Source organism: Cydia splendana, chromosome 4 (genome assembly GCF_910591565.1).
Source record: "Cydia splendana chromosome 4, ilCydSple1.2, whole genome shotgun sequence".
Taxonomy (NCBI): domain Eukaryota; kingdom Metazoa; phylum Arthropoda; class Insecta; order Lepidoptera; family Tortricidae; genus Cydia; species Cydia splendana.
Window position 1 is genome coordinate 5868950 of NC_085963.1, and position 144179 is coordinate 6013128.

The following is a 144179-nucleotide window of genomic DNA, read 5'->3' on the forward strand; positions in this document are numbered from 1 at the left end:
AACAATTTAATTCGACACGCAGGTATATCTATGTGTGTTTTATGTTTTATAATAGGAACTTGTTCTACTTACTTCCTTTTCTCGACGCAGGTATATGGTCTACATATTATCTCGAAGCAACCTGTTCAAATATACAACAAAAGAGATATTTCCCGCGGGCAGGCTGCACCGCAAGATATTTGCTTAATACTGCATGCAAAGCCAGCCTTCAGGTGCTCTCGAGGCACGTAAATTCTGAAGAAAATGCAGAACAACACTTTATATTTAGGGTGACCGGGTAGTTACAAGTTTTCCCGATATTGCCATGATGGTAATACATTTTTCACCACACCAACTGGTAAATGCTCTCTTGATTGTTCAAAAACTAATAGCAAAGTTGCATTTATTCACATGTGAGGCAAAGTAATCAAATGCAAATTTTGAGTTGTTTTCTTATGTTTGCTGGTAGAATTGACTTTTAAATTATGATTTTGAATGATAAATATTTAATAACATTCATTTGGATTTGATTTTGTTTGATTTGATAGGTATCTTTCAGTTTATATTTCCTTTGGGTTGGTGTGGTGAAATTTTTTGTGTTTCACTCGGGGGCAAATTTTGTTTAACCCTCGTGCTTTGAAACTCTCGCAACGCTCAAGATTCCATTTTACGAACTCGCTACGCTCGTGGTTCAATTTTGAGATCTTTCGCTTACTCAGGTATCAATATTAGCACGACCGGTTAAACAACAACTTTGCCTCCTTGTAAAACAAATAACTATTTCTCCAATATGCTCGGAAATGTTCACCTTATTGTAGCAAAAATAGTACGCGAAGTTCTTCGTTATTGTCAAACTCTAATAAAAAAAAATCAAACTATCGCTGTCCTGCTCTAGCGGACGGGAAGTAAAAAAACACTACAGTAATAACTTATTACTGTAGTGTTTTATACTTTTTAAAAATAAAAACGCAAACAGCCAATTATTATAACCGCGAGCCGCGTCTACACGTCCCGATCAGCTATCATTTCAAGCTATAGGATAGAGTGAGATAATAAGATAAACGACCTTACTTGTCTCGTTCTTACAAGACCGTTGTGCTCGTGTATGATCGTGCGAATACTGCTTAATAAAATCAAAGATTATTTTTATATTTTTTTAAGGATCTCATCGGTGTTCATAAAGCTTATATAGTTTGTCAAAGGACTTTCTCATTTCAATCATAGACAAAGAGAATCATACTATCTTTGTCTTACACTAGTACTAGCACCCAAAAGAAAAGGATGGGTATAGTTTTCCTGGTTCTTACTGACTGACAAATTAGTTTGACCAACTATATTGCACAATTATATTGAATGAACGAATATTGAATGGTACTGAATGGCAGAATAAGTTTGTGCCTTTAACTTTTAAAAATGTATTAAAGAGGGAAATAGTTTTTGACTTGACATTTTGATGTGAAGGTTCGATTTGAGTGATGCTTCATGCTTAAATAATTATTTTACCTTATTTCCTCGCATGTTTGGAGAAAAGCACTATATATGCCTCGGCAGGAATAGCAATTCGTGGATTCGTCTTCTTTGTCGGATCGAAACTCATCCACGAATTGCCCTTTCCCGGCCTCTGCAATAATGTACTATTAAATGTCCGCAGAGCAAAGTAATCGTTCATATCTACACATGACTATATCATTATTGTGAGAAATAAAATGCATGGGACGGCACACAAAATTTCTGTCGTCTCGGTTTGACTTTAAAAAAAAAACAGGAAAACCCCAAACACTTTCGGAAATAATAAATATAATATACTAGATTAATAACACCGATGCGTAAACACATACGAGCGAACGTCTTTATCGTAGAAACAAAAAACTTAAAAAATAAACCTACTGTCTGTGTGTACCGGCGGACTATACATATATTATTTTATTATTTATTATATCACCTAATGCGATTAAAACTTTGAGCCTTAATAGTCTTAACTTAATACTGACACAGAAGCATGATGTTACAAATTTAATACATAAATTTGTAATTTATATTTACAATACCTATCTTATTATATTTAATTTATCGAAACCGATAATGAAAGAGGAATTTACGGACCAATGAATTTAATTTCCGTAAAAGCCAATTAAAGTTAAAATGAAAGTGCTGGGCAATTACTCAGCGAACAAAACCCACACTTGGAGCGGAAATGAAATGAAATGTATGTACATACAATATAGATAATGTATTTATTATAATAATAGCATAACTTTAACACAAAAACCAACTTCTACTTATCACTAATTTCTTTATGAAGATTTTTTAAGGTATAAATTTAGGCGGAAATACAGCGTTGCTAGTGCAGCATTGCAGCACCGGGAAATAAGTATTTTCCAGTCGAATTCCTTGATAAACTGCGTTAATTGCCGAATTTCTGTCTAATTATTGCAACCTCAGTAGACGGAAACCAGAGTAGTATTTATAGATCTATATATGTATTATTAATTTATTAAGTTGGTATCAAAATATGAATTTTACTGGTCAGCTACATACAATCTGACCCCTGTTACGTTACTTACAAGCTCATCCCTATTGCGCCAAGCGCACATAGCCAATCAAATATGTTAGATTAAAAAAAAATTACCATTACATAAACGTTACATAAATACTTATTGAACGGTTTGGCCGCCTGGCTGGCAGAAAAAAATCATCGCGGTACAACTATGAAGCCACCGGACCCAATAAAAGTATGCTATTTGAATAAAAGGAAAAACCGACGAAGAGCATGACGGGCTACGCTCAATGCATGTTTCTCTCTTATTATACAGTAATAGAGATATAAATGAATGATAAATGATTGCAAATAAATTAAACATTTTATAATCGTTTGCGTATGGTACGTACCGAAAATATACACCTTAAATATTTTTTCTCGAAATGCCATAAAGAATTGGCAGGGGGTTACTCTCAGTCTTTCGAACAGAATATCAAACTACTTTAATTAGTGAGCCAGCAAAAATACCGGACCCAAGCGATAGTGTAACACTGTACGGTATGAATTATATGTCCGAGACTCACAGGAATGTTCTAGTTAAAAAAGAGTATTCGCGAGTTTCCTTGGTAACCCCGTCCCATATATTTCCAGACACGTGGGTTTATCTCTTTTACAAATTCTGGGTGCGTTCCAGCGCCGAGATTCACTTCGCTCATATCTCGGTGAATTACCTCGCCCGCAATTTCGCGGTGCTGTTTACTAAATGTTTACAAAAACGGATAGCGTGTGTGGACGAGACGTTATGACATAAAACGGACGGGTCGGCAACGCGCATATAATACCCCTGGAGTTGCAAGCGTTCATAGGCTACGGTGATCACTTATCATCAGACGGGTCTTAAGCTTGTTTGCTACCGATAAGATATAAAAAACGCCCGCTTTTTATTTTTCCAGGCAATTTCCATGTAACCAGTTTGCATTCAATTCCGAACTACAATTTCTTTAAAAGTAATTCTGAACGAGGAATCCAGAACCTGCAGACAAATAGTTTTTATTTAAATGCATATTGCAACGGACACCTAGGTTGGAGTTTCGGTCAGCGGTCGCGGCTTTTCCTACAGATTTAATTAAATTTCAGGGAGGTCTGCCGTGGGCTTGTGATTGGCTGAACGAGCACGAGCGAGACAAGTACGTCACGAACCAGAGCGCCTACCGCGAACCACGTTCGACGTGTTGCCTCTCTGTCGCACTTGTAAATTCATACGTAAGTGTGACAGGGAGGCTCGAGATCGTGGTTCGCGGTAGGCCCTCGGTTTCAAGGACTATACGATTTATAAAGAGAAATTGTTTAACTTTAATATTGAAATGAACTTTCAAGAGCCCTATAGTTCATAAGAGAGTTAGTTAATAAAATTTCTATTAAGTACACTCGCAGTATTAAATAAATAACACCACTCCGAGCAAGGCGAGTTTAATAAGTTTCTTCACAGTTTTTATTAGATGTTTATGCACGCCTTATCAGACCCCAATTTGAATGCTTCTTTCGAGACTATCCAAGGCGTTTAAATTAAATATTATGTTCTACCAGGTGCACAACTACCTAGGTGTGTATCGAGAAAAGCTGTAAATGGGTTAATTACTGGACCTTACTTACTTCGACGATGTATTATGTAAAGCTTAAAAAGTATTTATATCTACCACAAATCGAGTTTCTAGAATCGTTCGCAAGGACTGACATTTTTTGTATAATATTCCCCAACCAACACCATCTCGAATTTAAGCAGAATCGTACTAGGCCTCGTAAGTCGTAGAGTAGGCTCAACAGAGGGAAGATTGCTACTTAGTGGTTTGACACCTCCAAGAAAGCGTTAAGTTTCACACAGAGGGCTACCCACATAAGTTTTGACTGAGTTATATTATGGAACAGCATCATCGTGATCCTCAGTCATGAGAAAAAAGAAGGTATGATGAATTGATAAAAGTCCGAACGTGACAACTCTGTTACGTGACGTTTCTGGTTGCTACCTAGGAATGTATACTTTTATAAGTATTGAGGGTATATCAACAACCTCAATGAAATGCCTGATAGTGCAGGCAAAAGGACGAAATGATCAGCCGGCTTAGCCTAGGTTACAATCGAGCTATCGCAACGACAACGAAACGCTTTTTGTTTCTCTATACAACTTACTATACTCTATCACTCTTCCATATTAGTGCGACAGTGACAGTTGCGTTTCGGTCGCTACGGAGCGTATGCGATTGGCATGTTGGCTACGCAGCCAGCACAGTGGGGAACTGGGGAAAAAACGAGGCCAATTCATGATACAAATTAATAATTTGCGTCGATTCTTTAACTTCAATTAAACAATATTTAGTTACGTTAATTAACCATTCTAATTTAATAATAAGAACTTTATTATCCGCTTTATTTCAATGAATAATAATTTAGCATGTTAAGTACTTTACAAATTTTGTGTTACCAAGTTTGGCATTTATATTAATATTTTGCTTTTAGCATTTAAATATTGTATAAGCAGAAATGGCTTAATCACTTTTGAAGGTTTCTGATCTCAAATTAACAATTTCATATTGCATATAAATAAATTTTGTAGATCGAAAATGGAGAGTTTACCCAACTGCGGCAAAGCCAAAAAAAGCGGCCAAGTGCGAGTCGGACTCGCCCATGAAGGGTTCCGTAGCAGCAAGTAACATAATAAAATTGCGGTTACGATTTATGACGTATTAAAAAAAACTACTTACTAGATCTCGTTCAAACCAATTTTCGGTGGAAGTTTGCATGGTAATGTACATCATATTTTTTTTTTATCATTCATTTATTTTAGAAGTTACAGGGGGGGGGGGGCACATTTTACCACTTCGGAAGTGTCTCATTATTCAGTTTAGAAAAAAATGATTTTAGAAACCTCAATATCATTTTTGAAGACCTATCTACGAGTATATACCCCACACGTATGGGCTTGATGAAAACAAAATTTTGAGTTTCAGTTCTAAGTATGGAGAACCCCCAAAATTTATTGTTTTTTTTTTCTATTTTTGTGTGAAAATCTTAATGCGGTTCACAGTTATTAATACATCTACTTACCAAGTTTCAACAGTATTATAGTTCATATAGTTTCGGAAAAAAGTGGCTGTGACATACGGACGGACAGACAGACATGACGAATCCATAAGGGTTCCGTTTTTTGCCATTTGGCTACGGAACCCTAAAAACGAGGATTATATTTACCTGACCCCTTGAGTAAATCTTCCTCTTATGCGTGCTCTTTATACAACGAAAAAACTTATTAACTATTTATAGAGTTGACTCACGAACGAAGAAGCACGAAGGGGGACCATAGAAACCTTATTGTTCGTCTGTGTTCTTATTCATCTGTATTAAGCGGACTGTACTTCATAAAACGCTTAAAAATTAAACAGTTAATATTTTCACAGGAAGTGTAAGGGATAAAATTTACCCAATTTCCTAACAGCTAAGCATAAGAATTGAATTCTGTAAGCATTTCTGATACCTACAAATATTTACAAAAAAAAACATCGTCATTTTTTAATAACAAAAAAATGCAAAATTCCTTCAAGAAAAACTCCAAAAATTTATTTAACAAAACAAGCAAATGGAAACCCTTTAACTTTTTACCTGCCTGTAAACAATGGAATTCAATAAAATTAGGTACAGTTTCCTGCCACGATTGCGATTCCGCTATAAAAATCAAAACCCAGCGTACCGTAAAATGGGGTGAGTAGGGTCAAAACTGAAATTCAAACCTCGATAACATTTTATTTTTACATATGAAAACTGAGTGGTGTATATAATAAGTGTTCCGGACGTTTGTGTTTTTGTTTTATTTTATTTTGGGTAGTTCCATTTCATAACTTTGACGATAAAGAGGAAAACCCACCTCACCCCCGTAGTGCCTCGTATTTGGGGTGAGAGGGGTCTTCATACAAAGGTGATTTTGGAAGACTGTTGGATCGATTTTTTTTATTATGCGTATTACTATAAAAACTGGAATACATTATTTTTGTAGCAGTAGCCTTAAAATCCCTTCTCACCCCCCTCTCAAACCTTCTCTCCCCATTCATAACCCACCTCTCCCCGCGAAACCTACTCACCCCGTTTTACGGTAAGCGGGAAGAATATAGGAACAAATTAACAAGCGGTTGTTCTGGAAAATATGTATACATTTATGTGCGGCGGGCCGGTGTTTTACGAAGCGAGAGGGCGTTGCTCTTATACCCTAGGAATATTACTCAAAACTCTGCGTAGAGGGCATCTAGCACAATCACAGGGCCTACCGCGAAACACGAAAATCGAAAGTTCGGTTTCTGCCTCTCTGTCACTCTTGCTTATTCGATTGATACATAGGCAGATAACGAAATTTCGATTTTCACGTTCCGCGGTAGTCCACCTGTATACAAACCGCCTTGATGCATCAATGTCATAGTGAAAACTGGTCAAAAAACTGTTTAAAGCCTATAGTATGTATGTATGTATGTATAAGTTACTCTATATGGGTTACTAAGTGCACTAGTGCTGCACTCTGGCGGCAGAACATTGCAGTAATACTGGGGAGTATTACTGCAATGTTCTTCAATTATTAACAGAAAACATATTTCTCAATTAAGTTTTTTCTATTGCTGTCGAAATTGTTAGGTAAATTAGCGAGGCATGAAACACTTACGCATTTTTTCCATCACATTTGCTCGAAAAACCGATATTACTGCCATGAATGAAGGTAATAGACTTGGTAATGGTCTGTGTTGTCTGAATTTACGGAATCCACTATTTTGCATGGCTTGACTCCCACTTAGCCCGTTTCACAAATATTAAGTAGGTACGTATAGCTTCTGCCCGCGACTTCGTGTACGTGGAATTATGATGATGATGATGATTGATAAAAACTACCCTATGTACTTCCTCGGGGTCCAAACTATCTCCACACCAAATTTTGTCCAAATCGGTTCAGCAGTTTAAGCGTGAAGAGGTAACAGACAGGCACATTTTCGCATTTCTAATATGTATTAGTATGAATAAAATTTGTGAAACCGGATATATATACTTACAAAGAGAGGTCTATATATCAATAAGTTAGAAACAGGTGTAGAGGTGTGTTCTTGTTATAGTCAACAGCGCACAATATAAAGCGAAGCGCCGGCAGATAACGTCAGTCAAATTTACACGTCAATGAAAAGGTTTCTATGAATGAGCGTAACGTGAATTGATTAGATAGTATTAATACCTACCTATAATATTTAGGATATACAAACTTAATAGAAAACTGTACCCTTGGAAGCTAGTTTTCAGATACACTCCTGTACCCCACAACGTAAGGCACGATCCTGCTTAAACTCAAACCCACAACCATGGGTAGTCGGGTACCCTACCATACAAATTTCTTTTTTTTTTATTCTACACTAAAATCTTACTTTAAATCACACAGAAAAGTGCCGTGAAACCTATCGGGTTTATATCGACACGACATTCGTGGATACATTTTACATTACATCTTCATCTTCTTGTGAGTAATAAGCAATAAGAAAGGTAATAATAGTAAGTTGTATTCGGGTAGTTCCGAAACTTCAAATTGTCGGGTGAATCCGAAAATGAACTTTAATTATGATCGAACTACATATAATTATGTAATTTTGGGAATAACCGGCGTTCTGAAGCATAGGGAATTAACAGCCACGGGGGCCCATTTCTCGAACGATATTAGACTAATATGTTCGCAAGAAGATCCGTAACGAGCTGAAAGTGCCATTACAGTTTCGCGGTGCGCGTGCCGCGGCCGCTGCTGGAAAGGAAACCATTCGCGAGCGCGGATTTCTGGCCGAAAGGTGCGGTGTTTCGGCGGTTCCGAGGGAATTTGCCAAATCCTACACCGGAACATATTTGCGACACAACTGAAAACCGCCGTGTCGCCAAAATCATTTGTAGCATGTAAGATTTTTAATATTGTATGTATGTATGTTGGTTTGTAAGGTATGTATCTATGGGCCTTAGTTGCCTGATAATAAATGATATTTAATTTTATTTTATTTTATTATTACTCCACGACTGTCTAATCATACGGGTTGTCATTACAACACACTAATAATATTAGACTAATATCGTACGAGAAAATGGGCAACAGGCAGGAATAAATTGGAATTAAAAGACAACTAGCAGCAACAATGCCAAGTTACCATTATTGGCGTATATTAAACGTTATACAGACTATAGAGCTAATTCCGCTCGGACTCGAGCTAAGAAAGCCATTATCTGAGCGTCGGTAATAAGAGGCTGCAGCGAACATGCAAAACGGCCGAATTGTCCAACTGGGCACTCGGCCAAAGGGTTGTTACTCTCCATGCTTCCAAGTTACTTAATAACTGCCTTTACGCGCGAAAGTTCGTACTGCACATCTTATGCATTTCACTGCATTGGTTTCTTATTACCAATCATGTATCGTACAACGTTTTACAGTACATATGGCCCTTTAAATTTTCGACATAGTCACGTAATGAGCTTATTATCGCACTAGTGCGATAATTAGCGTACGATAGCTAGCACCTTATGTACTGTAAAGTTAATTAATTATACACTTAAGTACTACATAAATTTAATAACAACGACTTCATCTGGCCTCTAGCGCGTTCAAACAAAAAATTTTGGTGTGCGTGTTACGGAATACATTATATCTACCGGTCCAAAAATACGTTGACATTTTTTTACTGTTGCTTATTGCTGATAATTTTAACAAGTGCTTGCGTTTAAATATCAACGTTAAAAAAGTATATTTTGTAGACAATACATTTTGTTTTAGTTCAATGATCGTATGTACTTTTAATGTTTAGGTACTGACAATACTGACACTTTGTAAAAGCCGTGTAGTTAAGAAAAATATTCCTACAAAATCGTTTTCAACGAATTTTGAGACTAGATGCCTACAAGATGTTTACAAATAACCAAGTAATATTATAGAAAGCAAGTCTTACTATCTTAGTACATCATGGTGCGACTGCCACTTTCCAGCACGGTCCGTAATAACCTAACTCGACGTTCCGAAATGCAAATGCAGCCGCTAGTCTTAATTTAATTCGCGTGATCCGGCCACTGGTGATTGCCTCTCCCGCAGATTTACACTAGGGGCCCTATTCAAACCATTTTTAACACAAGTACTAGTAAATACGAGTAAAATTGTATACATTCATAGTACAGTAGCCTTACGTGTGCCTGAGCGCACGATGTAGTACAAGTCTCTCCATTGAATTTTCAACCCTGTCAAAATTCTAGTTCCAGTAAAATAAGTATACAAATTTTTAAATGATGTTGAGTATCTAATAGGTATAGAAAAAGCATTAGTACCTATAATATACATATATAATAATAACAACAGCCGGATGAGACGTGGACGCTGGATAGGTACCTATTAGCTGACTAAAAGAACAGATTCATTGAAAATAACACACCGGCTGATTCTAGCGCTCCCGGAGAGGGTCAACCCGACTCGCATGCCGTTGTCTGTGGGGCCATGTAAAATCCGACAACCATCTGTTAAGTATGGTCAAACCTCAACCTTTGATGAATGCTTTATTTCAAAGAAAAAATTTACCGTCGAGGATAAAGACGGATGATTTCACAAAATCACTACACCTTATAAAACAAATACCCCCGCCGCGTCTGTCTGTTTGTGTGTTTGAATATTTGTTCGCGATAAACTCAAAAACTACTGAACGGATCATGTGGTTTTCACCTATCAATAGAGTTATTCTTGAGGAACGTTTAGGTGTATAATTTGTTAACCCGTGCGAAGCCGGGGCGGGTCGCTAGTCTATTTAGGTATATGTCTCTTATACCTTTCGCCAATGCCACCATTTTGTTAAGCTGCTATTATAATATGTCGAATACTACCCCAGTGCTGAGGCCAGCCAATTCAGGCGACGAGCTGAATGGATGGCTTTGTTAAACTGTTTGAGACGTTAATGGCCTTTATCCGACGATCGCAAACTTCGCAAATTGACAATCTGTATACACCAAACAATAATTCGTAGTGATGTATGCAACAGACAATGCCAGATAACAAGAAAGGTAGCGGAAATTAGAAATAAAAGTAAATTGAAAAGTATGAAGTTTTACAAAATGTAAAAATTATGATATGATACGAGATGGTGTGAATTGGAAATAAAACTGGGAATAATATTTAAGAACCTAATACATTTTTAAAAACTATAACATTGCACCTCCTTGAAGGGTAGTAGACAGCTATTTACAGTGAGACAATAAGTACGACAGGCAAGCCTCCATCTTACAGAGTGAGCTTCAACCACGAGCGTAGTATATATAGTAGGAATCTCAGATGATTTTTTCCGGCATAGGACCTAATCTTTTAAACAAAAGGTATTGTTTCCTTTATGCAGTGGTTACACGGCTGACTGCAAATAGCCCCGACATAAGTAACCGGAAGAAGCCCATTTAAAAAGCAAACTTACCATTCTATTTATATGGATCTGTGGAAGAGGTAGGTATATAGGGGAAACTATATTATTTACAAGAGAAGATGCCGCGGAGTATTTACAAGTATATTTACAATATTATTTACATAAATTTATAAATTTCACAATACTCTGAATTAAAAGTAACGTATGCTTTTTCTTAGGCAGAAGGGATTGTTGTATAGTGTTGCTACATCTGTTGCATAGCAACGGCGGTGGCGCATCGCGCAGGCGCGCGGACTTAGGCGCGTACAGAGTGGCGAGCCGGTGGTCGCCACATGTTCCCCCTGGCCAGACCGTGACTACGGTCGATACCTAGCGGGGAACCTCACCAGTCTTCCAGTCCTCGTCCTCTTCTCGTTGTTAGCATCGCTGTTATCCGCCTCAGGCGATTGCGGTGTCGCTTCTCGCATGACAAATGCTGGCTTGAGTCTGTCGATCGACACATTGTTCATCTTGCCCTTAATGTCGATAGAGTAGAATTTCGACTGTCGCTTAATGACTCTATATGGGCCTTCGTACGGTGGTTCAAGCGAGCTGCGGACACGGTCGACTCGAAGAAACACGTGGGAACACGATTCTAAGTCACGTGGGATGTAAAATGGTGATGATGAAATATGCCAAGATGCTGGTCTGGGTGTGAGCTTAGCCATGTATGAGCGTAGACGTGTGGCGTACTCAGTGATATCTGCCACTTTGTAGTCTTGTAGAGGTGACAGGAACTGGCCGGGTAAACGAAGCGTCTCGCCATAGACGAGCTCTGCCGGGGTAGTCTGTAAATCTTCCTTTACGGCGCTTCGAATACCAAGCAGGATAAGGGGTAGAGCTTCAGTCCAAGTCGATGAAGATGAGTGGCACATGATGGCGGATTTGAGCTGACCGTGGAGCCTCTCGCACATCCCGTTGGCGGCAGGATGATAAGCAGTGGTGCGGAGATGGTGAGCTCCAACCATCGTGGTCAGAGCCTTGAAGAGCTGGCTCTCGAACTGACGACCACGGTCTGTGGTCACCCGCAGCGGACATCCAAATCTGGCAAACCAGCCAGATACCAGGGCTGATGCACAGGATTCAGCAGTGATGTCTCTGAGTGGAAACATCTCAGGCCATCGCGTGAATCTGTCGATGACGGTGAGGCAGTATCTGTAATCAGAAGACGGGGTAAGGGGCCCTACGAGGTCGAGATGAATATGAGCGAACCTCGAGGATGGAGTGGTGAAAGTGGAAAGTGGTGAAATGGTATGACGAGTGATTTTGCTTTGTTGGCATTTCAAGCACTGTTTGGCCCACTCTCTACAATCTCGGCGAATCCCTGGCCATACGAATCGTTCTGAGACCAGTCGCGCGGTAGCTGAGCATCCTGGATGATGAAGTTGGTGTAGCTGGTCGAAGACTTGCTTCCGGAACTCTGGTGTGACATATGGACGAGGTTGTCCAGTAGAAGTATCGCAGAAGACAGGTAAGGTACTACCCAGTGTAGGCATCTTCCGCAGTTTGAGTGCGGAGCCGTGGAGGATCAGGTCTTGCAGCTCTGGATCAGCTTCCTGAGATCGTGCAAGCGCCTGGTAGTCGATAGGGACGGCGATTTCCTCGACACGGGACAAGGCGTCAGCGACAACGTTGAGAGTTCCAGGTAAGTATCTTAAGTCTGTTGTAAATTGCGAGATAAAGTCCAGGTATCTAAATTGCCTTGGCGAGCATTTATCTCGGTTAGTGGAGAAAGCAAAGGTAAGTGGCTTATGATCTGTATACACTATGAAGTCTCTGGCTTCGACCATATGCCTGAAGTACCTGATGGCTTCGTACACAGCAAGGAGTTCTCGGTCGTACGGGCTGTACTTCGTCTGCGGCTTGGTAAGCTTGTGCGAGTAGAATGCCAAGGGTTGCCAGGTGCCATTCACAAGCTGTTGAAGTACTCCGCCGATCGAAGTGTCAGATGCATCAGTGAAGATCGCCAGTTGAACAGAAGGATCCGGATGGGCAAGAAGTGTTGCTTTAGACAGCGATGACTTGCAGTCTTCGAAAGCCTGTAGCAATTCAGGAGTCATGTTCACTGGATGTGATCCTTTGATCTTGGGTCCTGACAGAATGGAGTGAAGAGGTGCCTGAAGTTGTGCAGCGTTGGGTACGAATCTGCGGTAGAAGTTTATCATACCCAGGAATCGTCTTAGTTCTTTGACAGTTTTCGGGACGGCGTACTCCTGGATAGCTTGCACTTTAGCGTCCAAGGGCTTGGTGCCTGAAGCTGTCACACGGTATCCAAGAAAAGTGACTTCGGATTGGCCAAACAAGCACTTGGAGATGTTGATCCATACGCCGTACTGTGTCAAACGCTCAAACAGTTGTCGAAGATGGCTTTTGTGCTGTTCCAGTGAAGATGAGAAAACCAGGATGTCGTCTAAGTAACCATAGCAGAAGTCTAGACCGAGCAGAACCTCATCAATAAACCTCTGGAAGGTCTGCGCCGCGTTCCTTAGTCCGAAAGTCATGTATGGGAACTCAAATAAGCCAAATGGAGTGATAATCGCGGTTTTTGGAATGTCATCAGGGTTCACGGCTATCTGGTTGTAAGCCTTGACCAGGTCGATGGTTGAGAAGATGGTACAACCGGATAGTTGGTGAGAAAAATCGTGAATATGACGAATAGGGTATCGATCAGGGATCGTTCTGGCGTTCAGTGCCCTATAATCACCGCAGGGTCTCCAGGTGTCGTCTTTCTTCTTCACCAAGTGAAGTGCGCTGGCCCAGGGACTTTCTGACCGTCGGGCTATACCGGATGCCAACATATCCTCGAACTCCTTTCTGGCAGCTTGCAGACGCGTCGGATCAAGGCGGCGAGGCTTGCAGGATACTGGCTGTCCGGGAGTGGTCTTGATGAAGTGCAAGGTGTTATGCTTCGATGGAGAGTGTCTACCTGGAGGTCTAGTAATAGCGGGATATTCGCGTAAGATTTCATGGAATTCTGTCTCACCGGTAACTGTTTTGACGGCAGCAATATTATCTGACGACTTGTAGGGTATTGCGGCTACCGATAACGATGTAAGGTTGTCTATTAGTCGACGGTTTCGGCAGTCTACCAGTAGATCGTAATAAATGAGAAAGTCGACTCCTATAATCGGTTTTGACACGTCGGCTATAGTAAAGTTCCATGGAAATGCTCTTCTTAGACCTAAGTTGATAGTTAGTTGTATTGGTCCATATGTATGTATGACGGAGTTGTTGGCTGCAGTTAAATCAAATTTTGATTGTGGGCCAGGCGTCTTGACAGCCGACCGGGGGAAAACGCATAAATCGGACCCTGTGTCAACTAGATATCTTATTTTTGAATCCCGGTCGGTGACGAATAAACGGCCAGATTTTGAGCTAGGGCAGTCGCTGGCCGCTAGTTCCGACCGCCCGGGGAGTTTTCCGTGTCAAAATTGCAGGGCTTACTGCATTTATGCGCTTTTTGCCCGAAGTTGTAATGGTAAAAGCAGTGCGGATGGTTGGGCGGTGGCTGCGGCATCCTGGATCGAGAACGGCTGTACCTACGTGGCCTTGAGGACGAGCGCGAGCGCGAGTGTGCACGTCCTCTTCTGTAGTTAGTTGTTAAATACGCGACTTGCCTTGCCAGCTCGCTCACTTGCTGCGCCAAGGTGTCAGTAGGCGAAGCGGGTGCGAGGGAGACAGGGCACGCTGGTGCGTAGGTGGTAGCAGCAGTCGCCACTTGCGGAGCACGGGGAGCTGGAGGTGCTAGCTCGTATACTTTATCGGCTAGGTCAGCGAGCTTATCCAGGGGCTGGTCAGACTGCGACGCAAGTATCGTCTGGACATTATGCGGCAAACGGTCGCACCAAATTGTCCGCAGGAGGTCTGAAGTTGCCGCGGCGCCGGCCAGGTTTTGCAAATGGCGCAGAAATTGGGATGGGCTGCGGTCGCCCAGCTCCTCTTGGACAAGCAGTTGTCGCGTCCGTTTCTCTTGCGACGCGGACAGACGTTTTATTAATTCGGCCTTAATTTTGGGATATTTCTCGGTAGCGGGAGGGTTAGTAATTACATCCTTTACCTCCATTGCATAGCGCGCCTCTAATTGCCCAGCTACGTAATAAAATTTGGTATCGTCAAGTGTGATTTTCGATAAGTGAAACTGAGCTTCGATCTGGGCAAACCACAGGGCGGGCTCGTCTGCGTTAAATGGAGGCACGCGGACGCCAACCCTACATACCTGCGCCTCCTCGTTTGCGTCGGCATAATCTTCGTGGAGATTTTCTTTCGACATCTTGCGTTAGTCGGTAGTCACCAATGTGGAAGAGGTAGGTATATAGGGGAAACTATATTATTTACAAGAGAAGATGCCGCGGAGTATTTACAAGTATATTTACAATATTATTTACATAAATTTATAAATTTCACAATACTCTGAATTAAAAGTAACGTATGCTTTTTCTTAGGCAGAAGGGATTGTTGTATAGTGTTGCTACATCTGTTGCATAGCAACGGCGGTGGCGCATCGCGCAGGCGCGCGGACTTAGGCGCGTACAGAGTGGCGAGCCGGTGCGGTGGTCGCCACAGATCAAATTCATGAAACGGCCTATTCGTAGATAACCATACATCGTTATCGCGGGAGCAAATACGATTTGACAATACTGAAAGATTATAAAAAACAGTCAAAAACAGAAATGACATTCGTATAGAGAAACGTTTATACCTACGACCTTAAAATGTATAATTATTTTATTGAATATCAATGCTATCTTACCTCCATACTTGACTTGATTGGTACTTAAAAAGATTACCTATTAGGTACGCAACCTTATCAGTCAATTTAGACATTTGTCAATCTTGACTGATCTTTATTTGTAACAACATAATCAAAGTATCTGCAAGTAATACCAGATGCTATAAATAAACTGCAGTGCCAAAATCTATCTCTTAGTGAAAGTTTGACCATAGTACAAAATACATACAAACATATATCCAAATTAATTTTGAATAAAGATGGAAAACAGATTTTAAAAAAGTTCAAAGTGGTTTTGCAGAAAAATGCCGGATATGAAGTTATGAAAAAAATGTGTGAACTGATATCGGAGAAGGAGATAGTACTAGATTCAACGATATATCGTTCTACATTTGATTACTTCCGTCGTTTTAAAAACGCACCCATTACAACAGTAGCAGTCGAAAGATCATTTAGCCAATTAAAATGGATATTTACTGCACGACGCCGCAGATTAAGAGTAGAAAACATAGAGAAAATTTATGTCGTATATTACGAAAATCACTTAAGATCAACAAAAATTAAATAATGTTGTACAAAATAAATCATGAATATTTATTTGATATGTCGATTCCGGGTCATTATTTACTAACAGAGTGTAAAGCAAGATTTATGAACATTATGCAACAAAACTTCGTGCTATGTATGATGAACTTCTTGGAGGCTTATAATGTGTAGGCAGAAAGGTCTGTTTTTACTAAACGGGCAGTCTGTTTTACCACTTCTTTAATAAATTTATATTTGCTCCCGCGATAACGATGTATGTAGATAACACGTTTTGTTATCTCCAAAGAAAATACCACCCTGATTGTTCTCTGAATGAGCTGTCACATAATTTTGAACCTACTACACTTTCACGATAGTTGCTTTTTAAACGACATGGTTGCTTTGGCACGTGCTGAAGACCGCTATTAAAAGAAACAAAGGCTTTTAGTGCCCGAGGTCGAAAAAATCATTTGAGAAAATGTATAGGTACTATAGGTGCTTGATTTTAAAGTTAATGTAACAGCAAATGAGATAAGTAAACAACGCCATATAAACAATGTACTGTACAGGCGGGCTTGGCCTTGAAATAGTTTAATAGTCATTTGTCATAAAAAAAAACAACGGGTTGCACTCCGGGAGTGCCGGCAGAAGTGAAAACTCAACGACATCGTAACTCAAAATTTTAATAACAGCGCCATCTAGTGCAAAATGTCTGCAGCACTATGAATAATTGAGGTTAACGCCATCTAGCGTTATTTCGTCGCATTACTCGAAACCCCTAAGCACATCACTGTGAGTACTACAGTTATATTAATACAATACCAGTTTGAGGGAAACTCACTAGATGGCATTTAAATAAAAAAACAAAAACACAATGAAATTGTCCGTCACACGTGAAGTCACGCAAGCGCCCTGCGCCGCCTAAACGAAACAGCAGGCTCAGGCATACATTTTCGCCGCGCGGTAGAAAGAGAGGGTTACGTCATGGTCTAATAAAACATGGTCTTCCATTCCCAGAGTGACACGGGCCTACGTCACAATAACATTGCCACTTTATTTCAACATAACATGTTACATGGGTACATTATACCTATGGTTAATAAGTTAAAATATTTCTTTATAATTTTCATTTATATGTATTTTAGCTTAAATTTTACAATAACACGTCATTTTTAATTACTCGTTAGCAATATCTTCCGATTCACGAAAGAAATTTCAGACTTTCGGGTAATTCTGTTTATACTACTGGCAACACAGGATAGCGCTGTGCACATTTGACAATTCGGATCTAGATAACTTCATGCCCTGACCGTCATCCTTGTCGAACGCGTGTTAATTGTTATTTCCTTCTCGCTCAGTGTCAGCAGTCGCAGTGTTTTCCAAACTTTTCACGTCGTAAGCTTGGTAATTAATGTGTAACTGTGAATTAGTTTTTTAAACGTTTGTCTTGTATAGATAAATAAAGTTTAATTTAATACATTAGATTTGTTTTATTTTACTATGTTTCTACATGAATAACTTAAAATTAATGCCGTTAAAATAATTTTCACCGTTGGTTAAAATTCTCCCACATTTCAAAGTTTGAGAACCTGTAAACAGCATGATGACGTAGGCGCGTGTCAGTTAGGTCATACGCGAATCTCGGAATGGAGTACCAGGCGGAGTATATTATTATACCATGGGTTACGTCTTACGTCTTACGCTGTCTCGAGTTTAACATTTTTTCCCCACCTCAAAAAGTGCACAGCGCCGCTATAGAAGTTTTCACTTCAAAAATTATACTTCTAATATTGTTCATAATACATGTACAGTCAGCCAAGAAAGTGGTCTACCACTTTTCGACTCTATCAATCAGATGATACCTAGTATTTGTGCTTGTTGATTAGTATTCATAATATTGTTTTAAAGAAACTGATTATTTTTTATGAATAAATTTATTCTTATTCTTATTTATAAACTTAAGTTGTATAATTACGAGAAAATGCAGATATCTTCAGCGCGAGGCAGACGCTCCAAGATCGCGCAGAGCGCGGAAGGTAAGCGCGCGCACCTCGCGGGCGCTCAGGAACACGTCGTGGCCGCGCTCCAGCACCAGTTTGATCTCGGTGTTCATCAGCGAGTCCATGCCCAGCTCGGCCAGCGTCGCCATCTCATTCACCTTGTCCACGTCAGTGATACCTGCGTCGTTAAAGCAGTTAAATAGTGACGAATTAACGAAGGACAATTTTCATCGGTTTAGCATCTTGACTTAAAACTTATTTGGGAAAGTATCTAAGATGAAAAGGGTCATTAGTTGTGCATTTCAACTCACTTTTGTCTAAAAATTTTTTTACTAATTAGCTATACATTTTTTATAGAATTTTTGGGTATTTTTATACCTACCAGATAACAAAATTTAATGTCCGTTCTACTAACATTAAACATATATCCAATGAAAAAATACTCGCTTCAAAAAATAGATTACTGACGTCATTCATAAACGCGCTGCATGCCTCAATTCGCTATTAATAGTTTGTCTTTATCTGTCATTTTGAATCTGTATTTCGAAGAAAGGCATTAAGACATAAGTGAACTAATTGAGGATTGTATTTTTTTTTATGAAAAAGGGGGTAAGTACCTAGGATGTCGGCGACAGCCTGCAGGAGGCCCTTTAGCGACTGGTCATTGGCGCGTCCTTTATCGCCAATGACCGTGGAGGCGGTGACGGCATGCGGCTGCGACAGAAACACGCCCAGCGTCTCTAATACCGAGCTGATGGTCAACGCCCTCATGCCACCGATCTCGACGTCGCGGTATCCGATTATGTCAACGATCATGCCCACGTCGCCGATGGCGCCCCACTGCACAGCTAGCGCTGGAAACCCGTCCGCCTGCCGCTGCTCGCACAGCCGCTCCATGGCGCTATTGGCGAACCCATAAGCATTCATTCCGTAGCCTCCGCGGCCGGCGGACACTGATGAGAACGCCACAAAATACTCTAGCTCAGGCGCTAGCTCGCGCGATGCGGCATCCAGCTCACGAGTCGCTGCCAACACCATTAGTAATATCATAAAACAAAGTATTTACTGGTAACAAACACTTTTTGAGGACATCCTCTCACTCACCAATATGAAAAAGAACATGACATACAAATGAAGCACATAACTTAAACTATGGTAGAAAACAGGCGCTCTTATCGCTAAAAAGTTATATCTTACAGACAGGGTAGTGGAGCAGAGCAGAGCAAAAAGCTCGTGATTTTGTGTAGAAATAACATGAAATCAAAATAAAACTGGAGGGCACACTGACCATTAATCTTAGGGCGGGCGATGGCTTGGAAATGCTCCGGGGTTTGGCTCTCGAGGAGTGCATCGTGCATAACGGCGGCAAGGTTGAAGATGCCGCCGATCGGCGCCGCCGACGCCGCCTCGAGCAGCAACGCGCGTGACCCCTGCGCCGTACAAGCATCCGCAGTAGACACTACAACGCGGACGCCTGATTCGCGCCATCTGTTAGCAGTAGACAATTAGAGGTACATAAGAGGACAGTGGACACACAGATGATTACCGTATTGAGAACTATACGGTAATCATCTGTGTGGTCCCTTTTGGATACAGACAGACATTATTACACATACTTTTTCCTTTATGCACATGAAGGTTGTTATTATCAAAATTCGAAATCGTATTGGAACAACCGGGGGTGGGGGTCAAGGTATACTCATGTGTGTGTTAAAAACGCCCCTTTCACTGCATTGAGTTAGTATGTCGTTAAATTGACTTCTTAGCAGCTGGCGATCTAAATTTCGCTATGATTTTCGTTAAAGGATTTTGAAAAGAAAGTTAACACTGTGTCTCACCTGCGAATGTACCTGGCCTGGTATCCAGTACGCACACCGTTGCGCGAGCTAAAAACGAGCGTGCGTGCGCCGCGACCCACCAGCCAGTCGCCCAGCTCCAGACCGATGCCTCCCAGCCCACCTGAATCACCATCTCTTGTTACACTTACTCAATTATAAGAGTAGATCATCATCATCATCATCATCATTTCAGCCTATATACGTCCCACTGCTGGGCACAGGCCTCCTCTCATGCGCGAGATATAGCCAAGATAGCTAAGAGCCAAGAGAGTTATAGTTATAGCTAAGAGTAGATATATTGTAATAATTAAATGTGCACCACGGGCCTACGTGGAGGGTACTAACCAACAAGCACGTAGCTCTTCTCTGGGTTCATATAAGTTTTGGGCAGGGCAGGGATTAGCTGCGCTGGTGCCGGATCGTCATCAACCTTCTCGCGTACGCGAATCAACACCTTGCCGATGTGCTTACCGGTCGCCATGAACCTGCAAACCATCAGGCGTTAGGGGTGGGAAAGTTTTCACTTGTGCTTCATATCATAGATAATCGTGAACCCACCTGAACGCTTCCTCAAGCTGGTTGTGGGAGTAAACGGTGGTGGGCAGCGGACGCACGGCCCCAGTGGCGATGCCCTCGGTTATGCACTTTGACACCTCCGCCTTATCAGGGTGTTCGCTGCGCTCGTCCAGCAGCGCATCTAGCAAAATTCCGTGGACAGTGGTGTTCTTCAACTGTACAGACATGCCGAGCGCCGTATTAGCGCTCAGGTCCACCTTGCCAATTTGGAGGAAGCGGCCGCCCTCGGCGAGACAGCGAAGCGACGCCTGCAGTTTGTTGCCCGCAAGTGAGTTGAGCACGAGGTCGACACCGCGGCCGTGCGTGCGTTTCCGCACTAATTGTTCGAAAGAGCAATTGCGCGATTGACCGATGTTAGCATTCGCAAGCTGCGGGAAGCGTTCGAGAAGGAAGCTGCGCTTATCGGGCGTGCCCACGGTCGTGTAGACGGTGCAGCCCGCATGCAGGGCGATGACGATAGCCGCCTGGCCCACGCCGCCCGCGCCCGAATGCACCAGCACAGTCTCGCCGCATCGCATTCGCCCACGGACCACCAGCGCGTAGTACGCCGTCGCGTACGCCACAGGCACGGTGGACGCCTCCTCCAGCGTCCACTGTTTTGGAACCTCCCACATAAAGTTATTATCAGCCCGTACCGTAGTTGCTAAGCCTTTGGCTGGCACCATGCCCATCACACGTTTGCCAATTGAAGAGAAACCACTGAATTCTAAGCCGAGGATGCATTCCTACAAAACCAAGAAAGCTATTAAAAAAAACCGGACAAGTGAGAGTCGGACTCGCCCACCGAGGGTTCCGTACTTTTTAGTATTTGTTGTTATAGCGGCAACAGAAATACATCATCTGTGAAAATTTCAACTGTTTAGCTATCACGGTTCGTGAGATACAGCCTGGTGACAGACGGACGGACGGACGGACGGACAGCGGAGTCTTAGTGATAGGGTCCAGTTTTACCCTTTGGGTACGGAACCCTAAAAAAGGAATCGGCACAACAGTAGGAACCTATTGGTCTTACTAACAACAAATAGATAAATAGTTATGTGTTCCGTACGTACCTGTTCAGCGAGGTCCCCAGGTAGCGCGTCGGACGGGAGCTTGCCCGTGGCGATCATGACGTCACGGAAGTTGAGCGGCGCGTAATAGACGCGGCACAGGTCAGTGAGAGGGCGCGACGTGACCGAGGCGTAACGCAAGTCACTCTCGATCCAGCGTAGTGATGACAGGTCGCCGCGCGTCAGCGTATTCACGTATGCATGTTGGACCTGCAACGGAACCGCAGGTTCAGTTCAGTTACTGTCGAGCCGAGCAGCTTTTTCATCTTGTGCGTTATAAAATTTCTATTGTATAGGTATCTTGTGTTCTTGTACAACAACAACTGGACGTTGGAATGAGACAATAAATACATATGTAATGCCTACGACATCTTACTAATTTGAGTACAGCGGCATCTTAACTTCAAGATTTTTAGTACTTTAGTTCCCAATCAAATGGAAAATAAGGACAGATTTCTAAATTTTTTATGCTGCTTTAGTAGATACTTAATTTGCACATGATTAATCCGAAATAGAAAACTTGCATTTATATAAATAATACACAGATCGACCTAGTCCCACAGTAAGCTCAATAAGGCTTGTGTTGTGGGTACTAGACGACGATATGTATATAATATACACATATATACAAATACTAATATACATCCATAACTCAGGAACAAATATTTGTAATGAACACACAAATAAATGCCCTTACCAGGATTCGAACCCGGGACCTCCTGCTTCATAGGCAGAGTCACTACCGACTAGGCTAGGAGGCCGTATATATACTGGTGATGAACGATAAGATCTACACAGACTCACCTGTCGCAAAGCCTCGTTGACGTCACCAAGTGACTGATGACGGAAAGTGCCCCAGACGCCTGCACGCAGCACATTCACGGTCAGGTCGAGTTGCACCTGCGCGCAATACATCGACGCAGCAGGATCGAAGGCCACTCCTCCGGGAAGGTAGTAAACCCGCAAACGATCCCCACCGGACTCCATCCTGAGGGACGTGCCCAGCCCCAGCAAGCCGGAACCTTGCTCGCTCGACCACAAGTACACGCGCAAGTCCTCGCGTTCTGCGCGTTTCATGGCATCCTTCAGATAATCCACCCAGGCGTAGTCGTCGTCACGCGCTTCTATAACGATCTTCGTCGCCGGCACGGCCGCTGCGCGCCGCAGCAGCAAATACTCGCGCGAAGCGGTACGAGCGCACGATATCTTTAAACACATAGAGGATACTCAATGTTTACCATACTGTGTCAAAATCCAATGTTGAGTTGAGTTGAGTTAAAAAGTCTATTATGGCCTTACGATGCCGATCTGTTAGCGTCAAATGGGACGTTTTTGGTTGAATAAATGTAATTTTTGATACTGACAGATAGGTATCGTACCGCAGTGATGTCTTAGAAGCATTGTTCGAATAAGACCGATAGTAGATTATGTCACAAGGGAGCAAAATTACATATTTTCGGCGAGGGCGTATATAGAATCCTGAACGAAGCGAAGGAATCTACAATGCTCGCTACGCTCGGGATTCTAAAATAGAAACCTGAGAGTAGTGAGGGATTCAAGTATTAACGCCCATAGTGGAAGTCATTTTGCTACTATTTGACACATACCTACTACTGCACTTCACATCAGGTAATTATGATTATTAGAAAATTATCATATTTCAAAACATTTATGCAAAAAAGTGCCCTAGAACTTCTAAAAGTACCACTTTGACCCCCTAGCAGCCCTACCCTACCCCTCCTAGCAGGGAAGAAAAAGCCGGTTTCCGAATAGCTGATGTGAACACATAATATTATGTAGTAGTCCGGAGGAAGAAATGTATTAAAATAGCCATTAATTACTAGCATAAGACCTGCTTCCTCAAGCAGCGATTGCACAGCAGGTTGGTCAGACGCCAGTGCTGGTTCATCCAGCACAATGAAGCTCGCTGCAGCAGCCACCGCAGACAGTGACCCGGGCCGATGAGTCAGCAGGTCTGTTGCCAAGATCACGTGCCAATCTGTCCTAAAGCCTTCGCTTTCTACTTCCTGATTTGACACCTGAAAAAATTACAACATTTTCTCGTGCAGATCGTGCATGCATCGAAATAAACACGTGGAACTCTGGATGAATGCGCGACTTTCAGGTATTTTTTTTCTTGACTCATAAAGTTTTGTAGGCACTTCTCTAAAAACGTATGTAAGAAAGTGAATTGAAATGGTGTTATTAGCTCTCAATAAATCATTAACCAATACTTGCACTCCCTGCGAGGCCATTGCTGCGGAGTACTGCGCCGCGGCGGCGCCGGCGACCACCGTCCCGTCCACGAGAACTCGAGGCTCCGCCTCCAGTACTAAACAAGCACAAATAAAGCATAAACGGTTTACATGTTTGGCATCATTATATAGTTTTAATTTTTAAAAAGAGCTATGTGTTCTTTGCGTTCCAAAGGTTAAAGATACCTACTAGATGAGAAATGTGTTGGATTCTATACCTTTCTTGGCGTAAGGCAGCACCAGCGCTGCCGCAGGCCGATTTAGCGCTAGTTCGGCGACTTTCAACTTGGTCACGCTGCAGTTCTCAAGTGCCAGATGTAATGTGGCGGCTGCATAACGCTCTTCCGAAGTGTCTGTACATACTCGTTCAAACGGAATAAATACATATTTGTCAAGATTGGGCGTGAACGCAACGTTGACGCGGCGGGGTGACAGTGAGTATTTTACGCCACGGAGTTCTACGCCGCCCGCCACGACTATATCAATATCACGGTGCACCTTGACGGGCAATGGGCTGCCGTTGGCCACCGTCGCCGCTGCTCGCTGTTCCATAGGGTCAATAACCACGCTTTGGATAAACGTAGGCAAATATAAACCACGGCATTCTTGGCCCAAACAATGGAATTGAAGCATTGTGTCCATAAACGAAATCCAATTTTCAGCCCAGTCGATCATGCCGCACGTGGCACGCGCATCCGAAGACTGGATCCCGCAAAACAAGCCCTCGTAGTAATAACCACGAAGATGCAGTATTTTATAAACCTCTGCAGAGGTGAGTGAAGGTAGGTCCTCCTTTTGCTCGTCTGTATCCAACTTGGTGGAGGACAGACGCTCTGAAGCAGGGTCGTTGGTAAGTCGTATGGATCCTGAAACCACGACGTCATCGCCTTCGCAAATTTCAAATTCTCCAGAACCACTAAAAATTGTGACAAGAAACTGAACTGGCGCATCGCGGGATATGATGGTAGGACGACGCAAGTGCATATTCTCTATCACCACCGCTGCCTCCTCTATCTTTACCTTTTGCATCTTGGCCATAGTCATCCACACCAGGGTCTGTTGGCAGGTAATTATATTTAGGTAACTATTTTTAAACAGTTGCACTGAGCATATAACTTCTGATTTGGACAAAGAGCAATAAATTAAGCAATAATAGATATACAATACTGGACACACCCTCTACGTATTTTTTGTGTGACAAATAATTATTTCATAAATGCTTCAGTAGGTATGTTTTCAAAATTCTAAATTAAATATTTAATTACTTTCTGATGTAAGTATACGTTAGTTTTCATTACATTACACCACCAAGAGAAAGAGAGTTTCTCTCATGGTCCTTCAAGCCGGACATTGTAAGCGTCTGCTTTAATATTAATAGCAATTTAGCCAACCTTTGCCAACTTCATTGCTTCATAAATGTAATATTATTCGTTACGACAAGTACGTTTTCGTTCGTAAGTAGACTATAGGTTTTGTAGTGCACACAAAACTTGTCTGTCAGTGAGGATATGTTAAATTCAATGACAACCTATAGGTATATAGAGATTTTATGTTACGGCATTTTTCTGATATCTATTATTATGCTGTGATGCTGTGCTAACTTACGAGGTATCCAGTGGCGGGGAAGAGGATCCTGCCATCAATATTGTATCCGGAGAAGAAAGCGTCTTCTGGATTGTTGAGGTTGTACTCGACGACGTTTTGACCGCTACTGGCGGCCGTCTTGGAGTCCGCCACGGTCCACTCGACGGAATGGTCCCAGCCAACGTGAGACGCGAGTGAGGGTGTGCCGCGCGACACGGGCCAGGACACCGCTGGATATAAGCGCGCCACCTTAATACATTAAAAAGTTTATCATGTAAGATGAAGGTTCAATTAAAGCAGTATAAATAAAGATTATAAGGAGCACCTGCCTCTGGTTGCAAGCCGGCTGCGTAGATCTTGCCTACACCAGTGAGAAAGTGTACGAGCGTATCGAGCGCCTCACGGCGCAGCAGTGGGATGTGCACCGCGTCAGGCAGCGAGCTCTTAAGCACCGCCTGCATCTGAGCGTGTGGCGCCAATTCCACAACCAGTGCATTCTCTGGCACATGCGCCAGCGCCGTTGCGAACCGAACTGGTGACGTGAAGTTGTTCACGTGGTACGTGGCGTCACTTAACCTTGCTGCAAGATCATACTTCGTATCAGTCAGTGCTTAAACTATATTTAAATAAAAAAAACAACTGTATGATGCCCATTTACATTAACCCTTTACGGACGGAAATGTGTCTCTGGGGAAATGTTCTGAATTTTTACAAGCTTTTATTTAACTTGCCCGTTAGTATGTATGTTAGTGAGAACCCGTGGTTGTTTTATGCGTTAAACGCGCGGTCGGCGGTCAATACGTCTGCAGTCTGCGATTGTAACAAAAATAAAACCTATGTACAAAACAAAAATCCTAGCCTATTTGAGTGTCCCACTGCTGGGCAAAGACCCTTAATTTCCATGACTCCCGATTTGGTGTTTCCTCCGGCCAGTTATTCAGGAAGCGGTCCAGGTCATCCCGCCATCTCCGTTTTGGCCTGCCACGTGCACAAACAATATTACTTAAAATAAAATACCTAAATCTGAGTTCCACTGTTCCTGTGGTACAGAGGTTGAAAGCCAACGTTCGCTGCGCGTCTTGGGCTCGGGGATAACTTTTAGCAGGTTGGCATGCAGGATTGGTACGGCAGGAGCAATGTACTTGCTGTGAAATGCCATGTTTGAGCTATTGATCCGCCGCGTAAACACGCCTTTCGCGGATAGTTCTGCCATAAACTTTTCAATTGAAGCAGGAGGGCCTGAGACCTGCAGAAGAAGTGTTCTAATTTTTAGTTTGTCCGCAAGCTCCAGGCAGACGAGAACTTATGAATCTATTCTTTCTTTTCAGGTGTCAGACAAAAGTCTCCTTTCCTGTAGAGAATACCTAGAATCTGCTCTTGCAGGTCTGAATGGTTGATGAAGTCAGTGATTTTACCAAATTCCTATACCAAACTAAGCATTATTGGCTTAGTGTATTAAATACGAGTACGATTGTGGCCTCACCAAGATATCGTTAGGGGTGTTGTAGCAAGCGCATTCAACGTCAGGTGGGCAGAGTAGTTGAGCTTCTTCCCAGGACATACCGATGGCGGCCATGGCGCCCGGAGCTACCCGCGCATCCAGAAGGCTTCGCCCGCGCCAGTACGCGCACAGCGCCGCTTGTTCCACCGTCAGTGTCTCGTCGGCGTATGCGCACCCTGCACCCCAATTAACATATTAACATAAGTAGGGTAGATATGGAGCTTTAGGTATTAGTTATCTCCCCCCGGCCCTTCCCCTCCCCCTCACCCGCTCCCCCTCTAGGCCCCTCCCCCTCACCCCGCGGGGGGAGATAACTACCTAAAGTGCGCTAGAAACCCCATATCTACCCTACTAACATAGGCCACTACGTAACAACTTAACGAAACGCTTCAATAGGCACAGAGTCAAAGCCTTCTATGAATCTCTTTATAAATTTTAGCACAGGAATGCACTTACCGATTTCGCCGCAAGAAGAACCGATAATACCATCGGGATGCACACCCAGCTCGCGTAACACGTCCACCAATGCCACCTGTATGGCGGTGATGGATACGAAAGTGTTGATGATGTTGTCAAAAATAGCGTCCGGTGCGTCTGCAATCACGTACTGAAGGTCCACTCCATGCGGCTTCAATGCCGCAGACGAGCGCGCGATGCTTGACGCAAACGCCGGCAAGCGAATCAGCTCACGCGCCGCTCCAGACCACTGAGAGCCCACGCCGCTAAACACTAACCAGACCGGACGTGCCTCGTCGTCACTTTTCAACACCTTAATAATGGGTTCAACATTGTGCTCCGGATCTAGCACGCCAAACCCGCGATATGGATGGCCGGGGATGGCACGTGCGTGCATAGTGTCGAAAAGAGCATGCAACTCAGTGTCATGCTGGTGCGCGGCAGCCAGTCGGATCAGCCGCTGAGTGGCCTCATCGGTACGACCCGAAGCCAGTACGAGACGTGGAACTGGGTACTCTGCGAGCCGCGGACGTTCTCCGCGCCCTCCCTCGAGGATCACGTGTGCGTTTGAACCTCCGAACCCGAACGAGTTCACTGCCACTAGCCCTCCCTTCCATGGCGTGTTCTCTTGTACTACCTGCAACATAGGCACCTATACAATTTCAAAGGTATAATTTTTAACGCCATTTTCATTAATAATCAAGTAAAAATTTCACTGTGAAATATATTAACGTATATTTTATTTGTTTTGTGTATGTTACCTTCAAGCGGCCGTCTCTGAGTGCTGGGATTTTCTCATTGGGATTTTCGTAGTGTAGGTTACCGGGGATCATACCGCGCTCCATCGCCAGCACCACCTTAGCAACAGAACAGAGCCCGGAGGCTGGCTCTGCATGTCCCATGTTGGACTTGACTGCACCAATTAGCAAAGGTGTCAGCCGGTCTTTGCAAAATAGTTCTGCGATCGCATTTATCTCTTGTGGGTCACCAGCCTATAAAACATTGTAAAGATACTCAAGTCATGTAACATCATGTTATAGACGTCAACGTATATAAGCTATGCGGTTTCGAGAGTATGTTCGGAAAGAGAAGAGTCGTGGAATGTATTGGGCCCCATTCATTCCACGACTCTTGTCTTTCCGCACAGACTCTACCGGTGGCTTACCTTAGTACCGGTGCCGTGTGCCTCCACGTAGACGACGTCCTGCGGCCGAAGATGTGCCTTCTCAAAAGTCTCTTGGGCAAGTCGGCCCTGCATCACGCCGGAAGGGTAAGTGATCCCCTTCGCCTTGAAGCCATCGTTGTTCATGCTTGCACCACGCACTGTGCAGTACACACGGCGCGCATCGCGGCTGCGCTGCAGCAGCAGGGCAACAACCGCCTCGGACCGTACATAACCACGACCACTAGCATCAAATGCGGCGCAACGTCCTTCAGGCGATAACATATTCAGCTTTTTGAAATTTACGGAGCTTGGCTTGAGACAGAGATTGGTCCCAGCAACTACAGCGGCATCACATGAGCCGTTGCGAATGGCATCAAAGGCGTGTGCTAACGCATACATGGAACTAGAACAAGCGGTATCAATGGCTAACGATGGTCCTTTGAGGTCAAACGTATAAGATATCCTGTTAGCAAACATGGCACGAGCGCAGCCAGTCACTGCGTATCCGTTGTCCATGTTTGCAGACCACTCCTCAGTCTCCGAGTTAGAAACACCGACATAGACTCCGGTGCGCGAGCCGCGTAGCTCGGTGGGGTTGAGGCCGGCGTCCACTATAACCTCGTGCACCACCTCCATCAGCAACCGAAGCTGCGGGTCCATGACGTGTGCTTGCTTGGCGTGCACGCGGAAATAACCAGCATCGAACTGCTTTAGATCCTTGAGCTTGCCGCTGCGTTCGAGCAATCCGTCCAAACCTAAAACAACCAACGAAACAGATTTCAGGAACCAGTAAGCAATAGTTTTTTATGATGCATGATGAAGGAATAAGTAATCATGTCGCATATTTGCATAGCGAGTGCTCACCCTGAGTCCAGCGGCGGTCATCAGCAGTGACGAGGTCTACGCCGTCGAACAGATGCTGCGCAAACTCTTCGATGTTGCTTGACTCGGGCAGGCGGCCCGACAGCCCCGTCAGTACCACCTCCGAATCGTTACTGTTTCTGTTCATCGCAAGGTATCTGGAAAATACCCCTAGGTAAGGTATACCCTTTAAACAAACAACAACAAACTATGAGACTGGTGGCAACATGTGGTTACAAAAAAACTAAAATTTGACGAACTTTAAACAGTCTGCCGTCTGCCGAGCACTTTCGGCCATTTAGGAGCTGGCAGACGAGTGTTTTGTAAAGTTACATACTATAAATTGCGGTATTATTAAATATCTGTTGCCACCAGTCTCATTTTTGTATCAGATGACGTAAATTTCACTTTATTTTGTCACCGGAAGTGGTACTTTTTTCGTGCTTTCGGAAAGTGCTATTTTTTGTAACAATTTTTTCGAATCTTAGCATCACTTTATGAACGAGTGCCATGGGGTTTATCTTTGTATCAAATGACGTAGCAGATCTACGGTCCCTGCCCGTACTACAGGTCGCAATTCTCAACTAATTCTCGTGAAATTAAAGCATACTGAAGTAGTCACATAGAATTTTTATATCGTTTTGTTTTTTGGAAAATGTTCGAAACAGTTGAAATTGGCATAAAGGACTTAAGTGGCATTAACATTACCATTAGGGTCCATACTTTAGACCGTTGTGAGTAGGTACCTACGCTGTGATATTGACTCACTCAACGAAGTATTTTTTTGTTTTTACATATAATGCCGGCCCTTACCGAATTCGAACCCGGGCCCATCAGCTTCATAGGCAGGGTCACTACCCAGTCTACCCACTAGGCCAGATATGTGTGAAGATTATCAATCTTATCGCGAGATCTATAGCTCACAGAGCCTCTTACTTAAATATTCGCAAATTATTTACACAGGTGGAAGCTTAATAATACCCACTATATAGGTATTACGAGGTAGAAACAATAGGAAAAGACTGGAAATAAATGGCAACAGACAGACAAGAATGCAAGAAAATGATGACCGAATTCAAAATTCCAATTCGGTTGTAGGTATGCTTTTAATGCATTTTTGTGCATTAGGCTCAGAGAACGGAGTTTTTGAAAAGTCGTAACGCTTTTTTAGATTACAATACTGTTGCCAAAAATTGAGTTATAGCTTTTTCTTTTAAATTCTGTAGCTATATGTATACGATACGAACCAAGAGGTATAAATGAGTTTTACTTTTAAAATCATCATCTTCTTCCTCGCGTTGTCCCGGCATTTTGCCACGGCTCATGGGAGCCTGGGGTCCGCTTGGCAACTAATCCCAGGAAATGGCGTCGGCACTAGTTTTTACGAAAGCGACTGCCATCTGACCTTCCAATTGGCCTCATTGGGATTAGTCCAGTTTCCTCACGATGTTTTCCTTTACCAAAAAGCGACTGGTAAATATCAATTTTATTGATATTTCGTACATAAGTTACGAAAAATTCATTGGTAGGTACGAGCCGGGGTTTGAACCTGCGACCTCCGGATCGCAAGTCGTACGCTCTTAAGGGGCCCACATATTACCAGTGCGCCGGACGATATCAGCCTGTCAGGGTGTTCGCAACTCACCTTTTGCGATTAACTAACAGGCCGATATCGTCCAGCGAACTGGTAAACTGTGGGCCCCTTAAGATACCGGGAAGTGGTACAAATTTTAGTTACAAGATTTGAAGCACTGCTATATATACCTAATACAATATAATAACTTAATAAGCTAAATAAAAGTGTGTAAAAATATATTCACTCACGTAATTTAGTCGGATTTCGTTCGTTTCAATACTCGAATCCAAGTGCACTGTGGCAAGGATATGTCTGTCCCTCGACGTTGCCCTGCGGAGGAGGGGTAGGGAGGGCGGTGGTGTCGCGGCGCCGCCTGCTGTTTGAGCATTAATATGTATTTAAGTAAGTAATTTGCGATTTATTGTCAACATAGAACAGCGCTATACTGCCTAGTATAGTATCCAATTATACTTACATAGTATCTTCTTAGTGATTTGTAGTCTTGTTTTATCTATGCTCGCTCTCTGCTCTCTCCAGCAAAAATGACCGCACGCGCAGGTTCGCATTTCTTTGTGCAAATCTAAATTAAATTGTTTTAATATCTAAAAATAATGAAAAGTCAACATAAAAGAATTGTGATAAATCCATCGTTTTTTTGAATATTTGTCCACCATTGAACCAGTATTATCCAAAATCAAAATTGTGCCGGCCAGCATGGTCGGTAAAAGGCGCCTGTTTGCGTGTCCGGTGAAGCGAACACGCTGGGCTGCAAACGCTCCCTCTGCAAGAGCGCTCTTTATGACATGTCTCTGCGGTTACCTGGTTTTGTCATTTTATCATACGTCTTACCAAATTATTAGAGCCATGTACGATTTTTTTAATGTATTTAATTTTTATTTATTACAAATATTAATTTATATTATTGACATAACTTTTTTAGTGAATAGAATCAGGCGTTACTTTGCGGAAATCCATATTAATTAAAACGAAAATATTACTTTGCTAATCCGCGAAAAGATAACGTGCTAGTCAATCAGTGCTAACCCGTTATACTCAGGAGTTGTTTCGTTGACGGTATTCCGTTGCCGGACGTCAGACCGTCAACAACTCCTGAGGATGCCTCGTAGAGAGGCGAAACACGTGTCGAGGATTATTCTTTTGGTGGTGGTTTGTTATATTTATTTGCGTATTTATTTTTGCGGTGGGAGGGTGGGAATATTAATTGCATGTAAAAATACGCAAGTAAGTATAACGGGTTAGCACTGATTGACTAGCACGTTATCTTTTCGCGGATTAGCAAAGTAATATTTTCGTTTTAATAACTTTTTTAATTGAATTTATCTGTGTAAGGGTATTCCACCGGTCCAATTCCTTTTTCCAATGCAATTGCGTCACACTTTCTCATTAAGCAAAATGTGAGATGCAATACACATTGGACAAAGAAATTGAATAGGTGGCTAACTCATGTGGCTAACGTTGGCGTTGGCTTAGGTAGGTAGTGTAAGTTTGACGTCATTAATTTGTATTACTTATAGAGCTTATAGTATTTGTGTACTTTACTTATAAGCGCCTTAGTCTATAGACATAATAATATAAGCTTATTTGTGAATTGATTAATAAAATAAATAACATACAAGTGCACCTGTGCTGCGTCGCCACCGGGCCTGTGTGTGTCCTCATAACACGAGCGTGGCTAGGGTTGCCATACGTCAGGATTTCCCCTAATATGTCAGGTTTTTTGGTCGTTGAGATTGCGGGGGGCCTTGGCGACTGTCACAGTTTTTTAAAAACCTCAACTAATCACTAGAAGATAGCTAAAAGTTTGAAGTTGAGAAATTTTTCATTCATTATTTAACAAATATTGATTAAATACTTAAGTGTTAAAATTAAGTAATAAAATAAAAAAATACAAATTAATCATAAAACGCTTTATTTCTGCTTATCAACAATTCATTAAAAAAACATTGCCTATCATAATCGCGAAGCACAATATTAACTACTACATTATTATAGAAATCTCCTTAAATTTGGGGAGATTCCAAGTGACTCCCAAGGACATCTAATGGGTTTTAGTTTAGAAAAGAATTCGAGATACATTCATATGTTTGGTTATGTTGTTGTTCCTATATTAAGGTAGGAGTGGTACAGAGGGCCTTCAAGAGCTCACGCCAAGTCTCTCTATCTAGCAGATCGTCAGCCGCGCGCTAAATATTATTCCAGGGTGCCTATCCAAGGTGACAATCGCTTGCGCTACGACAACGACACGCTTTGTCTCCCTATCACTCCTCCATATTAGTGGAACAGTGACAGTTGCGTTTCGTTCGCTATGGATCGTAAACGATTGGCATGTTGGCTACGCACCCAGCTCATCTTAATGGTCCTTTCTCAACAAACACAGTGTTTAAATATACAATAACAACAACAAATAAGTTTAATTATTGCTCTATGTGGAAATTAATACGTAAATTGAAAAACTACATAGGTATTTCAATTAAAATTCAATTACATATTTGACAATATAGGTATAAATAAAAATAATAAAATATTAATCCTGGTCTGAAATAAAGTATATTCATTCATTCATTCATTCATTAATAATAAGGGTATATGTGGTTCGATTGCTTCATACAGAATTTGTTTAAAAAGTGGTGGCACAAACACCACATCAAACATACTTTCAGCGAACGCCCGGCCCGTTTATAACATTATATTTGCCAAACTAAAACCCACAAGTTTAAAACGTGATTGACTATGTGGTAAGCACCTTATGTGACTTGAAGGCGATATACTATTTTTACATATTAACGTAACTTAGTACCCAAAAGGTCTACGTTCAAGTCGAAAATTAAGCCAGTGGCCACGATTAAGCGCTTCATCTTTTTCGTGGCCCTTGTGAAACTCTTCGGCGGTTATCACACTGGATGCGATTTGAGCCAGACCGCGTATTATAGCGACATAAAAGATGCCACACTGTATACATAATTATTGCCTAAAACATTTATTGAGCGAACGTAGACCAAACTAAAGGACACTGCTGACGCCGCTGCTACACAGAGACATTTACACCTCTAAAGAATTTTAGTTTTTTTTAGTATTTGTTTGTGTTTTAAACTATAGCAGTAGGGTAATTCGTCAATAACTGGCCACCGGTTAGTAACTGGCCACCCTAAACTAAAAATAAAGGTTATTCACCTATGAGGCATTGGAACTATGTGCATACAGGCGGCAGACCTCTCATTTTAATGTAAAATAAATAGGAATTTCATTGATTAATTTTGATATATTCTTATTACATGTTAATTAGTTCTGTGCCGTGGATATTATTATATATTTATTAATTATTTTCATGTATGTTTAGCATGTAGGCACTAACTCTTAAATGTAAGTACTTGTAATACTAACAATTTTATGGACCTATGCAGTCTGAAATAAATGTATTGAATTGAATAAACAGAATTCATTTTAGTATAAGGTGGCTAGTTATTGAAGGGTGGCCACTTATTGAAACCTTATACTAAAATGAATTCTGTTTATAGGTGAATAGAATTCATTTTTGTTTTAGGGTAGCCAGTTATTAGCCGGTGGCCAGTAATCGACGATTTACCCTACCTAATTTTGTATAATTCGACATATAGAGACTTTATACATCTCTATTCTCTAAGCTAAGTAATTACTAATTATGTTATTCTATTGAATTAATATTTGCAATTGTACTTAGTGATGTTGTTGATGATTTATGTAAATTGCATATTGACGTGTAAAAGTGCCCTTGAGGTCTATTTGCTAAATAAATGTTTGAGTTTTGACGCTAAGGACGCTGTATACAGAGGAACGAGATACCAATAGGTACTACCTACTTGTTCTCTAATGCATATCTGCGTCTCTTATACTAGGCATATGTATGACCTTGACTGGAAAAGGGATGGACCCAAGTGGCATGTGGCGAATAAAATAAGAATATATATGTCAATTTAAAAAAAAGAGTTTCCATATTTTTAAGTGTATTTTATCAATTGCGCACTCATAAGTATGTTAAGGTACACATATTTATGAATACAAGAATAAGACCCATCTTAGTGCAATATAATGACGCATAATAAAACTAAGTTGTATGGCGCACTCATTATATTATGTAATTTTATAACAGATTGCATTTGGGACTATGTATTTGTACATATATGTCCACGCAGAGTCACACGAATTCAGCCGCCGCCATACAATCGAGCGTTCTTATTTTAAAACATTCTGGAATAACAGGGTAATGTAACAAATAATTATATACAAGGCGTCCCACGACTTTGCCACATGGAGGGGAAGTACTTTAAATACTGTTAAAAGTAAATTTTACTGAAAGAAAAGATTCCCGGTTCAGATAGGCGATATTGAAAATTCTTTGAATGCAGTTCGTATTGTTTTTAAAATAAAAATGAAGCCTTCTTTCAGTAAAATTTCCTATCTACAGTATTTAAAGTACTTCCTCTCCATGTGGCCAAGTCGTGGGACGACCTGTATATGTCTGTTACTAGTCTTGTTAAGTACAAAGTAAATAGGGGATATTACTGCAATGTTCTGCCGCCAGAGTGCAGCACTACCGACTTAGTAAATTCATAGACTAACTTATACATACTGTGCCTTAAACTGTTTTTTGACAAGTTTTCACAGACAATAAAATATGACATTGATGCATCAAGGCGGTTTGTTAACAAGGGCCCACCGGTAAACGCGAAAATCGAAATTTAGTTATCTGCCTCTTTATCGCTCGAATATGCAAGAGTGATAGAGAGATTAGATAACGAAATTTCGATTTTCTTGTTTCGCGGTAGGCCATGTGTCAATGTGGTTTGTTTACTGTATGTGCCACAAAGGTGCCACCTACGCAGAGCTTTGCCTAATATTCCCTATTGATCGAATATAAATTTTGTAAGTATGTATAACTTCTGCACGACACACACAGGTAGGTACTTAAAAGTTCATGCAAAGTTTCATGTAAGTAATTTAAGCATGCCGTTTTAAAATAAGAGCGTATCTGAGCGGCTTTTTGGCTTCGTGTCACTTTTAAGTGGTAATTCATAAACCTTATGTCCAAGACATAAGGTCCAAGATTGGTTATAAGCGTGTTTATGTTGGCAGGTAAGTAAGTTCTGATTTCACGCATCACAATGAAAGTGTATTTATTATTTTATGTAAAATATTGCTTAATTTTCGATTCGGTGTAATACAATATACATTTTTATTACGCTAGTGAGGTCATTCGTTTACAATTTCGACAATAAAATATAACTTAAGGGTCGATTGCATTATATAATATGATAAAGACTGTCAGATATAAACGTAAAGAAAGTAACTAATTATACTAAACAGGGTATCAGAAATGACTTTATAATAGAATATAATGAAAAATATTAATATTACTTTTGTCACAATACTGGCAAGTTTTCTTACGAACAATGTTATTTACGTTGTAAAATATAATCTTAACAATATAAGAAACATGTTAAATGTTTACAAATAGGTAATATAAATGTTTGAGCATAAACAAAAAGCACCCCGACTTTACTTCTTGTCTAAAATTAAAGTTTTGGATAACATAATAGGTATGTAAATGAAACGAAAGGTAATAAAAGATTAGGTGAAGTCAATTATTAACAGTGATCGGCACTGAAGGTGCCACACCGCGGGATTTCGAGTGTAAACTAGAAATCATAATATGGATATGACTCAAATGCCGCGATCTTGTTCGACAAAGTAATTCTATTAAGGCGAGGTATGCCCGAGGAAAATTTTCAGATTCTGTCAAATTACCCCATTTCACACACAAGCACACTTCACGCACACTACCTCACTTTACTGGGACAGGTCAGTGACCCATCCTGTATTTTTTAAGATGCAAATGAGAGTATTTTGAGTTTCGTGTTAACCACTAGCCTCCTTTGAGGAAGAGAAACTCTAAAAAAGTTCCATTGAAAGAAGGAAGAGAAACAATATATTTTATCTTACTCTCCTTGTCTGTTCATGTCACATGTGACGTATTTAAATGTAAATTAACTAAAATCGAATTCATTAGATACGCGTACTAAATAAACCGAATAAATACAGAAGTCGTCAGATGAAAAACGTTATTTAGGTACTACTCTATTCAATAGGGCTTTCGATAAGGCGCAAAATCAATTCAAAGACAATTTCATTGAAATCATATGTGTATTCCGATGATGTTATTATTGTATAACTTACTTAACTTAGCTTAGCTTCAATCTGTATATATTTAATTGTAGTACCTAGCTAATAAGAAAATTTTGCATGCTTTTTCAAGTGAAATGTAGGGGAGAGCGGGGACAAACGTAACGACGGGTGGAAAGGAAAGTAACTATTGCTCTGTAGGTGTATCTAATAGTCAAAACACCACTCCGCTGCTATTAGGTGATAGACAGTGGCGCCCCCTTCACTTGCATTCAGTCGAAACGGGCGCCACGTGCTATTAGGTTGTGTGAGAGGACCCAACGTGATTTTTCGAATCAAAAGTACGTTTTTCGACTTTTAGTTATTTGATGTTTACGTTGTATTAAAATACATACAGTTTCTGAATATTTGCATATCCCCTAGAGTGGCATTGTCCGGCTCCCGGTCTCTACGGTAAGTGGCGGGGAGCCGGGAGACGGACAGACATAACAAGCCGTTGAATGGCGGCGCCTCAGATTTAACGGTGGGTTGAGGTTGAGTGGCGCGGCCATTTTGGAAAAATATACGTCAAGTGGCGGGGCCTCCAGGATGGTCATCGCGAATTTGGCGCGTGTTAGAAATATGACCGTTTCTCAAAAAATATGTATGAAGGATATATATTAACTATGTATTATTGAATTCAGCATAAAGTGGTTTATTTGATTGTATACCAATGAATTACATTCTATTTTATGTGAATTATGCTGGACTTGATCAAATCTCATATTATTACCAATTTTTTTTCTACTTTCATGTATAAAAATACGTATAATTAGGAAATAAAACAATTGACTGTAGAAAAAGCAGTTTTTATGACAAAACAATACATTTAATATGATTCACACAGTTCTAACAAACTTTATTTTACGCGGGAATTCGACCGTTAAGGAATACCATCCTTGTTTATTGACGAATGCATCTTGCAAGAGTGAACAAGCAAGGCATAGTTTTAACGGTTTTATTTTAGGCGCGAAATACGATGTCGCACAGAGGCCGGGAGACGGTCTCTGCCACTCACGGGCTTGTTATGACGGAACCGTCTCCCGGTTCGCCGCCAATTAGGGAAGTGTCCGGCTCCCGCCCTCTGCCACGCAGGGGCATATTTAAAAAAATGGCCGCGCCATTTCTCCTACCCTTCAACCGGAGGCCCTGCCACCCGAAGGGATATTGATTATTGATTAGATTGATTGCAATTTATTTTCTCGACCACGTTCCGTTTCAAAGATATCTTTCATGTTTTCAGAAAAATGCGGTCGGGTACAAAAGTAACAAAGCCGTATAGGTACAAAAGTAACATTTACATCCCATACAATATATACCTATTGAATCTAATATGGTGTCACATGCTTAATGCGTCAATGATGATTTAAACCAGGGCTCGCCAAACCCCGGCCCGCGGGCCAAATCCGGCGGTGTTCAGCTCTATCAGTATCCTGAATTATCTGAGTAGAAAACATGTTTATAACAGAATAATTGACCTCATCACTTGAAATAAAAACATGCAAATATTAAAGTGTGTGATCAATAATAATTTACATATTTAATTAGTACTTTTTTGATTTGATATACCTATCATATTATATTAATTACAGCCCACTGTGTCTTGTTACTTTTGACCCACACGTGTTACTTTCTGCACGCCAACGGGTCATGAGTAACAAAAGACGATTTTTTAGTCACTCTGGTACTTACATACAAAATACACAATTATAAGGTTAATCAAGATGTTAATGTACAGAACATGCAATGAAGTTATATATGACTACATTAATTTCATCAAAATAATAACGGTTAGCCAGAAACTAAGTTCAAAGTACAAAGTGTTGCATTTTTCCCCGCTCTCCCCTACGCATCCAAAATTACTGTCCACCTATGTTCATCACTACATTTTTGCAAACATATCGTTATCTTTATCAATAAATAAAGTCCTGGCAGGGTGGAAATTTAATTTTGGCGGATTGTTTTTCTCTGCATCTGACTGTACAGCTACGCCAAATTTTTGGTAAACTTACGGTTATATGTTCAGAATCTGAATCTGTGTAGTTATTTAGTACGGAAATACTTAAGATATATGGACATTCCTCTGGTCCTTGAACTACGTCCAAAAGAGAGGTATGGGCACTGTGAATTACATCTCGCTTTGTGTGGTAGGACACAGCACAGCGGATGTCATTCCAGATCTAGAGCAGAGCTCAACCTTACAGAAATCTGCAGCCAAATAACACTAGATCCTACTCATAGTATTGTTCCTGCCGGTGAGTATGGTTGCCAGTTATCAACGAGGGTGCGGAGGGTTAGGCACGGCAACGCGCATGTACCTAACACCTCTGGAGTTGCAGGCGTCCATAGGCTACGGAGACTGCTTACCATCAGACGGGCCGTATGCTTGTTTGTCATCGACGAGGTATAAAAAATAAAATTAAATATGCACAGAATATAATTGAACTAGAAACTTTGTTTTATTTTATAGTAAATTTGGATAACAATCGATACATAGACAATCACAGTAAACCAGTCCGCAACGGTATTGGCCTGTAAGCCTCGTAGGCAAGTATATCCCGGCCTCACGAGCCGCAAAAACTCACTAGGACTGAGGCTAGACCATAGTCGTTTATTTATTCTTGATTTCGTGAAGGTTTGCAGAACAGCACGTAACCGCATTATATATCTGGGCGGACCTCACAGCAACAAGATAGGTGTACCGCTTCAAGATTTTCAAGTAGTACACGAAATATTTACATATCGTTCCGTATTAATAGGCAATATTTGAAGATCAAAAGTTCTCTAACATAAATACAAGATCACAAAATTGTCATCACAATCAGTTCATTGACGTTGACGTACAGAAGTCACATGGGTACGCAATATTAGGTAATACCAGCATAATGAAAATTAACTCCAATCAGTAAGTATGAGTCTTCAAACTTTTTTCATTTTAAGCGGGGTTTGAAGGAGCAAATTACTTAAATGATTTTAGAACCGTATTGTTTTGAGATAGTTTACTGCGTTTTTTAATAATTATCCCCCGTAAACAACAACAAATCAAATTTAAGATGAGACCCGAGCTCTATGTGATGATAATTAATTTACCCTATTTTTTTAAATACAATTTGTCTACTGGTATACTTTTTCGTATACGTATATGATTTAATGTCAAAATAATTGCAAAACCCAACTGTCAGTTTAGTGCGCCCCGCGATAGGACCGCCTTCGTTCAAGCCCAGCGGGCATCTGATCAAAGAAGTTGCGTGCACGGGACCGCTGATATCATGTTTTTGAACTTATTTATTTAATGTTAAATTAAAAAAAAAAGTAATCGCGGAATTCGCTCAAGCATAAAATTGCGCGTTATTAGAAGCAGTTTTCATATTTTTATCTTTTGTGCACAAATTGTTACGAATGTTTAAAGTCCGTTTTAGACCTATGTTCGTGATCGTTTTCTATCGAGCAAAAGTCAAAAACTTAGGATTCGAATCACGGAAGTCACTAGAAAAAGCCCTCAAGATTGTTAATTGAATGTATGGCAGCCGTATTGTGATCCAAAAAAGAGCTACGGCTTTTTAAAAACTTCGTTTTCTGAACCCACTGCACCTTAAGTGTTATTTTAAAAATGATTTTTTTAGAGTATTTGAATAAGATTTCTACTCGGAATCCCGAGGTGTGGCACCGTCCGTACCGATCAGATTATTACATTGCAATCAAAGGCAATGAAAACACGTAAACGATTTTAAGATAAATTATACTCTAATGAGTTTAGCGTAAAGTCTAAAAACCTCATGAACACTTCAATGATAACATGTACTTCCATAACCTCCTAAGGCCCAAGGTCCAACCTATAGCACTTCTTCAGTTCGATGTTTAAACCATAATAATATTCAATTGGAACAGAGTTGCATTACTTTTCAAACAAATATAATTCAACCTTATTTCCTGCACTATAGGTTTAAATTTCATTGGCAAAATTTGGGTTTCGCATTTATATGGCTGGGCCTTAGGAGGATAACTAACCTACAAGATAGGTATCAATGCTTACAATGCTATTTCTAATGTTTTATTATATAGGCAGTTAATATTTTATCCACTTAATCTTGTCTTTAAATATATCCGCAGTGTGCATCATGTGTTTTTATATTTTTTTATACTTTGTTAGAATCTTGGGTCTCCATTATTTCCAGTAACGGAAAATCACTGAAACTGGCATATCTTGTAATATATTTTTGCGCTAGCAATACTTAACAATATGTATTTGGATATATCTTGTGTATACAATGGTTTATGGTGTGTACAAAAAATAAGGTATATATGTACATTCAATATTTCATTAAAAGCCAATGCATAATACTTGGGATGCATACAATACATATATATTATAGCTTGCAAATACGTATAAAATGAAATCATAATAGTTAATACATCTCGAGTATTAGGCATTGAAAGGTAACCTTCACAAGCTCGTGTGAAAATGCACAATACGTTTAACAATTACGACTGTTTTACATAAATATTACATATGAAACGAGCTTGATATAATTCTGCACTAAGCTAAATTTTGTGCGTTTTTATAGGCGATGGCGATTAAGATTGTCAATTGATAAATAAATCAAAAATAGACTTTGAATTTCTAATCGAACATGTTGACAAAGGATTTAAAAACAAACGCGATCGCATTTTTACGACACGCTTAAGCTTTCCTAGGATAGCGGTGCCGTTATACAGCGGTCGTAATATTACGGGCGCAAAACGAATGTTCCTTCAATCACCGCCCTCTAGGAAACCGCGCCATTTTGTTTACATACACAACGTTCTAGTGACGTCATTCACCGGTGTATTACGCTATCCTAGAAAACCAGAGCTTTAGGAAGTCAGTTCTTAGTCACATAATTAAATTCTATAAATTGTATATATAAATTATGTATCAATTATTTTAGGTAAGTCCAGCCGAGAAAGACTAGCTAAGTGCCAATCGTTTGTAGAAAATAACAAACGAAATTAAAATAACGTATGAAAATAATCACGCCACTTTTCGTACCACACCCTACATATGTCTACTTTTCGATTGGCATTTATATACGATTATCATCTCGGCTACGCCCCCCGTTTGTATGCCTCTACCATATTTCAGGCGGCGGTAATCTTGGATATTGGTAAGTTAAAATTTAGAACGGACGGTAGCTGCTAGGGTACTTGATCGGTATGGACAACTGCGAGTACTTGACGAGGTAGTCCCAGCCGAGCTGCGTGTACGCCTGGACGAGGCGCTCTTCTATCTCGCGCGAGGGCCGGTCTTCTTGGATCTTGGCGAGGAGCTTGATCGCGCGGCCCCAGTGCTTGAGGGTGAAGCAGTGCCAAACGCCGTAGTGGATCGCCTGAGGTAATAATACTAATTAGAGACATGTATTAGGAAGTCCTGTATAAGTTCATAAGTTTCAATAGGGACCGTGAGCGTTGGAGTTTTTGCCACGTTGGGGGTTAAATCGAAAACTTATCATTGTCAATTCATACCAACAATCAGGATGCTTCGGAGCTGCCCACTTCTTATAAAAAAAACACCGCACTAAGGAAATATTACTCAATTAGACTACTCCCAAACAGCGCCACAATGAACTGTTCACACCTGTTCTGACGACAGTAAATTTGACGCTCTGTAGGTTAGTCTGTTCATCGCGCTTGCCTTTTACGCCGTAAGCCCAAGGTTTTTAGATCCTGGATTAAAATGTTGCTGTACAATACAACGCTTGGCGTTAAATATAGGCCAAGGCCAAATTGTACGTAACAAAATGGCATGCGCATGACGGAAATTTTAGAGACTGAGGATGAAGATACAAAAGCACCGTCTATATACAGTTAGCAATAATATTCGCTTAGCCCGTTTGCATACAAAGTTCTATGCAGGGGGGGTACCTTTCCTATGCAGCTGACTGTACTACCTGCTACAAATCGCTGGCCCAACATTATAGGGTTCTATGTTTCACTTTTATCGAACTGAAATTTGAACGTTGTCATAGTGACAACGTCCAAGTCCAATTTCAACTATCTTGAAAATGTAACATAGAACCCTGTAATATTGGACCAGCGATATGATACCCACCTTGGCATCGGTGAGGTCGGTGAACTTGAGCAAGTCCGCCATATTGGCAGTGAGCTGCGCCAGTAGCTTGTCCTTGGCGGCGGGGCTCTGCGCTAGAGCCTTGAGGCGGCACAGCGCGGTACCTTTTCTGCACAGCGCATCGATCAGGTAGCCGCGTTGTTTTTCATGCTCCCTGGAACGAATTAACGAGCTGTTATATAGAAAGCTACTGGATCAAAAGGGCAACCCGTCATCATGCTTTTAAAGTAAAACTGCGAGATCTTTTTATGCCATTCAATATAAATATAGTTTATGTTACAATGCACTTATGAACGTCAAATAAAGCTACGCCGGCTCTAACCTTACACCTAACCTCAGTTAAGGATCACTGCATTATATCCCTGCCATCAAATTCTGTTTTATATTGACTTCTTAGGATTTCTCCAAACTACATTTGGCTAGTTTAACCAGTACTTAAAAGTATTTGATCTTGGCGTCTAGTACTAGCTTCATCAAGAGAGGTATCGGTAAGCAATGATTGATCACATAATAGTGAAACTATCTTGTCTTGGGCATCAAAAAAGCCTAACTCCTTGAGTTTAGATATATAGCCAGCCAAAAGACGATCTTGACGTTTTAAAATTAGAATGGAGTTTTGATTGTCATTGCTGATCCGATATCGCGAGAATCAAGGGATTAGTAAATAAAGATCAGTTTAATCTTGATAGCATCACTTCTAGTGACCCATTATCGCGTCCGTGGAAGTCAAGGCAAGGAGGTACATTACCATCTCAAATACTGTTAACTGTACATGGATGGAGGTGGAGCTTATGCCTTTTGTAATAAGGTCCACTGATGTACAGTTCGGAGCTGTGTACTTACTGTTTAATTTTCGTGGCGTCGCTCCTAGTATCGTTCTTCATGCCGAGATATGCGAGCAGCTTCTCCTGGTCGATCTGCTTGATCACCTTGTCCGCGGTGGCGATTAGCTGCTCGCACCACGCCGTCGTCACGTCGGTTTCTTCGTCGGCGTTGGGGAGTCTGTTCAAGGGAATATCGGTTTACATGTGTTGTCGATAAGGACTATTTTCAAATTATTTTTTTTTCTGTCGACTTTGCCTTTGTCGTAATACTACTACAGGTGTAGCGTATAATTGTTTTCCATCGCATTTTCTCGAAAACGTTCGTATTTGTCATGCTACTTCAGTCAACCTCAGTACTTTCTGTACCGAGACTGACCGAAATAGAAAGACACGTTCGTACATTTCTGTGAAAATACAATAGAAAACAATTATGCAATACATCTGTAAGTAGTTCGTATTTTAATTCTAGGATTATGTCCGAATAATCGGGTTGGCAACTGTCAAAGATTTGCATGGATGGCGTCATCATAGCTTGCCCCTTTCTCTAAATTTGTTCTCTGAGATTTGGCTTAAAGGGCATCTAGGCCCTAAATTCCAATAAATACAAGAATTTGACACAATTCTAGGGATTGACAGGGCAAGCTACGCAGGCGCCATCTGTAAAATACTTCTTCGCTATATTGGTTTCTCAATCACATTTTTAGTAAGATTTAGAAGAGATTTTTGTAGCACTGTAGTGTAAATCTCAAGTTTAAGTTTCCGATTTAGGCCACATGATGGCAGACCCTCCAACGTGCACGATCCCTTAGTCAGCGATCAATGACACGTACATATATTTATTTTGTTTACTCGCGACGCGACCTAAATCTACACGTTCGTTTTTTACTAAAGGAAATACCTAGTTGGACGTATTTTTACAAACGGGAACCATCCCACACCAAATACCCCATTCAAATGTTTACTACATTGTTTTAAAATTAAGGTTCAATTTTCAATGAGTATTTGGTCTGGGTTGGTTACCGTTTGCAAAAATACGTGCAGTTGACACTTAAGATTCTACAAACAACACTATATACGTACTTTTTAGGATCCGTAGGCGAGTCGATGCCATGTAAATATGCAATATGTGCCCCGAGGTATCCCGGGAACTTTTCTAATACTTCTTCATACACTTGCTCTAATTTGTCACCCTCTAAAATAGTAAAATATATGTGATAAAATATTATCCATTAAATAGTAAAATATAAAAGCCAAGTCAATGTAATTGACTCACGTCAAAATCGAATTGAAACTGTAAGCAACTGAAATTATACAATGTGTTTGTATTTTTTTCACTTAATTGTTATATACTTACAGGATGGCTAAAAAATAACTGCATTCCGTTGCCATGGAGGTTTTGAGGTTATACTCAGCAACTTTTACTATGGGACCAACCCCGAAATCGCGAAAAAAAAATGTTGGCTGGTCATTTTCTATGGGAGGGTAATTTTTTTTTCGCGATTTCGAGGTTGCTCCCATAATAAAAGTTGCTCAGTATAATCCCAAAACCTACCTGGTAACGGGAATGTAGTTATTTTTTAGCCACCCTGTATATCACAATATTACCTATGTATTTATGTGTACATTGTGTACACACCGTACTTAGTGTAGACAGAACTCACCTAATTTAGTCAACCAGTTGGTCATAAACTCCTTGCTGGCCTCCATATAGTCCTCGCCCGGTTTCGTCTTCTCCTTATCCCTATTGTTGTTGGTGGTCCTCTTCGGCGGTTCACAGACCACATACTGCAACTCGTAGGAGTCTACCTTGCGGCCTAGCTCGTCTTTGGCGAACGTCACTGTGCCGGTTAGGGTGTGGCCTATGGTTAGGTTGGAGCGGCTGATTCTGGAAGAAATACGCTATGTTGAAAAATATAACTTGCTTAGGGTGGTATTTCACCTGTCCAATGTGTATTTGCATCTCAAATTTTGCTTAGTGAGAGAGCTAGAGTGAGACGCAATGCACATTGGACCAAGAAATTGGACAGGTGCAATACTAATCTTATAGATATTTTTACAGAGGCCATTTATACAAATAATAATAATTTAGCGAAATCTTTATACGAATAACCGAGTTAGGTGTGTGAAAACACTTAGGTGTAGGTACGGAAAGAAAATCTATAATAATACAGATAATTATTTTCCATCGTATTTTCACGGAAACGCACGAACGTATCTTGCTATTTCGGTCTGTCTCGGTACAAAAAATACTGAGGTTGACTGAAGTAGCATGACAAATACGAACGTGTGTGAGAAAATACGATAGAAAACAATTATGCACTACATCTGTATGTGTGTATGTATATGTCATTAGCTCATGACACTCGTGACCCCAATATTTAACCTCTAGCCGCCCATATATACCTATAAAAAGGTCACCTGTTCCATTCTAATTTGAACTTTGTGTTGACAATATAAAATTTCATTTTGGTTGGCAAGGTTTGACGTATAGACGGCTCGAGGTTAAAGCTGGTTGCACTAAACTAAACCGTCTGTGAACGTCATAGTTCGCTTATTTGTATATAATTTAATATACAAAAGTTAGTAGTTAGTCAGTTCTTTATGGGACGACAGCAGGCGCCACCATATTTCATGTTGATTGTACAGTCGTCATTAAAGAAAAGTGACCCCCCTGCATAGAAGTTTGTATGCAAAGGTGCTAAGCAAATAGTATTGCTGACTGTACATAAGTGCAACTGAACGTTAGACCATGTGGAGACACTTACTTGTCAGAAGGCACTGGCGCGAAGTAAACCGGTAGAATACTTCCACTGGGGACGGCTGCTGAGCTGAATTTCTTGCCACTGGTCAAAGCCTAAAATAAATATCATTTTTTTACAAATCTGATTGTGATTACCTTTGGCTAAATAGGGTCGGGCTCTACCGACTGCGCTAAATAATATGCATATAGAATTACAAAGAAATTCAAGTTAATATTACTTCTATAGCAATTTATTTGCAACTGCATTGGTACACATGGTAAACATTTTATTGTAAGAACGAATATAATAATTAAGAATTATATAACATCGACTTATAACATTTACTGTTCTCCCAATATTTATAAGTCAAATTTTTATTTTATTTTATTCGGAATGCTTACTGCCTAATATACATAGGTTAATAGACTTATCTACTAGATGCAAATTACAAGCTTCCACATATATAAAATCATATTACTCACTTCAACGTTATGCATATCAGCAGTGATCGGGGCTTTGGCTGCCACCCGGGGTATGACCTCAATAACTGCTTATTTAATGTCATATATTTTATAAATATGTTATCTACACTAAAAAAGCGTTTTATTCGAGCAGTTTATAACGTATCGGGGGCATAAAGGCGTATCCATATTATTTTAACTTAATATACCGCGATGTGGCATCCAAGACCCCGATTACTGCATATCAGGGAGCATGTCTTCTTCTACCTAGCGTTATCCCTACCTTTGCCAGGGTCCGCTTTCTTACTTGCTTTCCTCCACTTTGCGGGATCCTAGGCATCGTCTCGTGTGAGCCCGTTCACGCCCATATCTGCTTTCACGACATCGAGCCATCGCTTTTTTGGTCTGCCTTAGGGTCGGTGGCCGTCAAGCATATCAGGGAGCATATATACCATATAAAGTACTCAACCAACCTCAGCTCTAGTACAGTACGCGTCCAGTGAGATGGGCTGCGGTAGCCGCTGCTGTATCGCCACCGGTAACTCTTGCAACTTATCCAACAACGCTCTGTTCTCGTGCCTAATGTTCAAGTATACCATATAAAGTACTCAACCAACCTGAGTTCTAGTACAGTAGGCGTCCAGCGAGATGGGCTGCGGTAGCCGCTGCTGTATCGCCACCGGTAACTCTTGCAACTTATCCAACAACGCTCTGTTCTCGTGCCTAATGTTCAAGTATACCATATAAAGTACTCAACCAACCTGAGCTCTAGTACAGTAGGCGTCCAGCGAGATGGGCTGCGGTAGCCGCTGCTGTATCGCCACCGGTAACTCTTGCAACTTATCTAACAACGCTCTGTTCTCGTGCCTAATGTTCAAGTATACCATATAAAGTACTCAACCAACCTGAGCTCTAGTACAGTAGGCGTCCAGCGAGATGGGCTGCGGTAGCCGCTGCTGTATCGCCACCGGTAACTCTTGCAACTTATCCAACAACGCTCTGTTCTCGTGCCTAATGTTCAAGTATACCATATAAAGTACTCAACCAACCTGAGTTCTAGTACAGTAGGCGTCCAGCGAGATGGGCTGCGGTAGCCGCTGCTGTATCGCCACCGGTAACTCTTGCAACTTATCCAACAACGCTCTGTTCTCGTGCCTAATGTTCAAGTATACCATATAAAGTACTCAACCAACCTGAGCTCTAGTACAGTAGGCGTCCAGCGAGATGGGCTGCGGTAGCCGCTGCTGTATCGCCACCGGTAACTCTTGCAACTTATCCAACAACGCTCTGTTCTCGTGCCTAATGTTCAAGTATACCATATAAAGTACTCAACCAACCTGAGTTCTAGTACAGTAGGCGTCCAGCGAGATGGGCTGCGGTAGCCGCTGCTGTATCGCCACCGGTAACTCTTGCAACTTATCCAACAACGCTCTGTTCTCGTGCCTAATGTTCAAGTATACCATATAAAGTACTCAACCAACCTGAGCTCTAGTACAGTAGGCGTCCAGCGAGATGGGCTGCGGTAGCCGCTGCTGTATCGCCACCGGTAACTCTTGCAACTTATCCAACAACGCTCTGTTCTCGTGCCTAATGTTCAAGTATACCATATAAAGTACTCAACCAACCTGAGCTCTAGTACAGTAGGCGTCCAGCGAGATGGGCTGCGGTAGCCGCTGCTGTATCGCCACCGGTAACTCTTGCAACTTATCCAACAACGCTCTGTTCTCGTGCCTAATGTTCAAGTATACCATATAAAGTACTCAACCAACCTGAGCTCTAGTACAGTAGGTGTCCAGCGAGATGGGCTGCGGTAGCCGCTGCTGTATCGCCACCGGTAACTCTTGCAACTTATCCAACAACGCTCTGTTCTCGTGCCTAATGTTCAAGTATACCATATAAAGTACTCAACCAACCTGAGTTCTAGTACAGTAGGCGTCCAGCGAGATGGGCTGCGGTAGCCGCTGCTGTATCGCCACCGGTAACTCTTGCAACTTATCCAACAACGCTCTGTTCTCGTGCCTAATGTTCAAGTATACCATATAAAGTACTCAACCAACCTGAGCTCTAGTACAGTAGGCGTCCAGCGAGATGGGCTGCGGTAGCCGCTGCTGTATCGCCACCGGTAACTCTTGCAACTTATCTAACAACGCTCTGTTCTCGTGCCTAATGTTCAGTCGGAGCACATAGTCGCCCTTCTCCAGCTTCACTGAATACTGAAAAATTATTTGCCATTAGTATTTTTATGAATTTAAAAAAAAAACTCCATAGGTTTTAATTATTTACTTGCGTAATAATTGAACCATAGTTTACTTTTATGTACATAGTGTTCGTTTGTCTATCAGGTTTGTTTTAATTTACTCTCAATTGCTCAAACGTTGACTGGAAGAGATCCCTTATGGGGATAAGTTCGCCTTTGTACATTTGTATATATTTTGTTTCATTGTAATTTAACCTGTTTTATGTACAATAAAGTGTTTACATACATACATACATACAAAAAAGTATATAAATAAAATCTAACCGAGACTGGGAGTGCACTTTTTTCAAGCACACTCCTTATTGCTTATGTTACATTATGCGTGACCTTTTACATTTTAAATCTTTCGAAGTGAGCTATTATGGGTAAATAAATAATACAAACCGGCCTAGTGCGTGTCGCACCATACAAAATCTGTAGGTACATTATTTAAATTTAAATACGAATTACAGAGATGTTTAATCATTTCTATCTATCAGAAAAGACTTTTAAAAAGCACAATTGTGTCGCTTAACTTCAAACTCGGGTAAATCCATTCGACTCTCTCAGCAAATCTCTACCCTATTGCCTTTTCTAAATACCAAAATCGCATAATCTGACAGATGGATTTACCCGAGTTTGAATTTAAGCGACTCAATTTGCCACCGAACCTCTTATCATTTTGGCAACTGTCAAAGGTTTGCAAAGATGGCGTCATCATAGCTTGCCCCTTTCTCTAGCTTTTTAGATTTGGCTTAAAGGGCTGCCATCCAGGGCATAAAATTCGAAAAAATAAAATACTTCGACCGGCCGAACACTAGAATCCACCATTAAAATTACACGCATGTGTTTAGATCTGTGGTTGAAAGCATTGTGCTATAGGTATCAGCAACTCACTACGCCTTTATTCAACCCGTTAAACGGAGGGTAGTATTAACCTAAAGGTAAAACCACTGACCTTGGAAGGATACGCATCCCCTACAAACATGAGCTGCTTACAGCTGTTATATAACATCCACATCTGCGCTTCAAACTCCGACTCGTATAACATGTCGCACAGTGGCGATACTATTGGTGATACCTGCAACAAACACATGAATACATTAAAAAATATATCGACGTGGTTTTAAAACTAAATTAAATTCAGAAAATATAATATAGGGTAAACTATATTTGAATATCCCCTACTGATCATGATCATTCATTACATATTTAGTGTACTTAAAAATACAAACGTAAACTGTAGTATACAGTGCAAAAAGAATAGAAAACTAACAAAATATCAAAGAAGATATCGAACGTGTTTTGTGTACTTCGCGGTAGCTATGTTATTATACAGTGTTATAAAACTTATAAATATCTATGATAAAGTTAAGGTAACATAGATAAAAGACATGTCGATATTTCATTTTGTCAATCACTGTATTTTGCCACAATAACTTCTATAATACACGTGTAAAATAGTTACCTCGGTAGCCTTTGCGATGTGGAAGTTGTAAGTGTTGATAAGTTGATAGATCTGCCTGCTAGGAGGGACTATATCTCTAGATGTTAGCGGCGACAATTTTGATTCCGACGGCCTGGGTAAAGACAACATTTAATTATTTACATTTTTAGGGTTCCGTACCCAAAGGGTAAAAACGGGAAAAGAGTCCACTGTCCGTCTAGCTGTCTGTCTGTCTGTCAGTCTGTGACCAGGCTGTATCTCATGAACCGTGATAGCTAGCATAGATAGCAGATGATGTATTTCTGTTGCTGCTATAATAACAAATACTAAAAAGTACGGAACCCTCGGTGGGCGAATCCGCTTCGCACTTGTCTGGTTTTTATTAAAGTTCTTGATCACAGAGGACTTGTTTAAAACACTGCATAAAGAGTATATTCAGGATTACTTGGATGCTAACTCGCACCATTTCTACGCGCTGACTGACTGACATTTCCTGTACATTTCTAGGGCGATGTGAGGACAGCACATAGCGTCAATACATATTTACTAGTTGGACCAGCAATGTACGGCGAATTATCGTTATCAAGTGACAATTGTCACAATAGGCGGACCCCGGGTCCTCGCGCCCCGCGCGGGGGCACAGCCGGGATTGACGCCAGGAGGATGATGATGATGAGTGAAGCAGGGGCCTGGTTGCGTCGCATTTGAGCAAAATGAAACGTTTACTCGCAAGTAGTACCTATTTTACCTGATAACTGGTTCGCTGTACTTTAGACTAGCGTTAGGCTGGGCGTCTTGCATTCACAGTGACGTCAACGACGTCCCTCGCGGGCCTTCGGACGCTAACAATCGTAGCTTTGGGCCACAGCTGGGCTTCAGGCCGTGTAGCTCGATGGTGTAGTCTGTCTCTAGCGACCTTATGTTCGCCTCTTAATCGTCCTTTTTACATCCCTGACTGTATTATCTTACCTGATAACTGGTTCGCTGTACTTCAGACTAGCGTTAGGCTGGGCGTCTTGCATTCGCAGTGACGTCAACGACGTCCCTCGCGGGCCTTCGAACGCTAACAGTCGTAGCTTTGGGCCACAGCTGGGCTTCAGGCCGTGCAGCCCGATAGTATAGTCTGTCTCTAGCGACCTTGTGTTCGCCTAGTGCTTATTCATCCTTTTTTTATTCCTGACTGTATTATTTCTTACCTGATAACTGGTTCGCTGTACTTCAGACTAGCGTTAGGCTGGGCGTCTTGCATTCGCAGTGACGTCAACGACGTCCCTCGCGGGCCTTCGGACGCTAACAGTCGTAGCTTTGGGCCACAGCTGGGCTTCAGGCCGTGTAGCTCGATGGTGTAGTCGGTTTCTAGTGATCCTATGTTCGCCCAGTATTTTGCTATTACTACTTCTAAGGTTACACCGCCCTGTGGAAAGCATATAGTGTTAATCAAAAGTGATATTATATAACCTTGCTCACATGTTAGGGTTTACTTTCAATTTAGTTGCTTTCTTGGATAAGCCCTAATGGTTTGTAAAATATTGACTTTGAGAACTGAACTGTGAGAGGTCTATAATCTAATGAGGCTATACACTTTTGAGTATAACAGAGCCCTTTATTATAGATTTAGATGTTTAAACTGTGTTAATGTAATACGTATAGATTTTATGACTCAGTTTCCATGTGGCATAAGGATGGTACTCCATCCAATATCTTGATCCAATGTGTATTTGCGTCTCACATTTTGCTTAATGAGAGAGTGAGACGATGAAATTTATTTGTCCCATGTGCCTAGACATGGGACAAATAAATTTGACAGGTGGCCTGTGGTGTATGCCATTATCATCCTATTAAATTTGTTATTAGACTGCGAGTATATTATTACTCGTTGTTCAAAACTGTCTAGCCCTTCATAGATGCTACACTAGAAGTAGTACACTCACCACAACAGCGAAGGGGTGTACGGCGGGCGCCTCGGCGGTGACCGAGATCATCTTCTGCGTCTCGTGCGCGCGGCAACTCTCATGTGGCAACAGCTGCATGGTGTGGATGAGGAAACGGCCCGTATGCTCCTTGTCCTTGGTTGTGAGCTTCAGGACGCCCCACGTCGCTTCTAGGGGCGCTGTGAACAACATACATAATTTAAAACAATTTTTCCTGAATTGGTTTAATTTTTATTTTGTCCGCGTCGAAATCGGTAAACTGCCCACGATTCCTTTCGACGTTACTTTAGGTACTAACCTAAGGGTATGTATCCCTGGGACGAATAAGCAGTTCATTCTAGCTGCCTGCACTCACAAATGCTATGTTAATCCTAAAGGTAGACTGATTATATTTCCAACAACGATTGATTGTTCATATATACAATTAAAGAATACAATCCATTATTTTAGAATATAAAACAAATATTGCGAATATATTGCATTCTTCTAGATTTTAGTACAACACCGTTACCAATCCCTGTTTTGTTAAGTTTTCACCTGGAACAAGCGTGGCTCACTCCGCGATTTCGTCGCGTCGTTACCAGTAAATGCGGCCCACACCAATTTTGGTGTCTAGCCATAGTAGTTACCGCGCACCTCTACGGAACGTTTTGTTAGAGAGTGTACCTTCTGTACCTAGTACTATTATTTATTCTGTGCCTGTAATTACACTTACGTATAATAAAATGCCTCTTGATGGTATGTGGTGCGTAAACGGCGGACGCAGACAGAAGTAATCCTTTGGAGTCGGGCTGAACCGATTCCGCTTGCAACACGGTTATAGGGATCCTGAACACAGGCCCTTTCTCTATGCAGTTGGTGTCGTACGCGTCGATACTGGAACAAATATTTGTTATCAATTGATTGATCAAAGATGATTTCCCATTCATCTTACATTGCATTTTGCTTTTAGCTTGTGAAATGAGGTCCAGATGGTAACGCAGCGGTCTGTGTCCTCACAGACACAGGTCTCGGGAATATTTGCTAAGGACAGGAAAGCGGGAGCAAAAACCCACTCTGCATTGCAGGACAGTGGAGTTTCATGTTAATAAGTCTTTTGGCAATTACCTTGAGAAATGAGGTCCGGCTGACAATGCAGGCTGTATCCTTACAGACACAGGCCGCGGAGTATTCGCTAAGGACAGGAAACCGGGAGCAGAGACCCACTCTGCATTGCAGGACAGTGGAGTTTCATGTTAATAAGTCTTTTGGCAATTACCTTGAGAAATTTAGTCCGGCTGACAATGCAGGCTGTATCCTTACAGACATAGGCCGCGGAGTATTCGCTAAGGACAGGAAAGCGGGAGCAGAGACCCACTCTGCATTGCAGGAGAGAGAAGTTTCATGTTAATAAGTCTATTAGCATTTACCTTGTGAAATGAGGTCCGGATGGTAACGAAGCTGTCTGTATCCTCACAGACACAGGCCGCGGAGTATTCGCTAAGGACAGGAAAGCGGGAGCAGAGACCCATTCGGCGTTGCAGGACAGAGCCAGGTTCATGGCGAAGTCGATCTGCCGCGGTATCAGCGTTTTGTCTGCAAATGTCAGGCTATATAGCTTTTGGTGTATCTGTTTGATACTCTAATGCATCGGATTTTAAAAAAATACAATGGTTGTCACAGAGATATATAGGATGATATATAAGTCAGGGCAAGTGTACCCAAAGGGGAAAATGCACCTACACTAGCTCTTCTTCCTCGCGTTATCCCGGCATTTTGCCACGGCTTATGGGAGCATTGGGAGCCTGGGGTCCGCTTGGCAACTAATCCTAAGAATTGACGTAAGCACTGTTTGCAAAATGCACCTACTCTAGCAACTACCTTAAAAATATAGGGTCAGAGGCTTCCACCGTGACCGCACTTTTTCCAGTAAAGAAATAGACGATTAAATGGCCTCTGATCTAACCCTTAGTTGTAGGCGAAGTTGGAACTATGTACGCACTTGTTTCGAGTGACCTTATGGATTTTTGAAGAGAAAACTTCTTTAGCGGCGCTGTGCACTTTTTGAAGTGGGGAAAAAATGATAAACTCGAGACAGCGTAAGGCGTAACGCGTAACGCGTAAGGCGTCTCTCCTCTCTTTCTACCGCGCGGCGAAAATGTATGCCTAAGCCTTCTGTTTCATTTAGGCGGCGCAGTGCGCTTGCGTGATGTGTGGCGGACAATGTCATTGTTTTTTTTATTTAAATGCCATCTAGTGAGATTCCCTCAAACTGGTATTAATATACCTAACTGTAGTACCAGTAGTACTTACAGTGATGATGATGGGTTTTAAGTAATGCGACGATACAACGCTAAATGGCGTTAACATCAATTACACATAGTGCTGCAGACATTTTGCACTATATGTTATTAATATTTTGAGTTACAATGTCGTTGAGTTTTCACTTCTGCCGGCACTCCCGGAGTGCAACCCGTTGTTTATTTTTTTAATGTACTTTCTTCACATTTACTGCCTGCTGTTTCAGTCTAATGCCTTGCTAATTGTACGAATACTAGAGCTAAAAACGCTCCACCGATTAGATAGTCTGAAGTTTCATTCTAAAGGAAGACTGGCGATAGGGCGCCCTCTTATGCAAGTTTATAATGGTCACACTTGTCTTATCGTGCGTCACATGATATATTAAAGAGTACGTTGCTTATTGACATCGTGTGTTAGTAAGGAACGAGAGCATTACACGACGATAACGCAATGTTCTCGCTTTTTCAACTAGGATGGTTTAGGCAGTCTTCTCTTGACGGTTAGTCCTGATATTTTAAACCCCAGCCTAAGGTTTTCGGCATCTACTCTAACTACAAATAACCAAACAATGAACATACCGTCAAAGAACCGTTGTAAAATGAAAACAGCATCTGAACAACACAGGTCATATTCTTTTGTTGGGCCTAATGGGAATAAGAAATACATATTGAACGAAATCAAAATTATTCTGATAATTCTGAGTAATTATTTACCCATTTCACCTTGGCCTTATTTATATTACTGAATAATTTTTAGGTTGACCACTTCTGTTCCGCTAGACTGCAAAGAGGTTGACAACCTTTTGATGGTGGGAGGAAAAATGGGAGGAGGTATAGATAAGTAAGGCAAATTGTCCGACCGGCAGCAATGAGTGAATAGCGAGTGAGTGATTCTTTACATGCGATTGTATTCTCTTAGTAAAAGACTCCGCGATTAACGGTTTTTCGTTGTATCAAATTTTTTCACATAGTATCTATATCTACACATATTTATATTTCTTGCGCGAGTTAATAGTCGCTCGCAAATCGCGCTTTATCGTCGCTGGTGAGACAACTACCAAAAGGCGAAGGTCTTGGGAAAAGCTAAAAAATAAGAGTCAAAGAATAATCAAGGATAAGAGAAAAAAAATTGTTACAGTTTCAATCCCAAACGTATATACAAACTCCAGCAAAATTGTTGAAAGTCAAAAGTGTTGAAGTATTTTTGTCACTTTATCATGAAACTCCCATAAATAACCCGCTATACCAAAATAATCAACAACCAGAACACTTTCTAAAATCTACACAACTACCATGACATTGGTACTCACTCTCCATATCCAGATGGCTCTGCAAGAACTGCGGTTGGATAGTGATCCCTATGTCCTTGGGCACATCGTTCAATTTGGGTCGCAGCAGAATGCCCTTGCCGTTGTGGGGCCCGCACTGCACGCTGATTGTGACGTCACGCTCCGGCTCGGCGTGATACGTTGTGAGGTGATCGAATGTCTGAAAAATAATAAATTGTAAATGTATAGGGGACACGCATGAAACAGCACAGGAGCCCACTGTCTATAGGGAATATTAGGCAAAGCTCTACGTAGGTGGCGTAACTAGTACACATACAGTAAACAAACATCAATGACACATCATACGTCACATGGCCTACCGTGAAATACGACAATTGAAAGTTCGGTTTCTGCCTCTCTATCACTGTTGCATATTCGAGCGATAAAGAGGCAGATAACTAAATTTCGATTTTCGCGTTTACCGGTAGGCCCTTGTTAACAAACCGCCTTGATGCATCAATGTCATATTTTATTGTCTGTGAAAACTTGTCAAAAAACAGTTTAAGGCACAGTATGTATAAGTTAGTCTATGAATTTACTAGAGTACTACTACTGCACTCTGGCGGCAGAATATTGCAGTAATATCCCCTATTGGCGCGAGTTGGAAATGTCAAGTTTAAGCTTACAATGTGGGCTACAAGATGGCAGAACTTACAATGCACAAGAAAAAGTACGTGAATATAGTCTGTTAAATACAAGTAAACAATTTGTAAATTTTCGGGCAGTTATAACAATTATTGGTTAACCAACCAAATACAAAACCGCCTGGATCAGTCACTGAACGACGTGACTTTAACCTACATTATTTGCTCATGTAATATTTTTATCTACCCTCAACTGGGTTAAGGAGCCATTTGAGGGTAGATTTTGTTTACTTTTATTTAAATACCTAAAGATACAGAATATAGAGGGCAGCACTTGCTTTGGGTTGAAGTGACTATGTACAGTTTATGGTTCCGATTCAGGTCACAAGATGGCAGACATTGTCGCCACAGCCGCTCCAATATATTTAATGGCAAATGTATCTGTACATTTCAAGACTATTTTACCTTTTCGATATTAATAAGTCCGCAACCCTGCGCCCACGGCTCGACGCTGTTGAGGAACGTTGCTGAATTCTCTATGGCTCTCTTTAGTGAGTAAGGAGAGTATGGAAGCTCTTTGGCTTTTAGACCAGAGATAAGCGCCGCTGAAATAATAAAAAAAATACTTAATTTTAAGATTCAGTAAAATGTGAATTTGTACATTTTTATTGGAGCAAATAAAATTTTAGAATCGATTCTCATTTCAAGTTCTTCTCACTTTAGATGCGCGATTTTAAGAAATAGCTAAAATCTACTAACAGGTAAACATTTAGCTCACCAATGGTAATCCTTATATTGTTACAATATGGTTCACAATAGTTCTATTTATAAAACCCACTTACCGACAATGCCGGCGACGTGAGGGGCGGCCATCGATGTACCATTCATAAGTTGAGAATTTTTCAATGTAAACCTGCGACATATTAACGGAATATTAGTAACTTTTATACATATTTTAAATATACAATTTCAATAGCATAAATATGTCAACAAAACAGCTCAAATTCGTTCTTCCGAAAATGCAATATTACACAAACAAAGTTGTATAAATTCACATATTCATACATTCTGCAACTTCGGTTTATCACGCGCGTCGACATTTTACCCCATTATTCATAAACGCGCTACAAACCTCAATTACCTAATAATCGTTTGTCCTTATCTGTCATTTTGACTTATGTATTTGTAAGAACGGGAAAAAACATAATTTAACTAAATCAGGCCCGTAAAGTTTTATGAATCTGTATGTCTCCACCAGTTCGAGAACCCCGAAGAAAGTCCCGACTTACAGGAGACTATTAAAAAAGCTAAAACTAGGTTTCTGAAGGCCCTTACGGCCCCTGTCCATGGAGTATAGTATGTATCCACTAGTGCCACGTCACCTGGCCACGGAGGCGACGGCGCCGCCGGGCGCGCACGCGGCGACGCCGGGCGCGCCGTCGGCGCAGGGCCCGCGCGAGCTCCACGAGAAGGCGCCGCCCGCCACCTTAGCGCGCATGGAGTATAGTATGTATGCACTAGTGCCACGTCACCTGGCCACGGAGGCGACGGCGCCGCCGGGCGCGCACGTGGCGACGCCGGGCGCGCCGTCGGCGCAGGGCCCGCGCGAGCTCCACGAGAAGGCGCCGCCCGCCACCTTAGCGCGCATGGAGTATAGTATGTATGCACTAGTGCCACGTCACCTGGCCACGGAGGCGACGGCGCCGCCGGGCGCGCACGTGGCGACGCCGGGCGCGCCGTCGGCGCAGGGCCCGCGCGAGCTCCACGAGAAGGCGCCGCCCGCCACCTTAGCGCGCATGGAGTATAGTATGTATGCACTAGTGCCACGTCACCTGGCCACGGAGGCGACGGCGCCGCCGGGCGCGCACGTGGCGACGCCGGGCGCGCCGTCGGCGCAGGGCCCGCGCGAGCTCCACGAGAAGGCGCCGCCCGCCACCTTAGCGCGCATGGAGTATAGTATGTATGCACTAGTGCCACGTCACCTGGCCACGGAGGCGACGGCGCCGCCGGGCGCGCACGTGGCGACGCCGGGCGCGCCGTCGGCGCAGGGCCCGCGCGAGCTCCACGAGAAGGCGCCGCCCGCCACCTTAGCGCGCATGGAGTATAGTATGTATGCACTAGTGCCACGTCACCTGGCCACGGAGGCGACGGCGCCGCCGGGCGCGCACGTGGCGACGCCGGGCGCGCCGTCGGCGCAGGGCCCGCGCGAGCTCCACGAGAAGGCGCCGCCCGCCACCTTAGCGCGCATGGAGTATAGTATGTATGCACTAGTGCCACGTCACCTGGCCACGGAGGCGACGGCGCCGCCGGGCGCGCACGTGGCGACGCCGGGCGCGCCGTCGGCGCAGGGCCCGCGCGAGCTCCACGAGAAGGCGCCGCCCGCCACCTTAGCGCGCATGGAGTATAGTATGTATGCACTAGTGCCACGTCACCTGGCCACGGAGGCGACGGCGCCGCCGGGCGCGCACGTGGCGACGCCGGGCGCGCCGTCGGCGCAGGGCCCGCGCGAGCTCCACGAGAAGGCGCCGCCCGCCACCTTAGCGCGCATGGAGTATAGTATGTATGCACTAGTGCCACGTCACCTGGCCACGGAGGCGACGGCGCCGCCGGGCGCGCACGTGGCGACGCCGGGCGCGCCGTCGGCGCAGGGCCCGCGCGAGCTCCACGAGAAGGCGCCGCCCGCCACCTTAGCGCGCATGGAGTATAGTATGTATGCACTAGTGCCACGTCACCTGGCCACGGAGGCGACGGCGCCGCCGGGCGCGCACGTGGCGACGCCGGGCGCGCCGTCGGCGCAGGGCCCGCGCGAGCTCCACGAGAAGGCGCCGCCCGCCACCTTAGCGCGCATGGAGTATAGTATGTATGCACTAGTGCCACGTCACCTGGCCACGGAGGCGACGGCGCCGCCGGGCGCGCACGTGGCGACGCCGGGCGCGCCGTCGGCGCAGGGCCCGCGCGAGCTCCACGAGAAGGCGCCGCCCGCCACCTTAGCGCGCATGGAGTATGCTGCTGAGGTCATGTCCGGTGACACGTATGCGCCCACACCTGACAAACCACGTGCTACTTTAGTATGCTAATCGAAGGAATTGCAGAAACTTAGTATAAGTTATAAGGTCATAAGTAATGATCGGACACCGGTAGCATTTTATGTCATTTTGACGTCCAACGTAATGACTAATATGGATAAGCCTATGTTGTTCAAAATGAAACCACGTGTTGTTATGGATTCACTGAATTTAATTTGTTATAGTAATTTGTTATTCCGTTCACGTACGTGTTCAATTGATGGAAAAAATAATGATGGGAACGTCAATGCGACAAGTGCCAGACAAAAGTTGACGTAGACACATTCGTTCGATAGATAATTTATAAGTGGCCTGTACTCCATAATCATAATAGAAATGTTAAAACCTCAATAATAAAACTCGATAAAAAAATAGTATATAAATTCTGTACAAAATGAAATAAAATCATATCCATGTAATACTTTCGTCGGAAAAATGCTACCGGTGTCCGATCATTAGTCATAACCTATAAATCGATGAATCAACTTTTTCTTAGTTTCTAGTTGCCATGGTTACGGTTTCCTGGGTCACTCTTAAAATACTAGTTATTTCGTATTTAAATGAACCAAACCTGATTTTTTTGGCAGTTATAAGACCTTTCCATAATGGAACATCTACAAATGTGAGTACTGGCCACGGGACTCTCGCCGCCGAAAGAAGTATCAATCCTCGAATGACATCAATTCAAATATATCTTTCTGTTATTGCTGTCAATCATTCATTCATTGTATGCGAATAAATAACATTGTGCCTGTGCTCCGTAATTTCCCTATTTCTCCAGCTGCCCTCTCATATTCCCTCACAAATGGTAGCAGAGCGTGGTTCCTGAAACGCCGCGCCTGGAAATAATCGAGATGGCATCGACAAGTTATAGAAATATTGAAACATTAAACAAGTCAAATTATGACACATGGTGCTTACAAGCGCAAGCCGTCCTGATAAAAAACGATTATTGGGACATCGTCAGTGGCGAGAAAGTATTGTTACCAGAAGCGGATGAGACGACGAAGTCAACATTCACCAAGGAAGATTTGAAGGCAAGGGCTGAAATTTTTCTTTTGCTGTCACCTTCCGAACTAAAACAAGTGAAGACCTGGCGGCTTAGCACGGTCGCGTTTTTATCCCTTGTCACCATGCCTGTCACGTTCTAACAAGTACGTAAGTGCGAAAGGGACGCGCATAGTGATAGACGATAAAAATGGAACCGTGCTGCGCCCACTGCACGTCATCAAAAGCCGTATGGGACAAATTAAAAGCGATTTATCAAAGCACCGGCCCTGCGAGGAAAGCAACCTTGCTAAAACAATTAGTTCTAAAACGGATGACCACAGGAGAAGATATCCGTGATCACTTAAATAATTTCATGGACATCAAAGACAAGCTAGCCGACATGGACATAAAAATACCGTCGGAATTGCTAAGCATAATGTTACTCTACAGTTTGCCAACAACATATGAAAACTTTCGCATCGCAATTGAATCAAGAGACTCCCTGCCCGATCCTGACGACCTGAAGGTAAAAATTCTTGAAGAATATCAGGCCAGGAGTGCCAGTGAACAACCAGAGAGCTCCGAAGCGTACCATTTCAAGAAAAAGAACTCGAAACCGTACTGCAAGAGCTGCAAAAAGAAAGGTCACACTACTGAAGCATGTTGGAACAAGAAGAAGACTTCAAATGAGAAAAAGAACAGTAAACAGACTAGCAACTTCAACGTCTGTCTGAGTACCGTAAATTCAAGCGCCAGAGGAGACATTTGGTGTTTAGATAGCGGCTGTTCTTCCCACATTTGTGGCGACAAATCTAAATTCTCCAACGTAACTTCAGAAAACGGCACGCTCAAGTTAGCATCAAAGAAATGCACAAGTAACATTGAAGGAAAAGGAAGAGTAACAGTCAAGACAGAAAAGGGTGATGGTTACAACATAGATGACACCTTATTCGTTCCTGACGTATCAGTAAACCTAATGTCCGTTGGAAAGATTACCGACAAAGGATTTAAGGTAATCTTTGACAAAAACAAAGCTCTTATCACGCGGATGAATGGCAAAATATTACTGACAGCTCAGAGAAGAGATGAACTGTACTACCTAAAATTCATGAAAGAAGCAACTGCAAACTACACACCCAAAGGGCATTGTGACATCATGGAGTGGCATTTAAAACTTGGCCACATAAATGAAAAGGACCTTAACAAGATGGCCGCAGATAACCTTATGTACGGATTGAACCTACGTAAAGAAAAATTAGACACTTGCGAGACCTGCATCAAAGGCAAGATGTCAAGATTACCTTTCACAAGACATGATGATCTCTACTCGACGCAACCGCTAGAAATCATACACAGCGACGTTTGTGGACCCTTCGAATGTGAGTCACTGACAGGCTCAAGATATTACGTCACATTCATTGATGATTTTACCCGCTACTGCTACGTATACTTCATCAAGAAGAAAAGCGACGTATTCAAATGTTTCCAAACTTACAAAAATGAAGTTGAGACGCTCCATAACAAGAAGATTCGACACCTGCAATCTGACAACGGGACAGAATATCGCAATAAGGAGTTCGACAACTTTCTCGCTTCGCATGGCATTCAAAGAAGATTGACCACTGCTTACACGCCCCAAATGAACGGGATAAGCGAAAGGAAGAATCGTTCTTTGTTAGATAAAGCCAGATGCCTGTTGATAGACGCCAATGCTCCCCAAAAGCTCTGGGCAGAAGCGGTCTCTACGGCAAATTACCTTATAAACCGTAGCCCTTCGAAAGCTTTAAATGGCATCATACCGTTCACGAAATGGATGAACAAGACACCGTCCGGAAACCATCTTCACGTTTTTGGCAGGAAGACCTTCGTATTGAAAAAGAACAGACGAGGTAAACTGACACAAAAAATCGGGCAAGTGCGAGTCGGGCTCGCGCACGAAGGGTTCCGTACCATATAAAAAAAAAACAAAAAAAAAGCAAAAAAAAAACGGTCACCCATCCAAGTACTGACCACTCCCGACGTTGCTTAACTTTGGTCAAAAATCACGTTTGTTGTATGGGAGCCCCATTTAAATCTTTATTTTATTCTGTTTTTAGTATTTGTTGTTATAGCGGCAACAGAAATACATCATCTGTGAAAATTTCAACTGTCTAGCTATCACGGTTCGTGAGATACAGCCTGGTGACAGACGGACGGACGGACGGACGGACGGACGGACGGACGGACGGACGGACGGACGGACAGCGAAGTCTTAGTAATAGGGTCCCGTTTTACCCTTTGGGTACGGAACCCTAAAAAACCAAAGAGGGTGTATTTATAGGATACTCGTTGACCTCAAAAGGCTACAGAATCTATATGCCCGAAGATGATGACGTGGTGATAAGCAGGGATATAAAGGTCATAGAAAAAATGTATTATGAAGATGAAAATACAGACTATGAAGGCCTTGTACGCGAAGAGGAGCGCAACACAAAGAAACCTGAAAAAGGAAACAGAAATAAACATCAGAATAGTCATGACAGACGACAAATAGAGGTAGAAATCACGGAGCACAGGCATGAAGACCCCCTCAAAATTCCAGTGATATCCGCTCAAGAAAACAGGCACAATGCAACAGATTCCATTCAAGAAGACGAGCCAGAAGAAGCAGATAACTTCGATGACGCTCCAGAGGTTGCTGAGATGCCCGAAAACGAAAGGCAGATACCTGAGAACGAGAGGCAAATACCTGAGAATGGGAGGCCCCAAAGAGAAAGGCACCAACCTTCATGGTGGAAGGACTTCATACTAGGTGACAGAGAAGAATGTCACATGCTCACGGAGATAAGCAACCTTTTTGACGAAAATGAAAATGACCAATACTGGCATGATGCAATAAAAGCTGAAATTCGAGCACATGTCAAAAACGGGACTTGGAAGATCGGAAAGAAAACCAAAGATATGAAAGTTGTTGATTACAAAATGGTACTTAGAAATAAAATTGGACCCGATGACAGCGTTACTAGAAAAGCAAGACTTGTTGCACGGGACTTCACACAACGACCAGGTATCGACTACAACGAAACATACGCTCCCGTTGCAAAATTAAGTTCGATCAGATCTGTCATTAGCATCGCTATGGAAGAAGGGTTACAGTTGAACCAGATGGACGTAACAACGGCGTACCTAAATGGAGAACTGGAAGAACAAATCGTTATGAAATACCCAGACTACCTAGAAGATTATCTGACAGAAATTATGGTTGAAGAAAGTACAAAAGATGATTTAACTATCTTCAATAAGACGAAGGACATGCTGATAGACATAAAGAATACTCCAAAAGAGAAAGTATGCTGCCTTATTAAAGCACTTTATGGACTCAAGCAGGCAGGGAGGCAGTGGTACAAGAAGCTCGACACAGAATTAAAAGACATTGGATTTAAAGCATCAGAGGCTGACCCATGTGTATACGTACTAGAGAAAAGAGGAGCCAAAGTCATAATAGTCATTTATGTCGACGATCTACTAATTGCCTACTCAAGTCCAAAGATACTTAATGAAGTCAAAAATCTACTAAACTCCAAATTCGATATGAAAGATTTGGGAAGACCGAAGAGGCTTATCGGCATAGACGTGTCATATAAGAAGAACGAAATAAAAATAAACCAAGAAAAGTTTATTGAAGACACGCTTAAGAAATTTAGAATGGAAGACTGTAAACCAGTATCCACGCCATTGGAGCCCGGTCTTAAATTAGAAAAAAGCGAAAAGGAGAAGACTCAGCATCTGCAGCTCCCTTACAAAAACCTGATAGGTACACTCATGTACATAGCAGTGGCGACACGACCCGATATTATGTTCGCCATAAGCTACTTATCACAATTTAATGATTGCTATAACGAAGAGCATTTTAAATGCGCTAAAAGAGTACTTCGTTATTTAAAAGGAACAAAGAGTGTGGGCCTGACATTTAAGAAAACCGGCAACGATTTGCATGGAATGGCCGACGCAGACTGGGGCTCATGTAAGCTCGACCGAAAGTCGTTTTCAGGCTACTGTTACAAATATGCTGGTACATGCGTAAGCTGGATGTCAAAGAAACAAAAGAGCATTGCCTTGTCAACAGCAGAGAGCGAGTACATTGCATTGACTGAAGCCGCGAAGGAAGCCATCCACTTGAAGAACCTTTACAAGGACCTAGGGGCTAACTACGAGCGCATAGTCATCCTAAATGACAATCAAGCTGCCCTAAAGCTAAGCCAAAATTCAATGGTAACTTCAAAGTCGAAGCACATTGATTTGAAGATGCACTTCATCAGGGACTGCATCCAAGAAGGAGCAATAGAGGTGAAGTATCTGCAAACCGAGGATATGGAAGCAGACCTTCTCACTAAGGCTTTGCCTGGCCCAAGGCTGATGAAACTGAGGATCAGCCTGGGGCTCCACTAACAGCTACGACAGTGCCGTGAAGAGGAGTGTGAGTACTGGCCACGGGACTCTCGCCGCCGAAAGAAGTATCAATCCTCGAATGACATCAATTCAAATATATCTTTCTGTTATTGCTGTCAATCATTCATTCATTGTATGCGAATAAATAACATTGTGCCTGTGCTCCGTAATTTCCCTATTTCTCCAGCTGCCCTCTCATATTCCCTCACAACAAAGCACGTTTGTAGAACATAGTACAGCAGAGCTCTTCTATGAAACTATGCTACTATTGTCGCCTGGTTGATGGGACAGAATAACAAGAAGAAATTGTTGATCAACCCAAATTACCCTTTGGATTAAAATGTGAGGCAAAGCGGTCTAAGCGAGGAAAACTTTCTGCGCGAAGCAACTCGGTCTGTGTAGCCGTGATTCGCCCGAGACGTTGCAGCCGCATGTAGGTACGTTAGGGTGGTATTCTACCTGTCCAATGTGTCTTGCGTCGCACTCTCATTAAGCAAAATGTGAGACGCAAGACACATTGGACAAAGAGCTTTTGCTTCTCACAAAGAAACCTTACACATTGAAACTAGTTTTACACACGGAGCTACAGCTTCGCGTGACAATTTCCTCACGGGAGGACTCTTTCTGTGCGAACCTAAGAACACGAATTGACATGACTAAGGGCCCATTTAGACGATGCGAGAACCCTTATGCGAGTTTCATTACATTGCGGGTTTTGATCGGTTGGTTGAATTGGACTTAACCAACAGTCCGCATTGTAACTAAAATCGCATGCGAGTTCGCGCGCCGTCTAAATCAGCCCTAATGTTAGAATGTGCACCGAGAACCATCCCTGAAATAATGAGTTCTGTTTACCAATGAGCACGGGTTGCGCGATGTCCGGCGGCGCGCCGACGGTGCAGAGCGCCGGCCCGTGGTTGCCCGCCGACACCACCCACGATACGCCGTAGCGATTCACAACCTCGCAGATTATGTCGCCCACCCGCCTGTACACGCAAAAAAAAAAAAATTTCACTAAATAATCTACTCCAGCTTTATATCTGATAGGCCATGTCTTATATAGACATGAAACTGTCAGTCCAATTTAATTACAAATTTTATCTTTGTGCATAATTCCATTAATTGATCATTAGTTCCAGTCAACTTAAAATTTCGTGACCTATATCAGAAGTGCTTCTCAGCATTCCACCAAATTATCGTACACAGTACACACTACACACCCTACTCCTTTCCTTTTTTAATAGCTGCGTTAAAAAAACACTAATTACTGGCATACAGACCCCTTTCGAAATCGTCTTTATTGACACTGGAAAAACTGAATTGCGCCCCTTTCAGTGCCATTCCATATGAGAACTAATTACGAGTATGTATGAGTACTACCCCGCCGACGACACCACACGATAGCATATCCTATTTTACCCCTAAATTGTGGTAAAAAAGTACTACGTACTTACCCAGTATTGCACCAATGAGCATGCTCCCCATAGCTCATATTAATTACGTCAATCTTCATCTTTTTACTAAGCTCCATGACTTTGATACACGCTCTAACCAGCGCTGTGCCGGTTTCCATAGAAACCAGTCTACTGTCTCCAATAGTGAGGGAGATGATTTTGGCTCCTGGAGCGACTCCATTCTTGTCTGGTTCATCGGGGAAGTAGCCAGCTGCGATGGCCGCTACGTGGGTGCCGTGGGTCGCTGTAAATGATTAACATTGTACTGAAATTCTTCAGGAAATTGATACACATACTCGTATTGCGATCTTTCATAATTCATAATATATATTACGTCTTAATCTTCTTTTCGGTACACAGTATAAACATGCAAGAAACAGCTCCAAATGGACTATTTTTAATTCAGCCAATGAATAGTTTGGGAATAAAGCTTTCACGATTTAGAAAACACTGATTTTAATAACCATGCGAGGATAAACACAACCACCATAAGACCAAGTCTTGAATCTCTGACCCGCTAGCATGAGTTGCTTTCTCGCGCGCGACTCCATACATCTAGCGCGAAGTATGGACTCACGCGCGAGAACGTAACTTATGCTAGCAGGTTAGACTGAGAGTCTCTCAATGGGAGGCTGAAATAATAACTCGCCGAGGCACGGATGCCGAGTCTACAGTGTGTTTATTGAGGTTTAAATATTAACTCACAGCACATAGCGACGACCTCGAGCGTGCGTCCCTCGTCGTGAACATTGATAGAGACTGTCATCTCGTCCAGCTCCGTCAGGTGCGAGTGCTCATGGGTAATGCTGTACTCGCCAAGACATGGACCGGAGGCCAAATCACCACTCTCTGATGTGTCTATGCATGCTCTGTTAACAAAAATATCATTATATGATTTAAAGTTTACAGTCATTTAAATAAAAAAAAGGATAGAAAAATTATGGGGTATAAATGACTGAAGCATCCTCAATAAAATCAAGCAGCCTTACAAAGCTTGCCATTTCTTTCCCACATCTTCATTTTTTATTGTATGATATCTGCCATGCTCAAAGACACTTTGCAGATATTTAAACTACCATTGCCTGACCATGCTATCAGAGTCAAAATCGTATACATATCGTTTCTTTTGTTAAATTTACATTTGCATGGCGGTCGGGCCCTTTCGACGTGGACTATCACAAACGGTTGGTATTTTAAATGGTGTGTGTCAATGACCTCACTAAAAATAAACTTTGAAAGTCATCAGGTTGTCCACCTGGATCATTACAATGTTTTTATATTGATACAACAGAATCAATGATTTATTGATTTTGATAACAGTTCAAACATTTATATACTCACAAAAAATAAAAAATACAGGATAAGCAAAAGCCACTTCAAATTCTTACCTCCAAGAAGTCCCATCATGGAACAACACACAATCATAAGTAGGCCCAAGATCCGAGTACTTCTTCTCAGCCGCTTGTAATACTTCCACCCTGGTCTCCAACTCCTCCTTAAGCAGCTTATCTTCCGGGCTGAGGGTTGGATTCTTTGATACTGTCAAAAAAAATTTTTAAATGTTTTATTAAAAGTTCATCAGTTCGGTGTCTAACCTACGGCTGTGAAACTTGGTCCCTTTCTATAAAACAAAGAGACAAACTTGCGAAGTGCCAGAGAGCTATGGAGAGGAGTATGTTGGGGGTTAACTAAAGGACAAATGTCGCAGCGCCGACATAAGAAAAAGAACCAAAGTTAGAGACATCCTCACTAGGGATTGCAGAACCGGTACTGTTTAAAAGAACCGGGATTTTCGGTACTAGGCAAAAATGGAACCGGGATTTCCCGGTATTTTCGGGACTTTCGGGACTGCCTTCAAAAGTCATATTTTACCTTAACTTTTAGTTAAAAAAAAGGTTATAATGACCATGAATCTTTCTCTAAATAATGGTACGATATAATAAGTACCATAGTGAAGGTACACGCACTTCTTTTGTATGGTAATACATATGTGACTTTAACCCACACAATCATTGCCTTCATTAAACTGTGATATGGACTGCCTCTGTGTACTATAGGTACTGCTTATTAACAATGATTGTACATTTTCCAGCATTTTTGGTGCAGCAGAGTGGTGTTAACGGAATTGGTATAAATAATTTCAACCCTAATGATTAATTAGCGTTAATTACGTTAATATTATTACCATTTCAGTTGAAATTATCTATACCAATTCTGTTAACACCACTCTGCTGCACCAAAAATGCTGGAAAATGTACGATCATTGCTTATTAACTACTAAATAATATAATTTGGTTTAATCCTAAACTAGTTACATGTCATATTTTTACTATCTGCAAAATCATCCCTTTATTATTTGCTCGTATTTAGTATGTACCTAACTAATTTTTCGTATAAAATTTCAAATTACGCAATTTTATATATTGTCAACATTGTCAAACCCATTGACTATTTTTGTTTTGATTTTAATATTGTGGTCAGCCGTAAAAGTATTAGCATGAGCCTTAGATTTATAAAATATATTTCTTTAAAAACATGATTGTTCTTGCTAAGTAACAGAAAACAGTCAAATATTGTACCGGAAATGTTAGTCCCAAAATCCCGAAAGTACCGGGATTTTAATTTTGTAATCCCGGTTCTTTGCTTGGCTCTAAATCCCGGGAATTCCCGGTACTTTCGGTTCCGGTATTTCCCGGGAGCAAACCCTAATCCTCACCCACATAGACTTGCAGAAATGGAGGTGGGCAGGCCACACTGTAAGGTGTAAGATCGAAATATGGAGCCAAAGAATCCTTATGTGGCACCCAAGAGATGGGTCAAGATCTAGAGGCCCACAACTCAAACAATGGGAGGATGAAATAATAACTACTGTAGGACCATTCTGGACAAGACTGGCCAGGCAGAGGAAATACTGGAAAGAGTTGGAGGAGGCCTTTGCCAACAGGCTCACTGAACTACGAGACTTCATTTAAAAATCAATCCAAGCAAACAGTTCAAAGTTCAGAAGAGGCTATACAAATACAAATACAAAAAGTTCGTCATTGGTTACTGTAAAAACACATCAGTGGTCAAGGGTTAACCTTTTGATGTGAATGACCGATATATCTGCACTGCAGGTTCAATGCCAAAGACTGATTAATCGGTCATAGACCACAGAGCAACATAGACCTACGTGCATATGCATAAAGTTCAATTTTAGTTTTGACACTTTGGTAACGTGGCATCTGCGTGACAGCTTTTGTGTTTGACACGGCGTTGAAAAGGAAAGGAAAACATCTGAATTAAGAAACTTGCTGTCAGATTCATCAGCACCTTAGCAAATACTAACCAACATCACTTTCAAAATCCTGTAGCTGCTTGTTAGATTCAGCATAAGCTGGCTTGTGTCCAACATCCCACAAGTGCTCCTTCCGATGCTCCTGAATGCGCTCCTTTAGCTTAGACGGATACAAGCTGAATGGGTACAGAACACCCACCCTCAATTCACCTGACGGGTTCTTCCAAGATTCTGGAATCTAAACAATCATTTGTAAACAACAATATAACATTTAGGTTACTCATAGGTTACTAGTAAAATTACGCATATTTATTATATGAAAAATAAATCTAGAGTACAAGTTAATAATAAACAGTTTATAATAAAATAATTAGGTCATGAATGAAAACTTGCCTTCAATTTGCGCCCCGTAAGGCCGGTAATACATCCGTCAACAACTTTACGTATAACCGTACTAGTGTCCACGTCGCCACAGCCACTACAGTCAAACCTCTCAATAACCTTCGTCTCACCCGTGGTCGTCACCTAAAAAACAGAACCATTCATAACTTTAATAACATTCCACTAAAATACGAACGAAACAAACCATGACGAGACAACTTTTTACCTGAAGACCAGACGCTGCCGGGTCGACACCTGAATCAAAAATTGCAATAACAGTGTCTCGGCCATCATAGAGAGGATTTTTATTTAAAAAAGAGACAACTCCCGTCTCCTTTTTCGGCAATAATCCCCAAACAGGGAATTCACAGTCGATCGGTGCGTCTGCCATTTTTGATGACCCGATATCTAGTGTTGCCAAAAAAAAGAAAATAAAATAGTATTAAAAATATAATTGTTATAGTCTGTCAAGCCATTTCCGTTAACGTCCCATAGAAAATATGAGTTTCACGACTTTTCATTTTCTTTTGATCTTGACAGTAGAAAAAGGCGGCCAATTTGAAAAATGTAGGCGCGGAGGGATATCGTGTCATAAAAAATTTGAATTTCGCGCCTTTTTCTACTGACAAGATCTGCTTGACCTACTTTATTATATTTTAACCTATACTGGCCATAATACTAAAAAAAATGTTTTAATAAAAATGCATACATCATCTTAGCATCATATCAAGTAAAAGTCAATTTGGAGTGTAATAATTTTATTACTATCTGTTATCGAATCCAAAGATTTATTTTTTTAGTATCCATATAAGATGTGGTTTAATATTCTTCCATCTTATTTTATAATTGTTGGTTCTGTGGCTTTGCCTGGGTACGGATTGTGGTGGGCGCATTACTTGTTAAATGGAAATGTAAGAGCTCACTATAATTTAAGTAGTTTATACAACATTCATTTGCTTAGGGCTGATTAAGACGGCGCGCGAACTCGCATGCGATTTTAGTTACATTGCGGGCTGTTGGTTACGTCCAATTCAACCGACCGATCAAAAACCGCAATGTAATGAAACTAATGAAACTCGCATGCGAATTCTCGTACCGTCTAAATGAGCCCTTTAATGTTTCAATAAAAGAACATTCGTTTCTAAGAAAAAAAGAGCAAAAGCTAGTAATTACATTATTCCGCCGTACATTTAAGTAGTAAATAGAATAGATATAATAGATTAGATTTTCTGTTAGTAATAATACTAATAATAGGTCAATGGATTTTCCTAGATTTCCTAGAATAAACTATCAGGTTACAATTAGAATTTGAATCAGTTTTAAACTGCACTATTTCTCGGACCCTAATATTTCTCGTACACCCAAGGAGGGGTCAGGAGAGCCTTATCCCTCCCTGTACTACTAAAGTGCCCTAATTTTATTTCCACCTATTCTAACAATCGTTCTATTCGAAAAATTATGTAGACAATATTTATTCTAGCAAGCCAACTTTGCCAGTAGAAAAAGGTCTCCATACTCGTGCGCGAATCTCGGCGCGAAGTCGCGAACACGAGTGGGCCCCTTTTGCTATACCCCAACCGACAGTTGGCATACCAGAGTATACTTTACATAGTTGGTTAAGCAGATCTTGTCAGTAGAAAAAGGCGGCAAATTTGAAAAATGTAGGCGCGAAGGGATATCGACTCATAGAAATTTTCAATTTCACGCCTTATTCTACTGACAAGATTTGCTTGGCCATCTATATGTCGCAGTACGATAGATAAAGCCGTTATATACTAGTTACAACCCTAGGGATATAATTATATGTCGTAACATAGTTATACGAAAGCGATACATTACTATCTTACTAGGAATATAACTATAATACGTCTTTAGTTTAGTGATATAGTTATATTAGGTACTGGATTAAGTTTAGTGAAATAATTGTAGGTAGGAGTGCGGCGGTGCGGCGGAGAGGTATAGTTATATCCCTAGGGATATAGTTATATGCCGTATAGTAAGTATTGTAATCATATTCCTATTAAGATCGCACTCCTACCTACAATTACTGTCTTTCTAGGAATATGATTACAATACGTACTATACGGCATATAACTATATCCCTAGGGATATAACTATACCCCCGCCGCACCGCCGCACTCCTACCTACAATTATTTCACTAAACTTAATCCAGTAATATAACTATATCACTAAACTAAAGACTTATTAGAAAACCACCAATGATCGACACTTTTAGCCAGTGTTCGACATAAGTACTTTATTAGGTCAAAGTGACAGGAATTAATTTTGAATAAAGAAAAAAATCGTTGTTCAAACTTAAACTATATTATTACTTTGACATAAGTGCCATGTCGAACATTGGTGCAGCGTCGATCATTGGTGCTTTTACCTTATAGTTATATTCCTAGTAAGATAGTAATGTATCGTCGTATAACTATGTTACGACATATAATTATATCCCTAGGGTTATTATAACGGCTTTATCTATCGTACTGCGACATATACATCACATAGCCAAGTCCAATTTGTTGCAACGTCTGTGGATCTCTCTATAATTATTTAAGCCCTCCATTCACACTCCTACCTTGTAGTCCGCCTCGTAGTCCGCCTCGTTGGGTAGGATTGTGTATGGGGGTTGCGGACTACATGCCGTCCTACAAACCCTAGTAGGATGCCTCTTGGGTCCTACAAATCCTGCAAGCCCCGCCCACCGCTGTTGTCCGCCGCGTAGGATTGTGTGTGGGTTGTCGTCCTACGTTGCGGACTACCGTGTTTGACGTATGACAACAGTGCGCGCCATTTTTTTGAAGTTTATAAAGTAAATAGCTGTTTTTGGGACCAGAAATCACCCAATCACTCCAACAAACAATGGAGGAATAGGCATTGCAACAATTATTACCAATACTTAAGAAATATGACTTTCTCTAGCGAATTTTTAACAGTTTCTTTTCCCACACTCTTTTTTATTTTTATCCAATAACAAGAAAATACAAAGCAGAAGAGCTATTTTCTTTTTTTAATTGCACGTAACATTTTCAAGAGTAAGTAGACCGACACTTGTGAGAAACGAAGCAGTACAGAGGGCCTACCGCGAACCACGTTCGAAGTGTTGCCTCCCTGTCACACTTACGTACTAATTTACAAGTGCGACACAGAGGCAACACGTCGAACGTGGTTCGCGGTAGGCCCTCTGGTGATGGACGGCAAAACAGTACCGTGTGTGAGCTATTTCTTGCTCCGTAGTCCTGCAAGGCGTACTACAACGTAGGAGGGTGTGTGAGCTATATCCTACGCCGTAGTCCTGCGAGGCGGACTACAAGTTAGGAGTGTGAATGGGGGGCTTTACGTCTCTACTTACGTTCTTTACTTTTCTTCTTCGTTTCAAACAAATTAACTGGCAACACACAGTCTACTGTCACTTCACGAACGAGCACAATATTTCTGTAATATTTTGCTGGGCGGCTCAATAAAATGTGGTACGAAATTCTGCCTAGTTTCTGCATTATTACAGCAGCCCTGGGCTTGCCTGGGTGGGGCCTATATCATTGCCACAACCTTCTGATTGGCAACGTAAGTACCACATCAAAACAACCTGTTAGGTAACACTTTGATTAGTTTTCGTGTGCACAGATTATCTATTTTTTTGTCACTAAGTTCTATAACTAATTTTAATTATGTAGTAACTGAGCTAATTATTTTCTTTAATATTACTTTTCAATTTGTTTGTCACAGTTTTGGCCTGCAGTAACGCACAGTAGATATGGCTAAAAGCTGGGTTCAATTCTAAGGAATCCAGGTTATTGGTCGACTGAAAATGGAGTGGGGGGGAGGTTAACTGACATTTGTCTATTTGCCTAAAACATTATCAGATTCAAGTAAAAACGGAGTATCCTATTTAACATCTCAAAATATTATGTATGATCAACATAAACACACAGTTACTCAAATTATAATCAACCTTCAACTGTATAAGTACAGTTCTAGTTAAATTATTAGTTAAATGTCAGTTAACCTCCCCCCCACTCCATTTTCAGTTGACCAATAACCTGGATTCCTTAGAATTTAACCCAGCTTTTGGCCATAATCTACTGTGCGTTACTGCAGGCCAAAACTATAAATAGTTTGTTACATTTATTAAAAAGAAACAATACAAACTACCAAAAATCTATCACCTTTTGTAAATCGTTTTTGTTGAACATGTATCCTTATTGAATAAGGTCACTGCCCTTTGTCAATAATTAAAGGATACCTAATTGTTAATATACACCTTCATCTTAAAATGTGTTCTAGAATTTTATTTATTTTAGTTAAATCTGCTATTTTTATGTTTCAGCATTATAGACGCTCCCTGTTGGACAGGTGGGACCGCCACACATACCAGCGTGATGTGAGGTTAACTGGCAACCCCTACAAAGTAAATGTGAGTACTATAATTATGATTGTATTAATTTAGCAAATATTCATTGCAAGGGTTTGTAATGAGCCCGTTGTAGTGTCCAACGGCTGATCAAAGGCCTCTCCCCTTGATTTCCACAACTCCCGTTGTTGTGCTTTTTCCGTCCAGTTACTAATGAAGGTGTCTAAGTCGTCACGCCATCTCCGTCTGGGCCTGCCTTGTCCGTGCTTCTTTTGTGACATGTATTTTAATTTTACTAATTATTCTTGTTTGCTAAAATTAGGCATTTTCTATCTCGAGTGAAGTGCAATCCATACTAATAATATGAATGCACAAGTAACCATGCTAATAATATGAATGCACAAGTATTGTAGTGTAATGCACCTGTCTTTTACCAGTTTTATCTCTTCATGCTTCAACCATTGAATTAATTTAGATGAAATCTGGTATGGAGATCATGGGGAAGGACACAAGATAGTATTCTTCTTCTTCCTCGATTCCTCATGACTGAGGGTCGTGACCACATGAGGTTGTTATTTTGTGCATCAAGGCTCTCCAGTCTGCACGATTTTCCGCCATCCTGATAATAGGCGCCTGTGTAGATACCTGGCAGGCCTTTACAGTGTCCACCCAGTGGGTTGGTGGATATCCACTACCCCATCCTCCATCCACCATGCCGGATAGTTATTATCTATTATCCATTAACTTTTCGTATCCCTTGTCCTATACTTCCCAATGTGGACTGTAATTCCAAGGTTACTACCTTATTCAGTAATCATTTTTTAACATAGCATGCGAAGAGGAGGTGAAAAGGGGGGAGCAATTTATTATGGAAATACAAATTTTTCGCACATGAAGTTTCGGGCAGAAATTAGTAGCCTACTTTATAATATAATAATATTTTACCTTTTCCAGGGGCTTGAGGCTATTCCAGATAAATAAAGGCAGTAAGAAGAAAGTTACAGACCTGTTATTGTAGTGTAAATTATGGTAAATACATTTCATTTTTAAGTTGCTTTATTGTTTCTTATAAAAATACCAGCCTTTATTCCCTGCCCTAATTTTCATAGCCCTCAAATCCTGCCTATGAATCATCATTTCTTTAGCAGAAAATGACATTTGAAAAAATTTAAAATTTCAATGCCAATTGGGATGATGATTGAAGCCATAAGATACTTTTAAACTATTAATTAATAATATTAATTAACACACAATTAACAGTTTAGAAATCTATCTAATAATCTATCTTAGATTTTTATTTTTATGACTGGCTAAAGTTGACATTAACACCTATAGTCTGTACCTTTAGGTATTTAAATAAAAGTGAACAAACAATTTGTACATTTTCGGGTAGTTCTAACATTAATCCGGGTATTCATTAGGCAACTTTTGTTAATAAACACTGTTTAATGACTGTTTATTAACAGTGTTGCACGATGTTTTATCACCTCTGTAAACATGTTTATAAACAAGGATGATGAAATATTGTTGCATAAACATGTTGCTGTGTTCCCCACTCTAGGTGGAGAACAAGACGAAACATTCAGTTTATAAACGTTTATAAACAGATGTCATCGAGTGTGGACGTGTGTGACGCAAGTTTAGTGATGGAAATAGTCATAGATTTATAAGGCATTATTAGTATGCGTTATTAGTTTAAGGAAATAGTACTACCTCCTCGGGCGACATCCTAGCAACAACTAAACTAGTGTGGACTGCTAAGTTTCAGAAACAGTGTTTACGGTAAACTTGTTGCAAAACATGGTGATCAAATTCATAAACAGTTTATTAACAAATGTTGCCTAATGAATACCCGGCTTTATTGGTTAACCAACCAAATACAAAACCGCCTGGATCTATCACTGAACGATGAACGACCTACATTATTTGATCAATGATCATTTAATGTTTTCATCTACCCTCAACTGACTTAAGGAGCCTGTGTGGGTAGATTATGTTCTCTAAAATTAGTTTGCTAAAAACAAATTAGAACAAAAAAAAACTATAAAAAACTACACCTTGGCAAAAAAGAGTAGAAATTAAAAATTGGCAACACTGTAGTGCCGTCCCCTTATATGGATTGGTTCGAAAGGGACGACACTACAGTGCTGCCACTTTTTTGCCAAGCTGTACCTAAATAGTTATTTACGATACAAGTGCGAAAAAGAGGAAATTCGAAACGAGTGGCGATAAATTAAAACACGACCGAAGGAAAATAGGACCATATGTACTGTAAAAGTATTTTTCTTTCGGTTTTTATTTTTTGTACTTTGCGTGATTCTGACCGGAAACGTCACTTCATTATGTCAAATGTCAGTTGTCAATGTCATCAACAATTCTTTGTTTTGTTATGTTATGAAATTCGTTCAATTTGTTGAAAATAAACTATTCGAAATAAATTGCAGATGAATCCATTTATCAAAGTAGTTATGTTTTTGAGCGGGAACAAGAATTCGTGATTGATGCTGGTTTATCATTAACCCCACTTTCAAGATGACTGATAATTGTTTCGTGGATATTACCATTGAATTTCTAACCGTTGCCTTCCACAACATTTTGTATTACGCCTCTGTCTACCCGAAAAGTGTCTTCGAAACGAGAAAGAAGTACAGCGTCGTAGTTTACCGGTGCATACATCCTGAAGTCAATCAATATCTCGACCTGTGTCTCAAAAATATTGCAGAATGTTTGAAGAGCGAGCAACTGAAACGCGCGGAGTTTTCCATTACAGATGAAAACTACAAACCTGTGATCAATTTTGTTTTCGATTTTGAGAAACACAAACAGTCAGATGAAAATTCTGACGCCTATTTGATTCAAGCCGAGCAAAATCTTCGAGCCTTTTGCTTGAATTTGGTCAGCAATAGTGAGAAGTTCTTAGTTCCTGATTACTGTAGCTTCTCAATATTTATACACACAAATGAATCTAATGCTGTTGCATTGGCAAATAATCCTGAATTGGAGGATTTTCCTTTTGTTGAAGTTGAAGGAGCAACAGAGGAGATAAATAATATTATTCCATTAAGGAGGTTTAATGTAAGATGTTATAATATTGATACCTATGTAGAAATAAAATAAGGACTCATACTTTACTGTAACTAAACTTTATAGGGTAATTGTGTCAGTTGACTGTCCAGTGTCAGTTTCCATCCACATGACGGATTAGCAAATAATAGTTTTAATTTTTAATTTGCTACTTGCGAAATAATTTTTTTATGTAGATAGATAAAGTTTAATTTTTAACAAGCAGAAACGTCTGCGATCGATGCCATTAAGCTTAGAATAAATTTAAAAGTGGAAAAAATACTGTCTTGGGTGAGACTTGAACCAGAGGCCGTGAGTTCAAGTCTCACCCAAGACAGTAATTTTTCCACTTTTAAATTTATTCTAAGCTTAATGGCATCGTTCGCAGACATTTCTGCTTGTTAAAAATTAAAATTAGTATGGGTAGCACATCGTAACTGGTGAATTTCCAATATGACTTGGAACTCCGGTAGCCATTTAAGAAGTGTAACATGACACTGGTAGATGTCGCTAAGGGTCCCCTTGACCCATAATTAGGGAATGCAAATAGGTTATTTTTTGTATGGAAATAACCGCGGTTTCGGTTAATAACCGATAATTTCCATACAAAAAATAACCGAAAATAACCGATTTGCATTCCCTACCCATAATATGGTGGAAAGATTTGCTGGCTATGGATGAGGTCTTGGTGGCTCAGATGGCAGAGCGCTGGAGTATCTATCCAGAGGCCGTGAGTTCAAGTCTTACCCAAGACAGTAATTTTTCCACTTTTAAATTTATTCTAAGCTTGACAGATAAATTGTTTAGATATTAAGGATTGCAATAAGTCCAAATTTGTGCAGCAATGAAGGTTTATATTCAAATTTCGTCAATTGGAGGAAAACTAGCGCAATGACCCTACAACTGCTGTATAAAATTTACAATTCAGATGTTAAAACGACAGCTTCCAGAAACAATCCTATTATAATAGTGGCATATGTGAGAAAAATATAATTGAAATATTTAAATGTACATTTAATTCATTCTAAAATGAAATATATTCTGTACCTACATGTTATTAAAAGTGTGTTTCAATTTGCTAAAAACTATAACATCATATCAAACACCATCCATATTTTCCAATTTAACTTTTAAACATCTCCACCGGGAGTATATTTCATCCCAATCAACATAGGCACCAATCAATTTCCGAACATTATTTGAGCTGTCTTCATATGCATTCCGCCCATGCAGCAACCTTATGTTATCAAAAGTCAAGATGTCCCCAGCCTTCGTCTTAAATTTAGCCGAGAACTTATGATTTAAATTCAGAAATAAGGCCCATGCTTCATACCAAGGTTGAACTAGTTCTATTGGCCCTGGAAAATAATTTCCTCTTTGAGGCACAGAGAAATTAATTCTCATTACTTCTCCATGTTTATCCAAGCAAATAACTGGAGATCTGTGGAGTTTGAAGAATTCATTACCATCTTCGGTGCCAATGTCACTCCATTCAATCTCAACATCCGTTAGAAGCTTAAACTGTTCTGGATGGTTTTGTTTAATGTATGAAGCCACATAGTGAGCGTCAGAGAGAATATTCTCTCCGCCTTGACTTTGAGTTTGCTCTAAACAATGCAACATATTTACTCCTGGACAATATTCATAGTATGGCAAGTCAATATGCACTTGCAGATTGGTGTTAAGATATGCTACATTACTGGTATTAGGTACATTTTGCACCACAAATTTGACGCCATAATGTGTTCTCCGTGTAAATCCAATGGTGTCCACAATTTTGTCTATAGCTGTAGCAGAATTCGGTGTGTTTTGAATCAAAGCTACTCCATAAACTGATAGACTGTGTAACCAATTGTACAATGCTTGGTTCGAGTTCAAAATCTCATCGTAATCATGTTTATAACAGATCTTCTGAAAATCCTTACCTTCCCATGTAATTTTTGCAGGTTTATAAATAGCACTGTCATAAATTTTCTTATTCTCTGCAGTAAAATTTCTAAACTTGAGCCACTTTATGTCAAACTCCGATATATGCCCGTCATCCCAGGTAAGCTTCACAGAATTTTCGTCCTTCTGGACATTTTTCGCCTTAACTTTTAAGTCGAATTTGCTCCAATCAACTGTCCGGCTTTTCGCTGATCGGTGGAAACACTGTTCGCACTGGCAGTTATCCCTCAACCACACGTAGGGAAATAGTAAAGATTGGCCACTTATAACCAGCTTTAACGTGTCAGATTGTTTGAAAAGCGCGTTCTGTGTATGAATTTGAGTAACACTACTTTTTAATACGTTAGATATTAGCCTATTTGTGCAAAGTTGTCTGAACGCGAGCATTTTGCTCTCTTGTACAATGCTAAATGATAAGAGATAAGTTGGTTGACACAAGCCATTGTGATAGTAGGTAATTAAACTGTATAATTAGAATTGCTTACCTAATCAATGTAATTAACTATTTAATGAACTTTGCTCCTCAAATCCGGTTTAGTATCAGAACCAGAACCCGTTTTATTACGTAATACACGGCATACGGACGGATTCTAAATTGAATTTTGATATGTGTGGGTACCTAGGTTTGCAGAGGTGAAGGAAATAATTATCAAAATCAGTTAAGCTCAGTATGCTTCTTATATCTGTCATATATGTTGAAAAAAAAATCGACATGTATGAACATGAAATAAAACCATGGCTTAAATAAACGAACGTGTACTGATCTTAATATTTATATAAGTAGGTACAACAGGTAGAGCTCAAAAAAAAATGTACTCAAGAATTTAACAACACTAATCATAAACGACCATTATTGTTCAAACATAATTGTAAGATTATGCTTTGTATTATTATGATAACATGTTTAATAATAAAGTAAATAAGTTAACATTATACATACCTAATTATGTACTTAGCATGAGCAATACATTCAGTCATATTTATAGATAGCTGCCTTGCCCTCGATTCTGATACAATAGAGACGCAAATATAAGCTTCTCTCAAACCTATTGTATTGTCTGTCTGTTTATCAATGGTATTTATTTTACATTTAACGCTTTAACGAGTATGAAGGTGTCAGATATCATATCACGCTAAATTGAGCTCTATAACTTTGAAATAAAGACCAATAATATAATTATTATGAATTATCTTTAGGTGGGTAGGTGTAGGGCAGACAGGGCAATGCACAGTCAGCAGCAGAAGTTGCTAAGCAGGCCAGGTGTTCAAAATGATCTTGACGCGACTTTATTGTTAAGAGAATAAGAGCGTATCAAGATAATTTTGAACACCTCGCCCGCCTAGCAACTTCTGCTGTTGACTGTACTACATCTATGATATTATAGTATAGTGAACCATTTTGAACCTTATCACTATGTCAATTATTATGAGCGTCATATTAGATCCCTTTATTTTCACAAGGTTCAAAGTGGCATGACACGAATTAATAAACTTTTCCTGAGTGTTGTAATGGTTACCTAGGTATGTTTTAACCTAACTATGATAATAAACTCTATCTATGAGGTATAAAGTTAATTTTTCAGTAACAATCAGGGGAGTAGGTAATCAGTCTACTTGTATCTTAATTTTATGGTAGGCGTTGCTGAGGATGCCCCGGATGTTCCAAATGTCGTCGAACTTTTCCGGCTGTGTGTTGAAATTGCTGTCGGTCGCTTTCACCCATAGCTCCATCTAGTGACAAAAATACTATTTAAAGTGGGATGTGAGCAGTAAAATTATTCGTCCATGCATGGCTATGGCGCCACCCTAGTGGGTCTGGGAAATAGTATGAAGATGTCGTCTCACGAATATGAACATTTTCACCACGTCGTGCGTTGGCGTCTCTCTTGTATTTCCCCCACCACCAATTCGCACATAGCTAGTAGTATAGGGACCATGCGCGTTGGAGGGTCTGCCATCTTGTGGCCTGAATCGGAAACATATGTGCACATGTACATTGCCAAAGCAAGTGCTACCATCTACCGTTCTCGTCTGTACGTTTCCTTGTGCATAGTAGGTTCTGCCATCTTGTGGGCTACATCGGAAGCATAAACGACACATTTCACGGCAAAATCTTACGGCTCCTATGCTGCCCCCTATAGTTGATGCACGGGGCCTATAGAGCGAACTTTTGGGCTAATTTCTAACCAAGTATTTGAGTTCTTTGTGCACTGAGGTTGGCTTTTGTGGTAAAGCGGCGCGTCACTCGACACACATTCGGCCTGCAAATATGTGCCGGCCGTGCTTACCTATCCCCTCTCGGATGGAAAGCACCGTCCACAGCGCCCATAAGTAGTGATCACATACGGCCTCCACCCATCTGGCCTCGGTTCGAGCTTACCTCTCCCCTCTTAGCTGGAAGTCGCGCCGTCCACAGCGCCCAGGAGTAGTGGTACGGCGGCGCGTCGTCGCTTGTCGTACATTCGGCCTCCACCCATGATTGGCCTCGGTCCGTGCTTAAGTCCACGCGGAGGACCTTTGCGCCGCCGCCGGAGTACGCGTATCCTGCAAGGGAAAGATTGAAATGAGGTTGCCTAAAAGTTCAGGGCCCATGCGAAACTGTTTATAATATTGTGTAACATCTATATAACCATGATCGCAATAAAATATGATGATGATGAAAATAACAACCGGCCAACGAGTGTTCGACCCACGAACCGGAAATGTAGACTCGTTGGTAGACTGTAGTCAGGCGGTGCGGTGGCAAAATTTGCGGTCTCCCTAATCTTAGATTTATTTAAACCGCGTGTAGACTTAACTACTGGTACTTATGAACCCGAATTCGGAACCATGAGATTCTTGGCCTGGGGTTTAGCCAAGATGACAGTCATTCGCAAAGGAACCGCATAATATGGAAGAGTGCTAGAGACACAGAAGCGTATCGTTTTGTTGTCTGCAAACGATTACCACCTTGATTAGGTTTCCTGGTCTTTCGCAATGAATGAATGCAATTATACCTCTAATTTCTATGCAGCCATCCTTCATCTTGACCGTATCTCCGTCCGCCGGGTCGCATATAGCCGACGTCACCGGTAGACTATAAACAGGCGGTGCGGTGGCAAAGTCCGCGGTCTCCCAAGTCTTGGACGGGTTGAAGGCGCGGTAGTCTTACTTGTCCCAACCCCATAGGTACACTTGAGACCACGACCCAAACCTTTTCATTGAAAAAGATACCTCTAATTTCTATGCAGCCGTCCTTCATCTTGACGGTGCTCCGTCCGACGGGTCGCATATAGCCGACGTCACCGGTAGACTATAAACAGGCGGTGCGGTGGCAAAGTCCGCGGTCTCCCAAGTCTTGGACGGGTTGAAGGCGCGGTAGTCTTGCTTGTCCCAACCCCATAGGTACACTTGAGACCACGACCCAAACCTTTTCATTGAGAAATATACCTCTAATTTCTATGCAGCCATCCTTCATCTTGACCGTTTCTCCGTCCGCCGGGTCGCATATAGCCGACGTCACCGGTAGACTATAAACAGGCGGTGCGGTGGCAAAGTCCGCGGTCTCCCAAGTCTTGGACGGGTTGAAGGAGCGGTAGTCTTGCTTATGCCAGTGGGACGAGCTCTCGTCCTCGCCTATCGTTATGGATTCTGAAAGAATAAAAAAAAAGTAAATTGGTAAAGTTGTTTATTCAAAAATTTGGTTGCAACACTAATGCCACTTATACCTAAGTTACGCGTGAATTAACTGAGAGTGAAAGTATGTTTGTGGGCCGGGGCTAACGGTAACGAGTCTTATGGCATACCTATTGACACTGAACACAGAATAAATAATAGTAGTACCGTACAGTAAAGACACTTCCTACAAAACCCAAGTTTGACAGCGATTCAGGGACGCATCATGCTATCCCTTACTGATGTACCTTACTGTCCCTTTCGGCTATTTAGGGTTGTCAAAATTCAAGTCATTATCTTATCTGTGGTCGTGCACGCAAAAGGACGTCAAGTGGTGCCAGCCCTAATAATTGCTCGGAGAAATGCTGAGCCGAACCGAGCCGAGTTTGCCCGAAGTCAGGAGTGTCTTCCCACTGCTATTGATCGATATTAGTACAGCAGTATAAAATTACGTATAATACGTCGCGTTGCACTTAAAAGAAGGACAACGAACAGGGATGTTTTATTTGCTTATAAACATTCCTGCTCATGCCGCTGTCCGCAGTCGGCGCAAGAACCCGGTTTTTTGGTCGACAGTAATCAGTAACCTCGTAAGACCCAATGTGCATTACAATGTACACTCTCTATTTGAACATTTCTATCTGATTCGAACCTTTTGAAGACGACATACGACATTTCTTTTGTTTCATTATTTTCTAAAACAAACGAAAATCACTCTAAAACAAACGAAAATCACAAGGTTCAAAATAAAAACTGGGAAACTTTGTATGGTGGGCCTTACGAGGGTAATGTTTAGGATGTACTGTACTAACCAAGCCACTTGACGCTGCGCACCGCGGGCGCGCCGGGCACGACCACCCGCAGCGGGTACCCGTGGTGCGGCGGCAGCACGGCGCCGTTCATGTGTGTGGCCATTAATATACGCGAGCTGGGGTCAACGGCCATGTGGAGAGGGATGGATGTGGTGAAGTTGTGGCCGGTCGCGTCTATGTATATGACTGTACTAACCAAGCCACTTGACGCTGCGCACCGCGGGCGCGCTGGGCACGACCACCCGCAGCGGGTACCCGTGGTCCGGCGGCAGCACGGCGCCGTTCATGTGTGTGGCCAGTAATATACGCGAGCTGGGGTCAACGGCCATGTGGAGAGGGATGGATGTGCTGAAGTTGTGGCCGGTCGCGTCTATGTCTATGACTGTACTAACCAAGCCACTTCACGCTGCGCACCGCGGGCGCGCCGGGCACCACCACCCGCAGCGGGTACCCGTGGTCCGGCGGCAGCACGGCGCCGTTCATGTGTGTGGCCAGTAATATACGCGAACTGGGGTCAACGGCCATGTGGAGAGGGATGGATGTGCTGAAGTTGTGGCCGGTCGCGTCTATGTCTATGACTGTACTAACCAAGCCACTTCACGCTGCGCACCGCGGGCGCGCCGGGCACGACCACGCGCAGCGGGTACCCGTGGTCCGGCGGCAGCACGGCGCCGTTCATGTGTGTAGCCAGTAATATTCGCGAGCTGGGGTCAACGGCCATGTGGAGAGGGATGGATGTGCTGAAGTTGTGGCCGGTCGCGTCTATGTCTATGACTGTACTAACCAAGCCACTTGACGCTGCGCACCGCGGGCGCGCCGGGCACGACCACCCGCAGCGGGTACCCGTGGTCCGGCGGCAGCACGGCGCCGTTCATGTGTGTGGCCAGTAATATACGCGAGCTCGGCTCAACGGCCATGTGGAGAGGGATGGATGTGCTGAAGTTGTGGCCGGTCGCGTCTATGTCTATGACTGTACTAACCAAGCCACTTGACGCTGCGCACCGCGGGCGCGCCGGGCACGACCACGCGCAGCGGGTACCCGTGGTCCGGCGGCAGCACGGCGCCGTTCATGTGCGTAGCCAGTAATATTCGCGAGCTGGGGTCAACGGCCATGTGGAGAGGGATGGATGTGCTGAAGTTGTGGCCGGTCGCGTCTATGTCCGAACCTGTGAACTGTGGGTGAGTTAGTTTCGATATTGAAGAGATTGGTTTTGAAATGGACTAATACAAGTAAAAAAAAAACATCTTTAATCATATGTTCGTGACTTAAAACTATTATTGGTGGATCATTGTCTAATCTCAGTTGGTATCGTAAAAATGGGAAACGAAAAACTTGGTTACTTGAACAATAACGAGTGGGACGTTTTAGAAAAACCTAGTTTTATTTATAGAGTTTCAAGTCCAGCAATTTTACCGATAATGCCTTTGAAATGTCAGGGCCGGCTCTCCCACCTTGTGGAGGGGAGTCTTATTGAAGTGTTACAATCGAAATGAGCGGGTTATTCCTTTAGTTGTTACCAGTGGAAGGAAGAGAATTATTTCTCCCAGTAGTTACCAGTGGTAAAAGGTGGGGAAAAATATCCTAGTAGTTACCACTGGTAACAACTTGGTGGTAACTAGTGGGAATAACCCAAATGAGCCATGGTTTTCCGACTCCTGACCTAGTTTTCTCCTTGCAGCTTGTATGATGCTTTAGCAGGATAAACATAACACAACTCGAACCTGCTAAAGCACGGACGCTTAGCACGAGGGATTTCGTACAATGACCCGCCTGTTTCTATCTACTCGTACAATATCGCTCGCGCGTAATTATATAGTTGTCTCACCCATTATGCCGACGGTCAATGACACTGCGAGCGGGACAGCCGTATTATGCGTGTGCAAGTGATAGGAGCAGGCAGGTCAACGTACGAAAATCCTTTTGGTAAGCGTATTTTCTTCATACTTACTAATTACTAGATATGAGTGTTGGTAAGAACTAGAGTCCTCTGAGTCTGAATTTGAAGAACTCGGCTTGTTTTTACGAGACTCGGCGCTTAAAAAACTTTGAGTCTTTTAAGTCCCGAGTCTTGAGCTAGCCCCTTGTTGAGTCTTTTTTAAGAGCAACTCAAAAGGACTTGAGTCTCCGAATAAAAACTCTGTCAACAATTTTATAGGTTTTCCTAAATATCAGTAAAGAAATTAGGCGTTATTGTGTACCTAATTCACGAATTTTACATAAAGACAATGTGTTATGATTTTTTTGTAAAAAAGAATCAAGAGCTCTGAAAAGCACTCAAGTCTCTACAAAAGACTCGGGTCTCTAACAAGTTGAAAAGAACTCGAGTTTAGACTTAATTATGAGTCTTAAAAACTGAGTCGAGTCTCGAAGCAGAGAACTCAAAGGACTCTAGTCTTAACGCATCACTGCCAGGGGGCGTGGCCTAGGATCAAACTTGTATGACGGTGGACGCACAAGTGCGTCGGGGGCAGTGAATGTGTTAACCAACACTACTTACTATGATGTGTTTCCCTTGCGTGTCCTCCATCTCCACTCCGCAGTGTTTGAGCACGTCGCGCAAGTACACGCCGCTCCAGACCGCGTTGCCGATGGCGCCGCCCTGCCAACTCAGACCTTTCACTGGCTTCACCTGCTAAGCAGAGAACTCAAAGGACTCTAGTCTTAACCAACACTACTTACTATGATGTGTTTCCCTTGCGTGTCCTCCATATCCACTCCGCAGTGTTTGAGCACGTCGCGCAAGTACACGCCGCTCCAGACCGCGTTGCTGATGGCGCCGCCCTGCCAACTCAGGCCTTTCACTGGCTTCACCTGCTTTACGCAGAGTACAGCGAAATTAGCCATGGTTAATACTATATTCTCTTCACCTTTTGACCGCCACGACTATTTTATTCTACACGCAATAGTAAACTTTATTTGAATTAGTTAAGGTTCATTTTAATGCTGTAACGTTTGTCAGCTGAGGCGGTCAAAAGGTGGTCGTAAGTGGAAGCAAAAGCTAGCATAAATTTTGGCTATCATGCGATTTTTTTAATTAGTTGCGTGCGCTTGGAATAATTCACATCAAAAACATATTACAGCGTAAACTATAACCAGGCCAAGAAATATAGTAAGACAAGAGAGTTCACTCCATACATCAGTTTGGGTACCAAAAAAAAAAGGGTTTTCATAGTCGACATCTAGCATCGAGTAGCGGAATTATCAGTACTTTAAGTAGTAGTAGTAGTAGTACTGTCAAATGACAATAGATGTAGCACCGACCGGAAAGTCTTATGTTGTTGAGCATTAGACCAAAACTGATGTATGGAGTGAGCTCTCTTGTCTTACCATATTTCTCTATGATTAGGCAAACCAATCTTGTCAGTAGCAGTAGAATGAAAAACTAAACTCTATGCTTTTTTGGTTTGATAATACCTACTTGTGTAAGAAAATATATACAGTAATGTATGAATGATTCATTATCTCTCGCTCCAGTGACAAGGGACTCTTGCTAAACTATAAGCACACAACACATGTCAGTTATATCGGCACATTTGTTTGAAAAAGCGTAATATGCCGATGCTGCTGTGGGGTTGAGGATATACAGTAGAATCCGTTTATTATGACTCCGCTTATACTGACCAACCGCTTACTATGACGTAATTACTGTGCGAAGTTTGGCTTTCATATAAAATTCTTTGTGACAAAGTCGGATAAGATGACTTCGCTTATAGTGACAAACCGCTTACTATACTATCCTATTTTCATGAAATTATGTCCGGTTATACTGACACATTCGCTGGTTTTCGTGGCTGTTCCCACGTCTTTCCCTGCGAGAACGTTTGGTGCACGCGTGGCATTCAGGTTGTTTTAATTCTCGGTGAAAAGTTGATAATTGGTACAAGGTTAATAAAACTGATCTCACACAAAGGAATTTGAGATTGGTTCGGAAAATAAACTAAAAAGAAGAACTGTGCTTTATATGACATCCGCTTAATATGACGTGCTTGTTATTTTCCTTCGATGTCATTATAAGCGGATTTTACTGTATGTATACCTACATTATGATACAAAGCAAATAAGACATGCGAAATATGGGCGTTACTGGTTTATGATTTAAGTTCTGTTTTCACAGAACTGAATGTGTAGGTATTAACCTTTTGTACGCCACAGACGGCAATTGACGTCAACGCAAAATCGTGACAACGACGCCAAAGACGGCATTTGACGTCGATCATTTTTTGATGAAAATCTACTGATAAACACCCCACTTTTAGGTTGGCATTATTTATTCACAAAACTAAATTTTACCCCCGTGGCGTCAGTGGCACGGCAAATGGATGCGCCGTTTGGCGTTCAAAAGGTTAAGAGACAGAGTTAGACCAAGATAACTCTGCAGCTATTTTGATAACATACTTAGACTGTGCAAGTGTTATTTACACGTCATAGTTTCATAAAAGTATGACGTTTAAAATAACACTTGCACAGTCTATGCTCACAAAATCGCTGCAGAGTTATCTTGGTCTAACTCTAGAAGTAAACTAATAAGCGCAGAGTACGTGCATAGTAAAAAGTAATTTTACAGCTAATAAATACTAACCCCCTTATTCATAAACCCGCTACAAACCTCTATTTAATAATCGTTTGTCCTTATCTGTCATTTTGACTTATGTATGTGTAAGAAAGGGATAAAGTATAATTTAACTAAATCAGCCTCTAAAAGTTTTATGAATAAGGGGTAACAATATACCTACAAAAAACTATATTACTCGCAGTTACTTTTATATCCATTTTCTAGTAGATCATAGACAATTTTAGCACTAATTAGTGATTACTGATTAGTATAATACACAAATGCAACTGCTTACATAAAGCCATTTTTGTGATAGACCTGGAACAAAACATGCGTAAAAGCAAATATTTCAATTTACAGATTTTATCCCGCACCCACACAAGACAACATGAGTAATATGATTATGTCCCAAGTGTCCGCAACACTCTTAACTGACCAGCGGTAAACCTGTGCCCTGTTTATCAAAAGCTTGTAACTTGTAATACAAGTGGAAGTCCCTTTCTAACAAAAACCGTCAAAAAGGGACTTCCACTTGTACAGTCAGCAGCAATAGTTGCTAAGCGGGCGAGGTGTTCAAAATGATCTTGACGCGACTTTATTGTTAAGCGAATAAGAGCGCGTCAAGGTAATTTTGAACACCTCGCCCGCATAGCAACTTCTGCTGCTGACTGTATAACAAGTTACAAGCTTTTGATAAACAGGGCACTGGTCTTAAATACCTAAAAAATAGGGCAAAATTTACCGCTTCGGGCAAGATTAAGAAATATCCGTATTTGACTTGAATACTCCGTTACTTAAGAAAGAGTGTTCTTATGGTAGATGCCGCTATGCGCCTCTCTAGTGTGTGTAAAAAAGAAAGGGATGGAAGGATTCGCACGCTTCTGGTTGCCAGCTATTGGCCGGGGTTCCAAAACGTTGCATGTTCAAATCTTGCCCGAAGCGGTGATGTTTTTTCCATTTTTCCTTTAATTTAAACATTTGTAGCATCATTTGCAGATATCTTTGCAAAAAAGGTTAACAATTGTGAATTAAAAGTTTGGAGGATACATTTAAAGTTAAGAGGATAGCGGACCACAGAACATTTAGACTTATTCGTACCGGGCCAATTTTTGCCAATAAAATGGCACAAATTTGTAACAGGGTTTCGTAGTACAGTCAAGTGTAAAAATATGGGTAAGTATAGACTTACTTACTCAAAAATATGTCCCATAGTTCCTAATTCGCTGACATAAGAGCTATGGGACATATTTTTGAGATGATTTGAGCACACATATTTTTACTTTTGACTGTTCATAACATTTTGTGAAAATGAATGGCATACCGTTAACGAGACAAAAAAGACAAGTCGAAAGAAAAAGAAACCTTAAATCTCTGACACGTTTTTTTCGCTTTCAATTACTATTAGCCGGGAGCCGAGCGCGCCCGAAACTAAATTATACTCGAAAAAGTCAAGTTAAAAGAGAAAAGAAACCTTATTCATCTCGCTCCGCCTATTCCCCGCGCACATAAGCGCGGCCCGCACGCTCGCCTGCCGGAACTTGGCCAGGTCTTGTAGTGTAAATGTGACTGAATCGTGTCATGAATCTACTTGTCCCTCTTTATCGCGCATGACAAGTTCACATTTTCGCTTTCAATTACTAGAATAGCCGGGAGCCGAGCGCGCCCGAAAATATACTCTGTCAAGCCATTTCCATCAGTAGAAAAGAGCGGCAAATTTAAAAAATGTAGGCGCGAAGGTTAATCGTCTCATAGAAAATTTTAATCTCGCGCATTTTTCTACTGACAAACTTGTTTGACCAGCTATAAATGATACACGAAGAAGTCAAGTCAAAAGAGAAAAGAAACCTTATTCATCTCGCTCCGCCTATTCCCCGCGCACATAAGCGCGGCCCGCACGCTCGCCTGCCGGAACTTGGCCAGGTCTTGTAGTGTGAATGTGACTGAGTCGTCGCGGCCCGCGATGTTGATGCGGAGTGTGTGCGTCTCGGCCTCGACTTCGGGCACCGGCATATGTTGACGGACGTAGAATAGTTCGCTGGCGACAAAACGAAATGTATAGCCTCGTCTGCCAACAAACCACATTGTGGTTTGGCAGAAGAATTAACGTAATCAGTTCCCGACCAGTGATAACTTGGAAGGTAAATTATATCCTGTAGCCATACTTGACTGCGCCATGTAATATTAAGATTTGAAATAAATAACAACCATATCTTGTTTGGTCAATGTAATTACCTAGTTGTAACCATGATTCATGAATAAACGTTTTATTTTATTTTATTAATATTGTAAGTGAAAAAAAGTAATACTAGTACATATAAAGTTGGTCAAGCAGATCTTGTCAGTAGAACAAGGCGGCAAATTTGAAAAATGTAGGCGCGAAGGCTCGGCGTAGGCTCATAGAAAATTTGAATTTCGCGCCTTTTTCTACTGACAAGATTTGCTTGACCATCTATATATTCCTCAGTTTCAAAACTTAACATTTTCAGGTAAAATAACCGTGAAAATGTTTTGTTTTAGACATAGGTACATTTTATTTTTATATTTATTACCATTCACAAATATTAAGTACATTACACATTCGAAGTTATGAAAGGGGAACTCAAAGAATGATGAATCAAGATTGAAATCATATAAATAGTTAATATAGTGTGAAGATAAGAATTCTAAATTAAAAACGGCATTATTCACGAGATGGTGTGGTGTGTGTACTATGTACATGTGTAGCCAAGGTACGATATGATGAAATAAAGTACGATATCTTCCGGTGGCCGAGGCCGGAATCAAACCGGCGTCTTCAGGCTACGAACGTCCTGACCATAATATAATATTATAGTAGTGTGACTACTTAAAAATAGAAATTAAAAGATAGTTAAGTATGCGATAAAATAATTCGATTTGTTCCCTGTAGTTGTTGTAGGTTGTAGGTAGGGTTGCCAACTTTTTCTTGGTAGAATATAGTATTTTCCAGAATAAGGCATCAAAAATATAGTCCATTTCAAAAAAATATAGTACTTTTAGATAAAATACTAATCATTAGTGTAATATACGTTTAATCGGAAATATAGTATTTTAGCGTACTATATATTTTTCCAAAAGTATATAGTACAGAGAGCCAAAATATAGTACAATACTATATAATATAGTACGGTTGGCAACCCTAGTTGTAGGTACAAACAGCAATACTCCTATAGTTCGTTTTTTTAGCGTTAGAAATAAGGTAAACAATCTTGATGTGTCTTTTTATTGAAAAAACACGTTTTAAAAATAAGTCACGGCAAATATGTAATTATGAATCTAATACGATCATTTATATTCTTCTGCTTTCATAAGTAATAGTTACTGATTTTTAAAAAGCGTTTTTCAATTAAAAGACATGTCAAGATCGCTTACCTTCTTTATAATGCTAAAAAAAACGAACTATAACTCCTAACTGTACATCGCTGGACCTTATTACAAAAGGCATAAGATATTAGTTAACAGTGTGTACTAGAAGTGGGTCATACTTGGGTGTGTCGAAGTGTTCCACTTGCAGCTTCATGGGTATCTCGGCGTTGAACGGCTTGGCTGTCTTGATGATAAGCCTGCGGTCTCGAACGGGCTCCTTTACCCACATCTCGTCGTCCGTGTGGTCCACTATGTCTTCATCTCGGAGATTACCTGGAGAAAGATAGATTATAGGTATAAGATCGATTAGGTATAGCGTGCGGCTTTCAAGCCCGGGCTCTTGCCTATGAGTTGGGACATACCACAGAATAAATAATAGTACTAGGTACAGAAGACTCACTCTTTAACAAAACGCGTCTGTTATGATCAGGACAGATATGGCCGTTAGGTGGCGACAGCTCTACACGCGGCTTATGGCTAGCCACCAAATTGGTGTGGAACCGATGTACTTGTAGCTACCTGTTGCAAAGCGACGGAATCGCGGAGTGAGCCACGCCTGGACATACGTAACGTCGAGTTCACCAACATCTTTACAAGCAAACATTTCAAAGTACCTACATTTAAACGACCTTATTAACAGTGTAAATATATTTTTGGAACGTTGACTTGCAAAGATGTTTGTGAAAGAATACATTGTGGGCAAACCGGACTTATCCCAATAGTTTTATTGGGATAAGTCCGGCACTGGGTAGGGTTTTAGAGAAATTAATGGTCAGATGGCATGATGCCACAGCGCTAACATGACGAGGTATAAAATAATTACAGTAGCTAAATAGAGCCGATGTTTGTCATCAACATGTTACATCGAATCTTTGTCGGAAATTAATAACATTAATCAAGGCCCAATGTTCACGTAGCATAGATTCATAGACGAGTGTTCTCGTATTGTACTCTTACGTGCTATTTACCATCAAAATCCACGCAGCTCTGTCTATGAAGTCACGTTACATGCAAGCTGACAGCAAGCGTACAGTCACCTGCAATAATATGTTACACAACAAAGGCAGCAAAATATCTGGCACGATCTAATTTGTAGAGCGAAGAGAGCGTGTCGTATATTTTTGCGGCCTTTGAAGAGTAACATATTATTGCAGGTGACTGTACAACGAAGAATACGCGTCTACGGGTGGTATTCCACCTGTCCAATTTCTTGGTCCAATGTCATTGCGTTTCACTCTCCCATTAAGCATAATGTGAGATCAAATACACATTGGACAAAGATATCGGACAGATGGAAGACCACCCTACGCTAAGTATTTTGTCCGTTAGGTATTCACATAGTAAATCACTAGTGTCCGAGAGTTTCGGTTTCGGTATCGGCAGGTTTCGGCACAAAAAACATGTTTCAGCCGTAGGTTACTAGGCTTCGGCCAAAAAAGAAGTTCATACCGAGAAAATCTCGCAAGAAAACACACACATTTCGACATTCACCAAATGCTGATCATTCAACACTTTAAACTGTCGCCTTTGGACCTACACATATTTTTTAATTACGCAAATATGATTACATTAAACTTTAACGGGTAGCTGCAATTTCTTTGTCTACCCCGAACATTTTTATAAATTATTTCGGGTAGTTTAGTGGTGTTTTATTTATATCTCCGTTGACATTTGCTGGGACGTCAGTCTTTCCGTGAACCACGCGCCCTCATTGGGAAAATAAACGCAGACCCGTCAATGCCACACCGGGCCATCTGCCCTAGGTTAGAGAAATATTTTTTATATAAAAAGCATCTCCTCATAAAATATTATAAAATACTAAGATTGTATAGCGTCATGTTTTCATGCTAATTGTACTGTACTGTAAACTACACTCCTCTGGTCTCTTCTATCATCTTTTTACTCCTTCCGTCTCTTTCTCGCTCCTTTCATACTTGGCAGTGTCGCGGCCCTTCAGGCCGCGACACTGATCCCACTCATACCACAAACTGTAACTGGCCCCAGGCGCGGCCAAACAGTGTAAGCCATGTTAAAAAAAAAAAAGTCTTTCCGTGACCACAGCTGGTGCAACTCAGCTGGAACGTCGGAATTTAAGGTAAAAACAATCAAATTATATCGCGGTAGACCCGTTTGTGTAATTAAATATGTGCTGATAATTCCTTACCTATCCTATACGACTCGAGCAGAGTATATATCTCCTTAGTTTTATGCATCCCATAGACGTTCCAGAAGGGTTCTATACTAAGGCCGGCTGCGTTCAGGATCTGCTCTCCCCCCGGGTGGGAGGGGAGGAACGACGTCACGTCATATACGCCGTGTTTGTATGTCACCCAAAAGCTGGCACTGAAAAAATATTATGATATCTAATTATTTACGTGAGTGTAAATGCCGTTTTGTTGCTCTGTAGATTTGTAAAAACATATAAGTTACATACCAGTTTATGTTACCTATATACTAAGGTAAGTAACAGTTTCATGGTAATTTAGTTCTAGTGTTGATTACGCCATAATTGTGATTGGCTTTATTATGCATAATAAAGCCAATCACAAATCAAATCACATACAATTTCAAAGTAAACAATTGGAATGTTATTATAAAATTTAGGTTCGGCCACAACGCGGCGACATAGGTTACAGTATAAAATGAACCTTAATACATTGTAAAGTTTCGTATTGCGTGTTATATAAAATAGTCGTGGTGGTAAAGACATTAGTATCTACTAAATTCAAACTTAAGACCCCGTCTTTTCTCACTCTCACTGAGCGTAAGCGTGAGCGAGATGGATGTGCGTGCCCGGGGTCGCGGATATGTGGATGTTTGTAAATTTTAATTTTTATGTTTTAACTAAAAAAAAGTACTTAATCGTTGAGTTCTATCAAAAATAAACTTGCGCATTTTTAGAAGCATACTTTGAGCTTTTGTGCAAAAATTTAGTTAGTTATTTAGTTAATGTGCAAGGTCTCAATTATTGCCAACCATATTGTGCCCTAAAAAAGCGCTACGATTTTTCAAAAACTCTGCTGGCTAAACCTACCATATCGTAACAATGTTGCACCTGGAGCTTACTTTACTTTAAATTTTATATGCCAGTAAGTTTGAGTAACTTTTTAACAAAATATAATGTATTAACGGTGGCTGGAGCCTTGTGGAGAAGACAGGCTCTGGACAGGGACGCGTGGAGGAATATGGGAGAGGCCTATGCAACCAGACAAAACGTCTGCGGAGAAAGGCTAGCAGTAAGTAATGTACTAACGTGGAGTCATGCTTGCTAACTTCTTCTGCACTGTACACGGGTAAGCCTGGTTTCTTAGCCCCAGCCTCAATGACTCCATCTTTATCCTCACTGCTTCCTTTTTTTGTGGGCTTTTCACTGATGTTATTTTGTGATTTAATGACATCATCTGAAACATAATGTGGATTTAGAAATTTTTTTTTTTCATATGGCTTTCTGTGTTACTCTACTTCAGAGATAATATTTATTATTTGAAGTCACAGAACATATTTTATATTTATTATTTTTATTAAAAATGATATAATGTAGAAATAGATTATTAGAACTATTTTGTAAAATGGAATCACTGTTTTCAAGACCATAATTCATTGTAATATAATTATTTTAGCCTCATTTTAGCAGTTACACATAATAATATAATATAAAACTGTTAAGAAAATAATCAACAGCACATGTTAATTTTGGGGTATTACTATTATAAATCATTAGTACATATAAACAGAGTAAATAATTGTATTTACTCTGTATATATGTACTAAAGATTTCTCATGATTACATGATCAAAAAAATTGGGAAAATCATCATCAGTCTTAGCTTCTTAAGGATGAGTTATTATATGTATATATTATGTATTTGGCATGAAAGTGACGTAAATGACCCCTATCAGCTGCTATTTAATCACAAATATAATCAGATTTGATATTGGTACAATTGTAAATAAATAATATTTATCTGTTATACTGTTATAGTAATGTAGAGCAATGTTCTGTGGCAATAATACAACAGATTAGATATATATTATTTTAAACATTATTTGCAATTGAAAATGTGTGACTTTGTGAAAACGTACCTTATGGCGGCTGGAGCTTGCACTGTTATTTACAACACTCCAATACGAATATGCTGCTACGTGTCATAAGCGCTAACCACCATAAGGTACCTTTACCGTGGGACGTCATATGTCTTCACACATCATAGTAGTCAAATTAAGCTTGTAGCTTTCACATTTCACAGATAGATATTTCTCAATTCAGTTTGTATCTGAGTAAAACTAAAAACTCAATATTGTTGTTCCAACCAAAACATTCTCATTTATAATTAGTGATCGTTATCAACGTGCTGTATTGGTAGTGTGATGTCTAGGTTCTGTTGTATTACAAGGTGATAAATAAAACTCAGTTGGTCAGTCAGGTGTGCTCCGCGACCCGCCTGTACGCCATGACAGTTGACAACAGAATGTCGACTTGCAGGTAGTTCGCATTGCACTTTTATTGTATAAACGTCACATCTCTTCCTTTTTATAATGATTTATTTATTTTATTTTATGCGTTAGCCATGCAACAATAGTTCAGTCATCTCACATCTGTTTATCTTATAACTGCTAGGTTAATTTAGATTCTAATTCCGACATACTACCACCGGTTCGGAAAACCAGCGTTAACCTCAGACCCGAGAAGAACCGGCGGAAGAAACTCGGCGAGGTGTGGATATATTCATTTCTCAACAGTTCAACAATAAACATTTTTTAACAATATAACCTTGGAATATTTACACTATTCCTAGTATCTCTCTCAGTTGCTTAGCGGTCAGCTGGAAGAGATCCTTTAAAGGGATGAGTTCGCCTTTGTACACATTTATTCTATTCTCTTATTGTTATGTACTTGTTTAGCGTAATAAAGTGTTTTAATACAATTATGGTTTTACTTTTACAATATCAGTCTCTCTCCTTCTCCTTTTTTCAGTTTTGAATTTTGAGTCTGCTTTCTTTTATTCAAAATGATAATAACTCGAGGTTTAAATATCTTACGAGTTTAACCTTAATTGATACATATTTTCTTTGGATGCTTACACTTTTCTAGGTATTTTCATTAGCGTTCAAGCTATATACACGTTTCACACAATTAATACCTATTTCGTGAATTTCCAATAAAATTGTAACATACAGGTCGCTTTCTAATAACATCTCGTACATGCACATTATTTATTGGCAACAACTGATTTCCTCAGTTTTACTTGGCTGTTTGATAGGTAATATAGTATAATATATAGATATAATGCAATTTATAATATACGTAAATGGTCCAATGTTAAGTAAGGTAAAAAGTCATACCAGATATCACAACCTATTTAGTTTTACTTGTGTACTGGTATGTTATTTACGCAAACCATGATCTATACAAATAGATTTCTATTACTCGGGTAAAATGATGTAGGTACCTACATATTTGACCGTTATTATTATAAATTGCATTGGATACATTATTTTATTACCGTTTTTTAATTATAATACTTGCTGAATACAGTATTGACCTCAATTATATTCAAGTATGGTATATCGACTGTACTGTTAATCTAGCAACTTAATGTTACTTATACAATGAATGATAAGTATTATTTATGTTATGAAAACAACTTTAATCCCTGCTTACAATTGGAAGTTGATTTTAGCCTTGACTATAGTCTACAGTAGCCCTTGACTACAATATACACAGCCTTAATTTGACCATGGTTACAGTCACATTAATAATTTTTTTTTATAGACATTTTGCTTCCTTTAGGTTCAATTACTTACAGATATATTATAGAGCAAAACTAGCACCTGTGTATGTTCATTTTGATGGTGGCATATATTGTTTAACTCTAATTATGTATATTTTACAAGGAACCAATGGAATTTCATTACCATGAATACGGTTTCAACGAGTACATTGTTCGAAGATTTACTTTATTATTATTCCGTTGCTTTAATAACTAGGGTTTTATTTCATACTTGGTACTTAGTACCTGTACGATAATTAAACAACGACTTAAGTAAATAACTCTTTGATAATATATATGTACTCTTGCAAATATAGAGGCTCGATCTGCAACCTCAATTTACAAGGTTTGTTTGATTTTGTTAGTTTCAACCTCAACTAGGCAAACTGCAATTTGGTGCAATCAAGATCACGTCTGGTCCTTACGTTTTTATATGTACACATTATAAATTTCCCACTAACGTGCCTTTTTATTACACTTAATTAAAACTCATCTCTATTTGGGTAACTGTCCGATATTGACGCCATCGCTTGGCCGTCCATTTTACGGATTTGGTTACTATGTTCGTATGTGTATGTTTTCACTATTAGGAACAAGTCATATATAAAGTAGCGCAGTGGGAGTGCAAGGTTCCACGCATCGTCACTGATTGGTACTTTGTATTTTTTTCAGCATTTACTTTAGATACCTACACAATGTGTGGCATTGTGACGGACCCCGCGTCTATTTATTTACCTTAAATTGACCTTTGACCTGATTGTAAATTTATAGAATTACTATTGTGTTCTTTTGGCACTAAAATTAGTTGATTGGCTTTAGGTAAATTTTTTTTTTTTAATTATTGTGTTCTTTTGGCACTAAAATTAGTTGATTGGCTTTAGGTAATTTATTTATTTTTGGACTTTAATTTAGTCGGCCCGTCGACTTTTATCGGTACTCATTTAGTCCTAGTGCAGCTTTGCATTTTGAATTGGCCTTTGTAGGCACATTTATCACATGCCGGCACATTTTATCTTTTAGGGGGAAGGCGGCGCCATTATCGCAATCCTGTCTACCTGTTTGTTATGTTTGCCCAAAAACTCTTTCACTTGCCTCCTAACATTTTATCAAATTTGTTCCCATAATCACTTGTTTATTGTAACTGAAACCCCTAGATTCAATATTTTCCTTTAGATCGGCGGAGGCTCAATTTTCCGCATTGAAATCACATTTAGAATCATTAGGAATAGATTAGATTAGAAATTTCCAAAGTACAATTCTTGTTGCATCAGTCGAAACACGAATCGTTCATACAAACTCTGTTTTTGCGAAAAGTATTCTTATAATTTGTCGACAGCAACTTTAAAAATGTCCATTACGCTAGCTTCTGAAACGTGCGTACTTGGAAGAGTGCTCGCAATTAGCAGGCACACGACACTCGGGCACATTCTAAAGCGGAAAATTAAGACATCATTGTAATACTATCCGTAAGTAAGCACGGAACATGTGCGTTAGGTAAGTACCTTCTAACTACCGAGTTTCTGTACTTAAGGAGTTATCGAAGTAACCTAACGTGTAACAAACAGAACAGGTAGACACATATACATAGGATTGGACCCCAAGACATACATTAAAGTTCAACGAGTCTTTGTGACAATAACCTGAGTTTCACTCCTTAACGTTAATTATAGTCACATATTACTAACAATTTAAATTTTATGGAATTTTTCCTGAGCTATATTTATTTTTAATTCTGAAGAACTTATCATTTGCACTACATGGGCCGATATCCCATGCAGCACTCGCGGAGCTTTTCACTCCAATGGTATTTCCTTATTCGGACTTAGGTTCCACTCACGGAGTCTTCACTCCAATTGTAGGTATTTATTTATACGGAACTCGTATCTTGCATAAACTATACATTAATACCATTCTTTTCAGCCTATGAAACTCGACTTTTCTAGTTTTCATATTTATAGGCAAGGTTGTGTCAATGTCTACTTAGTTATTTTAAATACACCATAGTCGGCATCAGCAACCCCGCCCCACCACCATAAACGCGGTACTTGCATTTGAAAACTCGTTTAAATAATTAAATAAAGAACTTATTTAAGGAGGACAAGGTAAGCATTTCATGAGTTTCCAAATGTAATCGATCACCGCGCAATCATTGCTGGCGCGGCAGAATTATTAAGCATAGCCATACCTTCCCAAGGCCCACGGTCCTACCAGCTGTAGTAGGTACTTTCTAAGTTCGGTGGAAGAATGTTTTACATTAATTCGGAATATGGTTTTTTTTATTATAATTATTTTCAACAAAATCTGTTTACTGCACACATGTACGACTCTAGATTCTTCAGACTCTCAAGACTCTTAGACCCTTTAGACTTCTTTAGACTATTTAAACTCTTACAATCTTTAGACTCTAACTTAGATTCTGTAGTCTCCTTAGACTCTTTAGACTATTTAGACTATTAAGACTATTTAGACTCTTTACTTTTTAGACTATTTAGGACTCTACTCTTTAATCTCTTGAAACTCTTTAGACTCTTTAGACTTTTTAGACTATTTAGACTCTTTAAACGCTTTAGACTCTTTAGACTATTTAGACTCTTTAGACTCTTTAGACTCTTTAGACTATTTAGACTCTTTAGACTCTTTAGACTCTAGACTCTTTAGACTCTAGACTATTTAGACTATTTAGTCTCTTTAGGCTCTTTAGACTATTTACTCTTTAGAGTATTTACTCTTTAGACTCTTTAGACTCTTTAGACTCTTTACTCTTTAGACTTTTCAGACTCTTTTCACTCTTTAACTCTTTAAACTCTTAAGACTCTTTAGGTTTAAACTCTTAAGACGTTAGGTTCTTTAATCTAACTTATTTTTATTTTTTATTTCCTTATACATATATTATGTGATGTGAAAAGCAGTATGGGTCACATGGTAGCAAAATTATTTTCACTTTGGGCGTTAACACTTGAATCCCTCACTACGCTCAGTATTCCATTTTAATACCTCGCTTCGTTCAGGATTCAATGTTCGCCGTCGCCGTAACCATGACATTTTGCTCCTTAGCGACACAACCTAATGTTTAATTGAAGCAGAGTTGCATCTGTTTTGCTTCGTTCCATTTTAAACAAAACAAAATCAACCCTGAATCCTACACTATAGATTCAAATTTCAATAGCAAATTTCAGACTTTTTCCTTGTATGGCTGGGCCCCAGGAGGGTGAGTGCAATATTAACACAACAACATTTACAATCATAAAAGTATTCCATTTTTGGAGAATACTCGTATTAAGCTTAAGCTTTACGACAAATTTCACCGACAATATCAGTTTGTTTACTTATTTTTCCTTTTGCATTATAGAAACAAGACCCAGATAATATGCTGATTTAGTTAAATAATTTAAATGCATATCTAACTAGCACACGTAAGCTAAGTAACACCATGTTGTATAGCAGATGATCTGTTGATTTTTATTGAGTCTGACGCTAAATAAAGCGTACACTTATTATTTATTTAGGTATATAACTTCTGGTTAAAAGTGTTAACCCTATTATGTGAACTATTATTAAGCATTTGTCGTTAATTTGATACATTTGTGAGCTAATAATAAACTACAGCGCACCCAGATATTGTTTCAACAACCGTTAACGCAGACAGCACCACGTTGGTATACTTAGTTACCTGTAGTAAATTACCGGTGAACAGACATATTCAGCACTACACAGCAATATGCGCGACAGTTTATTTATTATACGTATAACTTAATTATAGTTTTACACGCTTCCTTAAATACACAGTCGCTATAAAAGTTTTATTTCTATTTTATAATAACTTATTTTACTGTATTTGGCTTAATTTCTGTTCACCGACCCGTTTTTTGGAAAGGTAAAAGCATTAAATAGTATTTAAACTGAATAAGACGTTGAAATGTGCCCTATAGTAGTAATATTAGCGTAAAAATAGTTCTTTTCTCGATCAAAATATAGTTTAAATACCAGAAGTGTACCTTATAAAGATGTTTATGTGCTCAGAGCTATAAATTAAGTCCACAATGGGTCCATCATACCTGTGCTATTTGGGTCATTCGTCTCCCTCCCTTTTATTGAAAAAATAATTTCAAACTGATAACTTTTTGTCGGTTATTTAGCAACTACATCGATTTTTTGTTTTTTCTTACGTTCTTTATCCTCGTCGCCATTGTGACGTCTAGGTTCTGTTGTATTACAAGGTGATAAATAAAACTCAGTTGGTCAGTCAGGTGTGCTCCGCGACCCGCCTGTACGCCATGACAGTTGACAACAGAATGTCGACTTGCAGGTAGTTCGCATTGCACTTTTATTGTATAAACGTCACAGGTAGCAAAGTATGGTTGACAAAAAAACAAATACGCAAGTATTTTAAACATTATATATTTCATAAATTATGAGATTTATATACGTATTTATAATCACTTATCCAAATTACACTGAATAAACAACTAAAGTTTGTTCAACAGATTTGGCTGTCAGTCGTTCACGTCGATTGGCAAAAATCCATTTTAAATAGCTAAATGACCTTTCTACGTAAACAAAAGTCACAGGAAGGTTAATTTAAGTCTCTAAAATATTGCACGCAACTATAGTTGTATTTTTATGACATTTAATGTCATTTGACGTACATTGTTTTAAAAATATATTTGGTCGGAAAAGGTTTTGTACCGTAAAGAGTTATATCTAGAGGTGTAATCCTAAGATAAGTGTTTATTTAATAATTAAAAACAAAAGTGAATATTCAAATGTATTTGTTTTTTCTGCCAACCATACCCTTTGCTACGAAAACTGAATGTATATAACGATCACTATTTATAATTAACATATTTCTTACAAGAAGCATTTTTATATATAATTTGTTTCGCACAAGTAACCACTCAAAATTACAATTATTATATTTTTTTGTATAAAAACGGTTATAAAAACTTACCAGCCACAACTTTTCCAACAAGTACAGATCCAAATAGCACTACAGCAAGTTTTTTTCTGAAGCCTCGCCTCTCTTCACTATTACTGTGGTATTTTCCACACTGGAATATTATTGGAGCATAATTCACTAGTTTCTTTTGTTGTATGAATCTAAAACAAACACATTTTTTACAAGTTTTTATTTAACTTGCCCTGTTAGTAGTAATTTGTTAGTTAGTGTGGGTTAAATCTAGGTAGCTCATTTCGACCCACTTCGCGATTTCCGACTGAAATTTTGCATACATACAGTTGTATGTAACATAAGCCGTCAATAAGAAAATGAAAATTAGGGGAAAACTATAACTTATCTGCCTGTCTTTCTCTGACCACCTAGAAATATCTATAGGGAAATAAACATTAGTAACAGGTAAAATACTACGCATAATTTTATTTCACCATTAAATTGAGTTACGTATGAAACTTAATTTATGCCGCGAAGCTGCGAATAACTTACCGAAACACAACTGTTTTCAGAGCCATGCTGACAGCATGTATTACATCATTGAGTTACACCTACTGTATCAGGCCTTATCTTAATGAGTATAACTGTATTATCGAGGAATTCGTCACAAACATCTGAAACATCTGTTTTTTCGACTTATTTTCTCGGCCTTCGTCTGACCTTGATTTGATAGTGATTTTGACACTGACAGTGACAGCACAAAGGCGTAATTAAAAAGTGTTAACGCAAAGGCGAAGGCTAGACAAACAATAAATACTGTGATTTACTGATATTTATCATTATCACATTTCGTGATATCTATTGATCGTTTGGTGTAGAATATTGAACGATCACAATATTTATCACGGAAGTCTAGATTTCTGGATTGCGGATCTCGGATAGTGTGTTACGGCTTTTAATATGAGCCATAGGAGTGGACTGGCACCTTTGTCAACCGCCGCCATAATTTAAAAATGTCAGTTAAAACTGGAAATCTTCTTACCTATTTCTTCTCGTCTTACCTATTTTTATTTCGTCGCGAATAAGTTGCAAATTGCTTGCTGATAAGTGTCGTCAATTTGGGCATAGCTTATTCTCGTGCTTTTCGTTACCTAAGTAAGTATAATATTACACTGTGCACTGCAAATTTCAAGAATATCAATATTACAAAAATGTACTTTTCCGTGTTCAGAACTGTTCATCAGAGTGGAGCGGTAACACCAGCATGACGACCTCCCTATTTTTTGGCAGGTAAAGTCTTATTAAGATACAATTGGTCGTTTGTACCCATTGTGCAGATAGGTAGGTAGGTAGATTTCCATTTACCTATTTTCTGCGTCTCTATCTAATTAGTATTAAGCTAGGGACAGACTTAGCCCATGTACCTACGCAACGTATGCAATGCACTATGAAATCTGAACCCTGAACCCTGAAATCTGAACCTACTTGTTATAGGTACGCAACGCAAAACGCATGACGTGTGTATGATTACTATAAGCATACAAATTTCAGGGTTCAGAGAGTTCTTGACAGGGAAGAGAGAGCACAGATTCTATAGGGCAGTAAGTATATAGGTACTGCCACAGATAAAGAAAAGTGCGGCGCTGGCACAGTGGCTCCACAAACATAATGCATTGCATACGTTGCGTACTTGGGATAAGTGTGTCCCTACCGTTAGTTCGCTTTACAAAAAAACTTCTAATAGTAAAACGTTATCTTTCAAGTTAAAAGGAAAATATGTAAATAAGTAAAATTTACATCGATTTGTAGTACCTACATAGTTAAGTAGGTATTTTTTTCTTCTTAGGCGTTTTAGAATTCAATTGCGCCTTGTTGAGTTAGGCCCCGTTCGCACGGCAGCTTTTTCAACGCGCGTTAAAAAAGCGTTTGAATGACGCAAATGGATAACCATGTATGTATTCACACGAAGGCGGTTTTTAAGCGCGGCGCTTTTTTATCGAGCACTGTTCGATTTTCGGCGTTGAGCGTTGACGTCAAATTGAATAGAGCATACGGAACTCCGTGTATCTGTTCTCACAAGCGTTAAAAAAGCGCCGGCGCTGCTGTCAGTTGGCTGTCAAGTGTCAATTTTTGGTGTCAATCGTCAAGATTATTATTAGTTTCACCTTAAAAATGTCAACTTTTGCTTACAAATTCCTGAAATATTCAAGCTATATTCAAATAATACGTCGTAATAGCAAATAAAGTATGGCTTTGCTGAGATGCGTACGTGGCAGTACGACTCACAAGTGATTTTTAAGCGTTCATATGAACACAAATATTGGAAACGGTAAAAAAGCGCCAACGTCGGGTTTTAACGCAACGCTTTTTAAGCTGTCGTGCGAATGGGGCCTTATAGTTTCGCGTAACATCTGTGGGTTGAATTTATTTTTACCTAATGAGTTTTTAAAGACCTTACACATTAGTTCTTGCTTGTAGTCAGTACTGTGGATACCTACGTTGATTTTTATTGCCGTATAGCATCCGTATAGTCGTATAATAAGTGAAACCTTTGAGTACTAAACAACATTTTTTATGTTGTATGTAAATTCGGTTACTGATCGCGAGTGTAGTCCTACATGCGGATTCGCGTATTCTTAAACGAATGCCATAATTATGGGTACCATGTTTCTGTTCGTTTGTATTGACGACATGTATCGTACAACATTTTACAGTACCTACCTACATGGCCCTTTAAATTTTCGACATATTAGTTACGTAATGTGCTCATTATCGCACTAGTGCCGTAAACTATAGCACCATATGCAGAATTGATTTGTAAGTGGATACTCTGTAAAAGTGTTTCCCAGTTGTAAGTGGTTATAGAGTAAAGGCTCCTCTTCACGTTGGGCCAACGCCAACGCCAACGAGGGACGCAGCCATGCGGTAGAATGAGATAGCAATATCACTTGCTCCCTCTAACGCATAAATGCGTCCCTCGTTGGCGTTGGCGTTGGCCCAACGTGAAGAGAAGCCTTAATGTAGCGTGTGCCAAGCGCGTTTAAACAGCCACCGCACCGGCCATTATATTAGCTATATAACTTCATTTATGTAACTTAGTGTATTGTAATGTAACGTAACATAGCCTGTAAGTTAATACTAACAACTATGGACTGTAATTGTCTGAAAATAAATATTTTTTATTTATTTATTTTTATTATAGGCTATCCCGATTAATCCTGCATCCGGGGTTGATACAATGTTGCCATCATAGCGTTACTTTTTACTAGCTTTTATTTAACTTGCAATGTACCTATGTACTTATGTAACTATGTTTGTGCGGGTCAAATCTTGCAAGTTAAATTTAATCCACTTCTTGACTTCCAATGAAGCTGAAAATTTGCATACATATGTTAATGGCCCCTCTACACGATGGGCCAGCGCCGGCCACCCCAAGGGACGTAGCCATGCGGTAGAATGAGATAGCAATATCACTTGCTCCCTCTAACGCATAAATGCGGCCCTTGGAGTGGCCGGCGCTGGCCCATCGTGTAGAGGAGCCATAAGTCGGGTGACAATGCAATATTATGGTACCATCGAGCTGATCTGATGATGTAGACAGGATATGGCCATAGGAATTGTTTCAGGTTTTTAGAATTGTCTCGATGATTATTAGTTACCTGTGGAAAGCAAAGTACAGTAAGTACCTACCTACCAGTACAACGATAAAAGCTTGTAACGTAGACCGGGGTGACTTTGGAAAATGTGGGGTTACTTTGATAGATTTAAAACGGCCATAGAATTACCATTATTCATTATTTACTAAAAATGTTCCTGTAACTAGTTAGATTACTATATATTCATTTAAATCTCGCATAAATATATATTATGGCTTAAAAACTAGAATTTTAAAGTCGCCCCTGCATTTGAAAGTCACCCCGGTCGGCGGTCAATGGTACTTACCAAAAATGAATACTTATAACAGTTATAACTATAACTTTGCTTCAACCTGCGGCTTCACCTGCGTACTAGTAATTACATAATGATTATCGTGATAAAAACTATCCTATGTCCTTTCCAGAGACTCAAACTATTTCCATACCAAATATAAGTACCTACCTATTACCTAAATCGATCCTTTGACCCCCGTGTATGTTCAGCGATAATTACCTACTGATTTCGGAGATATCATCGAATTTTTAACCGACTTCAATTTCATAGAAGGAGGAGGTTCTGTATTCGGTTGTGGCTATGTTTTTTTTTTATGTATGTTCACCGATTACTCCGAGACCCGTGGACCGATTTGACTAATTCTTTTTTTTGTTCATTAGAAGGTACTTCCAAGGTGGTCCCACATAAATCTGGTGCTGTTCTGATGATGGGATCCATGAGGAATTGAGGGAATTCCTCAATTTTTAAATGCACATGTATGGTAATTTGGGTGTTTTCTTAAGCAACTCGAGCATTTTCTCTCGAATACCACCAATTTGATGAAGTTGACCTGATGATGATGATTGTTTTGATGATAATCATGACGATATCTTAAAATGTAGGACGTTCAGCGATTACTTCAAGAACTGCCTCCAAGGACGTCCCACATTAATCTGGTGCTGTTCTGATGATGGGATCCATGAAGAATTGAGGGAACTCCTCAATTTTTAAAGGCACATGTATGGTGATTTGGGTATTGTCTTAAGCAAATCAAGCATTTTTGACGACCGGTCTGGCCTATGAAGCCGATGGTCCCGGGTTCGAATCCTGGTAAGGGCATTTATTTGTATGATGATACAGATATTTGTTCCTGAGTCATGGTTGGTTTCTATGTATTTAAGTATTTATATATTATATATATCGTTGTCTGAGTACCCACAACACAAGCTTTCTTGAGCTTACCGTAGGGCTTAGTCAATTTGTGTAAAAAATGTCAAAAAAAAATCCTCTTGAAAACCACTAATTTGATGGAGTGGACCTGATGATGATGATTGTTGATGATAATGATGATGATTTTATAAATGTACATTACCTACTCCAGAACCCGTGGTCCGATTTTAGTAATTCCTTTTTTGTTTGAACGAAGTTCTCCAAGGTGTTCCCATAATGTTGTTGGTTCTAATCTGATGATGGAATTCATAAGGAAATGAGGGAAAAAAAAAGTAAACCGACTTCAAAAAGGATAAAATAAAATATTATCCGTTTTTAAGTATATGCGTTACCAACTGATATGTTTGAAGTCGGTGCCAAGACAAATATTAATAATACCGGTCAAAAATAATCAGCTTTATGTCTATAAATCATATTACAACTGTACTAATATTATAATGGTGAAAGTAATTCTGTTTGTCTCTTTGTCACCTTTTCGGCTAAACAACTGCCATGTTAACTGGTGAAATTTGCGATGCAGGTAAAAAGTTAAAGCCCTGTAAATGGTCCTTGATTTGTTTTATATTTTGAAATCAGTTCTCTGGATAAGAGACGGGAAATAACTCAGTCCCAATCCCACACCTGAGTACTTACTATGGCCAGTTCAAAAATGAGTAAAAATTGCCACAGTACACTAAGAACAGTAGTGAATCTAAGGCCGCTCGGCAAGTTATTTGCCTACTCTTGCGTTGGCGCTTAGGGTTGTCACTTTTATTTTTAGTTAAATATTATTTGCATATTATGAGTAGCACTACGTTTCTATTTATTATAATATAATGAAATGTTCTATCAATTCATAAATAAAGTATAAATCAAACGCTTTTTAAATATTAACATTAGGAAATGGCAGTCATTAAAAATAATATAAATTCGATACAGAAAAAAATCCTCCGGTTTCTGCATGTTCGGAACGCTTTATTGTTAGCGGTTAAAGTAAAGTAAATGCTCATCCTTACGTATAAATTTAGTAAAAAGGTTTTAGGGAAGCATGGGCAAGTAGGTATTTGGTAGGTATTATGAAGATTGACAAGTCCGGGTTTGAGGAGTCGTTATTGAGACACTATATCTTTTTTCTACTGTACGACTGTAATTTTTGAATTAAGATTTCTTATACCAAACTGAAAATGGGTATTTTTAATGTACGGGCTCCCAACTCAACTATAATATTCATTTCGATACAGTTTAGTCAACTATAATGAAAATGACCAATTACAGCTCGCCGCGGTCAAGAGGGCGAAACAAAACCATAGCTCAAATTAATTATTAATTTTAGGTTGTATAGTAGAAACAATTGGGTAATAAATCAGAAACGCGCATGTGACACCCTTAATATAGCAACATCCATAAACTACGAAAACCACTTAGTGTTGCTTGTTAGTCTCCATAGGCTACGGTGGCCAAAATCGGGAAAACAACTGTCTAAAAATTGAATTTAGCGCGGAGCAAGTACCAGGGCCTCATGAGTTACGAGAAGGTGTCATTGACCAACCAACGCGGCGGCCGGGGCGCGTACCAGTATTATGAAGGTATCGCGGCTGCTCCCGTATCTTAGCTGTATACCAGGGGTCACCAATTAGTTTCTTCAGGGGTCAGATTTTTTTAAATAATGTGACCATCGCGGTCCATTTCTACTTGAGTTTATTAAATATGTATTAACATTATATAGGTCGGCGGTCCGCATCCGGACCGCGGTCCGCCATTTGGTGACCCCTGCTGTATACTTTTGGTTTGGTTTGTTTGTATGATTCTACTAGTTACAAGTATTATTTTTGTTGATTCATAGAAAAAGTATTGTATACAATAGTGATATAATCAAGCTTTTCAATCTAGTACCTTACTTATACTATTGCCTCTGTTCATAGTCATGATCAAAAAAATTAAGGCGTACCGTCAGAGCAGACAAATGCGGGCGGGTAGCGTACTCGAATGCGCGCGATCACAGTCGCGGTACGGCCCACACTGCCGCCACCGTATTCCCCCGTATATTATGCTAATGTGTGCGTGGCAGCGCGTGCGTACACGGCGCCCGGCGCGCACGCACACATTCAAGCTGGCAGCGGCACATTTCTATGAAGATTCACTACTGTTCTTATACTGTGAAATTGCTCTTTAAAAACATGTCGGCAATCGCATTAGTTTTATACTAGTACGGACAAACATGGTACGAACTCCGCCAAGGTGAATTGACAGTGTGTTCTTAGGTATCTACAGAAAGTATGATCATTGCTGTCGTGTAAGGCAATCCAACGTACATACATATAGCCACATTCTTATCAAATCGCCCTAGAAAATCATTGGTATCCTTCAAATTTGTCTTGGCACCGACTTCAAACATATCAGTTGGTAACGCATATACTTAAAAACGGATAATATTTTATTTTATCCTTTTTGAAGTCGGTTTACTTTTTTTTTTGTAAAAGTTTTTATGTTTCTATAGATTGAGAACCATCAGAACATTTTTTAGTTTAGTTCTGCTACCACCTACATAGTGGATTGTAGTCTCCTGGCCATTATTTTGTAAAGGCATATTGGAAAATATTTTTTGTAATAAGTACCTAACCAAGTTACGAAAGTAACGGCTCGATTCGGAAAATGAATTAGATTTCTACTAGACTTCAACAAGTTACGATACGGATAATTTAAAGATATTTGTAAGATAGATATGTCAAATTTGACGTTTCCGCGATTCTGGAGGTCCTCTTGAACGATTTCGACAAGTTATGACTTAGATATCCAAGTCACATAATATAGTCGATATCTAATGTAGATCTAGTTGATCTCTAAATCGTCTCAAGATCTTGTGATTATCTCGAAATCCGAATAGGCCTGTAAGGCTAATTAGAGCAGTATTGTATAAAGTACGGTTTACGTAGAAATTCCGAAGTCGTTGTGTCTAGTTTTAGCTTGTCTCGTTATTATAATTAAGTCTACTGATAGCCCTACTTCAGTTGTTAGGGATTGGAGATTACTTGGCACTTATTGTAAAAGTTAGACGATCGCTGGGGAGCGTCTATGAATTAATGTTTTGCAAATAAGGATCCAGCCCGCGTTTGGAAGGAAAATCTACTCATCTACTATAATATATTATTATATGTATATAGCCGCGGACGCTCCGGCTGTGGAATGAGCTCCCTTCCGAGGTTTTCCCGAGGGTCTACAGTATGGGGTTCTTCAAAAAAGGAGTGTACAGGTTTTTAAAAGGTCGGCAACGCGCTTGTAACACCTCTGGAGTTGCAGGCGTCCATAGGCTACGGTGACTGCTTACCATCAGGCGGGCCGTAAGCTTGTATGCCACCGATGTGGTATAAAAAAAAATTACTTAGTTTCTTGTGTTACCTACTTGTGTTTCGTGTCTCAATAATCTGTTTATATGTTGTGAAAAAATCTAAGAATGTATACTAAACACTTAAAGTTTTTGGAATATTATATCAGTTGCACTGTTGGACCTATTTAATAATACCTACAGTTTCTAATAATTTTCGAACGAGAAGTGCGAATGAGACGCGAAGGGGTGTTTTACTTATAGTAACAATGGATTAGTACTTATAGTAATAATGGATTACTGTCCAGCAGATAATCGTGCATATTCTATTGAGGGGTATCGTACCAAAAGATTTTCACTTAGTATGCAAGACATAAGTTTTGCATTAATTTCGAACGATCCGAAAAAGGTTGGAGGAGTGGAGTGGAGAGAGAAGTGCGTAGGTAGGTATACAGAGAGTATCGAAATTGAGAAAAAGTGATTTTCAAAATAAGAAATCCGCATTCATCTTCTTTTTACTAAGTATGGGGATAGTTTATCTTATCCCACCTAACCTTATATGTTTAGAAGATACTAACATTGTATGGGCCGGAAAGATAATTTAAAAAGAATGACGCAATTGTGATTTCTTCTGCATAGGCAATCAATCGCGGAGATTGATTTTATTATGCGCGGCGCGAAGGCATGATCCATCACGGCAATCACGGCAAATTATCTGCTTCAGACACGCCGAGGAAATGCTGTTGAGGTCGGTATTGGTAATTTTCGGGCCTCCTACGTGCTTTTTTCTTTGAACTTTGCGTTTTTTTTTTTCGGATAATGCTGTCCCACCCATGATGACGGTTGTCAACGTCACTAAAGCTCGGTTTTCTTAGGATAGCGGTGCCGTTATATAGCGGCCGTCTCCATACTAAATAATACGGCTAAATATGGATGCCGTAGTATTTGTATGGAGACGGCCGCTATATGACGGCACCGCCATCCTAGGAAACCAGAGCATAAGCGAGTTTGACAGCAATATAATTAGGTAAGTGCGTGCAATAGAGATAGCAACAGGTGGATCAATACCTATACTAAAATCTATCTGGAAAGCGTCACTTCTTTACTTGATATTCTATTGCTAGTGGGCTGTACGGTACAAATGGGGAGGCTAATGTAGCGAGCAATTGGTACTCACAAAGAAGGTTGGCGATGAGATAAATTGCCGTCTTTCAACAAAGTGCCTTACTGCAGGGAAGCTACTCTCATAATAGGTAGGGACCTAAACAGAAAAATGTCTTTCAGGTACCCAAAAGAACTACAGGATATGGAATAGTAATTAACCTAAGTATATAACTAATAGGTATTTCGCTCTTGAAAGAATTAACCATAATGTCCATAATATTCAAAATTAAGTAATGTAAGTACCTACTAACGATTATAAGCGTACCTACTTTAACTACTTATTGTAAATGCGATGCAGAGTTAGTTTGGCCCGACTCTACGTAAATAAAGCTGTGACATTGACATCCCTGTGTAACTTAAACAAATAAAACCAGTCGAACAAATACTTACACACACTATTAATAAATACATATCATTTTCATCAAGCCGTTTAAGGCTTCAGTAGTAGAACGTCCCAAAGAAACAGGCAGTACATATATCGGCATTGTTACTAATGTATACTAGCACGTTATAAGTATTTATCGGAATAGCAATACGTACTTAATACTCGTATGTACATTACTCCGCACCGGCCGAAAATGTTGTACGAAAATCCATTGTCGGCGTGCCTAGTTCTAGCGCGCAACACGCTATTTCTCAAATCAATATCATTATTACCTATTACGAATGCAACAACAATATTTTTATACATGTTTGACATAAGTAATATAAATGTACTATTTTAAAATGCTGCTCATTTATGCAATATCACAGTTAGGTACATTATAGGTACCCATGTAGTGTCGGCTAATATTGCCGAACCAAATTGCGGTTTGTGAGGCGCTCCACACAGAATGTACTGTACATTATATTGGCCAATCGCGCCACGAAACCAATATTCTGCACTTGAGAGGGGAGTGAAATTTCAAATTGAATTCTGGGATTTCGAAATATTCTACCGTCCAGCGGTTTATAGGCCAATCAAATTAAATTAAAAAAAAAGCGTTTTGAGGATTAATTCCCAGCCAGCTGGAAATTGTGTTAATACCTTAATTTGGTCCTAAATGCATGTAATCCGAGTTTGCTCAATCCCAGCAGGTGTGCATAAATTATAGGATTTTTTTAAAGTAATGATTGGACCTATGGATATGATCGAAAATTGCATTATCAGGCGGCCAAGTCAAGGTGACGATCGCTTGCGCTCCGCCATGGAATCGCTTTGTGTCTCTCTATCACTAGCCCTTCCATATTAGTGTGATAGTGACAGGCCCCGTAGACAACATGCCAATCGCTAACGCTACGTAGCGAACAAAACGCAACTGCCAGGTCACACTAATATGGAAGAGTGATAGAGAGACACAAAGCGATTCGATGGTGGAGCGCAAGCGATTGTCACCTTGGCTAGGTCTAGGGTTGCCAGATCGAAAGGCGCTATTATCGTGAAAAAATATCAATGTTTCGGGATTTTGGGACTTAAGTCGGGAAAAAATAAACATTCAAAGTAAAGTAATTGTATTAAAAACAAAGATATTTTACATTATTGGCACTACGTGACCCTCACCCCTCACCGCACAGTCTCTCGCCACGCGCGCCTAGCGCGCGCGCTACGCGCTCGACGCGGGTCGCTCGCTCGCTCGACGACAATCCTGAACTTGAAATTATTGTTTTATAACGTGAAGCTGTTTTTCGGGACATTTTTCACTTTGTCGGGAATCGGGAACACATGCTAAAAATCGGGAGAATCCCGCCAAATCCCGACCATCTGGCAACCCTAGCTAGGTCACCTGGTTATCCATCGCTCGAGTATGCAAGTGCGAGTTTATTGTAGTTTTATCACGTATCACAAAATGAAGCGCATCAAACCGTTCCAAGCTCCTCGGGCGGAATCGATATCACGTCCGGAATGTCGGGAATGAAAGCGAGTGGTAATACCGGCCAAATGGACCACACGAGCCCGTCGGGCGCGCGACAAAGTCGTGCAATGCACGTGTAAATCGTGTAATACGGTTGTTTACTATAGATACATTAAATTGTTTCGCATAGCGGTTATACATTGCGGAATTTCACTGCAAAAAGAGATCAAATATGTTTTTGCAATTTCAAAAAGGTTTTTGACTAGGTACAATCGACGTCAAAGATATGTTTACACTTTTCGCCTTATTACAGTTATTACAAAGAAGTAAGGTGCAAAAGTGTAAACATATCTTTGACGTCGTCTGTACTAGTCAAATCAGTATCTTTTTTCGGCCTGTCAAAACGATTTGCCACAATGGAATTTATATGGAACATTACACATTGACGTCCCGGTCAAGTTACCTACTCTTTACAGTTCTATACGAAAAAATCCATTAGTGATCAACAAAAAAATCATTTCATCAAAGCCTAGTAAAAGTAATATCACAAGTCGCTCACCAAAATGAAGAAACTCGTAAAATTCTTGAAAACCTAATTAATACTTTGGGTAACAAAGCGAAAATCAGACGATTACCTAATTAATTACCGGGTCTAAGGGTTGTGCTTATACGAAAAGTTCGTTAAGTTCTTGTAAATTTTTGCTAGAAGTTTGAAGAAGTTGTTTTTGCAGTTTTTGGCTTTGGAATTTATTTACTTGATTATGATTATTTTTTAGTCGAAATAAATATGTGGTTTTAGTATTATGCATAAAAATAAACAGTTCGCAAACGCAAAATGACCACTTTTTAACCGACGAAATAAACGGAGGAGGTTCTCAAGTCGACGCGTATATCTTCAAATGGCCGAAGGCCAAACAGCACAGAATAAGAGCCCCTCGACAGCGGGGCTCCGTCGACATCGCTAACGTAAAGATAAAACGAGTAGGCATTTTGCGTATATAGGCAAAATATTACACTAGTCATTTTGCGTTCTAGACCATCCGCGAAAAACCCATACATTTTCATTTTGAGTTTTAATCGTGTGTCGATAGATGGCTGTAAATTTTCTGTAACTACAAAATTTACTATAACAGGACCTCTCTATACTATCTATTCTCTTTGACCTTGGTGAAGGTCTCTAGGTCCGTCGAATAGTCGAGGTATTTCCGAACCGATACGATTTTCAAAACTACAAGAAATGAGCGTCCTACTCTCGTCTTAAAGGCCGGCAACGCATTTGCAACCCTTTTGGTGTTGCAGGTGTCCACGGGCGAAGGTAATTTCTTACCATCAGGCGATTCGTCTGCTCATTAGCCTATATAAAAAAAAACCTAGTAGGTATATTTTAGTGCAGATTTTTTTTTCTTTAAGAGCCCATCAACGTGCACACTAGCGCCACTCCTAAATAATCGTGATTATTAAAATTTAACGACATGTATTTAAAAAAGGGGGCCGCTACGTACTGTATTTTGTATTTAAGTATGCGTTCAAAGTTAAAACGGCCGTTTTTGTTTTGAGTTCAAAGATCGACGAATCCAGCAACATAAAAACTAGTTTGATGTATTCAAAAGGTACTTAAATATAAAATACAGTACGTAGCGGCCTCCTTTTTTAAATATCTTTCGTTGAATTTAAATAATCACGATTATTTAGCAGTGGCGCTAGTGTGCACGTTGATGGGCTCTTTAATATTCTGATATTTTTTAGTTTTAATAGACTCACTTTAAGAATTCTCCTGCTTGTGCACTTCATAAAAACGCCCCAAGCTCAAAACCCTCAGGGACACGAAATTCCAACTGGTTTGTAAGTCGTTCCGGCTCTCGTAAAAGTTATTTATTTCTCAACTAGTTTTTATGGTGGACTAGTTTCCCGGCACTTCTTTGTTCGTTTTCACAATTTACAACTGGCAGACGTCTTTGGTCACGCCCATTGAAAAAGATTTGTGGATATTCATAATTATTATCGTATTAAAGCTAGCTTTTTATGTCGTAAAAGCGACGTAAGCAATGCGTTTAACGCAAGCCAGAGACGGAGGCGTGTAATATTACTTAGTTATTTGTTTTACAAGGGGGCAAAGTTGTTGTTTAACCACTCGTGCTAATTATTGATACCCGAGCAAGCGAAAGATTCCAAAATTGAACCACGAGCGTAGAGAGAAAATGGAATCTTGAGCGTTTTAAAGCACGAGGGTTAAACAAATTTTACCCCCTAGTGAAACACAATTTTTCACCACACCAACCCAAAGCAAATATTAAATGTAAAACATCAAACAAAATCAAACCAAATCAAAGCCAAATGAATGTTATTAAATATTTATCATCCAAAATCATCATTTAAAAGTCAATTCTACCAGCAAACGTAAGAAAACAACTCAAAATTTGCATTTGATTACTTTGCCTCACATGTGAATAAAATGAAGCTGCAACTTTGCTATCAGTTTTAGAAGTGCAAAGTAAGCCTTTCCGAGCTGTTTGGTGAAAATATATTTTTCATCACACTTGCTCGAAAAAGATCTTATATCATGCAGGTGTACTGAAGGACAAAGGCCTATATTGTTCCCGCGGGAGTTATAGATTCTGAAAAAAAAGCTATAACTCACGAGTGAGTTATGGCTTTTTTTTAATTATGTCACTAATTTATACGAAAAAAGTAGTTTTAAATGAATACATTGAAAATACTGACGTTTATAAATTATTATTTTGTGTATGGTTAAAAATATTTAATTTGATTAATTTAATAGCCGTTTAAATTATTTTTTCCACAATTTTCGATTATGGCTGAATCCGGGTGGGTCTGTGCCTTCGAATCCTAACCTGCCAAAACAAGACAATATGGCGGACGAATGTTTGAAATGTCACCGTATTTAAGAATTATTTCGCTTAAAATTTAGTTTTTTCTTCGCAAGTGTGATGAAAAACATTGTGTGTAACTCCGGGGGTAAGCATATTGTAAACTCGAGTCTTTAACTCAGTTAACACAGTTATAGACCTCGTTTACAAAATCTCGCTTACCCCCCACGTTGCACAATGTACTAGGTATTTGTAACGTTGGCTTGTAAAGATGTTTGAACTCGACTGTACCGGAGTCAGAATTTTAATCTTTATTTAACTTTTGATAAATAAATAAAAAACACCACTAATCTTACTTCACTCCCATAAGAAAAAAATACTCTACCTATAGTTATTTTATTTGTCTCAATTTATTGAATACCTACCTCACGTTTTAAAAGAATTCTATCATAAGTATCATAACCTTTGAAATTTAAGAACTTCCAAAACGGACATGGTAAACAGTCTCTGTAGCTTATGGATGCCTGCAACTCCAGAGGTGCTACATGCGCGTTGCCGATCCTAGGGCTCATTTAGACGATGCGAGAACTCGCATGCGAGTTTCATTACATTGTGGGTTTTGATCGGTCGGTTGAATTGGACGTAACCAACAGTCCGCAATGTAACTAAAATCGCATGCGAGTTCGCGCGCCGTCTAAATCAGCCCTAACCCTAACACTCCGCATGTACTTTGTCACAGTGACAATAGTATGTGGTCTCTAGCGACTTTCATATTGATTGTCACTGTGACAAAGGTACGATATGGGTCGGAAATTAAATTCTTTGACTGTACCTACTACGTATACCCCTGCGTGTGGGTCTGATTAATTAATTATAACCTTAACGTTTTAAGGGTTAATTAAATAATATTCATTACTTAATGGATAATGCCAAAAGCATGTCGGGCCATGCTCATTGTAGGGTTCCGTAGATGGCCGGTACCGGTCCGTCACAATATGTAGCCTTGAACGGGGTCTATTAGTTGATATTATGTTCATAACGAGCAAAAGGAAGTATTTACGCAGAACCTGTAAGATTTTTTACTAAGGCTTTTTGCGAAAACTTAAAAACATCTTAACCCGTAATGTTGGATAGTTATGGTTTTCATTTATTGTATTTATGCAAGATTTACTTTTCATGATTATTTTCATTTTTTTGAAACCACGGTGGGGTGGGGGGACGTACCTAATGGTTCCTTCAGAGTTATTATTTTCGAAATGATTCGCATAACCCATGGTATAATAATATACTCCGCCTGGTACTCCATTCCCGTCTTTTCTAGGTCACCTAACTGACACGGGCTTACGTCATCATGCGACAGCGCTATATGATAATATGCGATAGCGCTATATATAGCGGCCATGTTGTTGTGACGTAGCCCCGTGTCACTCTGGGAATGGAAGACCATGTTTTATTAGACTATGGCATAACCCATATTCGTTTTCAAAGAGCTATCCAATGACAACAGTGGATTATGAAACGTTCCATACTAAAATTTAACGAACGTTTGGTGCAACCCACCCTTAGGCATAAAGGTCTTATAATTATGACTAGCCGGTATTAATTATCGTTGATATTAAACCGTTTTAATAGATTTAGCTCAGAAATTCCTTGCGATAATACGTTACAAGATATTAAATTATATAATGACGTGCCACACATATTTATTACCCTCAAGGTGGAAAGGGCCGTGCAAAAAGTCGGCCCGTGACGAGGGCTCAGTTTTTGCCCAGAGCTTAGGACGACGGAGACGGGATAAAGATACGTGATGTTGTGTGACGTCATGGTTAAGTGACTTGAGTGCCAGTGTCCGCGTCTATATTTCTACGTCTATGTATATAGTTTAGAAATCAAGCGAATAATGAATACTTTAATTGACCATGGTAATGGAATAATAAGATTGAATTATTACTAATTTTTAAAATGTATGTGACTGATAAAAATAAAAATAAAAAATAAAAAATAGCCTTTATTCCACCATATTTTTTTTTCTTTTTACATTTCCTTTGCATGCATAATTACATTTTTTAGTTGCATATATTATTTCATTTTGTTGTATTTAAAATATAGAATTGTATAAGATACTAGTATAGGTATTATTCATAAAATATAAAAGATTCAATTTGACATTCAATTTCGATTCCATTTCCATTATCTATTTTTATCACAGTCATTTACATTTAAAGCCATTTTTACTATTATATCTATCAAATATATCATATTAATATTAGTATAAATTTATTAATTACCAGTACCTACGTACTTAACATTAAAATTTCAAATACTTAATTTAACTATCCTTCATTAATTATGGAAGTCGCCTCTTTGGCGTAGGCCTCCCCAGTGTTCTCCATGTGTCTCTATCTTGAGCTAGTCTTCTCCATACTGTTCCACAACGGTTTTTGAATATGTCTGCCCATCGTGTCTTTGGGTGACCTTGCTTTCGTGTTCCTTTTTCTTTTGGTGGGGTCCATTCTATGATTTTCCTTGTCCATCTATTGTCGTTTATTCTACTAATATGTCCAGCCATGTGACTGATACATAATGCCTAATTAGTAATTATGTACCTAAAGTTACATATACGCTGCTTCATCTATTTACTACATATAAGCTCTCTATTATGTGTTCAGGAGCCGCATGTTACGACGCTATTGCGGAACTTGATCGCGCACTTAATTAAAAAAAAAAAAAAAAATTAATATTCATAATTATTCTTGCATGCTCAATTACTTAAAACGTCATTTCGGCTGGTAAAGTCACGGACTTAAATTATTGACCCATTCAGGGTTTCGTTTCACGAATGACGGTGTTCTGAGGTAACAAACATACAAAAATATACGGTCGTATTGTTAACCTCCTCCTTTTTGGAAGTCAGTTAAAAATCGTCAGGAAATCGTAACAAAATCCTACGACCTTGAACGCTAATGTGGGCCTTACAATTTTATATTATGAGAAGGGTCGGCTGATAGGATTTCCTTTCGTGAAACGCCACGGTTAGGGTTGTACATACAAGTATGTATAAAAATTAAAATCGGTATTGGTATCGTCAGTGAAGTTTGGCTTTTACTTAAGTAAGTAGGTACACATTATAATTTAGCTTCACAGCGCATATGCCTTTGTATATAGTGTTTCAAATCTTGTAGGTACTTAACTAAAAATTTTACCATTTCCCTGTATCTGCTCCAGTTGAAATTCGGAAGTACTACCGTAATTTCGATGACAATGCAATAACATGCAGTCGGAAGGTGACCGAAGGGACTCCTCAAGGAACTCCTGGACAAATACAAACACATCGAGACTCATTAAAAATGTCTCGCGAAGTAGGTACTTGATTGATATAGAAATGAGAAGAAGCGTAATAGTCAGCAATAAAAGTGTGTGTCACAATTTTTTTTAAACATTAACTTGTTCGTCACTTTGATTATGTAGATACGAGAGGGTCATTTGACTCACCCATAGCAATGGGAAATATACAATTAACTGTGTAAAAATATTTTCCATAATGTCAATATCCACGGAGGAAAATGGGGACTAAGTTTGATTGGAGAAGCGGTCGTCTATGGAGAAGCGGTCGTCTACTATCCTCTTAACTAACTAGAGTCAAAGAGAATAGATAGTATAGAGGGGTCCTGTCATAGTAAATTTTGTAGTCACAGTAAATTTACTGCCATCTATCGACACACGACTAAAACTCGAACAAAATCGTTGTAGACTTATCTTGGTCTCTAACTCTAGTTTCGACGGACCCTCGTATGGGGACATCACTAGTCATTTCACACCGGTTGCTTCCCGTCAATAGACTTTTTTTTCGCTTAAATTTTTGTTACCTTTCACAGATTACGGTAAGATTGAAGCCGAACTATTACACATAGGCTTATCTGCGGAATAAAAGTAATAGAGGTTTTTATGAGCCGTTACCCCAGAAAATAACCGGCAAATGTTGTTTTCGGAGAGTTAAAGAACGGTAACAATTTAAAAGTTCCACCATTGAATCGTTTCTAGTGCTCCGTACAAAACTTTGTTCATGGTACACTTATGGAAACATTTCAGTCTTGCAAATTGGTTAAATGCGTTTAGTACTGGTTGTTGGTGTGTGATTTTGCGAAATGTAGAGTTATTACTTATGTTCAAATCTTGAGGGCGCGGGGCGGTGGTTTTCGTTGGTGGAATATTCCTACTATTGATGACTGTAATTAATACTAAAAAATAATGTCTATAATACCTTCAAACCTTCAAGAAAAGAGAGTACTCCCATCATAATAGAGGCCGGCAACGCACTTACAATCCGCGGTAATCGCTTACCATCAGGCGATACGTCTGCTCGTTTGCGTCCATAAATTATAATTTTTCATAAAAAAAATACTTTTTGCATTGATTTTCATGCCCATACTAGGTACAGCAGCATTGATCCGTATTAGGCTTAGTGACACGGTTCCCTAGGAGACGTAACTCTAAAATATGAGATGGATAATAATATGGGCAGAGCGATTCTGGTCACGTTTTTTACTTTATTGACCGCGTCCGCCCGCCGCGCCGCCCGTGACGACGACAACACCTTCTACTCCCCACTTAAAAGGTACATGTCTTCATAAATATAATGGAAAACAATAAAAATTACGACTATATGAATAAATTATAGGTAAATCAATACTTTCAGATGGTTGGGAAAGAATTTGCGCGGTGATGTTCTAGAGATGATAGCTTCTTCTTGAGTCTAAAAGCGGTTTATAATTATGTACTTATATTTTACTAGCGACCCGCCCCGGCTTCGCACGGGTTAACAAATTATACACCTAAACCTTCCTCAAGAATCACTCTATTGGTAGGTGAAAACCGCATGAATATCCGTAGTTTTTCCGTTTATTGCGAACATACAAACACACAAACAGACAAACGCGGCGGGGGACTTTGTTTTATAAGGTGTAGTGATTTTAACTTACTTGGAATCTTTAAACTTTCTTGGAATCAGGAAATGGCGCAGGATCGGGAAAAGTGGCGTACTCTCGTTTCGGAGGCCAAGATCCTCTTTGGATCGCTGAGCCATATTAAATTAGTTAGTTAGTTGGAATCTTTAAAGAGTTGTTGGCCAAGCGCGTAATAGACGCGGCGGGTGGCCAGATAGCTGCATGGGGTAAGCGCATTGGGGCGTTGCGTTGGACGGTACAGAGGCCCTACAGCGAACCACGTTCGACGTGTTGCCTCCCAGTCACATTTACGTACGAATTTACAAGTGCGACAGAGAGGCAACACGTCGGACGTGGTTCGCGGTAGGCCCTCAGTACCAGTACCATGAGTCACTGACAATGTCCAAACTGACATTCTCGATAACGTTTATGTCAGTGCCAAACTGGTTGTAACCAAACAGATCTGGGGCCAAATTTTTGCTTTTAGGCATTTACTTTATATGTAGTTTTGTTTAGTTCATGGTTTAATTTATTTTTCTTAGTTGTAACTTTTAAAATACTTTAGTTACATAGTATAATACAAATCAGCTTCTTGCAGCCAACCCTTCAAGCAGTCTGGCTGGAGATGGCCATAATAATTACCAAACGCCTCAGTTAAATTATCTATCTTTTGTAAATAGATATTGTAGCAATTTCGGTACGGTAGAGTTAACAGGAATTGTTAAAACTATTTCCAGAGAATTTATCAATATCCAAATGTGCCTGGTTATTAATTATTTCAGCTGGAATTGTGTATGTACATACAAATTTTAACGCAACAATGCTTGACCGAGATACCTATACGGTTTGAGGTACTATGTACCTAGTACTAGTAAATAAGATTACCTATTTAAGTACCTAGCAATCTCGATCTCGCAATTTCAAATTCTCGCGAGATCTCGCACGAATTTTCGAGATTCAATCTCGTTGTCAGGAAATCTCGATTTTAGCAATCTCGGTCGAAATCTTGATTAATATTTTCGAGATCTCGAACGAGATTGAAAGATTGATCCGTGTGAATTACTTTGTTTTGAGTAATCTTTTTGACCTTAGGTTCATGTTGTTCAGGCAGTGCTATTGTATGCTTTAGCTGACGATAAGAGCACTGTGGCGCGCTCTGTGCGGAAAAATCGCAATTATTTATGATTTTTGCTCGCTTACCCTACATTTTTTTGTAAGTTGCTGAGTGCTTGCCAAAAATATCAACCGAACATGTTACTGCCTCTGCTTATAATTTTGTAAAATTAAAAATAATTAATACCACTTTTTCATAATTACATGCAAATTAGAGCTACATACATATTATTTGTTTTTGTTTTTTATAAAAGTACATAGTTTTTTTTATTCAATGTTGATTCATTTGTTGATCTTCAAAATAAAACATGACCTAGGTACTCTAAATAAGTAGTATATACGGAATGCTTAGAGATTTTTGCTCACAATAACACATTTTTAATTACTTTGTCACATCTCGATCTCGTCGAGATTAATCTCGATCTCGAAAGTGTGACGGTCGAGATATCGAAACACCCTATCTCGATTCAGATTTTTCGTGCGAGATCTCGAATCGCCAACATTGGTGCGAGATCGCATTCCCTAATCGTGTCATTCACGAGCGAGGACGCGTGCCATCAATGGTTAAAGATTTGACGAATTCACGCGTCAATTTGAATGACACGATCTATAGAGATATAATCAAGCTTTTCAATCTCGTACCTTATTAGGCCACTTAGCAAGCTTCGTAGCCGAAACACGGTATGCGTGGTGGTGGTAGTTTAATATCGTGGCGCTAGAAAATTTTAAAATACTGACGCGTAATTAATTCAAAAAGCTGTGCCAGATTAACAGAATTTATTGTTAGTGGCTTTACGTTCAAACTACGGCCGTAAACTAAACTAACTCTGCGCTGCACGCCATATAGTTCCTATTTACTACACCATAAAGTCTAAACTAAGGTTATTAGAACACCAAATGCAACTGCGTCTATAAACTAGAGGTAAATTGCCGCATGGCATTGCGTTTGCCATGGCTTTTATGTTTAATGTAGTAAGGTTGAGAGTTAAGGTTTGTAGGTGGGTTTAATGTAGTTGTACTTGTTGCATTTTCCAAGTTTTAATAAGCTTTACTAGTCGTGGCAAGGCAAATTAATTGGAACGCAAAATATATGTAATTAGAGGAGTGGCACTTATTTGCTCGGTACTATAGCTTTCATTACGTACGCAAATATATTAAAAACGGGGGTCACTCACGTATTTTAAGTCGAAAAACGCTCGACATGTTTCACTCCGTACCGAGGAGGTCCGTCACCGTAAACGCAAGCTCCTGATGACACTACTCGGTACGGAGTCAAACATGTCGAGCGTTTTTCGACAATACGTGAGTGACCCGTTTTTAATATATTTAATATGTGTGTGTCTGACGAAAGTTTTGTTATTAAATTACGTACGCAAATACTTATTGCTGATGAATTTAATATTAGTTTTGACCGCAGCCAACCGCGAAAAGCGTAATGTAATTTTTAGCTACATTCTACATGGTCCAAACGATGTTCTATTTAATTAATGTGGCAAAGTCTTTAAAATATTGAAACATGTCGGCTAAACGTTACCGTCAGATTATATGCATTAATTAATGCCTGGTTAAATAGCTGGTTAATTAGAGTGGATTCTGTTCACCCTTTAATCAGATTAACATCTTGTAAATACCACTAATTAGAGGGAATGTGGTTGAACTGATCAAATACCGGGATCTTATTATCATATCTATATTTAGGTACGCATCAATATCGAAAACGTGTAGGCGCTGGTTTCAACGTTCAATATTACATATTATAAGTTATAAGCCGACAACCGATTTCACAAAACAGTCTGTCATTATTTTATAGCGTTATCACTTTACAAAATGAAGCTTTCCGAGAACAAATGGATATGTTACTTACTATAAGAATACAAATCATCATGTTATCCTTTTACTAATTAATTGATGACAATGGGATCTACTACAAAGCATACCCTTTCAAACAAAAAATCATTCTCCGAGTAATCGGTCAAATTACATAAAAAAAATTCGACAAATCGAGAACCTCCTCTCTCATAAGAAAGTCAGTTAAAATGGATTGGGTAAAAACACCTTCAAACCCAAACTCTTAGCATTCTCAGAAAAATAAAAAGAGTCGGAAGGCAAACAAGATAGTTGAGAGGTCTTATGAGCAAAGTCATTAGGCGCTAGAACCCGTGTTGCAGGCTCGTTAGATCAACACGTGTGCGGGCGCCGGCTGCGGCGCGCTTTGGCTGTTGCGGCGATTCGTCTTCATCAACGTTTTTCTTCAATAAATCCGTTTAGTAATATAAATTAGAATAGGAATAGAAAAATATTTATTTGGCGTAAAAACATACATTAGGTACAGTCGCGTTCAAAATTTCATGGATAGATGTTGACCGTAATGCCTTAATATTACGGTTGAAACATCTCCAGGATGCACTTTTGAACGCCAGTGTACGTCTAATTAAATAAACAAACGTACACCCAGGGACCGAATACCGGTATATTTTTCATACAAATTAACCGGTATTGAATTTCGGTATCTTGGTTGTTTATGTATATTTTTGCACTTAATTTAGCTAATCTGATCAATCATTATCCTTACCTAAATACTATTCTATAATATCCATGAAATAATGTGAAAGCTATGAGATATTTTGATTTTTAGTTATACCGGTAATGGTCCCTGCGTACACCAAATAGGATGCCGCACAGCATAAGCATGCAGTGTCTGTAAGACACGGCGCTGGTTTTCAGGGCATCCAAAATTAAAAACTAAAACTTAAAACTAACTAGGAATTTATGTATTAAGTATCTGTAACTTACGGACGGAATACGTTTTCTATTAAACTGCTCAGTACCTATAATGTCAGCTATTGCTTTGCAATGTTAAACACGAAATCAGTGACGCAGCAGAACCAGGCCGTTGTGTTCCCTAAGTGGCTTTTGTTTTAAATACAAATAATGTTATGTAATATGTAGGTATACTAGATAGTGCAGTAAAACAAATATAATTCACTGAACACGTATAATTTGAAAACTTTTTAATTAAAAAATCAATTTCCGGTAACACAATGTATAAAAAAATATTATTCACAAAATTCACTAAAAACACTATTTTGATCGTTTTAAACTAATTGTCTGCGTTCCGCATAGTTGGTAAACATGAAAGGTAAAAAAAAGGAATACGGCTGAGAATTTAGCTGGAAAGGAAGAAAATGTATTAATGTGGCGAATATTATGGCCGATGATGGTTGACAAGTTGGCGAATGATACCTTAATTTTGAACCGCTTGTTTATACCGCCCGTCCAACGAGGCCTTTTGAATTTTGACGATTTGTAAGAAGAAGAAGAAGAAGAAGTATGCGGATCACAGATATTAACACATGGCGAAACAAAAATATAAAACAAATAATTAGGTGGTTATAAAAATTAGAATTGGAAAACTAACGCTAAAATTTTCAAGTATTTCGGTCTTGAAGTACAGGGGGAAAAAAGGTAAATGAGGCAAATGTGGAGGCACACGCAAGGGTGCCGGCAGCCGGTAGGAAATTTACTTGTACAGCACAGACGGCGCACAAGGTGGTGTCTTCAAGCAGGCCGACGAGGTAAGCCACTCGCTTCCTGGCGAGCGCGTATGGCAGCAGACCGGACGACAACGATGAGGCTTCTTCACTCCACCAGTGCTCGGCGCCGACCTACGCACGGCTTTGGTGGCCAGCAGTTTACGAGGAGCCACTCCTCTCCGGACGCCGACTCACGCACGGCTTAGGTGGCCAGCTGTCTACGAGGAACCTTTCCTCTCGTCGATTAACGCGCACTTTCGACACTTCGTATTAATTATTAAACTGGATAAACGTTAAACGTTGAAAATCTAGTTTAAAAAAATAGCCCGGATCACCAACGACTTTTTGACACGAAATCCACAAACCATCTGCCAAAAAACAAATTCAAAGTTTTCTTTCTCGAACATTCTATCAAAATTTGAATTCAAAATAATCGCAAATATGCATTTTATTTTTTTACAAACGGCCAGTAAAGTTTCGCTACAATAGGTATGCTATTATTGATCTATAGGTATGTAAGTCTAGGCCTTTGATGACGGAAATTAATGATTAAATTTTATTAAAATATCTTTGAATTCGAAACAAACTTTGCGATTATAGCACAATTAATTAAATAGGTACGGTAAACCGAGTCAAAGCGGGATGTCCGTATACCTAATCGGGAAATACCTCAACACGAGTTGGCCGGCAGATTCTAGACGTCTCAACTCTTCAGTAAATAACGGACCTTAGCTAAATGAAAACTGCTACTATGACAACTAACTGCTCCGAAAAGTAGTAGGTATACCTACCTAGTTGTCTGCGTTGAAATGAGTCCTCTTAAAAGGATTGGCGGTTTACGACTTTGAAGAGAATACATAGAATTTGACGATGCAAAATTTCAAGGACGCACTGAACGAATTCATTTATAAAGTGATCAATTGATCATGCAATCTTATTAAGAAGAAATAAAAGGGTAAACAAGTTATCAAGTGGATACTTCCCCCCTTTCCCACACTTTTGTGTCCAATTTTCCACGTTTTCATTGTTTTTAGAAAAATGATGAAAGTTACAACAAAACCTTGAATGAAGAAAATTTACTTCATTATTATTCATCACACTTGCTCAAAAAAGGTCTTATTTCATGCAAGTGTACTGAAGGACAAAGGCCTAACTATATTGATCCCGCGGGAGTTATGGTTTCTGAAAAAAAAAAATTGACACTACGTAATTCGTACGAACCAAGTAGGTTTAAATGAGTTTTACTTTGAAAATACTGACGTTTATAAATTATTTTTTATGAGCATGTTTAAAAATAAATTTAATTTGATTAATTTAATAGCCGTTAAAAAAAATTACACAATTTTCAATTAGGGCTGAATTTGGATGGATCTGTGCTTTCGAATCCTTACCTGCCAAAACAAGACAATATGGCGGACAAATTTAATGTTTGAAATGTCACCGTACTTAAGAATGATTTAGCTTAAAATTTAGTTTCTTCTTCGCAAGTGTGATGAAAAACATTGTAACTCCGGGGGTAAGAATATTGTTACCTATTGGAGTCTTTAATTCATTCCAGCTTGCGGCTGTCGTGAATATATAGACTCGTACAATATTTTACTTACCCCCCACGTTGCACAATGTATGTAAGTAGGTACTATTTTTTACTCTGGGCCCGATTCGGATTTTGAAATAGACATCTACTAGATATCTTTTAGATGTCACCAAGATACGATAACGATATGTTTAAGATCTAACCTGTCAAATTTGACATTTATGCGATTCTGGAGATACTCTTGAACGATTTCCACGAGATATGACTTAGAGATCCAATTCACATCTAATAGATATGTAACACTATCTGACGTAAAAGTGACACTGGTTGCCCGAATTGAGCTGCAAAAGAGAACTAGTTGAAATCTAAACTATAACGTATCTAGAATGGATCTAGTACGTGTCGTCTCTTGTGAATATCTTGAAGTTCGAATACGGCAGTGTGCCATTGTGACGGAAAGGCAAATACGGAACCCTTAAACATGGCCCGTCAAGCTCTGGGCTGGTTTCGCAAATAAAATGTAAATGTGAACAGCTTAAGGTTAAGCCAATCCTATTTTAAGCCTTATCGCTAAAAACCAGAGACACTATAGCATAAATAATAAAGTATCTTACTTTAGCCAGGAATCCTGAATTTTATGGACGCTGCAAGTTTTAACATTACAAAAACTGGAGAGTAAAGTTTTTAAGAACGTTCACGAGGATCAGTGTCAATTCATTTTGTAGATTTCTTGAGCATGCCCCGATAGCCCAGATAAATATGACTGTACGCCTACGATATGTACTGCTGATAAAAATGTCACAGTGACAGACGGACGGACGGACAGATACACGAGTGATCCTATAAGGGCATAGTTTTTTTCCTTTTGTGGTACAGAACCCTAAAAAGTGTTAAATAAACCGTAAATAAAAAAACCGGCCAAGTGCGAGTCGGACTCGCGTTCCAAGGGTTCCGTATATTACACAATTTTTAACAATCAGTGCCGGATTAAGATATTTTGATGCCCTAAGCATTTCTAGGTGCCCCCTCTCCCTAGGGTCATCAAGATTACATTGATTTTTTGGTAAATTGAGAGAAGTTCATTGCCGCATTACAGCTGAGAATGGAAATCAGTCACATCATTTTATCACGAAAATTGACAGTGCCGCAGCAGTAATGTTGCAACAGAGTACCTAATGCTGTTGCAGTCGCCACCCGAATGTCACCTTTATCATAGCGTAGAAAGTAATAGAAACGCGAGCGAAGCGAGCGCGGAAATTTTTCGATATAAAAACGCAATATGATAGACAGTTGTACATTTTTACTTTTAGTATGGAAATCAGTCACATCATTTTATCACGGAAGTTGACAGTACTGCAGCAGTAACGTTGCAACAGAGTAATGTTGCCCCAGTCGCCACCCGAATGTCACCTTTATCATACCTTATAAAGTAATTGAAAACGCGAGCGAAGCGAGCGCGAAAATTTTTCGATATAAAAACGCAATTTTAGTTTTAGTCCCAACCAGGCGCGAATCCAGGATTTCATACAGAGAAGGGATGGGACAGTTTTCTATCAGCCTAGCTTCGCATAGGGCTCGATATTTAAGGGTCTCAGCGAGGTTGTTTTCATGCATAAAATATGCAAGAAAGCAGAGAGCTTGGAATTGAATTGGCGAAGTGTGAGAAAGGCAGTAGGCCCAGCTGCGAAAGAGGAAAGCTTGGATTTGGATCCACGCCCAAGTGTAATTAAGGCAGAAGATCAACTTTGCCGTAAGGCAGAAGGCCTCGCATAAGACCTAACGCCGAACCGCAAAAGAGTGGATTGAAATCGAATCTATGCATGTAATCACGACTCTTCTACTGCTACCGATTGTTTCCCAAAGAATTACGCGCCATTATTTTTGCAAATTAGCTTTTGGACAGCTAAAAAAATCGTGTGGTAAAAACGATGTGTCTGTCCCTAATTTTAAAATTTGTTCACCTTTTTCAACCTGGCATTTTGGTGCCCTCCCTGAACGTGGTGCCGTAAGCACGTGCTTGTTTTGCTTATTGGTTACAAAGTCTTTATTAATTCAACCATTAAAGTCGACGAGTACAAAAAACTTTAAGCTAGCTCTCAATTTAACATTTTTTTTAAACATTATTTTTAATTTGACCTTACAATTACTCGTAAGTAGGTAAGACCGTTAAATATTTAAAATGATTATCTTATCAGAAAATTATCACCAATTACTCTAAGAAAACTACTACTCTAAGTAATCCGGCACTGTTAACAATGTATTTTTTATGTGAAACGTGAGTGAAATCTCTTTAAAAAATCCGTAGGGGTCGGATTAAAAACTGTAATTAAGTCCGACTCACGCTTGACTGTACATTTCTAATAGGTTTTCCTGTCATCTATAGGTATAGACCTATTTTATGTTTTTTTTTCAAAATTTTAGACCTAGTAGTTTCGGAGATAAGGGGGGGGGAATGGTCATTTTTTGCCTATTTTATGAATAACTTCTAAACTGTTGATTCGAAAATTATAAAAAAAAATATTTGAAATCCTTACAATAAGCTCTTTCATTTGATATGTAACATGATATAGTTTGAAATTTTTTTTTTTTAATTTTTTCATTTACCCCCCAAAAGTGGCCCCCACGTTTAAAATTCATTTGTTTACGTTACATGTCCGTATTCGGGTCACAAACTTACATATGTGTACCAAATTTCAACTAGATTGGTCCAGTAGTTCCGGAGAAAATCGGCTGTGACAGACGGACAGACAGACAGACAGACAGACAGACAGACAGACGCACGAGTGATCCTATAAGGGTTCCGTTTTTTCCTTTTGAGGTACGGAACCCTAAAAAACACCTTTGTGACGGAAAATCGGTTTTCCGGAGATCGGAAAAGTTACTACGCGCTATATGTCGTTTTTAGGGTTCCGTACACAAAGGGTAAAACGGGACCCTATTACTAAGACTCCACTGTCCGTCCGTCCGTCCGTCCGTCTGTCACCATGCAGGCTGTATCTCACGAACCGTGATAGCTAGATAGTTGAAATTTTCACAGATGATGTATTTATGTTGCCGCTATAACAACAAATACTAAAAACAGAATAAAATAAAGATTTAAGTGGGGCTCCCATACTTACAACAAACGTGATTTTTGACCGAAGTTAAGCAACGTCGGGCGGGGTCAGTACTTGGATGGGTGACCGTTTTTTTTTGCGTAACGGAACCCTTCGTGCGCGAGTCCGACTCGCGATTGGCAGGTTTTTTATTTTATCAGGCTACTTTGGTGTGCCACGACTGCTGGGCAAAGGCCTCCTCTCGTTTTCAACATTTCTCCACTCGACCCTATATATCATCGGCATTTTCCCACTATTTCATAAGTGTTAAATTAATAGATACTTACCTATTAATAAGACTCTAGTGACTAACTATTAGGTATAGTTTATATTCGATTACCAGTAACATTCCTAACCTGACAAAACATAGCAGTGCCGCGACATACCAAAGAAAACAATTTTTATTTTCTTATGGAAATTGGCCTGTCCACCCTTAATATTGTTTCCCGAACGCTTATTTGACAGGCCCTCAACGGGGGGGGGGGGGGGGTATCGTTTTATTTGGGTTATGGGACTTATGAAATGCGCGTTACTTTTTTCACGCACCCTTTGGTCCTACGAAATTACTCTTCTGAGTATAATTTGATTATATTATTTATCGAGTAGGTCTCGTCGAGTATTAGGTATTATTTATCGTATATATATTTACTATATTAATAACCAAACGGCGTCAGAAACAGTTCGTTATCTAAGGGAGTTGTCTGACCGGGAGCGATTAACGAAAAAATCGACAATGTCACAACTCTCCTCTGTCACAACTCACCTCGGTCTCCCTACAGTCCTCTGTATCGTACTATAAATATTCAAGTATTTTATAAAAAAATAATCATCATACTTTTGCTGCAGCAGCTCTGCCTAGTCGGCTAATAATCCTGCATCTTAAGCAAAGCCTCTAAAGCAGCCATTACAGTTTCAACGTTAAACAAATCTGTACCTTCTAGTTTGACGTTATGGGCCATTTTACTGGATCAGAAGGATTGTCTGATGCTTACCTTGAAGGATTTTCACCAATTAACTGGCGCTTATGGCGAGCAATTGGGCGGGTCAATAACAATTGCTTTACCAACGGTTTGCTTCGTAAGTATCTTGAGTGCAAATGACCTCGTTAACTTAACGTAAAAAACGTTAAAAATCACGTTAAACGTTTAAATTCGGTAAAAAACGTGTTTATTCAACTGGTTTAATCTATTAATTAACAAAGACGCGGTTTTTTCTAGCTTCGTAAATAAATTAGAGTTTTTTTTAAAGTTGAAGCAAGCAATAAGTTTATAAAATACACTGATGCGTGTTAGATGTAATCGCAGCATTAATTAGGCCCAGTTGCACCAACCACAGCTAACAGACTGATCAACGTAACATAGATCTATAAAACTTTCCATATAAACTTTAGCGAACGCTTCTAATGGTGGCATACGATTTAGTGCAACCGACCCTTACCCTGAAAAATCATTTATACATACTGTATTGCGACGATATTACAGCGACGATCAGTGTTAGTCAGGTTGGTATTCCACCTGTACAATTTCTTGGTCCAATCATAGATTTATAAGGCATAGATTGAGTGTTCGTACATCCCTAGTGAAGCCATTTCAAGATTTTCAAGTGCGACGTCACGTCGCAGTCGCACTCGTGTCACCGTATTCGATCGGCCCTGGCAGTACTCAAGGTCACGTCGATTTGTGTACACCTCCCGTTTAAAAATCAAAAACATAGGAAAAATGGTTGTTTGTGCATTGAATGGATGTCACAACGCATCATATCATAAAAACAAACCGACTTACATTACATTTCACGCGTAAGTATAGAGTTTAATGTGATATTTTTACGTAATCGTAACTACAAAAATCCAATGTTTCGTCAGCCACCATTTCTTATAAATGTTGCCAGTGTAGTGAATATTTTTTCCTCAAATTGGGACATGACGTTAACATTCTAAAATGAATACGCTTAATTGAAGTTCCTTGTATAATTATATAAAAATTATATATTTTTAAATATTTCATTATTTTATTTCAAATTATGTAGTAATTTCATGCACATTTTAAATAAAAAATTGTAAAAATGTAACAATTTTTAGGGTTCCGTACCTTAAAAGGAAAAAACGGAACCCTTATAGGATCACTCGTGCGTCTGTCTGTCCGTCTGTCACAGCATATTTTCTCCAAAACTACTGGACCAATTAAGTCGAAATTTGGTACACATATGCAAGTCTGTGACCCAAAGACGGACATGTAATGAAAACAAATGAATTTTAAATATAGGGGGCACTTTTGGGGGCAAAATAAGAAAATTAAAAAACAAAGTTTTGCAAACCATATCGTGTTACATGTCTGTGCGAAAAGAGAAGAGTCGTGGTATGTATGGGGCTCAATAAGGGCTCAATACATTCCACTATTCTTCTCTTTCCAAACAGACTCTAACTTAGTTAAAATTAATTTTTTTTGTATTCATTATTAAAAATTCAAAATTCTAATGTACATAAATTATTCTGCAAGAAGACCTGAAGGGCCCTTTGACAAGTTCAGAACTAACCATATATTTAAAACAACAAATTTTCTTCATAAAAATCTTAAAATAAATTAATAATTATTACAATATAGGTATAGTATAGTAACTATTAGTCTTAATGTTTAATAAATACATAATTTTTTTTAGACTTAGATTCCTTATCGCGACGTACGGAACCCTCTCCAAGCGAGTTTAACTCGCGCTTGTCCGGTTTTTTTTATTTAAACCGTATTTCACAAAGGACTCTAATGCAAAAAATCCTTAAATAAACATAAAAAGCTTTTGCTATTAAATCTACAGACAAATTATTAATAACCAAGTGTTAAGGATATTGTTAAATCCCCACTTTGAAGGAAATATCTATATACTGGCAACACGTTTTTGTATATCCGTGTGTGTTGCTGAGCGTAAAACACGAGCCTCCCACGCACACATCGATCGTGTTTCGGCTTCACTTTTGGCAGGTTAGCCGTATGGGGACTATCTGTCCATGCGTTATTAGTCTAAGGGTCCAATATACATTGCGTCACACTCCCTCACTAAGCAAAATGTGAGACACAAATACACATTGGACAAATAAATTGGACAGGTGGAATAGGTACCACCCTTAATAGCCACGGAGTTCAAAATGATCACATGTTCAATATGATCTTTACAAGTCCTCTTGACCTTTAGGTTGGATTACGTAGAAACTGTGGAACGGTCCCACCGATTTAATAGGGTATTTTCCTACTAGTCAAATCAGTTACTTTTTTAGAACTGTCAAAACGATTTGCTAATATGGAATTTATATGAAACATTACATCGTGACGTCACGGTCAACTCACTTACTTTTTATATTTCTATCCGATTTATTAAATAGAACTTGTGTTAAAAATAACTTCTATCTGTGTTTTTCTAATAATTATCTGGTGCTTTATTTCATGCATAGTGTAAAATCATTTATTTTAAATACAGTATAATAGCCTATTCGACGAATAATTAAAGCTGATTCAGACTTATGTTGATTTCATAGCATTCCGCCATAAATAGTGGTGGTAAGTAACTTCTGCTCGCGACATCGTATGCGTGGGGTGATGATGTTGATCGATTAAAACTATCCTATGTCCTTCCTCGTGCCTGAAACTATCTCCATACTAAATTCCATCTAAATCGGTTCAGCGGTTTAAGCGTGAAGAGGTAACGGATAGACAAAGTTACTTTGGCATTTATATTATTAAAATAGGGATTATTTATGGCAAATTGTATAGCGGACGCGACGGTATCCCACAGGAACACATCAATGATTCCGAAGTAGTCAGTTTACAACTAAACTAATTAATGATTTTGCTCCCATCCCAGTATGTCAGTACGCAGGAAATCGTTGCGCGCTCGCGGCGATATCGTTGCGCGCTCGCTTCGCTTTCAACTCGCTCGCAAATCGCTAGTGTGATAGCCTTAAAGATTTAACAGTACCTTTCGAATGACGATCGAAACTAGAAGCTCTTCTGTATAAAAACTAAAGAAACTGGCACAAACTGCAGCTGTTATTGCCGAGAAAGTATCTATCTTAATAAACTCGGTTACTTACAATTAAACTTTCATTTACAGCCCGTGTCTGTCATTTTCTTTTTAGAAACGAACGAATCCTATAGTTTAAGACATCCGCATAAAGTTTTACTTTGTACACTTTCATGATCAAAGAAGCAATAATGAATAAATAAATAAATATCGGTATTCACTGTGTCAGTTTAAGAGAATTATAGTAGTATACCCTATAATGGACACGGAACCAGTAATGGGACAAAAAAACACAATTCCTCTAAAATAAGTATATAAAAGTAGTTTATAAACACTGGATATATTTTTATCATAAATAAGAGTCCTAGAGCTGATTATGTTTGAATTTTTATTAAATTCGGTTATTTTTTAAGAAATGTGCGTCAACCCAAAAGTTGTCGTGCCACTGAAAAAAAATATCACTAAAAATTCTTAACAACTTCGCTAAGAGAGGTGAGTTAATTTATTAAATTTTAATTAATTAATACTTGATGAAAACTAGAATGTGTTTTGACTCCACAGATGTAAAAAAATAGTGGTATTTGGCCCAATCCCATTATAGGAGCTGTAAAACTGCATACCTCCTATGATGGGACAATTGACATAATGATGCTTGCCATGCCATAATTTCATGTTTTAAACAATACAGAAGTAAAATGTAGTTACGAAGTATGTCAACCAGGAGGTATTCTCGGACTTAGGATAAATTAATATCGTTTTTCCAAACTTTTATTGACCGAAGCGAAGCGAAGGTCTACGTTTTGACTCGGGCATTTTGCTTTCGTATGTCCGGATGTTCTCCTCTACAGGTCGCAATTCTTAACCGATTCTCGTGAAATTTTGTGACCGAATTTTATGACTAAATAAAATTTTTTTGTCAATCCGGTTTTTGGAAATTTTTAAAAATGGCGGAGTCGTGATACCTGGCGCCTAAACAAATAGTCGTATCGATATCATAAGACTTTTTTCTTTTTGAAACATGTTTACAGAGTTAATAGCAAAAAATGCAGAAAAAAATTATCGCTGGTTTAGGCGGTATTTAGATATTTAATTTTAACTAATTTTAATTTGAGAAGGAGTAGCTAAATTTCGTCAACCCATCTAAGAACTATTTGGCTCAGTTTGTAAACGTTCGCTTTTTCTGTTTGCACGGGTCTGGGTTCGATCCCCAGTAATTGTATGCTGGGATATTATAACTTTTTGTATTTTTTTACACATAAATTTCGTATTGTTTTTCTTTAATTTACTATACACCGTGTTTTTATTGAATTCCGTTAACTTCGGGGTATAGTTAAGTACGTTTATAAGAACTAAATGGCATAGTTAATTTTCAAAAAAAAAAATTTTTTTTGTTTTCTTTTTTGTTTTTTTTTTGTTGAAAAAGTAATTAAATGTAGCATATAGCGTTGTTGTAACACGGGCATTACATTTAACTCAACCAAACAATTGAAATCTGTGACATATCAATGTCATTTCGTACATCAATCGACCGAGATTGTACTTAAGTTTAGTAGCAAATGTATGAACTCATTCTAAACACTAATCAATATGTAAGCCGGCCCTAAGGCAAGTGTACACGCTTGTAGAGGCCTTATAGTAAAAAAATAAATTATGGATTATCTCCGAAATGGACTTAATTAGAACATCGGTGTCTCTGAGAAAGTTACTTGATTTAAGCTCAGGAATGCACCCTTGAAATTAACTTGAAATCAAAAAAAACACGGTGTATTTAAAGCTCTTAGCACCATGTTATTTCAAGCTCTGCTCGCGAGGTCTACAGCTCACAGAGCCACTAGTTTAACTTGCCTTGTTAGTTAGTGTGGGTCAAATATTGGTAGCTGAATTTGACCCACTTTTCGATTTCCGATTCAGTTGAAATTTTGTGTAAGTACGTAATTAAGTATGCAAATCGGATGATAATGCAATATTATGATAACATGGACTTGATCTGATGATGGAGACAGGAGGTGGCCATGGGAACTTTATCGCAATAAACCCTAACTAATTGTGTTTGGGTATATTAGAATTCTCTCGATGAATCTAATACAATAATAATTGGCTGTGGAAAGAAAAATACATTCAGCGATAAAAGCTTATACCAAAAATTGATTTTTTTGCCATAACTTATTCCCCATTGCAATATTTTATACTGATAGAGCAATGTCCATTATAGGGTGCCCATTAATGGATCCACGTCCATTACCGGGGGCCCATTACTGGAGCTTTGGTGTCCATGACTGGAGAAAAAAAGCATAGTTTTAATTTGTTAATTATGTGGAAACTCATTGCAGTATCTTTGATACAACACGCCTAAAACATGAAAGGCGGATAGGACTTTCATCTTTTAACACGCTAAGCGGAAGACCATTTACATGTACAAGGGAAATATCATAAATACTCCAAATTTCCTCTTAAATGTCCCATGACTGGTGCTGTTACTATAAATCATTAAGTATTTAAATTAATTTAGAAATTATAGAAGTGAAATAGTATTTTATACAATCGTGATATAATGGAGAGCTTTTCAGTCGAGTACCGTGTTAAGGCCACGAAGCTTGCTGAGTAAAAAAATCTGAAGTAAAATCAAATTTGAGCTACGGTTTTGTTTCGTCCTCTTGACCTTGGCGAGCTGTGATGCCTGTGATTAGTCAATTTCATTATAGTTGACTAAACCGTTTCGAAATGAATATTATAGTTGAGTTGGGAGCCCATACATTAAAAGTACCCATTTACAGTTTGGTATACGAAATCTTAATTCAACAATTACAGTCGACGTGTAGAAAAAATAAATAATTACTTCGGCTTCGGAATACTGCCATACCGCTAACTTTTTCCTTATTAGACTCTTGTATTTGGTCATTCTCTGGAAATATATCTGCGGTTGCGTCTGATTGCCACGACTCTTTTTATACATTTTGTATAAGTTGCGGCAATTAGACCGTAGAAATATTTTTTGAGAATGGTTAGTAGTAATGAATAGTTTAATAATAGTACTTTGGTCTGCTTCTGTTTCAAACTTTAAGGATAAAGTGGTTTATTGTTTCCAATAAAATTAAGCTAGCGATGTTAATCAAATTACATAGACGCCCAGCCACTGATGGGTACCTTAATTTAGCAATTTGTGTCTTGCATATGAAAGTAAAATGCAAATTAATTTATCTTCTTGTTGTAAGATTGCCTTGGTGTTAATTAACAGTATCTCTTCATTCCCAATTAGTTTTCCACCGAAACCTGTAACTCATTAGCTTTAATTCGTCATTCAGTGGCGGCACAGATATGTAGTGTATAATTATTTTACATCGTATTTTCACGGAAACGTACGAACGTGTCTTGTTATTGCTGTCAGTCTCGGTACCTACAAAAAGTACTGACGTTGACTGAAGTTCTCGGAAACGTTCGTCTTTGTAATGCTACATTTACAAATACGAACGTTTCCGTGAAACTACGATGGAAAACAATTAAGCATTATATCTGTACGGGTAAGCGCGCTGTAAAGGGTAAAGGTGATATTCGAATGTCATCTGCAGCTGCATTACTGTTGTGGCGTAGTTGTTGTCGCCGCTGTATCTGCCAATTACCTTGAAAAATATGAGTGACGGAATGAACGTCATAAATGTCATAATCGCGGCAGTAAAACGGCGGAGAACAAATCTCGATTTAACAAGGAAATTAACAGGTACAGCGGTGGCAACAACAGATGTAATTGACATTCGAACGTGATCTTTAAGGCTACATTCCAAGCCAGCCTGTCAGTTAAACGCAAGAAGTGACAGTTCCGAACAACTGACAGGCTGATATCGTCCGGCGAACTGGTAATCTGTGGGCTCCTTAAGGTTACATTTCGACTGTGTCTGCAGCAGCAGGAAACAGGCGATGTCACTGCCCAGCTTCCCGACAAAATGAGGGACGAAGTAAAACGATATACAGCCCAATTCGAACGTACACTGATATCAAAATGTCATCCAACTGATGTCACTCAGTTCTCGTGTATTTCGCTCGTACAGTCAGCAGCAGAAGTTGCTAAGCGGGCGAGGTGTTCAAAATGATCTTGACGCGACTTTATTGTTACGAGAATAAGAGCGTGCCAAGGTAATTTTAAACACCACGCCCGCTTAGCAACTTCTGCTGCTGACTGTACTTGCCCGTACATGTATTGCCGCGGTAAAGACGCGCTATAAAATAAATAAAATGATTCAAATATAATTCTGATGTCATGTCAGTGTACGTTCGAATTGGCCTGCTATTTCAAACAGAAATGCTGCATCAAGGAAATCGGCAGGGGCATCCTCCATTTGCTGCTGCTGGGACGCTACATCAGCAGTGCAGCTGTAGTCGCAATTAGAATGTAACTTCATCTATCAATATTTAGAAATGAAACAAGTACGTAGTACAAGTACGCAGAGGCTCTGCGTTGTTGTTGTTGTCCTATGGCACCCCAGAGGTGCAAAGGGCCTTCACAAGCTCGCGCCACTCCTTCCTATCTTCAGCGACCCCTCTGGCCTCGCCCCAGCTCAACCCGACCGCTCGTAGTTCATTTGTGACGGACCGCTGCCAAGAGTGTACAGGGCGCCCGAGGCCTCGGCTTCCGTCCGGCGGTTTCCAACCGAAAGCGATGGTTGCGTTATTTGTTTCCCCTCTTCGAATAGTATGTCCTATCCATCTCCATTTCCGTGTCGCGATTTCTTGGCCAATGGGTGTTTGTCGGCATATACGCCATAGGCTTCGTTACGAATAGTTTTTGGCCAGAAAACGCGAAGGATCGACCTGAGGGACTTGTTGACGAAGACTTGCAGTTTATTTTTGAGGCTCTGCGTAGTCAAGCAAAAATAAATGTAATTTTAATCTCCGCTAGTTGCTTGTCGAACGATAAAATTGTGAAAAAACTGGGCTTTTATCAACAAGCTCTAGTTTCCCCTACGGGTAGCTCAGATGCCAGTTCTTCTTCTTCCTCGCGTTGTCCCGGCATTTTGCCACGGCTCATGGGAGCCTGGGGTCCGCTTGACAACTAATCCCAAGAATTGGCGTAGGCACTAGGACAGATGGCAGTTGTTTTTGTAAAATTAGAGTCTACGTCTTGCTACACTCCTTGCTATCTACTCTAAATCTGAATTTGGTCGTATTTAGAGCTGTGTGAAGTTATTTCAGATTGTTTTATTTCATTTTAACAAAAGCTTGTTTTTACCGACAAAAACATAATTATTTATGTAGGTCATAAATCTCAAGAGATGTTTCAAGCAAAATATCACCTGCGTCTAGAAATAGTCTCCGATGGACGGAGTAGGGTTGAAAATTCTCGAAAAAATCAAATCGTTTTTTTCAGGACGGTTTGAAATTGTCCTTTTTTTCCGTATTTTTCAGTTTTTTTGGGAAAGAAATGAACCTTTTTTAAACTAACGACAGCGTCAAAGTCAATAGACATTTTGACAAACGATCGCCAGCCAGCATTTAGATAACAAAACACACTAAGCAGGTGTAGTTACCTAATAAACTAAGGATTAAATATAAGGATTAAGGACTAATAGCTGGTTTGTTACTGCACACCGTTGTATGGGGACCTTGCACTTTGAGACTATGCGCTGAAACTTGGCACAGTTGATTCTTAGCTGGTCTTGAGCAGATACAGACCGGGAGCCGTCGAGAGCCACCTCTCATTTAGTGAGGGGGGAGGGGGAAAGTTCGACGCTGCCGCGCTTCACTTGGAGCAACATTTCTCTAAAACTATCCCTATTAGGGCATGTAATATATCATTTTCGGATAAATTAAGGATGAGGAATCTAGTTTTGGAACAAAAACAATGCACTTTCTAACAAAAAAAAAGCATAAAGTAGAAAAGACTAAAAAACGTATTTTTGATTTTTTCATTATTACCAATTTTTTTTAAAGTGTAGCAGGAATCTGAAAACAAAAAATACAGTCGTAAAGCTACACTTATTACGTTTAAGAAAATATATAGTTTAATATACAAAACTGTTGATAAATGGGAGATAAAAAATAATATTAAGCGTGGGTCAGAGTGATCTCAATACAAAATATTATGAATGTGGGAAAGTTACTTATAATTTGTTCTACAATCGTTTATTTTTCTTGTTTTTCGTAAATAAGTCGTAAACGGTAGCCCACAGCAAAAAAATATCTGTTACGTAAATAATGTTTCAGATTTCTTATAAAATAAGTACTACTGTTTTTCGCTACCATCAATATAAAAAAAAATATTGAAGGGAGAAAATAAATACTTAGGTCCACTTTTTTAGTCATTCGTAAATAACTCGTAAACGAAGGCCAATAGCAAAAAATTTTTTAGTACATGAATAATTTACATAAAATTTCCTACAAAAAAGGTCATTCAAACTTTTTCGCTAGGATCAATATTAAAAACGATATTAAAGAGAGAAAATAAATTCTAAGGTCCACTTTTTAAATATTGATCCTAGCGAAAAAGTTTGAATAACCTTTTTTGTAGGAAATGTTATGCTAATTATTCATGTGTTAAAATATTTTTTGCTATTGGCCATCCTTTACGAGTTATTTACGAATGACTAAAAAAGAGGACCTTAGTATTTATTTTCTCCCTTCAATATTTTTTTTAATATTGATCTTAGCGAAAAAAAGTAGCACTTATTTTATAAGAAATCTGAAACAGATTATTTACGTAACAGATATTTTTTTGCTGTGGGCTACCGTTTACGAGTTATTTACGAAAAACTAAAAAAATATACGGTTGTAGAACAAATTATAAGTAACTTTCCCACATTAATAATATTTTGTATTGAGATCACTCTGGCCCACGCTTAATATTATTTTTTATCTCCCATGTAACAACAGTTTTGTATAATAAACTATATATTTTCTTAAACGTAATAAGTGTAGCTTTACAACTATATTTTTTGTTTTCAGATTCCTACTACACTTAAAAAAAAAATTGGTAATTATGAAAAAATCCAAGATACGTTTTTTTGTCTTTTCTACTTTATGTTTTTTTTTTGTTAGAAAGTGCATTGTTTTGGTTCAAAAAAAAAATTCCTCATCCTTAATTTATTCGAAAATGATATATCACATGCCCTAATAGGTACAGTTTTAGAGAAATGTTGCTCCAAGTGAAGCGCGGCAGCGTCGAACTTCCCCCCTCCCCCCCACTAAATGAGACGTGGCTCTCGAGGTCTCCCGGTCTGTATCTGCTCATGACCAGCTAAGAATCAACTGTGCCAAGTTTCAGCGCATAGTCACAAAGTGCAAGGTGTCGTGCACTAACAAACTAGCTATAAGCTATGGATTAAATATAAATGGAAAAATTCACAAGTTCTTTTCAAATGCGTTTTTTCCCGTTTATTTCCGATTTTTTTTTCGGAAAAATGTATAAACTAAGTGACATTGTTTTTTTCTAATAAAACTAAATAAACATGACTTTTAACAAACGGGAATTTTTCCGGGGTTTTTCAACCCTAGGACGGAGTAGTAAACCATTATTTCATCTCGGCTACGAGCTCGCTTAATAAAGAGCTTATCTAATCTCTTTCCCAATAAGCATTTATCCAGCGGGACGGCTATCAATATCCTTCAGATTTGCGAAAACAGAATCAAGATGACGCCGACTTCTTTTAGAATATTAAGAAGAATCGTGAGCTGTGCTGTCCTGACAAATCTTCCGAGTTTCAGTACGTGTATTTTTCTTAAAAAAAAGTCTAATCTGTTTTTTATATACAGGGCAAAATTGGAGACTTAATCTGCTATCAACCTTTTCGACACTGTAATTAATTATCTAAGCCGTTCCATGAAAAAGATGTTTAATGATTAACAAATTTAATAATAGATCAGTCACCCAATGAATTCTTACTATGCGCAGGATGGCGCAGGGCAGTGGCGTAGCTAGCATGGGTGGCACCCGGGGCGGAAATTGTGGGTGTCACCCCAAAATTCAATCAAAATTGTAAAATATAATTATTTAAAAAAGTAATAGTAATTTATGTTTAATATTCCATAGCTCAATATTTACTCCATCGCCTTCATTTTAGATTCCATGAACTATCAATAGTCCACCCTTGGCGGGTGCTGTCTCTGCATGCGTTCTATGACATGGGCAAGGACAGCATCCGCTCGGTGTAACTCACATTTGATCGAGTTACATGTCATAAGTGCCAAAAGGGCATCTACGTGTTGGCTTAGGCTCCGCGTACGCCTCCCAAAGGTCCCGTGAAAGATATACAAATAATTTATGTTAAAAAAAAATTAAAACTTTTTTGCCAAGTGCGAGATTTGGAAGAGATTTTGTAAAATCCCATTTCACAATGAATGAATGAATTGAATGAGTTTCTCAATTACAGAAATAATCACATAATAAAAAAACCTTTCTGAATAAAAAAAACCTACGAGGCGCCAACATAATTATTGTTACATACCAGGTGCCAACGAGGAAACCGAGATAGTCCGTGGCGCTCACGACAAAAAAATGTGATATACGGCAAATGATGATGATAGAATTTCCTTTTGCAGAGTTGCTCCTTTTGACTCACAGATTGATTTAGGAAGGGCAGCCAACCGGATTTTTTAAACAAAATTTTGACTTAAGGGTCCTCCGAAATTTGTAAAAAGTTTTGTTTGGCTAATTATGTGCGCAAGTTTGGTATCATTTTAGGTAAATCAAGGATGCTAAATTTATTTCTGATATTTAATTTATACGGTTTCATATAAATAACTTGAAAAAAAAA

At 39.7% G+C, this 144179-nt stretch overlaps 5 protein-coding genes across 5 annotated transcripts; 1 reads left to right on the forward strand and 4 right to left on the reverse strand.

Moving 5' to 3' along the window:
- Positions 1–17776: 17776 nt before the first annotated feature.
- LOC134789682 (fatty acid synthase-like) lies at positions 17777–31413 on the reverse strand. The gene is made up of 20 exons (XM_063760279.1): positions 31299–31413; positions 29478–29632; positions 28614–29368; positions 28210–28440; positions 27449–28085; positions 26975–27168; positions 26509–26737; positions 25821–26071; positions 25513–25740; positions 24126–24963; positions 23887–23984; positions 23494–23691; positions 22457–22858; positions 21656–21862; positions 20586–21328; positions 20373–20512; positions 20028–20148; positions 19478–19677; positions 18807–19214; positions 17777–18367 (listed from the first exon to the last, which is right to left on the reverse strand). Exons 2-20 carry the CDS (start codon positions 29620–29622, stop codon positions 18183–18185), a joined length of 6210 nt encoding a protein of 2069 aa, XP_063616349.1. The 5' UTR covers positions 29623–29632; positions 31299–31413; the 3' UTR covers positions 17777–18182.
- A 10045-nt stretch (positions 31414–41458) lies between these two features.
- Positions 41459–71229, reverse strand: LOC134789727 (tripeptidyl-peptidase 2). The gene is given in 24 exon segments (XM_063760359.1): positions 41459–42632; positions 43355–43526; positions 44216–44374; positions 45277–45388; positions 45858–46081; positions 46962–47050; positions 49456–49611; positions 50593–50715; positions 51103–51214; positions 52278–52495; positions 53013–53191; positions 53728–53888; positions 54422–54587; positions 56602–56779; positions 57669–57808; positions 58046–58116; positions 59186–60248; positions 66542–66672; positions 67141–67384; positions 67846–68009; positions 68529–68679; positions 70469–70655; positions 70811–70942; positions 71025–71229. Coding segments are annotated over 24 exon segments (4707 nt in total). The 5' UTR covers positions 71190–71229; the 3' UTR covers positions 41459–42422.
- A 6341-nt stretch (positions 71230–77570) lies between these two features.
- LOC134789718 (mitotic spindle assembly checkpoint protein MAD2B) lies at positions 77571–78467 on the forward strand. The gene has a single exon (XM_063760346.1). It carries the CDS (start codon positions 77689–77691, stop codon positions 78271–78273), a length of 585 nt encoding a protein of 194 aa, XP_063616416.1. The 5' UTR covers positions 77571–77688; the 3' UTR covers positions 78274–78467.
- Positions 78468–78874: 407 nt separating this feature from the next.
- LOC134789703 (gamma-butyrobetaine dioxygenase) lies at positions 78875–80568 on the reverse strand. Its single transcript, XM_063760324.1, has one exon. It carries the CDS (start codon positions 80551–80553, stop codon positions 79318–79320), a length of 1236 nt encoding a protein of 411 aa, XP_063616394.1. The 5' UTR covers positions 80554–80568; the 3' UTR covers positions 78875–79317.
- A 1189-nt stretch (positions 80569–81757) lies between these two features.
- Positions 81758–103929, reverse strand: LOC134789645 (sulfite oxidase, mitochondrial). Its single transcript, XM_063760236.1, is given in 14 exon segments — positions 81758–81897; positions 82547–82710; positions 83163–83312; positions 83596–83796; positions 85417–85609; positions 85611–85805; positions 87131–87265; positions 90657–90758; positions 91031–91220; positions 92689–92842; positions 94734–94912; positions 95823–95970; positions 103288–103436; positions 103780–103929. Coding segments are annotated over 14 exon segments (2112 nt in total). The 5' UTR covers positions 103806–103929; the 3' UTR covers positions 81758–81771.
- Between the last annotated feature and the right edge of the window lie 40250 nt (positions 103930–144179).

What these genes read in the sequence shown, in the direction of transcription:
- LOC134789682 (XM_063760279.1), bottom strand. Translation starts at nt 29,622, where the DNA reads ATGAACAGAAACAGTAACGATTCGGAGGTGGTACTGACGGGGCTGTCG. An exon ending in CAGCCGGCTTGCAACCAGAG is followed by an intron (nt 25,741 to 25,820) that starts GCAGGTGCTCCT and finishes TAATGTATTAAG; the next exon opens with GTGGCGCGCTTATATCCAGC. An exon ending in CAGCTTGAGGAAGCGTTCAG is followed by an intron (nt 20,513 to 20,585) that starts GTGGGTTCACGA and finishes GATGGTTTGCAG; the next exon opens with GTTCATGGCGACCGGTAAGC.
- LOC134789718 (XM_063760346.1), top strand. Translation starts at nt 77,689, where the DNA reads ATGACTGATAATTGTTTCGTGGATATTACCATTGAATTTCTAACCGTT.
- LOC134789703 (XM_063760324.1), bottom strand. Translation starts at nt 80,553, where the DNA reads ATGCTCGCGTTCAGACAACTTTGCACAAATAGGCTAATATCTAACGTA.